Genomic DNA, 142,985 nt, shown 5'->3' with positions numbered 1-142,985 from the left:
AGGTTTTACAGAAAGTTACAGGTTTTTTTAATTTAGTAAAATATGCCCCATTTTAAAGATAGGGCATTTAAATTTGTTGCACCTGTGCAGCACATAGCAGCCTGCAGGGCAAGTACAGTGGCTTCATTTGGGTGCACATACATTGCCGGCTCCTGGTCGCAAACTGAAATTATTGTGTGTAAGTGGAATTAGCGGTGTTTATGTCATACAGGGGGGTGGGGGAGGTTTGTGGTTGGCGGGGGGCACGCTGTGCGATTATTATCCTGCATCTATACATACATGCGCTAACACCTGGACATACACTGATGTACCCACACCTAATATCCATACATACACGCCCTGACACCTGGACATACACCAACATTCCCACACCTGCATCTATACATACACATGCTGACACCTGGACATACACCAACATACAAGCACCTGCATCTATATATACACGCGCTGACAAATGGACATACACCGACGTACCCACACTTGCATCTATACATACATGCACTGACATCTGGACATACAAGCACCTGCATCTATACATACACGCGCTGACACCTGAACCTACACTGACGTTCCCACACCTGCATCTATACATACACATTCTGACACCTGGACATACACAGACGTACCCACACCTGCATCTATACATACACGCGTTGACACCTGGACGTACACACACCTACATCTATATATGCATGGATGCAAATGGGGGTACGTCTGTATACGTCCAGTTGTTAGCATGTGTATGTATAGATGTTAGGTGTGGGTACATCAGTGTATGTCCAGGTGTCAGCACATGTATGTATAGATTCACATGTGGGTACGTTGGTGTACGTTTAGGGGTCAGCGTGTTTATGTATAGATGTTGGTGTGTGTATGTCAGTGTACGTACAGATATAGGTGTGTGTATGTATGTATGTATGTATGTATGTATGTATATAGAGGAAGGTGTGATACATACATATAACACATACATGATAGATACATACATATATCACACACACGATAGATAGATAGATAGATAGAACACATACATACAAGATAGATACATACATACATGATAGATACATATATACACACACATACGATAGATAGATAGATACATATATATATATATATATATATATATATATATATTCCATAGACAAAAAACCTTACGGTATCACATGTCCCATTAAGGCTTCTTAGACTTGATCGAAATTTCAGAAACCTGTTGTAACTCTTCCACTCAAACTCCAAAAAGCAATGAAATTCCGATCATTAAGGCTGACGCCTTAATGGACGTGTTCCTTGCGCAATACAGATATGGTATGCCATCACAGCCTGTGGGTAAGTGCAGATTCAGCACTCTCACAGAGTGAGATTGCTGTCACTCACACAATGGTGGAGCTGCTAATTCACAGATTTGTGTGCTCATTGGAATACACACATGCAGTCTATGCAACTGAAGGTCTGAGCAGTTTTGTGGTGCTCCCATCCCACACAGTGCCCACAACCATCCCATTCAGTCACCACAACAATGCCACCTTGTTACAACATCCTTCTAACTCCATACATCCATCTCACTTAGTATACACATTTAGCTCCCTCAAACATCTTGGTTAATTGCTAAACTATAATACCCCATCTACGGTCTATGCATCTACACTTACTTCCCCTATACACCCCCATGCTGCCCGGTCTTCCCCAATCCCTACTGCTGTGTTCTCCCATCTGTGCTAGTCTGTACTAACTTATCTGTACCATCTGTCTCTCCCCACCTGTGCATTGTCTGTACCACCGTTTCCTTCTCTCTGTGCTGCTCAGTGTTTCCTTCTTCAACGTCACTCTGCCTCCTCCAGTACATGGCACACTGTCTTCTCTCCCATCTACACCAGTTTTCTACCCATCCATGCCAGTGTTTTCAACCCATCTGCACCATTTCCCCCATCTGCACCGCTCTGTCTCCCTTCCCATACTTGCTGCTTAATCTACCCTCTATCCACACCACTCTTAGCTACATGAATGGGGTGACATCCTGAAGGTAAATTTAGTGGATCCTGCGCTCTTGGCAGGGGGATAACCGCCACAGCCCACCCCCCAGTGGTCCGGAAACGCCTCCGTTGTGCAGACCATGCCCTGCCAATGGCATTCTAACGCTGTTTGCACGCCCCCCTCCTTCCCCGCAACCACCTCTGCCTATCAATCAGGCAGGGTGATAGCATCTCACTGGGCTCCTGGGGTATGCACGCGCAGTGCGGCCATTGCACGTGCGCACCTCACAAACTAATTCAGACTGCAATCGCTGCTGCTGCTGCGGTCTGAATTACCCCCTGTGTTTCTCTGTCCCCCCCATTAGTGCTGCTTAGTGTTCCCTCTATCCACACACTTCTGTTCCCCCATCCACACCGCTTTCCTCCCTCCAATCAATAACACTCTTACCTCATCTGAGCAGCTTTGTCTTCCGCTCAGACCTTCAGTTGCATAGACTGCATGTGTGTATTCCAATGAGCACACAAATCTGTGAATTAGCAGCTCCACCATTGTGTGAGTGACAGCAATCTCACTCTGTGAGAGTGCTGAATCTGCACTTACCCACAGGCTGTGATGGCATACCATATCTGTATTGCGCAAGGAACACGTCCATTAAGGCGTCAGCCTTAATGATCGGAATTTCATTGCTTTTTGGAGTTTGAGTGGAAGAGTTACAACAGGTTTCTGAAATTTCGATCATGTCTAAGAAGCCTTAATGGGACATGTGAAACCGTAAGGTTTTTTGTCTATAGAATTTCATCGCTTTTTTTAAATTTATTTTTTTTATTCAGAAATTTAAAATTTCACTGTAAGAATAAACATTTTATTTTTTAAATGTTTAATGAAAATGTTTGTATAACATCACTGTTCTGTGCAAAATTATTTTATTAACCAAACCGAATTGTTTAAGGTCCGTACACACTTAACGATTTAATGAGCGACGTCGCTCATTTTATCGTTAAGTGTGTTTGCAGCCAGCGACAAACGATGCGCGGCCCCGCGGGTCGGCAACAATCGTCGCTGTCGGTAGGGCATGCAGGAAGGATGTGGACTGTCGTCCACGACCTTCATGCAGGGCTGGCGGGGGCGTGACGTCACTGAGCGATATGAGCGGTCATATCGCTCAGTGTGTACAGTCGGCCGCCGGCCGGCCCGGGAGGGGAAACATTAGACGATGTCGCTCACAGAGCGACATCGTTTAATGTGTATGGGCCTTTAGACTTTGGTCAAAATATTTTGCTGCCTTTGCAGCTGATGCAGGGAGGGGGGTAGGCGGCAGCAGCCTGTAACTGAGGCTGGAGGTAGGCGTGAAATGCATTGCTTGTACGTGTGAGTGCGTGGTGTCAGGTGCTGCGCGTGTATATGTGTGTGTGTGTCAGGTGCTGCCTGTGTATGTGTGTGTCAGCTCCTGTGTGTATGTGTGTGTCAGGTGCTGCGTGTATATATGAATGTGTCTGATGGTGCGTGTGTATGCGTCAGCTGCCGCACGTGTGTGTGTGTGTCAGGTGTTGCGGGTGTATATGTGTGTGAGTATCAGGTGCTCCGCGTGTGTACAAGTGTATGTCTGGTGCTGTGCATGAATACGTATGTCTGTGTCAGGTGATGCGCGTGTACATGAGTGTGCGTCAGGTGCTGCGCGTGTACATGAGTGTGCATTAGGTGCTGCGCGTGTACATGAGTGTGCATTAGGTGCTGCGTGTGTACATGAGTGTGCGTCAGGTGCTGCGCGTGTACATGTGTGTGCCTCAGGTGCTGCACGTGTCTATGTGTGTGCCTCAGGTGCTGCACGTGTCTATGTGTGTGCCTCAGGTGCTGCACGTGTCTATGTGTGTGTGAGTAAGGCAGTGCGTGTGTATGTGTGTGTCTGATGGTGTGCGTGTATATGTATGTGTCAGGTGCTGCGTGTATATGCATGTGTCAGGTGCTGCGTGTATATGCATGTGTCAGGTGCTGCGTGTATATGCATGTGTCAGGTGCTGCGTGTATATGCATGTGTCAGGTGCTGCGTGTATATGCATGTGTCAGGTGCTGCGTGTATATGCATGTGTCAGGTGCTACGTGTATATGCATGTGTCAGGTGCTGTGTGTATATGCATGTGACAGGTGCTGCATGTTTATTTTATTGTGTCTGATGCTACGTGTGTGTGTGTGTGTGTGTGTGTCAGGTGCCGCACGTGTATGTGTGTGTGTCAGGTGTTGCGCGTGTATGTGTGTGTGTCAGGTGTTGCGCGTGTATGTGTGTGTGTCAGGTGTTGCGCGTGTATGTGTGTGTCAGGTGCCGTTCCCCTTCTTCCCATCCCAGTTCTCTCTGTAGAATACAGCTCTGCACCCAGAGAGAGGGAAAGACTAGGGGGCTGATCACTGCACTGCTCACTTTTTGGTCATGAGTTCGGCCTCCTGTTTCTTCCAGTGCTGTGTTCCTGCAGCCTAGCCCTCCCTGTTGTGCCAGAGAATCAGCCCTTCCTTCCCCTGACAGAGAGAGAGAGCCCGAGGCAGAGACACTCTTCCCATAGCTGGCCTACCCCCAGTACTTCAGCACTGGCCATGCGGCAGTCAACAAAGGAGACCAGCAGGGGGTTCTGGCAGCATCAGCTGTGGCCGCAGCTGGATCGGGGAGGCCTGCAGTGTCTGAGGTGGGCAGCACTTCCTCCGCCGCTGTCACCTTCCCCTGCCGGAGAGAAAGCCAGAGACATACCCTTCCCGCAGCTGGGCTACCCCTAGTACCTCAGCACTGGACAGGCAGAAGTCTATGGAGGGGACCGGCAGGGGTTTCGGGCCGCAGCAGCAGCAGCGGCCGCAGTCAGATCAGGGAGGCCTGCAGGGTCAGAACTGGGCAGCACTTCCACCAACACTGTCACCTCTGTGCTGGGCATGTACACCAGTCCGTACGGACGGAGGTGTCCACAACAGGCAGCAGTATAATGAGTCAGACAAACTCATTACACGCTGCCCACTGCTGCGCCGCATGCCCTCGATGGAGGAAGCCTAGATGCGGTCCCCAGCGGCAGCGAGGGAGAAGGGTGATCACATCACCCTTCAACCCGGCACCTCACAATCAGCTGGGGATCTGCAGTAGCTTCAACTCTCTCTTCCTCTCCCTCTCTGACAGCACAGCAGCCCCTCTGGGTCCCATGTAGCTCTGCCCCCCTGCTCACAGTTCACTCGGCCTCTCCTGATTAAAAAGAAAATAAGAGCCTGACCTGCTGCTTAGATGCGAGGAGGGGACGGGCGGTAGGTCCTCTGTGAGTACACTACACAGTCAAAATTAACTCTGACTCCTCACAACAGTGTGGACTGCGGGCGACGTCAGATGCCAATTTGGGTGTGCTTGCCGCACTACCTGCCCATCAAGCCCAACGTGGCATTTTGTATTAGGAACCCTATAACAGCATTCTGACATCCCTCCCTATGACGCTGCCATCCATACACTGCCGCTCTCATACATCCGTACACCGCCACTCTCATACATCCGCACACTGCCGCTCTCACACAACTGTACACTGTTGCTCTCATACATCCATACACTGCCGCTCTCATACATACGTACAACCCCGCACTCTTACAGCCGCACTCTTACAGCCGCACTCTTACAGCCGCACACCATCGCACTCATACAGCCGCACACCGACGCAGTTATACAGCCGTACATTGCCGCTCTCATACATCCGCACACTGCCGCTCTCATACATCCGCACACTGCCGCTCACATCTATACATACATAGCCTCCATGCATCTACACATCCAATCCCCGCGCAAGGGAACACTGAAATCACTATCACTTTTCCCCGGGGTGTGACCACAGCCAGCCACTACTCCGGCCACCTTCTTGTGACACCAAAATGCATCTTACCTATCATCAGGGTCGTGCTGCTGCTGGGGGCAGGTTGCTGCCTCAGTCTCCTAGTTGGTGCTGCGATTGGAGGGGGTACTGCTTCCCTGTGCTGCCACTGTCTCCCGGATCATCGTGCCGCTGGCTGAATTGCAGCTTGATGCTACTGCTGCCGGGAGTAACAGCTTCCTGACTGTTGTTGCTGGTGGCTGCCTACTGCTCATTGCCGCCGGAACACTGACCGGCTCGGCAGTGATGCTGGCGGAGGAGTAGTGGCGGTGGGTGGTGCCTTCTCCCTTCCCTCGAGCATGCCGCAGTGTACAAAAATAAATAATAAATAGAGAGCATACCAGGGTGAGAGTCTGTATGGATCACAGTGATTACACGGGGCACAGCATAAGGACACCTTGCTGTGAGGGGCTCTGCCCACACAGATTGCTGCACCCTCTCTGATGTCAGCCGCTGCCCTCTCGTTCTCTGGGCGGCCAGTTCCAGTGTGAGGTAGGAGAGGAAGAGAACACACAGGTGTTAGGCGCCGTGGTCCGCGATGTCCTCGCGGCCCGGCGCCTAGCAACTAGGGACGCCGAGCGTGCTAGCCGCCGGCTCCCTAGCAACGCTAGGACGCCGGGCGCGCTGAGCCGCCTGGACCCTAGCAACGGGGACGCCACGGACGGACTGCGCTCCCCTTGCAGGGTCAATCAAGTGAACTACACACACACACTTGTCTTCTGGTCGTGCAGCAAGGCAGCTGCACGGCATTGTGCTAATCAGGCTCTGAACTTCTGATTGGAGGACTCCCTGCTAAATTCCTTCTCAGTGCTTCACACAGACGCCGGTAATAGCTTCCTGCATGCTGCTTTGGTATGCTGACGTCTGTTCCAGTTCTGCTGTGTCCGGTCATTCCTGTCCTCAGAGTTCCTGAATCTTAGTGTTGTCATCTCTTCCCAAGGAGTCTTCCAGTCCTCATTTACCCGCAACAGTCGCTAGAGGATCTCGTGTGGTTTTCGTGAGTGGCGGCTCTGCCGCGTGCTGCGGCCTAGGCCGCTTTATTTTGTATTCTGTGTTGGTGCATTTGCGGAGGTTTCCGCTCCCACAGTCCTCTCCGGAACTCGCCGGTGCCGGGTAGAAGAGTGGACAAGTGGGTATTTTGGTTGTCCTTTTCCCTGGCGGTTTTCCGCACATACTCTAGTTTAAAGTTAGTTTTGAGCCCCTGGCTTTGTTGTTTAGTAGAGGGCCCCTTGTTATCACCCTGTCTCGGATTTCTCTTTGTCTCCCATTAAGACCTGAGGGGGCATCGGAGTTGGGCAGACGTAATCCGCCCTTCAAACGCGGCTGCCATGGGCCCAAGCAACCATAGTCTCGCAAGAGATTTCTGACAGCACGGGCGAGACAACGGAGATAGGGCGCCAGGAGCTATTCCCGTTCCCACTCCCTTTCCAAGCATTACGTTCCAGTACTCAGGTCCTTGCTATAAGATATCCCCAGACCAGAGTATTGGAATCATAACAACAGGAGAGCAGCCCTGATATATAACAGAGGTGGAAGTTCTATAGGCAGCAGAGACAGAGACCAGCCAGCCAGTCTCCCAGTGCCCTGATCACTACACGCCGCCAGCACAGCATTACAGGAGGGTCCTATAGTGCTGCCCTGAGCTTACAGGTGTGTGTACCAGTGTGCTGCACCCTGGTGTCTCTGAGAGGGGTGAGGTCACCGTGCCGCTTTAGTATATGGCTTTTCCTTAGTACTGTAAGTTACAGCCCTGCACTAGTAGTGGCAACTCTGCCCTATGTGAACCTGTGAGGTTATTTTCCTATTTACAGAATAACCGGGGAGAAGGCGGCCATATTGCGGCTCTCAAGAGAAGGCACTCTAGTACACCCCCTGCTGGCGGCCACTGCGCAGGCGCAACAAATTGAAATGCCCAATCTCTACAATGGGGCATATTTCTCTTAATTAAAAAAAACCTGTAACTTTCTGAAAAACCACAACCCCAAAAGGCACTTCACAGGGACATGCTCTATCTAATAAAACAAACCCCAAGTCATATATATATAAAATAAGATTTTACTCACCGGTAAATCTATTTCTCGTAGTCCGTAGTGGATGCTGGGACTCCGTAAGGACCATGGGGAATAGCAGCTCCGCAGGAGACTTGGCACAACTAAAGAGAGCTTTATGACTACCTGATGTGCACTGGCTCCTCCCCCTATGACCCTCCTCCAGACCTCAGTTAGGATACTGTGCCCGGAAGAGCTGACACTAAGGAAGGATTTTGAATCCCGGGTAAGACTCATACCAGCCACACCAATCACACCGTACAACTCGTGATATTATACCCAGTTAACTGTATGACAACAACGGAGCCTCTGCACAGATGGCTCTCAACAATAACCCTTTTGTTAACAATAACTATGTACAAGTACTTGGGATGGGCGCCCAGCATCCACTACGGACTACGAGAAATAGATTTACCGGTGAGTAAAATCTTATTTTCTCTGACGTCCTAAGTGGATGCTGGGACTCCGTAAGGACCATGGGGATTATATCAAAGCTCCCAAACGGGAGGGAGAGTGCGGATGACTCTGCAGCACCGAATGAGCGAACTCCAGGTCCTCCTCAGCCAGGGTGTCAAACTTGTAAAATCTTGCAAATGTGTTTGACCCCGACCAAGTAGCAGCTCGGCAAAGTTGTAAAGCAGAGACCCCTCGGGCAGCCGCCCAAGAAGAGCCCACCTTCCTCGTGGAATGGGCTTTTACTGATCTAGAATGCGGCAGTCCCGCCGCAGAATGTGCAAGCTGAATTGTGCTACATATCCAGCGAGCAATAGTCTGCTTTGAAGCAGGAGCACCCATCTTGTTTGGTGCGTAGAGGATAAACAGCGAGTAAGTTTTCCTGACTCCAGCCATTCTGGAAACATAAATTTTCAGGGCCCTGACTACATCCAGCAACTTGGAATCCTCCAAGTTCCGAGTAGCCGCAGGCACCACAATAGGTTGGTTCAAATGAAACGCTGAAACCACCTTAGGCAGAAATTGGGGATGAGTCCTCAATTCCGCCCTATCCATATGGAAAATCACATAAGGGCTTTTACATGACAAAGCTGCCAACTCTGACACACGCCTGGCCGAAGCCAGGGCCAATAGCATGACCACTTTCGACGTGAGATATTTTAACTCCACATATTTTAACTTAAAACAGTGGCTCAAACCAATGTGATTTAAGGAAATCCAACACCACGTTGAGATCCCAAGGTGCCACTGGAGGCACAAAAGGAGGCTGAATATGCAGCACTCCTTTAACAAAAGTCTGAACTTCCGGCAGGGAAGCCAGTTCTTTTTGGAAGAAAATCGACAGAGCCGAAATCTGGACCTTAATGGACCCCAATTTGAGGCCCATATTCACCCCTGACTGTAGGAAGTGCAGGAATCGACCCAGTTGAAATTCCTCCGTTGGGGCCTTCCTGTCCTCACACCAAGCAACATATTTTCACCATATGTGTTGATAATGTTTTGCGGTCACGTCCTTCCTGGCTTTGATCAGCGTAGGAATGACTTCCTCCGGAATGCCCTTTTCCTTCCGGATCCGGTGTTCAACAGCCATGCCGTCAAACGCAGCCGCGGTAAGTCTTGGAACAGACAAGGCCCCTGCTGCAGCAGGTCTTGTCTGAGCGGTAGAGGCCATGGGTCCTCCGAGATCATTTCTTGAAGTTCTGGGTACCAAGCTCTTCTTGGCCAATCCGGAATAATGAGTATAGTTCTTACTCTTCTCCTTCTTATTATCCTCAGCACCCTTGGTATGAGAGGAAGAGGAGGAAACACATAAACCGACCGGTACACCCACGGTGTCACTAGAGCGTCCACCGCTATCGCCTGAGGGTCCCTTGACCTGGCGCAATAGTTTTCTAGCTTTTTGTTGAGGCGGGACGCCATCATGTCCACCTGTGGCCATTCCCATCGGTTTGTAATCAGCCGGAAGACTTCTGGATGAAGTCCCCACTCTCCCGGGTGGAGGTCGTATCTGCTGAGGAAGTCTGCTTCCCAGTTGTCCACTCCCGGAATAAACACTGCCGACAGTGCTAACACGTGATTTTCCGCCCATCGGAGAATCTTCGTGGCTTCTGCCATCGCCATCCTGCTTCTCGTGCCGCCCTGTCGGTTTACATGGGCGACCGCCGTGATGTTGTCTGACTGAATCAGTACTGGCTGACTTTGAAGCAGGGGTCTTGCCTGACTTAGGGCATTGTAAATAGCTCTTAGTTCCAGAATATTTATGTGTAGGGACATTTCCTGGCTTGACCATAGTCCCTGGAAATTTCTTCCCTGTGTGACTGCTCCCCAGCCTCGAAGGCTGGCGTCCGTGGTTACCAGGACCCAGTCCTGTATGCCGAATCTGCGGCCCTCCAGAAGATGAGCACTCTGCAGCCACCACAGTAGAGACACCCTGGTCCTTGCAGACAGGGTTATCCTCTGATGCATCTGAAGATGCGATCCGGACCACTTGTCCAACAGATCCCACTGAAAGATCCGTGCATGGAACCTTCCGAACGGAATTGCTTTGTAAGAAGCTACCATCTTTCCCAGGACTCGCGTGCAGTGGTGCACCGACACCTGTTTTGGTCTTAGGAGGTCTCTGACTAGCGATGACAACTCCTTGTCCTTCTCCTCCGGGAGAAACACCCTTTTCTGTTCTGTGTCCAGAACCATCCCCAGGAACAATAGACGTGTTGCAGGAACCAGCTGCGACTTTGGAATATTCTGGATCCAGCCGTGCTGTTGTAGCACCTGCCGAGCAAGTGCTACTCCGATCAACAACTGTTCCTTGGACCTCGCCTTTATCAGGAGATCGTCCAAGTACGGGATAATTATAACTCCCTTTTTTCGCAGGAGTATCATCATCTCGGCCATTACCTTGGTAAACACCCTCGGTGCCGTGGACAGACCAAACGGCAGCGTCTGGAATTGGTAATGACAGTCCTGTACCACAAATCTGAGGTACTCCTGGTGAGGAGAGTAAATGGGGACATGCAGGTAAGCATCCTTGATGTCCAGTGATACCATGTAATCCCCTTCCTCCAGGCTTGAGATAACCGCCCTGAGCGATTCCATCTTGAACTTGAACCGTTTTATATACGTGTTCAAAGATTTAAAATGGGTCTCACCGAACCGTCCGGTTTCGGTACCACAAACATTGTGGAATAGTAACCCCTTCCTTGTTGAAGGAGGGGTACCTTGACTATCACCTGCTGCGAATACAGCTTGTGAATTTGCCTCTATCACAGCCTCCCTGTCCAAGGGAGATGTTGGCAAGGCAGATTTTAGGAAACGGCGAGGGGGAGACGTCTCGAATTCCAGCTTGTATCCCTGAGACACTACTTGTAGAATCCAGGGATCCACCTGTGAGCAAGCCCACTGATCGCTGAAGCACTTGAGACGGGCCCCCACCGCACCTGGCTCCACCAGTGGAGCCCCAGCGTCATGCTGTGGACTTAGCGGAAGCGGGGGAGGACTTTTGTTCCTGGGAACTGGCTGTATATATATATATATATGCACACACACACATGTATATACATGTATACACAAATACACGTATGTACATGTTTATGTATGTATAATACACTGATAGAGTACATTATATTTATGAATTAATTGCTTCCCGATTCTGCAGCAGCATCATCAGCACCATCAGTGTTACTCACAGTCACTTCACACTGACTGCTGCACAACATATCACTTAATTTCCGGGCCGCCCGCCACCTGGTGAAGAGACATGGGAGATGAAGGACCAGCAGTGCCACGTTGAGCGGAAGTATTGTGAATTAGTTACCCACACACTCCTTGTGACACCTGCTCCCCGTCTGCCCTCCCACCCGCCGCCTGCCATCCGGAACCCGCACTGACAAGTAAGTCTCAGCAGAATGTGTCTGCCGGCGGCTCCCAGTCCCCCCTAGAGGAACACTGCCAGTGGTGTGGCAGCCGCGGCACACTAGGACTGAGAGACCGCAGCGGGAGGAAAGCACGGGTGGGCGGGAGGAGAGCATAGGCGGACATCACCACGTCACATTGCAAGGTGACACCAGTCCCCCCAGTGAGGCCGCCGACGAATGCACTCAGCATAGTATTAGCAGCAGGCAGAGGGGGGGCGGGCGCAGCGGTGGTGGGAGGTACGGAAATGAGCTACAGGCTAGGCTCCACCGATCACACACTCAGCGATCACTGTGCTACAGCAAGCGTGGCGTGCAGCGGTGCTGGACATTAGGGAGTGCCTGTGCGCACCGGCCACCCCCTGTACGCACGCCTATGCGCTACCACCCCCCATATGCCACACTACATCACTATGCTATAGCCCTCCCATATGCTGCACTTCATAGTTACACTATACCCCCCATACAACATACTACATCACCACACTACACTACTCACAATAAAATTAAAACATCCCAGTTCCTCATTCTTAATGAGCTCACGTGAGTTCTCTCCCCAACGGAGCTCCAGACCAAGTAAGAATGAAGACACCAGCAGCGTGTAGGGGGCAGGCCTGGTCCACTTGTCAGGAGAGAGCAGTCACTGGAGGGTAAGAAGGGGGCGGGGCCTAGTCCTACAGACGGGAGAGAGCACAGACAGGAGAGAGCAAGGTACAGGGGTAGAAGGGGACGGCTGATGTGAAGGGGGCGGGGCCTATTCTTGCATCCTTTCAAAATTCGACTTTTTAAAATTCGACATTTGACAAATTCGACTTTTCTGCAATGGTACAAATGCGGCAATTCAACAAAAGTATATTCAATTGAAGTTTGTCAATTCGACAACAGTGCTTTTAAACAGTAAATTCGTCATTTTCAATCCGCCACACTTTGCAGGCGGAATCTAATAAAAAAAATTTAAAACATGTTTTTTTTGGGGTAATAGCATATCTATTTATATTAGAAGGGATTAGGTACTTGGTTTGTCTTTTTTGGAGGCACAAGTATTATTTATATATTTTTTAAAAGATTATTATTATTATTATTATTTTTTTTAAATGGAATGTGAAAAACCCGGAAAAGAAAAATTGCGTGGGGTCCCCCCTCCAAAGCATAACCAGCCTCGGGCTCTTCGAGCCGGTCCTGGTTCTAAAAAACCGGGGGAAAAACGGACAGGGGATCCCCCGTATTTTTAAAAAACCAGCTCCGGGCTCTGCGCCTGGTGCTGGTGCAAAAAATACGGGGGACAAAGAGTAGGGTCCCCCATTATTTTTACACCAGCATCGGGCTCCACTAGCTGGACAGATAATGCCACAGCCGGGGGTCACTTTTATACAGTGCCCTGCGGCCGTGGCATTAAATATCCAACTAGTCACCCCTGGCCGGGGTACCCTGGGGGAGTGGGGACCCCTTCAATCAAGGGGTCCCCCCCCCAGCCACCCAAGGGCCAGGGGTGAAGCCCGAGGCTGTCCCCCCCATCCAAGGGCTGCGGATGGGAGGCTGATAGCCTTGAGAAAATTGAAAGAATATTGTTTTTTCCAGTAGTACTACAAGTCCCAGCAAGCCTCCCCCGCAAGCTGGTACTTTGAGAACCACAAGTACCAGCATGCGGGAGAAAAACGGGCCCGCTGGTACCTGTAGTTCTACTGGGGAAAAAATACCCAAATAAAAACAGGACACAGACACCGTGAAAGTATAACTTTATTTCACACTTGCCGACACACACATACTTACCTATGTTGACACGAAGCAGTCGGTCCTCTTCTCCAAGTAGAATCCACGGGTACCTGAAAATAAAAGATAATTATACTCACCTGATCCAGGTTCCAGATTAAATCCACGTACTTGGCAAAACAACAAACCGAACACCCGGACCAGACGGACTGAAAGGGGTCCCATGTTTACACATGGGACCCCTTTCCACGAATGCAGACATCCTAATCTCGCGGGAATCCGACAGCGGGATGATGACGTTCGGGCGCGCTCAGGTTAGCAGAGCAAGGCGGGAAGGTTCGAACCTGCCTCGGACCCATGTAAAATGGGTGAAGTTCGGGGGGTCCGGATTCCGACGAACCGAACCCACTCATCACTAGTATGTACGTGTGTGTCAGGTGCCGTGCGCGTACGTACGTACGTACGTACGTACGTATTTACGTGTGTGTCAGGTGTCGTGCGTGTGTCAGGTGGCGCGTACCTACATGTGTGTATGTCAGGTGCTGTGCATGTGTGTACGTACACGCGTGTATGTGTCAGGTGCCGCACGTGTACGTGTGTGTGTGTGTGTGTGTGTGTGTGTGCCAGGAGCCACGCGTGTACATGCGTGAGGGTGTCAGGAGCCGGGCGTATACGTACATGCGTGTAGGTGTCAGGTGCCGCGCGTATACATACGTGTGTGTGTCAGGAGCCGAGCGTGTACGTACATGTGTGTGTGTCAGGAGCAACGCGCGTGTGTGTCAGGAGCCACACGTGTGCATACGTGTGTGTGTCAGGTGCCACACGTGTACGTACGTACGTACGTGTGTGTTTGTGTGTGTGTGTGTGTCAGGTGCCGCACGTGTACGTGTGTGTGTCAAGTGCCGCGTGTGTACGTACGTATGTGTGTGCCTGGAGCCGCGCGTGTACATGCATGTGTGTGTGTGTGTGTCTCAGGTGCTGTACGTGTATGTGTGTGTCTCAGGTGCTGCACTTGTATATGTGTGTATTTCAGGTGCTGCATTTGTATGCGTCAGCTGCCACGTGGGTGTCAGGTGTTGAGCGTGTTTGTGTCAGCTGTCGCATCTGTATGTGTGTGACTGTCAGGTGCTGCGCGTGTATGTGTGTGTCAGGTGCTGTTCATGTATGTGGGAGTGGCAGGTGCTGCATGTGTATATATGTGTGAGTGGCAGGTGCTGCGTGTGTATACGAGTGTGTGTGAGGTGCTGCGAGTGTATGTGTGTGTTAGGTGCTCTGAGTGTATATGATTGTGTGTCAGGTGCTGTGCGTGTGTGCGTTAAATGCCACATGTATATATGTGTGTCAGGTGCTGCGTGTGTGTGTGTGTGTGTGTGTCAGGTGCTGCATGTTTGTATGTGTGTGTGTGTGTCAGGTGCTGCATGTCTGTATGTGTGTGTGTGTGTCAGGCGCTGCATGTCTGTATGTGTGTGTGTGTGTGTCAGGTGCTGCATGTCTGTGTGTGTGGGTGTGTCAGGTGATGCATGTGTGTGTGTGTGGGTGTGTGTGTGTGTGTGTGTGTGTCAGGCGCTGCATGTCTGTGTGTGTGTGTGGGTGTGGGTGTCTGTCAGGTGCTGCATGTGTGTGTCAGGTGCTGCATGTCTGCGTGTGTGTCAGGCGCTGTATGTCTGCGTGTGTGTGTCAGGCGCTGCATATCTGTGTCAGGTGCTGTGTGTGTGTGTGTCTGTCAAGTGCTGCGTGTCTGTCAGGTGCTGCGTGTCTGCGTGTCTGTCAGGCGCTGCGTGCCTGCGTGTGTGTCAGGCGCTGCGTGTCTGCGTGTGTGTCAGGTGCTGCGTGTCTGCGTGTGTGTCAGGCGCTGCGTGTCTGTCAGGCGCTGCGTGTCTGTCAGGCGCTGCGTGTCTGTCAGGCGCTGCGTGTCTGTCAGGCGCTGCGTGTCTGCGTGTCTGTCAGGCGCTGCGTGTCTGCGTGTCTGTCAGGCGCTGCGTGTCTGTCAGGTGCTGCGTGTCTGTCAGGCGCTGCGTGTCTGTCAGGCGCTGCGTGTCTGCGTGTCTGTCAGGCGCTGCGTGTCTGCGTGTGTCAGGCGCTGCGTGTCTGCGTGTGTCAGGCGCTGCGTGTCTGCGTGTGTGTCAGGCGCTGCGTGTGTGTGTCAGGTGCTGCGTGTGCGTCAGGCGCCGCGTGTGCGTCAGGCGCCGCGTGTGCGTCAGGCGCCGCGTGTGAGTGTGTGCGTGTGTGTCAGGTCCGTGTGAGTGTCAGGTGCTGCATCTGTGTGTGCGTGTGTCAGGTGCTGCGTGTGTGTCAGGTGCTGCGTGTGAGTGTGTGCGCGTGTGTCAGGTCCGTGTGAGTGTCAGGTGCTGTGTGTGTGTGTGTGTGTGTCAGGTGCTGTGTGTGTGCGTGTGTGTCAGGTGCTGTGTGTGTGTGCGTGTGTGTCAGGCGCTGCATATGCGTATGCGTGTGTCAGGCGTTGCATGTCTGCGTGTCTGTCAGGCGCTGCGTGTCTGCGTGTCTGTCAGGCGCTGCGTGTCTGTCAGGCGCTGCGTGTCTGTCAGGCGCTGCGTGTCTGCGTGTCTGTCAGGCGCTGCGTGTCTGCGTGTGTCAGGCGCTGCGTGTCTGCGTGTGTCAGGCGCTGCGTGTCTGCGTGTGTGTCAGGCGCTGCGTGTGTGTGTCAGGTGCTGCGTGTGTGTGTGTCAGTTGCTGCGTGTCTGCGTGTGTGTCAGGTGCTGCGTGTGAGTATGTCAGGTGCTGCGTGTGAGTGCGTGTGTCAGGTGCATGTGAGTGTCAGGTGCGTGTGTGTGTCAGGTGCGTGTGTGTGTCAGACGCTGCGTGTGCGTGTGTCAGGCGCTGCGTGTGCCAGGCGCTGCGTGTGCGTGTGCGTGTTTGTCAGGCGCTGCCTGTGCGTCAGGCGCTGCGTTTCTGTGTGTGTCAGGCGCTGCGTGTCTGTGTGTGTCAGGCGCTGCGTGTCTGTGTGTGTCAGGCGCTGCGTGTCTGTGTGTGTCAGGCGCTGCGTGTCTGTGTGTGTCAGGCGCTGCGTGTGCGTGTGTGTCAGGCGCTGCCTGTGCGTGTGTGTCAAGCGCTGCCTGTGCGTGTGTGTCAGGCGCCGCGTGTGCGTCAGGCGCCGCGTGTGCATCAGGCGCCGCGTGTGCGTCAGGCGCCGCGTGTGAGTGTGTGCGTGTGTGTCAGGTCCGTGTGAGTGTCAGGTGCTGCATCTGTGTGTGCGTGTGTCAGGTGCTGCGTGTGTGTCAGGTGCTGCGTGTGAGTGTGTGCGCGTGTGTCAGGTCCGTGTGAGTGTCAGGTGCTGTGTGTGTGTGTGTGTGTGTCAGGTGCTGTGTGTGTGCGTGTGTGTCAGGTGCTGTGTGTGTGTGTGTGTGCGTGTGTGTCAGGCGCTGCATATGCGTATGCGTGTGTCAGGCGTTGCATGTCTGTGTGTGTCAGGCGCTGCGTGTCTGGGGGGGGTGGCCGGACACACAGCAGAGAGGGGGGGGTGGCTGGACACACAGCAGAGAGGGGAGGGTGACCGGACACACGGCAGGGAGGGGAGGGGGTAGGGGGTGGCCGAACACAGCGGGAAGAGGGGGGAGTTGCCGAACACACAGCAGGGGAGGGGAGGGGATGGTGGCCAGACAAACAGCAGGGGGGGAGGGTAGGCCGGACACACAGCAGGTGAGGGGGGGGGTGGCTGGACACACAGCAGGGGAGGGGAGGGTGGCCGGACAAACAGCAGGGGGGGGGTAGGCCGGACACACAGCAGGTGAGGGGGGGGCTGGACACACAGCAGGTGAGGGGGGGGGCTGGACACACAGCAGGTGAGGGGGGGGGCTGGACACACAGCAGGTGAGGGGGGGGCTGGACACACAGCAGGTGAGGGGGGGGGGGCTGGACACACAGCAGGTGAGGGGGGGGGGCTGGACACACAGCAGGTGAGGGGGGGGGGGCTGGACACACAGCAGGTGAGGGGGGGGCTGGACACACAGCAGGTGAGGGGGGGGGGGCTGGACACACAGCAGGTGAGGGGGGGGGCTGGACACACAGCAGGGGGGGGGGGGTAGGCTGGACACGCAGCAGGGGAGGGGGGGGTAGGCTGGACACGCAGCAGGGGAGGGGGGGGGTAGGCTGGACACGCAGCAGGGGAGGGGGGGTAGGCTAAACACGCAGCAGGGGAGGGGGTAGGCTGGACACGCAGCAGGGGAGGGGGTAGGCCAGACACACAGCAGGGGAGGGGAGGGTGGCCGGACACACAGCAGGGGAGGGGAGGGTGGCCGGACACACAGCAGGGGAGGGGAGGGTGGCCGGACACACAGCAGGGGAGGGGAGGGTGGCCGGACAAACAGCAGGGAGGGGGGTGGGGGTAGGCCGGACACACAGCAGAGGAGGAGGGGGGGCTGGACACACAGCAGGTGAGGGGGGGGGGCTGGACACACAGCAGGTGACGGGGGGGGGTAGGCCGGACACACAGCAGGTGAGGGGGGGGGTAGGCCGGACACACAGCAGGTGAGGGGGGGGGGTAGGCCGGACACACAGCAGGTGAGGGGGGGGGGGGTTGGCCGGACACACAGCAGGTGAGGGGGGGGGTGGACGGACACACAGCAGGGAGGGGGGGGTAGGCCGGACACACAGCAGGTGAGGGGGGGGGTGGCTGGACACACAGCAGGTGAGGGGGGGGTAGGCCGGACACACAGCAGGTGAGGGGGGGGGGTAGGCCGGACACACAGCAGGTGAGGGGGGGGGGTGGCTGGACACACAGCAGGGAGGGAAGGGCGTAGGGGGGTGGCCTTATTATAATAACCGTGTGGGGGAGGAGTCTGCGGCGGTGGGTGAATGAGATGTGGGGGCAGGCTGCTAAAGTTGCAGGGGGGGAGGGAGCCGGAGGGATCTGAACATGAGCCGCACGTCCCGCTGCCGGTAACTACCGCAGAGTATGTATCTATGCTCCGATGCCACTGCTACTGTTGCCAGTCCCCCCCCCCCTCCCCAGGATGGAATACATGGTGGGGGCAGGCTGCTAAGGGTGCAGGGGAGGAGGGGAAGGGAGCCGGATGGATCTGAATGTGAGCCGCACGTAAGGGACCATACTGATCCTCCCCACCTCAGCCCGCTGGTGCTGCCGCTGCTGCCTGACTTCTTCCGTGCAGCACAGCTGTCTTCTCCGGCTGCCGCTCCCGCACTCGCTTCAGGTGTGGGGGTACCACACCGCTCAGTAGGCAAGCGCTGTCAGTCAGGAGTCAGCGCTGCACCGGATGTCTCTTCTGGATGTCCTCTGACTTTCTCCTGCGGCGCAGCTCCAGCTATTCCTCCCGCTGCGGCTCCCACTTTGGGTAAGGGGACCATATTGCTCAGTAGTGAGCACTTTCGGTAAGCCTGCGGCTGCTATGCCGCTACCCCTCTCCTCCACAGTCCTAATGGGTCGCTGCAGTCTGTAAGGGACCGCAGGTGCACACACCCAGGAACCGCTGGCTCTCTTCCCGCCGCCAGCAGCTACTTTTATAACCTCAGCCTGCACGAGACCCCTTCCCTCACTCACTCTCGCTCTCCTGGCGGCCACTGCGCAGCCGCAACAAATTGAAAAGCCCTATCTCTATAATGGGGCATATTTCTCTTAATTAAAAAAACCCTATAACTTTCTGAAAAACCACAACCCCAAAAGGCACTACACTGGGGCATACTCTATCTAGTAAAACAAACCCCAAGTCTTAATTCGTCCTCTATCCGGAGTTATGCCTTCCCAAAAAATATCTAATTCACTCTATAGGAAAACGGTGTCAAAAAGCCACAAAGGAAGTCACAGAAAAAAACTGACAGTTGGAACTTTAGGTTACTCCCAATTCCTCATTTTTTATTATTTTGCCCTGAAATTTGGCATGCAGCACCGGGTGACGATTCTACACGCCCATGCCAAATTTCAGCTCAGTACGTCCAATCAGTTTTGAGGTGTAGCCCCTCAAACACCATGCCCCCATCTCAGAAGTTCCCTATGGGAGAATTCCGTTTGTTCGATTCAGCCTTAATATAAGGGCACGACCGTGCCCTTATAATATATCACAAACATATATGATTCATACATATATCACACACACATACATGATACATACATGAGAAAGACCTGGGATGGTGATGAGGCCCGGGCCCCCTGCTGATGTTGCGTTGAGGAAGGCAGTGTTCCAGGGCGGATGCCAGTCAGGGAGAGCGCCGCGCAGCCCGGGAAAAATACTGCTGAGGAGCTACATCTGGAAGAGCCCCAGGGAGGGAGAGTGTCACATGCCCCATCCTGCGCGGCACACTCTGCAGGCCTGCACATGGGAAGGGAGGTCTCTGGCCACACATACTCACCCTGCTGCTGAAGCCCCGCTGCTGTCCTCATCAGCGCTCTCCAGCGGGGAGCGGGGCCAGGATGAACCTCAACCTGTGAGAACTATCTTCATGATCAAGAGATCTCATATGCAAGATAAGTATGTGTTGGGAAAGGGCTGGGGAGGGCGGCTGCTCGGGCACACCCTCGTCAAGTTAAGGAGATTTAACTGAGGAAGCACAAGGGAACTCTCGTCTGGGGACAACAACTGCAGGGAGACCACATCTTTTCAGATGAACATGGGAGGGCGGAAGGCTGCCTAATACTGAAGCACCCTCAGACATTAAACCATATGCAACAACTATTGCAAGCATTCCTGGGGGAAGGTCTGCAGCAGACGGATTTGCATTCGGTGATGTCATCCAAGCAGTGGGCCAAAGTTGGCTGGAACCCTCATCTGTATATGAAAAGAGAAAAGTGGCATGCGGGGCATGGCGGTCTTTTGCGGCGCTTGGATAACCCCAAGTTTGCATTAAACACCCCCACCCTCCTTCGGTGTGGGGCTCATGTTGGCCATGCCCAAGCCCCTGAAGCATTCAAGCTGATTTCTTGCAGCAGCTGGGCACTGTAACAGCTTCAGAGCTGCTCTACAAGACAAGTAAAAGGGTGTGGGCCCTGCAGCACCACCGGTAGTTTGCATACACACATATATAGGACAGCATCTCTTATATGCCCCAGGGTCAATAAAATAGTATCCTTGTCTAGGCTATCCATCCCCTCAGATAAGGCATTTGTCCATGCCGCTACAGCACTACACACCCAGGTCGACGCAATTGCCGGTCTGAGTAAGGTACCTGAATGTGTATAAATGGACTTCAGGGTAATCTCCTGTTTGCGGTCAGCACACTCTTTGAGGGTAGCCGTATCCTGGGACGGGAGGGCTACCTTCTTGGATAAGCGTGTTAATGCTTTGTCCACCCTAGGGGAGGATTCCCATCGTAACCTATCCGTTGATGGGAAAGGATACGCCATAAGAATCCTTTTGGAAATCTGCAGTCTTTTATCTGGAGATTTCCAAGCTTTTTCACATAACTCGTTCAGCTCGCGTGAGGGGGGAAAGGTTACCTCAGGCTTCTTTCCCTTGTACATATGTACCCTCTTGTCAGCGACAGGGGGTTACTCTGTGATGTGCAAAACATCTTTTATTGCCATAATCATAAATCGAATGGATTTTGCCAATTTTGGCTGTAACTTTGCATCATCGTAATCGACACTGGAGTCAGAATCCGTGTCGGTATCTGTGTCAACAAACTGGGATAGTGGGCGCTTATGAGACCCTGACAGTCCCTGCAACATAGGATCAGGCATGGGTTGAGACCCTGACTGTCCCAAAGCTTCTGCCTTGTCTAATCTTTTGTGCAATGAGTTTACACTAGCATTTAAAACATTCCACATATCCATCCAATCAGCTGTCGGCGGAGACACCACATTCATTTGCTCCCGCTCCTCTCTAATATAGCCTTCTTCCTCAGACATGTCGACACACGTGTACCGACACACCACACACACAGGGAATGCTTTTTCTGAAGACAGTTTCCCCACAAGGCCCTTTGGAGAGACAGAGAGGGAGTATGCCAGCACACACCCCAGCGCTATATAACCCAGGAATAAAACAGTAACTTAATGTTTGCCCAGTAGTGCTGCTGTATGTAATTTGCGAATTATGTGCCCCCCCCCCTCTTTTCAACCCTCTTGTCTAACGTGGTATAAGCAGGGTAGAGTCCGGGGAGCTTCCTCTCAGCGGTGCTGTGGAGAAAAAATGGCGCTGGTGAGTGCTGAGGGAGAAGCCCCGCCCCCTCGGAGGCGGGCTTCTGTCCCGCTTAAACTGTAAAATTGGTGGGGGCTCATACATATATACAGTGCCCAGCTGTATATATGTTATATTTTTGCGAAAAAGGTTTATATTGCTGCCCAGGGCGCCCCCCCTGCGCCCTGCACCCTTACAGTGACCGGAGTATGTGAGGTGTATGGGAGCAAAGGCACACAGCTGCAGTGCTGTGCGTTACCTCAGTGAAGATCATGAAGTCTTCTGCCGCCTCTTAAGTCTTCTTTTCTTCTCATACTCACCCGGCTTCTATCTTCCGGCTCTGCGAGGGGGACGGAGGCGCGGCTCTGGGACGGACGGCGAGGGTGAGATCCTGCGTACCAATCCCTCTGGAGCTAATGGTGTCCAGTAGCCTAAGAAGCAGGACCTTGCAACTCAGAGAGTAGGGCTGCTTCTCTCCCCTCTGTCCCTCGATGAGGGAGTCTGTTGCCAGCAGTGCTCCCTGAAAATTAAAAACCTAACAAAATACTTTCTGTCAGAAAGCTCAGGAGAGCTCCTGAAAAGCACCCAGTCTCCACTGGGCACAGTATCAAACTGAGGTCTGGAGGAGGGGCATAGAGGGAGGAGCCAGTGCACACCCAGAACTAAAGTCTTTCTTAAAGTGCCCATGTCTCCTGCGGAGCCCGTCTATCCCCATGGTCCTTACGGAGTCCCCAGCATCCTCTAGGACTTTAGAGAAAATAGGATTTTAATACCTACTGGTAAATCCTTTTCTCTTAGTCCGTAGAGGATGCTGGGCACCCATCCCAGTGCGTACTGTGTCTGCAGTTATGAAATGGCCCTTAACTCCAGAACATTTATGTGGAGACAACTTTCCTGACTTGACCATCTTCCTTGGATGTTTTCCCCCTGTGTGACTGCTCCCCAGCCTCGGAGGGTTGCATCCGTGGTCCCTAGGATCCCGTCCTGGATCCCAAACCATCGCCCCTCTAGGTGGTGAGAACTGTGCAGCCACCAATGGAGTGAGATTCTGGTCTTGGAAGACAGGATTATCCTCCGGTGCATGTGTAGGTGGGATCCGGACCACTTGTCCAACAGGTCCCACTGGAACACTCTGGCATGGAGCCTGCCAAACTGAATGGCCTCGTAGGCCGCAACCATCTTCCCCAGCAACCGAATGCATTGATGGATTAACACTCTTGCTGGTTTCAGAATTTGTTTGACCAGACTCTGGATCTCCAGAGCCATTCCACTAGAAGAAAACCTCTTCTGTATCCAGTATCACTCCCAAAATCAACAACCGCGTCATTAGGACCAACTGCGATTTTGGCAAGTTTAGGAGCCAACCATGTTGTTAAAGAACTGTCAGGGAGAGTAGATGTTTTGCACCAACTGGTACCTGGATCTCGCCTTTATCAGGAGATCATCCAAGTACGGGATAATTGTGACTCCTTGCTTGCGAAGGAGAACCATCATTTCCGCCATCACCCTGGTGAAAATCCTCGGAGCCGTGGACAGACCAAACGGCAACGTCTGAAATTGGTAATGACAATCCTGAATTGCAAACCTCAGGTAGCTTGATGCAGTGGCTAAATGGGAACATGTAAGTAGGCATCCTTTATGTCTACCAAAACCATGAAATCTCCTTTATCCCCCGGACTGGAGATCACTACCCTGAGAGATTCCATCTTGAAATTGAATTTCTTTAGGTAGAAATTAAGGGATTTCAGATTTAAGATTGGTCTGACTGAGCCGTCCGGCTTCGGGACCACGAAGAGGCTTGAATAAAAACCTTCTCCCTGCTGACTAAGGCTGATTTGAACAATCGGTGAGGGGGAACTTCTTGAAACCCCAGTTTGTACCCTTGGGACACTATTTGTAAAACCAACAAGTCCAGGTCCGAATGAATCCAGAACTGACTGAAGAGTTTTAGACGTGCCCCCCAGTGGCGGAACTAGCGAGCAATGGGCCCATGTGCGACAAAATGGCTTGGGCCCCCCCCCCATCCCATCCCATCCAAGTCCACCCCCTCACCCCTGGAGAGGATCTGGTGAGGGGGGCCTGCTCAGGGAAGTGGATACCTAGCAACAGTGCCGTAACTAGACATTTTAGCAGTGTGTGCAAGAAACGGCATTGGAGCCCCACCCCTGCATGCAAAACAGGGGCAGTGCGCGCCGTAGGCGCGCGCAAAAAAACATAGTGGCGTGGCTTCGTGGTTAAGGGGTGTGGCCACAAAATAATACCAATTCATAAAACGGTGCACAGTAGTCTCCATTATTCAAATTATGCCGCACAGTAGCACCACTACACCAGGTAGAGACCCTTTTACACCTTACGGCGGACAGATTCCTCTTTTTACACATTACAGCAGACAGCGTCCTCTTTTTACACATTACAGCAGACAGCGTCCCCTTTTTACACATTACGGCAGACAGCATCCCCCTTTTTTACACAACGGCAGACAACGTGCCCTTGTTACACATAGCGGCAGACAGCGTACATTTTTTTCACATAACGGCAGATAGCCTGCCCTTGTTACACATTACGGCAGACATTGTACACTTTTTACACATTACAGCAGACAGCTTGCCCTTGTTACACATTACAGCAGACAGCTTGCCCTTGTTACACATTATGGCAGACAGCGTGCCCTTGTTACACATAGCGGCAGACAGCGTACACTTTTTACACATAACGGCAGACAGCCTGCCCTTGTTAAACATAGCGGCAGACAGCGTACACTTTTTTCACATAACAGCAGTCAGCCTGCCCTTGTTACACATAATGGCAGACATCGTACACTTTTTACACATTACAGCAGACAGCTTGCCCTTGTTACACATTACAGCAGACAGCTTGCCCTTGTTACACATTATGGAAGACAGCGTGCCCTTGTTACACATTACGGCAGACAGCATCCCCCTTGTTACACATTACGGCAGGCAGATTCCCCCTTGTTACACATTGCGGCAAGCAGATTCCCCCTTTTTACACATTGCGGCAAGCAGCTTCCCCCTTTTTACACATTGCGGCAGGCAGATTCCCCCTTTTTACACATTGCGGCAGGCAGTCCCCCTTTTTACACATAGCTGCAGGCAGATTCCCCCTTTTTACACATAGCGGCAGGCAGATTCCCCCTTTTTACACATTGCGGCAGGCAGTCCCCCTTTTTACACATAGCTGCAGGCAGATTCCCCCTTTTAACACATAGCTGCAGGCAGATTCCCCCCTTTTACACATAGCTGCAGGCAGATTCCCCCTTTTTACACATAGCGGCAGGCAGATTCCCCCTTTTTACACATAGCGGCAGGCAGATTCCCCCTTTTTACACATAGCGGCAGGCAGATTCCCCCTTTTTACACATAGCGGCAGGCAGTCCCAACAAAGAAGGAAAGAAAGAAAGAAAGAAAGAAAGAAAGAAAGAAAGAAAGAAAGAAAGAAAGAAAGAAAGAAAGAAGAATTATACTTACCCTCTCCGCTGGCTCAGGCTCCTCGTGCAGCTTGACGATTCCCGGGCAGTAGAGAAGGAGGAGGAGGGAGGTGGAGGAGGGAGCCGCAGCAGCGCTGTGTTATTGGTGGAGGCGCTGCTGCTGCTGCCCCTCTGCTTCACTATAGGCTGTTCTCGGAAGACAGCCTATAGTGAAGCAGAGGGGCAGCAGCAGCGCCTCCACCAGTAACAAAGCGCTGCTGCGGCTCCTTCCTTCACCTCCCTCCTCCTCCTCCTCCCCCCCGTGCCGCTGCTCCTCTCATCTCCAAGCGACCCTCCTCCCTCTTCGTGTGTTACAGAGGCGGCAGCGTGTCTGGTGCTGCGGCTGCTGCCCGTAGTGCCCTGGCCTGATCTGTTCGTTACGACGGGCGGGCGGGCGGCGGGAGTCGCAGGACGCAGACCCGACGGGAGCGCTGGTGTGCGGCTGCGGCATGATACAATGAGTCATTGTGACTCATTGTAATGCCGGCGGCTGTGGGCCCTTGAGTGCGGCGGGGCCCCAGTGCAATGCACTGCCTGCCCTGCCAGTAGTTCCGCCCCTGGTGCCCCCCACTGGTGTGGGCTCCTGCAAGAGAGCCCCAGCGTCATGCAGTGGATTTGGCAGAAGCAGAGGACTCTGCTCCTGCGATCTTGAAGAGGCTTCTTGGAGTCAGCATCAGCATTCCCTTGGTGAATCCACAATGCCCTCCTATCCGAGACTGCCATGAAATTGGCCCGTGAGCACTTGTGCCCGGTGTAGGATTTTTAAATATGTGTAGTTTACTGTATGCAAGGGTTTAAAACCTTTTAGGAACTGAGATCTAAGGTGTATTACATGTAGTTTAAAAAAAAACAAAAAAGGTTTATTTTATGGCAGTAGTTTCCAAACTGGGGTTCTTGCACTGGTAGCATAGTTTGGTGGTCCAGGACCAATTAAAATTATTTATACTTTATTAAATTGGCAAAACCATTCCCTCACAACATAACTGAACCTGAGGATGACATGCTATAAACACAATTTACTTAATTTTATATTTTTTTCTGAATTTCTCAATAAAAAAAACTTTGGCCTAGGGGTGCCGTGAAACAAATTTTGATACTATTTATTTATATAGTGCTCTTTCTCCAACAGGACTCAAGGCGCTTGAGATATGGCTTCTGGAACTGAACACAGGATTCTAAATGTGGCTGTACCAAGGACCTATACAGTGGCATTACAGGTTGAGTATCCCTTATCCAAAATGCTTGGGACCAGAGGAATTTTGGATATCGGATTTTTCTGTATTTTGGAATAATTGCATACCATAACGAGATATTATGGTGATGGGACCTAAATCTAAGCACAGAATGCATTTATGTTTCATATATACCATATACACACAGCCTGAAGGTCATTTTAGCCAATATTTTTTATAACTTTGTGCATTAAACAAAGTGTGTGTACATTCACAGAATTCATTTATGTGTCATATACACCTTATACACACAGTCTGAAGTTCATTTAATACAATATTTTTAATAACTTTTTGAGTATTAAACAAAGTTTGTGTACACTGAGCCATCAAAAAACAAAGGTTTCACTATCTCAGTCTCACTCAAAAAAGTCCGTATTTCGGAATATTCCGTATTTCGGAATATTTGGATATGGGATACTCAACCTGTATTACTTTTTTCTGCTACTGGTTCTTTACCTATGCAAACAAGCATCTGACTTGCCTTTCCTATTGCTTTGTTACATTGCTCACCTGAAATAGTAATACTTAGATAGCTTTCCTCTTGCCATTATAATGCCCTTAATATTATAGTTAGCCTTTGTATTTTTGAGACGTGTATGATTTTGCATTTTTTGGCATTAAATGTTGCCATGTTCTTGACCATTCCTCTAGTCCAGGGGCGGAACTGCCAGAGACAACGGAGTCAGTTGCCGCCGGGCTCCAGCCCTAAAGGGGCTTCCTCCATTGCCCTCCGGCTGTTACGTGCCCTTCCTACTAAATAGACAAAGGCGCTACCAGCAGGGTCTCGCAGTTTGTACATTCCATGCCGTAACACCCTTCTTTCCACCTTTTTCAAGACCCAGCCCAGCAGCCTCGCCGCTGCCACCACCGCTAGCTGCAGCACTGCCAGCGGTGGGGTGCCCCTGCTTCTTCTCACACCACAGATAGCTGGGCAGCACTGCAACTGCCTGCCTGATTGCTCCGCCCCCTTCCGGCTCCCAAGCACCTCTGCTGCCCAGTGATCCAGGAGCCTGCTGCTAGGAAGAAGTGGCCGAGCTTCAGCAAGCGAGTCTGGACACTGGCGGAGGAAGCCATGATAACCAGATAATGGGGAGTGGAGAGCCAGTTCCAAGGTAATACTTTATACAGCTGGTTGAGATCCTGGTCGGTGGATATGGATTCCAAGAAAACCCTGGAGGTGCTTCCTTTCAAGGGAGACACTCTCTTTGGAGAAGACCTCAATAAGATTGTAGCTGATCTGGCTACTGCTAAAACAGCTTGCCTACCTAGTATGACTCCTACCACGCAGAAGGCTAAAAGTACTTTCCCTTGGCCCTTTCATCCTCAAGGTAAAGCGTACCCAAGGTCAGGCATACCCAAAGCAAGCTCATGCTTCCAGACCTGCCAAGCCCAGACTGAAGCAAGCCTGGGCTGCCCATCAGCCTGCTTCCAAAACAGACAAGCCTGCCGCATGACGGTGCAGGCCTCCCTCTGGGGGATCCCAGGGTGGGGGGCCCGACTTCTAGGTTTGGCATAATTCTAAGCTAGAGAATTCTGTTTGGAGCTCACCTTGTACTTTGTGAAGAAATAATCAGCATTGTGGCTGAGCAGATACATGTAGTGTGTGGCTGCAAACTGCATGGATCTGCTGCGTTGTAATGCTGATACTTTTTTTTTCAAAGTGCCAATAGCTTTATATAATGTTCACAATTTTTACGCAGGATCAAATAGCTCAATAGGTAGGGGGTTTGATTAGAATTCAACAGGTTATAGGTTTGAATCCTGGGTATGGTAGTTTGAGATGTGTTATTTAATAAAGTATGTTGTTCTGACTGCTGGCATCCTATCACCTGGGATATCATACTAAATAAATGGAGTTGATCAATTTTTTTTTTTTTTTTTTTAAACTAGGGACAATTTCCAGATACTTTTCTTTATAACTGAGATTGCCCCCTGGAACTTCACATCAGTTGACAACTATGCATGAGTGGGCAGTGCTTGCTCTGGATCTGCCCACCCATTTATGTGCCGTCATAAAAGAAAGCACAACTGACAGTTATCCTGGGCGTACACTACACAATTATCTGTCAGGCTATCTATCCAGTCTGGATGGATGGAATGAAAATCTGGTAATGTATAGGAGCAAATGTCAATTAACCATTTGCTCCCAAACACTAGAAAAGTGGTCAAAAATGGTCATTACACAAATTGGTTAAACCCAAAATTTAACCAATTTGTTTAGGGGACCATTTTTGTCCATTTTCTAGTGTTTGAGAGTAAATCGTTGATGGTCATTTGCTCACATAGATAACCGGATTTCTATTCCAACCAGCCAGTGTTGGAGATATGGTCTGCCAGATTACATAATGCATACCAGAGCCATAACTAGACTTTTTGGTGCCCTGTGACAGATAATTATATGCCCCCCCCCCCCCTCCCCATTTCTGCAATATGGACAAAAGGCGCATGCCTTGTGGGGAAGGGGCATAACAAGATTGGTCTCAGAGAAAGCACATGAGATATGAAGATATATCTAGTATACTTGACACTCAATGGTTTGTGGTATTGCCGGGGTGCCCTCCTTAAATGCATATACAGTCACACATGGCGTGTTTGTGCAAATGGCATATCAGCAGTCAGCACTAACTGGTGACATGCCATTTGTACAAGTAAGCCATGTGTGACTAATATATAAACACACTTTATTAAATAACACCTCAAACTATCATACCCAGGATTCAAACCTATAACCTGTTGAATTCTAATCAAATACCCTACCCATTGAGCTACTTGATCCTGCATCTATTCTAACCTCCAAAAACAGATTCAGTTGCATTTTCCAGCGTGTTTTGTTTGCGCCTTTGCAAATGTCTTACATCGACAAACTTATTTAGTACTATTTTGCAAATAGGGTTACATTGTCGCAACATTGTGTTCCCTAATTGCTTGATTTTTTTAAATGCAACAATTGATAAAGACACCTGATAATTGCTCTGTGGAGTCTTATTTTGTGTCTACTTCTTATCTACATTTAATTCCCTACCTCTAATCAAGGCATTTTTAAATGCTGGGGGCTGCCAGGACGTGAGGCCTACCTAGACTTTAGATCTGAATTTGAATGTACTTGTGAACTAACTTAATTTCCTACTTCTAAATTCATTCCTAAATTCACTACTTACATTAATCCTGTAGTTGGGCATTTTGAGCCTTCAATTGTGGGCATTGTTTTGTGTCCAGACCAGCAGCTGGTGGTGTGCATTTGCTGGAAAGGCATCGAAGACCTCCGATATGCTGCATCTCCTGATGTGTGTCTCCCTCAAGTGGCTGTCAGCAAATGCATGCTAGACACCCCATTCCAAGCTGATTGTGACATCACGGAACATGCATCATAGAACAGGCATGCTAGAATATGGGTCTTCAACCTGCGACCATCCAGCTGCTGTGGAACTACATATACCAGCACGCCCTGCCTCAGTTTTAGCATACCTTAATAGCAAAACTGTGGCAGGGCATGCTGGGATGTGTAGTTTCACAGCAGCTGGAGGGCCACAGGATGAAGACCCATGTGCTAGAGCCAAGCCGCAGCTACATTGAATGCTAGCAAGCTGAATGTTTAAATCATTTTTGTTCCGCAGCATTCCAATGCGGAAGATTCCATGGAACCAGAGATTATTCCATTGAGAAGGACATGCTGCCTGGATGACTGCACTGTGCAAATTAAATCACGGAGCCAGTTGGCTTGTGGGTGGCTCTGATGACTGGGTGGTTGGGTGGGCGGTGTGTCGGAGGTGAAGCACATGCAAATGTATGTGTATCATCCAGCTAGTGAGAGTGAAAACTCATGCAGGAGTGTGCCTGCTTGTCAGTGGGTTATGCACCTTGCCAGGCGTCAAATCTACATGGAGCAGCTGGAGGGGACAAGAGCAGGTTTGCAAAATATAGATAGAAGAGCATATATGCTGGCGCATTCTCCATGATTGTGTCAGCTTATGTTTTGGTGCACTGCACTTTCCTTCACTAAGTTTTAGCCATTTTGGTTAAACGCAAGTGTAGTGGCTTCTCGCCCTTTTGGCTGTGATCTTGTATCGTGGTTGAAGAGTCTGCTGGAGGGATTGTTTTCTTCATTGGCGAGAGACTGAAGATATTCCAGGATGGAAGGCTTGGGAACACTATCCGTTTTTCAGTTGTGGAAGAGTTGAAAGACCGGATTGGACTACATTCTATAGTAAAGGATATCTTTGTATTTATTAATCCTCCCTTTATATGTGTCTGTCTTTCAATAAAGCTTTGGGCTTGTGATTCCCTCACCCTCTTACACTCCACACCCATAGCCTTATTAACTGTTGTATTATTGTATTGTTTAAATGTATAGTGCAGTTCATGATTTATAGTGTAGGCTGGCCTGTGCTGTAGTTCTTGAACTGTACTATACCGACAGCATTTGTATTGTGTTTTGGCTGTGCTGCAACACGGTACTTATGTGTGTAATGTTTATGTATGTTTTTTTGCTTCTTTATGTCAATAAAGACTGCTTTTTCAATCCAATATCTGAAAACAATTAATGTTTATCTTTGATGGCAATAGAAGTGGTATGATATTTGCTGCTTTTGAAAGGCAATATCTGATATGTCCCCTATCTGGGAACCATATATTAAATGGCTTTTCAGAAAAGGGAGATGGGAGAAGAGCTTTCAGTACTTGTAGGACCGATGCTCATTTCCTATTCTAGCCTCCAAAAACAGATTCAGTTGCATTTTCCAGCGTGTTTTGGATGCGCCTTTGCAAATGTCTTACATCGACAAACTTATTTAGTACTATTTTGCAAATAGGGTTACATTGTTGCAACATTGTGTTCCCTAATTGCTTGATTTTTTAAATGCAACAATTGATAAAGACACCTGATAACTGCTCTGTGGAGTCTTATTTTGTGTCTACTTCTTATCTACATTTAATTCTCTACCTCTAATCAAGGCATTTTTAAATGCTGGGGGCTGCCAGGACGTGAGGCCTACCTAGACTTTAGATCTGAATTTGAATGTACTTGTGAACTAACTTAATTTCCTACTTCTAAATTCATTCCTAAATTCACTACTTACATGAATCCTGTAGTTGGGCATTTTGGGACTTCGATTGTGGGCATTGTTTTGTGTCCAGACCAGCAGCAGGTGGTGTGCATTTGCTGGAAAGGCATCGAAGACCTCCGATATGCTGCATCTCCTGATGTGTGTCTCCCTCAAGTGTCTGTCAGCAAATGCCTGCTAGACACCCCATTCCAAGCTGATTGTGACATCACGGTACATGCATCATAGAACAGGCATGCTAGAACATGGGTCTTCAACCTGCGACCCTCCAGCTGCTGTGGAACTACACATCCCAGCATGCCCTGCCTCAGTTTTAGCATACCTTAATAGCAAAACTGTGGCAGGGCATGCTGGGATGTGTAGTTTCACAGCAGCTGGAGGGCCACAGGATGAAGACCCATGTGCTAGAGCCAAGCCGCAGGTACATTGAATGCTAGCAAGCTGAATATTTAAATCCTTTTTGTTCCGCAGCATTCCAATGTGGAAGATTCCATGGAACCAGAGATCCTTCCATTGAGAAGGACATGCTGCCTGGATGACTACACTGTGCAAATTAAATCACGGAGCCAGTTGGTTTGTGGGTGGCTCTGGTGACTGGGTGGTTGGGTGGGTGGTGTGTCGGAGGTGGAGCACATGCAAATGATTGTGTATCATCCAGCTAGTGAGAGAGAAAACTCATGCAGGAGTGTGCCTGCTTGTCAGTGGGTTATGCACCTTGCCAGACGTCAAATCTACATAGAGCAGCTGGAGGGGACAAGAGCAGGTTTGCAAAATATAGATAGAAGAGCATATATGCTGGCACATTCTCCATGATTGTGACAGCTTATGTTTTGGTGCACTGCACTTTCCTCCACTAAGTTTTAGCCATTTTTGTTAAGCTCAAGTGTAGTTGCTTCTCTGCCTTTTGGCTGTGATCTTGTATCGTGGTTGAAGGGTCTGCTGGAGGGAGGGATTGTTTTCTTCATTGGCGAAAGACCAAAGATATTCCAGGATGGAAGGCTTGGGAACACTATCCGTTTTTCAGTTGTGGAAGAGCACAGAGGTCGGATTGGACTACATTCTATAGTAAAGGATACCTTTCTATTTATTGCCCCTCCCCTTATATGTGTCTGTGTTACAATAAAGCTTCGGTCTTGTGATTCCCTCACCCTCTTACACTCCACACACATAGCCTTATTAACTGTTGTATTATTGTATAGTTTAAATGTATAGTGCAGTTCATGATTTATAGTGTAGGCCATAGTTGCCAATTCAGTTTATAACAAGCGGAATTGGGCTTGTTTTTTCTTCTGGTTGCTTATTTTTTGGGGTGGTTGCTTGTTGCTTGTTTTTGGGCTTATAATTTTTTTTGCTGCTTATTTTTGGGCTTCTTTTGTTTTTAGGTATCACTGATACCGACTTCCAGAGATAATTAGTCATTCATCCATATAACACAGATCCTCACACAGACATACTGTAGGTGAGACGTTGTGGATGAATAGAGTCTTAAAGAAATGATGAGTCATTCATTATGTCTATTGTTGCCGACTGCCGGTTGTGTGTATTCAGTAGGGCTAATTTGTTTTTAACAATGACAACAACAAAGACACTGACCAGACACACAACAGTGAAGCAATTTAGGACCACTTTATGTGGTATTCTTTATGTCAGATATGGTTTAAGACGCTTGGGTATTTGTTGCAAGGATTTTTAAACCAACTACCAATATGCTTCAGCGCTTCAACTCAGGAATATATAACATGGAAGCTTCTATAGACGATGGAGACAGCTCAGATGAATTTGCTTATATCCATTTTACATAAAACCTTTGTAATTCAGTGTGCTATGTACTTTACCTCGCAGTATGCCATCTGCAATGCACTTTACTTCACACAGTGTGCCATGCACTTTACCTCACACAGTGGGGGTCATTCCGAGTTCGCTCGCTAGCTGCTTTTAGCAGCATTGCACACGCTAGACCGCCGCCCTCTGGGAGTGTATCTTCGCTTAGCAGAATTGCGAACGAAAGATTAGCAGAATTGCGAATAAATAATTATTTTCAGTTTCTGAGTAGCTCGAGACTTACTCCTACACTGCGATCAGCTCAGCCCGTTTCGTTCCTGGTTTGAAGTCACAAACACGCCCTGCGTTCGGACAGCCACTCCCCCGTTTCTCCAGACACTCCTGCGTTTTATCCTGCACACTCCCAGAAAACGGTAAATTTCCGCCCAGAAACACCCACTTCCTGTCAATCACACTCCGATCACTTCAATGATGAAAATTCTTCGTTCGGACGTGAGTAAATCTACTAAGTTTTGTTCTAAATTACTTAGTGCATGCGCACTGCGTACCATACGCATGCGCATTTTTGCCTTAATCGTTCCGTTGCAAAAATCGGCAACGAGCGAACAACTCGGAATGACCCCCAGTGTGCTATCTGCAATACACTATACTTCACACAGTGTGCCATGCACTTTACCTCACATAGTATGCCATCTGCAATGCACTTTACTTCACACAGTGTACCATGCACTTTACCTCACAGTGTGCCATCTGCAATGCACTTTACCTCTCAGTAATTCCTTTGTTATTTATTGAATTGAGTTACTATTTAATATTTATATATGCATTTATTATTTTGAATTGTCTTAATAATCTTTTGTTTTGTTACCTTGATTTGGCCTCTTAATTTATTTAATAGAAGTACAAAGTTGGATGTTGTAAGATTATTTGTTTTATCTTTCCATAGAATAAATATTTCACAGTGAATACAAATGACCACAGATACAGTATATACAGTTGGCAATTTTCACTTGAGATTTTTCTTTAGAGGAAACATGAAAGCATAGTATCTTAAATTCACAACTCTGACTATAATATTTATAAAAATTCCAGTATTCTTTAAAAGCCAGTTTTGTGCTGATAAATATCATTGTAAAGACCTTAAAGGCAGATTATATAAATAATTATATGTATTTTAATAAGACAAACAATAATGTCTGTTTATATATATATATATATATATATATATATATATATATATATATATAAAAAAACAACAACCTTGAGTTGGGCTTTTTTTGGGGCTTTTTAGGATTGGTTTGGGCTTGTTTTGGGCTTATTTTTCAGTCATCGGTTGCTTGTTTTCCATTTCAGAGTTGGCAACACTGGTGTAGGCTGGCCTGTGCTGTAGTTCTTGAACTGTACTATACCGACAGCATTTGTATTGTGTTTTGGCTGTGCTGCAACACAGTACTTATGTGTGTAATGTTTATGTATGTTTTTTTGCTTCTTTATGTCAATAAAGACTGCTTTTTCAATCCAATATCTGAAAACAATCAATGTTTATCTTTGATGGCAATAGAAGTGGTATGATATTTGCTGCTTTTGAAAGGCAATATCTGATATGTCCCCTATCTGGGAACCATATATTAAATGGCTTTTCAGAAAAGGAAGATGGTAGAAGAGCTTTCAGTACTCGTTGGACCGATGCACATTTCCTATTCTAGCCTCCAAAAACAGATTCAGTTGCATTTTCCAGTGTGTTTTAAATGCGCCTTTGCAAATGTCTTACATCGACAAACTTATTTAGTACTATTTTGCAAATAGGGTTACATTGTTGCAACATTGTGTTCCCTAATTGCTTGATTTTTTAAATGCAACAATTGATAAAGACACCTGATAACTGCTCTGTGGAGTCTTATTTTGCGTCTACTTCTTATCTACATTTAATTCCCTACCTCTAATCAAGGCATTTTTAAATGCTGGGGGCTGCCAGGACGTGAGGCCTACCTAGACTTTAGATCTGAATTTGAATGTACTTGTGAACTAACTTAATTTCCTACTTCTAAATTCATTCCTAAATTCACTACTTACATGAATCCTGTAGTTGGGCATTTTGGGACTTCGATTGTGGGCATTGTTTTGTGTCCAGACCAGCAGCAGGTGGTGTGCATTTGCTGGAAAGGCATCGAAGACCTCCGATATGCTGCATCTCCTGATGTGTGTCTACCTCAAGTGGCTGTCAGCAAATGCCTGCTAGATACCCCATTCCAAGCTGATTGTGACTTCACGGAACATGCATCATAGAACAGGCATGCTAGAACATGGGTCTTCAACCTGCGACCCTCCAGCTGCTGTGGAACTACACATCCCAGCATGCCCTGCCTCAGTTTTAGCATACCTTAATAGCAAAACTGTGGCAGGGCATGCTGGGATGTGTAGTTTCACAGCAGCTGGAGGGCCACAGGATGAAGACCCATGTGCTAGAGCCAAGCCGCAGGTACATTGAATGCTAGCAAGCTGAATGTTTAAATCCTTTTTGTTCCGCAGCATTCCAATGCGGAAGATTCCATGGAACCAGAGATTATTCCATTGAGAAGGACATGCTGCCTGGATGACTGCACTGTGCAAATTAAGTTACGGAGCCAGTTGGCTTGTGGGTGGCTCTGGTGACTGGGTGGTTGGGTGGGCGGTGTGTCGGAGGTGGAGCACATGCAAATGAATGTGTATCATCCAGCTAGTGAGAGTGAAAACTCATGCAGGAGTGTGCCTGCTTGTCAGTGGGTTATGCACCTTGCCAGACGTCAAATCTACATGGAGCAGCTGGAGGGGACAAGAGCAGGTTTGCAAAATATAGATAGAAGAGCATATATGCTGGCGCATTCTCCATGATTGTGTCAGCTTATGTTTTGGTGCACTGCACTTTCCTCCACTAAGTTTTAGCTGTTTTGGTTAAACGCAAGTGTAGTTGCTTCTCGCCCTTTTGGCTGTGATCTTGTATCGTGGTTGAAGAGTCTGCTGGAGGGATTGTTTTCTTCATTGGCGAGAGACTGAAGATATTCCAGGATGGAAGGCTTGGGAACACTATCCGTTTTTAAGTTGTGGAAGAGTTGAAAGACCGGATTGGACTACATTCTATAGTAAAGGATATCTTTGTATTTATTAATCCTCCCTTTATATGTGTCTGTCTTTCAATAAAGCTTCGGGCTTGTGATTCCCTCACCCTCTTACACTCCACACCCATAGCCTTATTAACTGTTGTATTATTGTATTGTTTAAATGTATAGTGCAGTTCATGATTTATAGTGTAGGCTGGCCTGTGCTGTAGTTCTTGAACTGTACTATACCGACAGCATTTGTATTGTGTTTTATCTGTGCTGCAACACAGTACTTATGTGTGTAATGTTTATGTATGTTTTTTTGCTTCTTTATGTCAATAAAGACTGCTTTTTCAATCCAATATCTGAAAACAATCAATGTTTATCTTTGATGGCAATAGAAGTGGTATGATATTTGCTGCTTTTGAAAGGCAATATCTGATATGTCCCCTATCTGGGAACCATATATTAAATGGCTTTTCAGAAAAGGGAGATGGTAGAAGAGCTTTCAGTACTTGTAGGACCGATGCACATTTCCTATTCTAGCCTCCAAAAACAGATTCAGTTGCATTTTCCAGCGTGTTTTGGATGCGCCTTTGCAAATGTCTTACATCGACAAACTTATTTAGTACTATTTTGCAAATAGGGTTACATTGTTGCAACATTGTGTTCCCTAATTGCTTGATTTTTTAAATGCAACAATTGATAAAGACACCTGATAACTGCTCTGTGGAGTCTTATTTTGTGTCTACTTTTTATCTACATTTAATTCTCTACCTCTAATCAAGGCATTTATAAGTGCTGGGGGCTGCCAGGACGTGAGGCCTACCTAGACTTTAGATCTGAATTTGAATGTACTTGTGAACTAACTTCATTTCCTACTTCTAAATTCATTCCTAAATTCACTACTTACATGAATCCTGTAGTTGGGCATTTTGGGACTTCGATTGTGGGCATTGTTTTGTGTCCAGACCAGCAGCAGGTGGTGTGCATTTGCTGGAAAGGCATCGAAGACCTCCGATATGCTGCATCTCCTGATGTGTGTCTCCCTCAAGTGGCTGTCAGCAAATGCCTGCTAGACACCCCATTCCAAGCTGATTGTGACACCACGGTACATGCATCATAGAACAGGCATGCTAGAACATGGGTCTTCAACCTGCGACCCTCCAGCTGCTGTGGAACTACACATCCCAGCATGCCCTGCCTCAGTTTTAGCATACCTTAATAGCAAAACTGTGGCAGGGCATGCTGGGATGTGTAGTTTCACAGCAGCTGGAGGGCCACAGGATGAAGACCCATGTGCTAAAGCCAAGCCGCAGGTACATTGAATGCTAGCAAGCTGAATATTTAAATCCTTTTTATTCCGCAGCATTCCAATGTGGAAGATTCCATGGAACCAGAGATCCTTCCATTGAGAAGGACATGCTGCCTGGATGACTACACTGTGCAAATTAAATCAAGGAGCCAGTTGGCTTGTGGGTGGCTCTGGTCACTGGGTGGTTGGGTGGGTGGTGTGTCGGAGGTGGAGCACATGCAAATGATTGTGTATCATCCAGCTAGTGAGAGAGAAAACTCATGCAGGAGTGTGCCTGCTTGTCAGTGGGTTATGCACCTTTCCAGACGTCAAATCTACATGGAGCAGCTGGAGAGGACAAGAGCAGGATTGCAAAATATAGACAGAAGAGCTCTCCAGCCTAGTTTGCTGTCTGTTTCCACTTCTCTTTTCTTGAGCCGCTCCCTTCTATGCCCTTGCGCACTATCCTGACTTCTCCCATCTGCTTACTTTGTGCCTTCCAACGCACAATGCGAACTACAGGTAGTGCTGCAGGGCCCACACCCTTTTACTTGCCATACAGAGCAGCTCTGGAGCTGTTACAGTGCCCAGCTTCTGCAAGAAATCAGCTTGAATGCTTCAGGGGCTGGGGCATAGCCAACATGAGCCCCACACCGAAGGAGGGTGGAGGTGTTTAATGCGAACTAGGGGTCATCCAAGCGCCGCAAAAGGCCGCCATGCCCTGCACGCCCCTTTTCTCTTTTCATATGCAGACGAGGGTTGAAGCCAAATTTGACCAACTGCTTGGATGACATCACCATATGCAAATCCATCTGCTGCAGGCCTTCCCCCAGGAATGCTTGCACTAGTTGTTGCATTTGGTTTGTTGTTTGGGGGTGCTTCAGTATTAGGCAGCCGTCTGCCCTCCCATGATCATCTGAAAATATGTGTTCTCCCTGCAGTTGTTGTCCCCAGATGAGAGTTCCCTTGTGCTGCCTCAGTTGAATCTTCTTTACTTGACAGAGATGTGCCTGAGCAGCGGCCCTCCCCAGCCCTATCCCAAATCATACTTATTTTGCATAGGAGATACCATGGTCATGAAGATCGTTCTCCCAGGGTGAGGTTCATTCATTGCATTCTGGGTATGCTGACCCCTGTGATTTCCCCAAATGTGGGAAACTTGACTGCATTATTTGTGGTAGTGGGGGACTGTGTTTGTGCTTTCCTCTGGTCAGCTCTGGTAAAAGTCAGATTTCTTTATCTCAGATCTTCCTCTAGCCTTGTTCTTCTTTCGAGAGTTCCCTTGTGCTGCCTCAGTTGGATCTCCTTTACTTGACAGGGGGGTGCCCAAGCAGCGACCCTCCCCAGCTCTAGCCCAACTCCTACTTACCTGCCAGGTGAGATACTATGATCATGAAGGTGCTTCTCCCAGGGCAAGGCTCACCCATTGCACTCTGGGTGTGCTGCCCCTGTGATTTCCCCAAATATGGGAAACTTGACTGCATAATTTGTGTTTCCACTGGTCGGCTTTTATATAATTCAGATCTCTTTGTCTCAGGTCTCTCTCCAGCCTAGTTTGCAGTCTGTTTCCACTTCTTCTTTTTTTGAGCCCCTCCCTTCTATACCCTTGTGCACTATCCTGACTTCTCCTGTCTGCTTACTTTGTGCCTTCCAATGCACAATGCAAACTACAGGTAGTGCTGCAGGGCCCACAAACTTTTACTTGCATTACAGAGCAGCTCTGGAGCTGTTACAGTGCCAAGCTGCTGCAAGAAATCAGCTTGAATGCTTCAGGGGCTGGGGCATTGCCAACATGAGCCCCACACCGAAGGAGGGTGGGGGTGTTTAATGCGAACTAAGGGTCATCCAAGCGCCGCAAAAGGCCGCCATTCCCTGCATACCCCTTTTCTCTTTTCATATGCAGATGAGGGTTCCAGCCAACTTTGGCCCACTGCTTGGATGACATCACTGTATGCAAATCCGTCTTCTGCTGACCTTCCCCCAGGAATGCTTGTACTAGTTGTTGCATTTGGTTTGTTGTTTGGGGGTGCTTCAGTATTAGGCAGCCTTCTGCCCTCCCATGTTCATCTGAAAATATGTGTTCTCCCTGCAGTTGTTGTCCCCAGATGAGAGTTCCCTTGTGCTGCCTCAGTTGAATCTCCTTTACTTGACAGAGATGTGCCTGAGCAGCGGCCCTCCCCAGCCCTATCCCAAATCATACTTATTTTGCATAGGAAATATCATGGTAATGAAGACTGTTATCCCAGGGTGAGGTTCATTCATTGCATTTTGGGTATGCTGACCCCTGTGATTTACCCAAATGTGGGAAACTCGACTTCATTATTTGTGGTAGTGGGGGACTGTGTTTGTGCTTTCCTCTGGTCAGCTCTGGTAAAAGTCAGATTTCTTTGTCTCAGATCTTCCTCTAGCCTTGTTCTTCTTTCGAGAGTTCCCTTGTGCTGACTCACTTGGATCTCCTTCACTTGACAGGGAAGTGCCCGAGCAGTGACCCTCCCCAGCTCTAGCCCAACTCCTACTTACCTGCCAGGTGAGATACTATGATCATGAAGGTGCTTCTCCCAGGGCAAGGCTCACCCATTGCACTCTGGGTGTGCTACTCTTGCGATTTCCCCAAATGTGGGAAACTTGACTGCATAATTTGTGTTTCCCCTGGTCGGCTCTCGTATAATTCAGATCTCTTTGTCTCAGGTCTCTCTCCAGCCTAGTTTGCTGTCTGTTTCCACTTCTCTTTTCTTGAGCCGCTCCCTTCTATGCCCTTGCGCACTATTATGACCTCTCCTGTCTGCTTACTTTGTGCCTTCCAACGTCAATGCAAACTACAGGTAGTGCTGCAGGGCCCTCACCCTTTTACATGCTTTACAGAGCAGCTCTGGAGCTGTTACAGTGCCCAGCTGCTGCAAGAAATCAGCTTGAATGCTTCAGGGGCTGGGGCATAGCCAACATGAGCCCCACACCGAAGGAGGGTGGAGGTGTTTAATGTGAATTAGGGGTCCTCCAAGCGCCGCAAAAGGCCGCCATGCCCTGCACATCCCTTTTTTCTTTTCATATGCAGACGAGGGTTGAAGCCAACTTTGACCCACTGCTTGGATGACATCACCATATGCAAATCCATCTGCTGCAGGCCTTCCCCCAGGAATGCTTGCACTAGTTGTTGCATTTGGTTTATTGTTTGGGGGTGCTTCAGTATTAGGCAGCCTTCTGCCCTCCCATGTTCATCTGAAAATATGTGTTCTCCCTGCAGTTGTTGTCCCCAGATGAGAGTTCCCTTGTGCTGCCTCAGTTGAATCTCCTTTACTTGACAGAGATGTGCCTGAGCAGCGGCCCTCCCCAGCTCTATCCCAAATCATACTTATTTTGCATAGGAGATACCATGCTCATGAAGATTGTTCTCCCAGGTTGAGGTTCATTCATTGCATTCTGGGTATGCTGACCCCTGTGATTTCCCCAAATGTGGGAAACTTGACTGCATTATTTGTGGTAGTGGGGGACTGTGTTTGTGCTTTCCTCTGGTCAGCTCTGGTAAAAGTCAGATTTCTTTGTCTCAGATCTTCCTCTAGCCTTGTTCTTCTTTCGAGAGTTCCCTTGTGCTGCCTCAGTTGGATCTCCTTCACTTGACAGGGGGGTGCCCAAGCAGCGACCCTCCCCAGCTCTAGCCCAACTCCTACTTACCTGCCAGGTGAGATACTATGATCATGTAGGTGCTTCTCCCAGGGCAAGGCTCACCCATTGCACTCTGTGTGTGCTGCCCCTGTGATTTCCCCAAATGTGGGAAACTTGACTGCATAATTTGTGTTTCCCCTGGTCGGCTCTCGTATAATTCAGATCTCTTTGTCTCAGGTCTCTCTCCAGCCTAGTTTGCTGTCTGTTTCCACTTCTCTTTTCTTGAGCCGCTCCCTTCTATGCCCTTGCGCACTATTCTGACCTCTCCTGTCTGTATACTTTGTGCCTTCCAACGCACAATGCAAACTACAGGTAGTGCTGCAGGGCCCACACCCTTTTACATGCTTTACAGAGCAGCTCTGGAGCTGTTACAGTGCCCAGCTGCTGCAAGAAATCAGCTTGAATGCTTCAGGGGCTGGGGCATAGCCATCATGAGCCCCACACCGAAGGAGGGTGGAGATGTTTAATGCGAATTAGGGGTCATCCAAGCGCCGCAAAAGGCCGCCATTCCCTGCACATCCCTTTTTTCTTTTCATATGCAGACGAGGGTTGAAGCCAACTTTGACCCACTGCTTGGATGACATCACCATATGCAAATCCATCTGCTGCAGGCCTTCCCCAGGAATGCTTGCACTAGTTGTTGCATTTGGTTTGTTGTTTGGGGGTGCTTCAGTATTAGGCAGCCTTCTGCCCTCCCATGTTCATCTGAAAATATGTGTTCTCCCTGCAGTTGTTGTCCCAAGATGAGAGTTCCCTTGTGCTGCCTCAGTTGAATCGCCTTTACTTGACAGAGATGTGCCTGAGCAGCGGCCCTCCCCAGCCCTATCCCAAATCATACTTATTTTGCATAGGAGATACCATGGTCATGAAGATTGTTCTCCCATGGTGAGGTTCATTCATTGCATTCTGTTTATGCTGACCCCTGTGATTTCCCCAAATGTTGGAAACTCGACTGCATTATTTGTGGTAGTGGGGGGCTGTGTTTGTGCTTTCCTCTGGTCAGCTCTGGTAAAAGTCAGATTTCTTTGTCTCAGATCTTCCTCTAGCCTTGTTCTTCTTTCGAGAGTACCCTTGTGATGCCTCAGTTGGATCTCCTTCACTTGACAGGGGGGTGCCCGAGCAGCGACCCTCCCCAGCTCTAGCCCAACTCCTACTTACCTGCCAGGTGAGATCCTATGATCATGTAGGTGCTTCTCCCAGGGCAAGGCTCACCCATCGCACTCTGGGTGTGCTGCCCCTGTGATTTCCCCAAATGTGGGAAACTTGACTGCATAATTTGTGTTTCCCCTGGTCGGCTCTCGTATAATTCAGATGTATTTGTCTCAGGTCTCTCTCCAGCCTAGTTTGCTGTCTGTTTCCACTTCTCTTTTCTTGAGCCGCTCCCTTCTATGCCCTTGCGCACTATCCTGACTTCTCCCGTCTGCTTACTTTGTGCCTTCCAACGCACAATGCGAACTACAGGTAGTGCTGCAGGGCCCACACCCTTTTACTTGCCTTACAGAGCAGCTCTGGAGCTGTTACAGTGCCCAGCTGCTGCAAGAAATCAGCTTGAATGCTTCAGGGGCTGGGGCATAGCCAACATGAGCCCCACACCGAAGGAGGGTGGAGGTGTTTAATGCGAACTAGGGGTCATCCAAGCGCCGCAAAAGGCCGCCATGCCCTGCACGCCCCTCTTCTCTATTCATATGCAGATGAGTGTTGAAGCCAACTTTGACCCACTGCTTGGATGACATCACCATATGCAAATCCATCTGCTGCAGGCCTTCCCCCAGGAATGCTTGCACTAGTTGTTGCATTTGGTTTGTTGTTTGGGGGTGCTTCAGTATTAGGCAGCCTTCTGCCCTCCCATGTTCATCTGAAAATATGTGTTCTCCCTGCAGTTGTTGTCCCCCGATGAGAGTTCCCTTGTGCTGCCTCAGTTGAATCTCCTTTACTTGACAGAGATGTGCCTGAGCAGCGGCCCTCCCCAGCTCTATCCCAAATCATACTTATTTTGCATAGGAGATACCATGGTCATGAAGATTGTTTTCCCAGGGTGAGGTTCATTCATTGCATTCTGGGTATGCTGACCCCTGTGATTTCCCCAAATGTGGGAAACTGGACTGCATTATTTGTGGTAGTGAGGGACTGTGTTTGTGCTTTCCTCTGGTCAGCTCTGGTAAAAGTCAGATTTCTTTGTCTCAGATCTTCCTCTAGCCTTGTATTTCTTTCGAGAGTTCCCTTGTGCTGCCTCAGTTGGATCTCCTTCACTTGACAGGGGGGTGCCCGAGCAGCGACCCTCCCCAGCTCTAGCCCAGCTCCTACTTACCTGCCAGGTGAGATACTATGATCATGAAGGTGCTTCTCCCAGGGCAAGGCTCACCCATTGCACTCTGGGTGTGCTACTCCTGCGGTTTCCCCAAATGTTGGACACTAGACTGCATAATTTGTGTTTCACCTGGTCGGCTCTCGTATAATTCAGATCTCTTTGTCTCAGGTCTCTCTCCAGCCTAATTTGCAGTCTGTTTCCACTTCTCTTTTCTTGAGTTGCTCCCTTCTATGCCCTTGCGCACTATCCTGACTTCTCCCGTCTGCTTACTTTGTGCCTTCCAACACACAATGCAAACTACAGGTAGTGCTGCAGGGCCCACACCCTTTTACTTGCCTTACAGAGCAGCTCTGGAGCTGTTACAGTGCCCAGCTGCTGCAAGAAATCAGCTTGAATGCTTCAGGGGCTGGGGCATAGCCATCATGAGCCCCACACCGAAGGAGGGTGGAGGTGTTTAATGCGAACTATGGGTCATCCAAGCACCTCAAAAGGCCGCCATGCCCTGCATGCCAATTTTATCTTTTCATATGCAGACGAGGGTTGAAGCCAACTTTGACCCACTGTTTGGATGACATCACCATATGCAAATCCATATGCTGCAGGCCTTCCCCCAGGAATGCTTGCACTAGTTGTTGCATTTGGTTTGTTGTTTGGGGGTGCTTCAGTATTAGGCAGCCTTCTGCCCTCCCATGTTCATCTGAAAATATGTGTACCTCCTGCAGTTGTTGTCCCCAGATGAGAGTTCCCTTGTGCTGCCTCAGTTGAATCTCCTTTACTTGACAGAGATGTGCCTGAGCAGCGGCCCTCTCCAGCCCTATCCCAAATCATACTTATTTTGCATAGGAGATACCATGGTCATGAAGATTGTTCTCCCAGGGTGAGGTTCATTCATTGCATTCTGGGTATGCTGACCCCTGTTATTTTCCCAAATGTGGTAAACTTGACAGCATTATTTGTGGTAGTGGGGGACTGTGTTTGTGCTTTCCTCTGGTCAGCTCTGGTAAAAGTCAGATTTCTTTGTCTCAGATCTTCCTCTAGCCTTGTTCTTCTTTCGAGAGTTCCCTTGTGCTGCCTCAGTTAGATCTCCTTCACTTGACAGGGGGGTGCCCGAGCAGCGACCCTCCCCAGCTCTAGCCCAACTCCTACTTACCTGCTAGGTGAGATACTATGATCATGAAGGTGCTTCTCCCAGGGCAAGGCTCACCAATTGCACTCTGGGTGTGCTGCTCCTGCGATATCCCCAAATGTGGGAAACTTGACTGCATAATTTGTGTTTCCCCTGGTCGGCTCTCGTATAATTCAGATCTCTTTGTCTCATGTCTTTCTCCAGCCTAGTTTGCTGTCTGTTTACACTTCTCTTTTCTTGAGCCACTCCCTTCTATGCCCTTGCGCACTATCTTGATTTCTCCCGTCTGCTTACTTTGTGCCTTCCAACGCACAATGCGAACTACAGGTAGTGCTGCAGGGCCCACACCCTTTTAGTTGCCTTACAGAGCAGCTCTGGAGCTATTACAGTGCCCAGCTGCTGCAAGTAATCAGCTTGAATGCTTCAGGGGCTGGGGCATAGCCAACATGAGCCCCACACCGAAGTAGGGTGGAGGTGTTTAATACGAACTAGGGGTCATCCAAGCGCCGCAAAAGGCCGCCATGCCCTGCACGCCCCTTTTCTCTTTTCATATGCAGACGAGGGTTGAAGCCAACTTTGACCCACTGCTTGGATGACATCACCATATGCAAATCCATCTGCTGCAGGCCTTCCCCCAGGAATGCTTGTACTAGTTGTTGCATTTGGTTTGTTGTTTGGGGGTGCTTCAGTATTAGGCAGCCTTCTGCCCTCCCATGTTCATCTGAAAATATGTGTTCTCCCTGCAGTTGTTGTCCCCAGATGAGAGTTCCCTTGTGCTGCCTCAGTTGAATCTCCTTTACTTGACAAGGGAGGCATTTTGGATTTTTTCTTTGGGTACCCTTACACCTGATGGTCTGAATGAGAGCATCGAACTGAACAACATTTGCAGTCTCTGAAGATTTTATCTATTGATTTACCTAATATATTATTTATTGAATATCCATTTATTGTATGTTTAATAAATAAACAAAATTATTAGAAGTAGCTATTTTGGAAACAGCTTTCCTCTTAGGATGAAACTGTATAATCCTGTTGTGTGTGTTCCTTTAAAGTTCTTTAGTAAAATCCACTAGTAATGATGAACATCAGATTTCTTCCTCCATCCTCTTTTTACACTTTCTCTTGGTTCTATATATATTTTTTTTTCTATTTTTATTTTTCCCCCCTCCTTCTCCCAAAAGGCCCCCCTCCCTCCCCCCCCCTCCCTGTTTTAAATTTTAAAATCTTTAAATATTTAAATCTTCGAATCCTTAAATTGTCTGTTTAATATTTATTTTTTCTTCAATTCTTTTTGTTGTTTAAACAGCAATGTAGTTATTCCAGGGGTTAAAATAATGAAATATAGAAATAATATTAACAAAAATTAAAGGTAAAAATGAATTGATAGAATGATCCCATTAAAAGTAAATAAATAATATGGATGTTAAGCTGAGCGGGTTGGATTCGAACATGGGACTAGCTGCATAGAGTGCATTTGATGTTTCCCCTGCGCCACAAGAACTGCTTTAGTAGTGGCATGGATTTATGTTACCCTAAAAGGTTTTATATAAGTAAATGGGGATCCTTAGTGCTGAGTCTCTGAATTATGTATATGTGATTATAGATATGAGGTATTGATTGAAAGATTATAGGTTAATCTGTATATAGATTATATATTTTCTGTTATTTTTTAAACCACCTTGTTGCTTATTTTATTATTATTTTTAATCACCATGTTGCTTATTTTTATATTATGAAATGCCTTTATATGTGCAATTGCAATTAGAAAGTTGTTCCATATGTGAGTCATTACATGTATGCATCCAATTAGTACATGTATGTATCCAATCAACTAATTAGTAATGCTATTGGTCCGGTGCATTTTAAAAAGAGCCTGCTAGGCTGCTGATGTATCCTCTGACGAAACCGCTCTTGGATAACAGCGGAGAAACGCGTAAGAAAGGTGATTACCGGACACTCTGATTGCTGAGATATAAGCCCGTTCATGAACGAGCTACATCACGGCGGACGTCTGATGTAAAGACAGCGGTGAAGGGGAAAAAGCAATTTGAGACCGAGCAAAAGGAGGTCTCTACCCCACGGCAGGGAGAAATATCCCGACCGCGAGTGCCAATAAGATCCAGCCACGGTTAACGGGGGTCGTAGCATACCGCTGTGTTTCACCAACCATCACAGCGCTCTCCCCCTGTTTTCTTTCATTACTCACGTGAGTTACATATGAACTTTAACTGCAGTAAATAATAAGAATTTACTTACCGATAATTCTATTTCTCATAGTCCGTAGTGGATGCTGGGGACTCCGTAAGGACCATGGGGAATAGCGGCTCCGCAGGAGACTGGGCACATCTAAAGAAAGCTTTAGGACTATGTGGTGTGCACTGGCTCCTCCCCCTATGACCCTCCTCCAAGCCTCAGTTAGGATACTTTGCCCGGACGAGCGTACACAATAAGGAAGGATTTTGAATCCCGGGTAAGACTCATACCAGCCACACCAATCACACCGTACAACCTGTGATCTGAACCCAGTTAACAGCATGATAACAGAGGAGCCTCTGAAAAGATGGCTCCCAACAATAATAACCCGATTTTTGTAACAATAACTATGTACAAGTATTGCAGACAATCCGCACTTGGGATGGGCGCCCAGCATCCACTACGGACTATGAGAAATAGAATTATCGGTAAGTAAATTCTTATTTTCTCTGACGTCCTAAGTGGATGCTGGGGACTCCGTAAGGACCATGGGGATTATACCAAAGCTCCCAAACGGGCGGGAGAGTGCGGATGACTCTGCAGCACCGAATGAGAGAACTCCAGGTCCTCCTCAGCCAGGGTATCAAATTTGTAGAATTTAGCAAACGTGTTTGCCCCTGACCAAGTAGCTGCTCGGCAAAGTTGTAAAGCCGAGACCCCTCGGGCAGCCGCCCAAGATGAGCCCACTTTCCTTGTGGAACGGGCTTTTACAGATTTTAGCTGTGGCAGGCCTGCCACAGAATGTGCAAGCTGAATTGTACTACAAATCCAACGAGCAATAGTCTGCTTAGAAGCAGGAGCACCCAGCTTGTTGGGTGCATACAGGATAAACAGCGAGTCAGATTTCCTGACTCCAGCCGTCCTGGAAACATATTTTCAGGGCCCTGACAACATCCAGCAACTTGGATTCCTCCAAGTCCCTAGTAGCCGCAGGCACCACAATAGGTTGGTTCAGGTGAAAACGCTGGAACCACCTTAGGGAGAAACTGAGGACGAGTCCTCAATTCCGCCCTGTCCGAATGGAAAATCAGATAAGGGCTTTTACAGGATAAAGCCGCCAATTCTGACACGCGCCTGGCCCAGGCCAGGGCCAACAGCATGACCACTTTCCATGTGAGATATTTTAACTCCACAGATTTAAGTGGTTCAAACCAATGTGACTTTTGGAACCCAAACTACATTGAGATCCCAAATTGCCACTGGAGGCACAAAAGGAGGCTGTATATGCAGTACCCCTTTTACAAACGTCTAAACTTCAGGGACTGAAGCTAGTTCTTTTTTGGAAGAAAATTGACAGGGCCGAAATCTGAACCTTAATGGACCCCAATTTCAGGCCCATAGACACTCCTGTTTGCAGGAAATGTAGGAATCGACCCAGTTGAATTTCCTCCATCGGGCCTTACTGGCCTCGCACTACGCAACATATTTTCGCCAATTGCGGTGATAATGTTTTTGCGGTTACATCCTTCCTGGCTTTAGATCAGGATATGGATGACTTCATCCGGAATGCCTTTTTTCCTTCAGGATCCGGTGTTCAACCGGCATGCCGTCAAACGCAGCCGCGGTAAGTCTTGGAACAGACAGGGTCCTTGCTGGAGCAGGTCCCTTCTTAGAGGTAGAGGCCACGGATCCTCCGTGAGCATCTCTTGAAGTTCCGGTTACCAAGTCCTTCTTGGCCAATCCGGAGCCACGAATATAGTGCTTTCTCCTCTCCATCTTATCAATCTCAGTACCTTGGGTATGAGAGGCAGAGGAGGGAACACATACACTGACTGGTACACCCACGGTGTTACCAGAGCGTCTACAACTATTGCCTGAGGGTCTCTTGACCTGGCGCAATACCTGTCGAGTTTTTTAATCATGTGGACGACTTCTGGGTGAAGTCCCCACTCTCCCGGGTGGAGGTCGTGCTGAGGAAGTCTGCTTCCCAGTTGTCCACTCCCGGAATGAATACTGTTGACAGTGCTATCACATGATTTTCCGCCCAGCGAAGAATCCCTGCAGCTTCTGCCATTGCCCTCCTGCTTCTTGTGCCACCCTGTCTGTTTACGTGGGTGACTGCCATGATGTTGTCCGACTGGATCAACACCGGCTGACCTTGAAGCAGAGGTCTTGCTAAGCTTAGAGCATTGTAAATGGCCCTTAGCTTCAGGATATTTATGTGAAGTGATGTATCCAGGCTTGACCCTAAGCCCTGGATATTCCTTCCCTGTGTGACTGCTCACCAGCCTCGCAGGCTGGCATTCGTGGTCACCAGGACCCAGTCCTGAATGCCGAATCTGCGGCCCTCTAGAAGATGAGCACTCTGCAACCACCACAGGATGGATACCCTTGTCCTTGGTGACAGGGTTATCCGCTGATGCATCTGAAAATGCGACCCGGACCATTTGTCCAGTAGGTTCCACTGGAAAGTTCTTGCGTGGAATCTAACGAATGGGATTGCTTCGTAGGAAGCCACCATTTTTACCCAGAACCCTTGTGCATTGATGCACTGAGACTTGGTTCGGTTTTAGGAGGTTCCTGACTAGCTCGGATAACTCCCTGGCTTTCTCTTCCGGGAGAAACACCTTTTTTCTGGACTGTGTCCAGGAACATCCCTAGGAAACAGAAGACAAGTCGTCGGAACCAGCTGCGATTTTGGAATATTGAGAATCCAATCGTGCTGCCGCAACACTACCTGAGATAGTGCTACACCGACTTCCAACTGTTCCCTGGATCTTACCCTTATCAGGGAATCGTCCAAGTAAGGGATAACTAAAATTCCCTTCCTTCGAAGGGATATCATTTCGGCCATTACCTTGGTAAAGACCCGGGGTGCCGTGGACCATCCCTACGGCAGCGTCTGAACTGATAGTGACAGTTCTGTACCATAACCTGAGGTACCCTTGGTGAGAAGGGTAAATTTTGACATGAAGGTAAGCATCCTTGATGTCCCGAGACATCATGTAGTCCCCTTCTTCCAGGTTCGCAATCACTGCTCTGAGTGACTCAATCTTGAATTTGAACCTCTGTATGTAAGTGTTCAAAGATTTTAGATTTTAGATTTAGAATCGGTCTCACCGAGCCGTCTGGCTTCGGTACCACAATAGTGTGGAATAATACCCCGTTCCCTGTTGCAGGAGGGGTACCTTGATTATCACCTGCTGGGAATACAGCTTGTGAATGGCTTCCAAAACTGCCTCCCTGTCAGAGGGAGACGTCGGTAAAGCCGACTTTTGGAAACGGCGAGGGGGAGACGTCTCGAATTCCAATATGTACCCTTGAGATATTACCTGAAGGATCCAGGGGTCTACTTGCGAGTGAGCCCACTGCGCACTGAAATTCATTGAGAACGGGCCCCCACCGTGCCTGAGCTTGTAAGGCCCTAGCGTCATACTGAGGGCTTGGCAGAGGCGGGAAAGGGTTTCTGTTCCTGGGAACTGGCTAATCTCTTCAGCCTTTTTCCTCTCCCTCTGTCACGAGCAGAAAAGAGGAACCTTTTGTCCGCTTGCCAACAAAGGACTGCGCCTGATAATACGGCGTCTTATTTTGAGAGGCGACCTGGGGTACAAACGTGGATTTCCCAGTTGTTGCCGTGGCCACCAGGTCTAAAATACCGACCCCAAATGTCCCCTTTCAAAGGCAATACTTCCAAATGCCGTTTGGAATCCGCATCACCTGACCATTTTACTGGTAGAATTGGACAACGCACTTATACTTGATGCCAGTCGGCAAATATTCCGCTGTGCATCATGCATATATAGAAATGCATCTTTTAAATGCTCTATAGGCAATAATATACTATCCTTATCTAGGATATCAATATTTCCAGTCAGGGAATCCGACCATGCCAACCCAGCACTGCACCTCCAGGCTGAGGCGATTGCTGGTCGCAGTATAACACCAGTATGTGTGTGAATACATTTTTGGATACCCTCCTGCTTTCTATCAGCAGGATCCTTAAGGGCGGCCATCTCATGAGAGGGTAGAGCCCTTGTTCTTACAAGCGTGTGAGCGCCTTATCCCCCCTAGGGGGTGTTTCCCAACGCACCCTAACCTCTGGCCGGAAAGGGTATACAGCCAATACTTTTTAAGAAATGATCAATTGTTATCGGGGGGAAACCCACGCATCATCACACACCTCATTTTATTTCTCAGATTCAGGAAAACTACAGGTAGTTTTTCCCTCACCGAACATAATACCCCTTTTTGGTGGTACTCGTATTATCAGAAATGTATAAAACATTTTCCATTGTCTCAATCATGTAACGTGTGGCCCTACTGGAAAGCACGGTTGTCTCTTCACCGTCGACACAGGAGTCAGTATCCGTGTCGGCGTCTGTATCTGCCATCTGAGGTAACGGGCGCTTTAGAGCCCCTGACGGCCTATGAGACGTCTGGACAGGCACAAGCTGAGTAGCCGGCTGTCTCATGTCAACCACTGTTTTTTTTTTTTGTTTTTTTATACAGAGCTGACACTGTCATGTAATTTTCAACAGTACATCCACTCAGGTGTCGACCCCCTAGGTGGTGACATCACTGTTACAGACACTCTGCTCCATCTCCACATCATTTTTCTCCTCATACATGTCGACACAAACGTACCGACACACAGCACACACACAGGGAATGCTCTGATAGAGGACAGGACCCCACTAGCCCTTTGGGGAGACAGAGGGAGAGTATGCCAGCACACACCAGAGCGCTATATATATATATACAGGGATAACCTTATATAAGTGTTTTTCCCCTTATAGCTGCTGTATGTTTTAATACTGCGCCTAATTAGTGCCCCCCTCTCTTTTTTTAACCCTTTCTGTAGTGTAGTGACTGCAGGGAAGAGCCAGGGAGCTTCCGTCCAACTGAGCTGTGAGGGAAAATGGCGCCAGTGTGCTGAGGAGATAGTCTTCGCCCCCTTTTCGGCGGCCTTATCTCCCGTTTTTCTGTATATTCTGGCAGGGGTTAAATGCATCCATATAGCCCAGGAGCTATATGTGATGTATTTTTTGCCATGTAAGGTATTTTTATCATGTTTTATTGCGTCTCAGGGCGCCCCCCCCAGCGCCCTGCACCCTCAGTGACCGGAGTATGAAGTGTGCTGAGAGCAATGGCGCACAGCTGTGCGCTACCTTATTGAAGACAGGAACGTCTTCTGCCGCCGATTTATCCGGACCTCTTCGCTCTTCTGGCTCTGTAAGGGGGCCGGCGGCGAGGCTCCGGGACCCATCCAGGCTGGGCCTGTGATCGTCCCTCTGGAGCTAATGTCCAGTAGCCAAGAAGCCCAATCCACTCTGCACGCAGGTGAGTTCGCTTCTTCTCCCCTTAGTCCCTCGATGCAGTGAGCCTGTTGCCAGCAGGTCTCACTGAAAATAACAAACCTAAACTAAAACTTTCACTAAGAAGCTCAGGAGAGCCCCTAGTGTGCACCCTTCTCGTCGGGCACAGAAATCTAACTGAGGCTTGGAGGAGGGTCATAGGGGGAGGAGCCAGTGCACACCACATAGTCCTAAAGCTTTCTTTAGATGTGCCCAGTCTCCTGCGGAGCCGCTATTCCCCATGGTCCTTACGGAGTCCCCAGCATCCACTTAGGACGTTAGAGAAAAGAGGCGTTGGTTACAACTGTTGCTGTTCATCCACAAGAAGGAATTTAATGTATCAATTACAATTGGAAAGTAACGTGTAACCCTGATTTAGGGTTTAAACAACACTTATACTGAGGTAGTTATAATATGGTGACTAAAATGGAGTATAAGCATATATATTATTCATATAAAAGTTAATGGATGTTGTAATACTGTATGCATGTTGTGAGGTAAATAATACAGTTCACATATATGTAATTGTATGTACATTGATGTAAATGTAGTGGTGAATACAATGAAGGCTTATTTTATGGTTTCACAGTGTATCTAAAGGGTTAATGTCCTTGTGCTCCTAACTGTCAATCACCTAGTGAGGTGATTGCCAGTGGGCGGGGCATCACCTCAGAGTGGGTCATGTGACTACTAGAGAGGAGTGGAGAGGTGCTGTGAGTGTAGCTGAGAGAGAGACTGCATATCCCTTGGTGAGAGGACATAGTTTTTTGCTGCTCCGGCCGTCGCCCGCATTAGAGCAGAGCGGTATACATTGCGGCGGCCGGAGGGGGCTTAGTGTGTGAAGCCAGAACAGGGCTTCCTTACTGTAAAGGTGGTGACAGCAGTATTGAGACTCAGAACTGTTCATAGAACCCAAGATCAGCGCTAGTCAACTCACCCAGCAGTATTGGAAGGGCACATCTGTGACAGGGACACAGAGAGGGTTCCTTCCTACCTATTACCGGCACAGACTCTGACAGCCACAACAAAGAAGCCAGGACCAGCAGCAGAGGCTCCATTCTGTGTGGCTGTAAGTGTAAGGGAGGAGTCGGGGGAGCATCCTGCAGCAGCATCACTAGATGGTAGAAGTGTGAGTGCATAATCCAGCCATTTATATTACCCCTACACTAAGCACAGCAAGCCATAGGTGACTATTGTACATAGTCAATTTCATATTGGGACTAAGTACTCCAGGGCTAGGCCGCAATAATGGCTATTAAGCAGGAGGATAGTAATGGGTCACAGTAGTCAGAGTGACCTATAATTACAGTTCCATGTATGGCTTAATCATAGTGCTAAGGAGAAGGTAGAAAGCACTGGGTATATATATGTAACAGGAGGAGTGGAGTGAAACTTGAACTGTTTAACGCTTCATAAATAGTTTTAAAACTCCCCCATATATCAGCATCACATCAGTCAAAGGAGAGCCAGAGACATTGTCCCGCAGCGCTAAATAGAAAGTAACACCCTAAAGCTGCCACCTAATGTGTGTATTTATGCCCCTGAATTAGCAGAATTAGAGTCAAGGACATTAAAGGTAGCCATACTACAGTGACATTGGATGGATGTTAAAGCCTCTTAGCCACAAAGGATTAGAATATCATCCCGATTCAAGGACTAGCTTGAGGCACTTTAATACAACTGTGTTATATGTATATTCGTGAACCCGTAAGAAGGACTGACACGTAAGAGACTATTAGTTATAAAGTTAAAGGATTTGAGCTCGCTGTGACTATGATAAGAGAAACCATCTCTTGCAGATATATTTAATATAGACTCATCCTAAGAGACAACAATAATTTGAGGCATACAGGAATCGAAAAGCTATATATGCTCTGAAATATAGAAAGCATCAGCTACTTCAAATGGACACAAGGACGCAGCATAACAAAGGTTTATCATACCAGCTTCTTAGGAGTTTAGTTTAATACTGGACAACTACAGTAACATTTTTACTGAGGAAAGGATACAGATTCCTTGGTAATCAACTGTTGATGTTACTATCTATGAGCTAAATAGATACTTTCTGTTATCTGCCAAGGAGGAACTATAAGTAACCTTATAGGAGAAAGTAATCGCTACCATAAGTAGACTGAGCCAAACATCTTTCTCTTTAACTGAAGGGAGAACTGATAGTTGATACTAAAACATAGTGTCAGACATTCTGTATTAACTGCTGTTATTTTTAGGAAGTTTATGGGCCCTTATAGTGCACTATCATATTAAGAGTACCCGGGTCACTCTAACACCTAAGGGTGTCTTGAAAAGAAAAAGGATTTGTTGTATTGCATGCAGGTACTGTGTATAGGCCTAATTGACAGGCTGTTAGCATGGATTAATGACTTAAAGGGGAATGTGTAATTGATGAAATGTTAATGTATACTTAATCCATTTGGTACTGGTCATTAAAGTGTTATACTTTCCATGTGTGTCTGGTCCGTCTGGAAGTTGATCTGAAGATCCTGGAAGAAAGAGACAGGTATATTAGATAATATATCTATGATATAAGGGAATCATCCCCTAAGGATAGAGATCAGGCTTACTCAAGCAAGCCTTAACGGTAGTTAAATACTACACATAGCTTGAGTGGAGGCACAGCTATTAGGTAACCATCCCTTAATAGAATACATAGACAGCTCTCGTTCAAGGTAATGAGGGTAGGGTTACATTTGGAGGCACCGCGTGAGATAGAAGTTACACTCAGGCCCTGTTACACCACAGGTGTCAGCTGCCATTAATTATTATTGATAAAGTCCTCACATCCCTAAAAATAAAATACAAATATGGGAAAGAAGCAAAGGAACAGGGAGAAGGTTGGACATAAAGCCATTGCTGTATCAGTTGGGAGAGTTGAAGCCATTAGAGAATGTAAAAGTATGGACAAACAAGAGTACCGTAAGGGACCAGGCTTAAAGGAAGAGGTGACATGCAAGTTTGTGGGAACTTTTGTAAATAACCTAGGTGTGAAAAATGAAAAAATATTAGATGTCCCTGTAGAGTTGGAGAAGAGAAAGAAAAAAATCAAAGGACAAGAAAGTCAAACTTGATCCCCACCTAAAGGATAGTGAGGGAGGTGTTAGTGACAACCTTGCTCATACTTTGGTCGCTAACATGGATTATGGAATGAAAGGAGATAAGAATGTTCTACCACTGAAAGAGAGAGTTCCAGGGGAAGTGAAGATAGATGTAGGTATACAGAGATTAGAAACTGTGCTAAAGCAAATAGCTGAGGATTATAAGAAACATGGACAATTAGTATTAGCTCTTCCAAAAGATCAACAGAAGGACCTGCTTTCCCGGTTTCCAACTTCCATTGAGGAACCAACAAGAAGAGATAGCCCAGTGGATCTACAGACCCCGATAGAGGTGATAAGACATATAGCACTGGACAGGTCTAAACATCAGTTGTTGGAGGTTCTAGATGAAACCCAATGGAAGCTAAAAGAAGAACAGATGTTTAACACCAAAATTGATGAGAGGAACAAAGAGCTTGAGAGAGAACTTTGGTTTATACAGAGAGAGATGGAAACCATGGCATCTGATGAAAGACAAACCAGAGTGGATCAGGAGCAACAAAAGTTGATAATGTACCAGCAGCAGGAAGACAATATTCATTCTCTGGAATCAAAAATAACTGAGTTGTCTGAATTATTGGAAGTGGGTAAAGAAACTGAAAAGGAGGATCATATTTGTCTGAATGAAATGAAAGAAAGACTGTCTCAGCTAGAATCTGAGAATAAAATACTCAAGGATGCCAACTTCCTAAACAACTGTCCTGAAGACCGTATCCATGAATTTTCTATGCGACCGGATACTAAGGACATAGCATTACAGACTGAGGTAGTGGATGGTATATTGCTGAGACAATCTTCTATGAATAAAGTTGATAGTAAAGGGACACAGTATATGTCTCTTAAAATGACTGGCACAGTAATATGGTTCCATGTGAAGAAAGGCTATGGCTTCATTAAAAGGCATGACACCGGAGAAGACATATTTGTACATTGGACATCCATAACGAAGAATAACCCCCTAAAACTGTTGTACAGTGTAGGAGATGGAGAGAAAGTAGAATTTGAAGTGTTGGAAGGGGAAAAGGGTGTACATGCAGCAAATGTGACTGGCATAGGTGGAGTACCAGTGAAAGGGAGTCGATTTGCTCCAAACCGACGAGGATCATACAGTTATTGTTATCAACCACGAGAAAAAGTGGTTGATGAAGGAAGTGCATATTCAGAACAAAGGCAAGGGAGAGATCCAGCTCCATGTCATCCTTCTACAACCTTACATTACCGACCTCTCTCGAGATTCAATGGTAGAGTAAATCAGTCCCAGGATCAAGAAACGGAAAATTCAGATGCTAAAGACTTGATAACTTTAGAAGCTTCGTCAGAGAAAGAAACTAGTCTCAGTGAAAATCGTAGTGAGGTACATGATAACTTTACCCTAGCACAATCTCTTAAATCTTCCATCCGAAGTCCAGTACTAAAAGAAGTCAATAAATCAGGTGTAGAAGAGCAAGGTCTCACGATCAGCACGATCAGAGAACACTATCCCTGGGAGGCATGAAGGCTATGTAGTTCCATCCCTCCCTATTTGGCCAACAGTTAAAATGGTTGAGATGAGGTGGCTTGCTAATGGATGTGAATGAATATATACTATTTTAGCATAGTGAGTAAGGTAGATGGTGCATTGGCACCTAAAGATGTTAAACAGTGACAATGCACCAGGGGGAGAAATGTAACCCTGATTTAGGGTTTAAACAACACTTATACTGAGGTAGTTATAATATGGTGACTAAAATGGAGTATAAGCATATATATTATTCATATAAAAGTTAATGGATGTTGTAATACTGTATGCATGTTGTGAGGTAAATAATACAGTTCACATATATGTAATTGTATGTACATTGATGTAAATGTAGTGGTGAATACAATGAAGGCTTATTTTATGGTTTCACAGTGTATCTAAAGGGTTAATGTCCTTGTGCTCCTAACTGTCAATCACCTAGTGAGGTGATTGCCAGTGGGCGGGGCATCACCTCAGAGTGGGTCATGTGACTACTAGAGAGGAGTGGAGAGGTGCTGTGAGTGTAGCTGAGATAGAGACTGCATATCCCTTGGTGAGAGGACATAGTTTTTTGCTGCTCCGGCCGTCGCCCGCATTAGAGCTGAGCGGTATACATTGCGGCGGCCGGAGGGGGCTTAGTGTGTGAAGCCAGAACAGGGCTTCCTTACTGTAAAGGTGGTGACAGCAGCATTGAGACTCAGAACTGTTCATAGAACCCAAGATCAGCGCTAGTCAACTCACCCAGCAGTATTGGAAGGGCACATCTGTGACAGGGACACAGAGAGGGTTCCTTCCTACCTATTACCGGCACAGACTCTGACAGCCACAACAAAGAAGCCAGGACCAGCAGCAGAGGCTCCATTCTGTGTGGCTGTAAGTGTAAGGGAGGAGTCGGGGGAGCATCCGGCAGCAGCATCACTAGATGGTAGAAGTGTGAGTGCATAATCCAGCCATTTATATTACCCCTACACTAAGCACAGCAAGCCATAGGTGACTATTGTACATAGTCAATTTCATATTGGGACTAAGTACTCCAGGGCTAGGCCGCAATAATGGCTATTAAGCAGGAGGATAGTAATGGGTCACAGTAGTCAGAGTGACCTATAATTACAGTTCCATGTATGGCTTAATCATAGTGCTAAGGAGAAGGTAGAAAGCACTGGGTATATATATGTAACAGGAGGAGTGGAGTGAAACTTGAACTGTTTAACGCTTCATAAATAGTTTTAAAACTCCCCCATATATCAGCATCACATCAGTCAAAGGAGAGCCAGAGACATTGTTCCGCAGCGCTAAATAGAAAGTAACACCCTAAAGCTGCCACCTAATGTGTGTATTTATGCCCCTGAATTAGCAGAATTAGAGTCAAGGACATTAAAGGTAGCCATACTACAGTGACATTGGATGGATGTTAAAGCCTCTTAGCCACAAAGGATTAGAATATCATCCCGATTCGAAGACTAGCTTGTGGCACTTTAATACAACTGTGTTATATGTATATTCGTGAACCCGTAAGAAGGACTGACACGTAAGAGACTATTAGTTATAAAGTTAAAGGATTTGAGCTCGCTGTGACTATGATAAGAGAAACCATCTCTTGCAGATATATTTAATATAGACTCATCCTAAGAGACAACAATAATTTGAGGCATACAGGAATCGAAAAGCTATATATGCTCTGAAATATAGAAAGCATCAGCTACTTCAAATGGACACAAGGACGCAGCATAACAAAGGTTTATCATACCAGCTTCTTAGGAGTTTAGTTTAATACTGGACAACTACAGTAACATTTTTACTGAGGAAAGGATACAGATTCCTTGGTAATCAACTGTTGATGTTACTATCTATGAGCTAAATAGATACTTTCTGTTATCTGCCAAGGAGGAACTATAAGTAACCTTATAGGAGAAAGTAATCGCTACCATAAGTAGACTGAGCCAAACATCTTTCTCTTTAACTGAAGGGAGAACTGATAGTTGATACTAAAACATAGTGTCAGACATTCTGTATTAACTGCTGTTATTTTTAGGAAGTTTATGGGCCCTTATAGTGCACTATCATATTAAGAGTACCCGGGTCACTCTAACACCTAAGGGTGTCTTGAAAAGAAAAAGGATTTGTTGTATTGCATGCAGGTACTGTGTATAGGCCTAATTGACAGGGGGTTAGCATGGATTAATGACTTAAAGGGGAATGTGTAATTGATGAAATGTTAATGTATACTTAATCCATTTGGTACTGGTCATTAAAGTGTTATACTTTCCATGTGTGTCTGGTCCGTCTGGAAGTTGATCTGAAGATCCTGGAAGAAAGAGACAGGTATATTAGATAATATATCTATGATATAAGGGAATCATCCCCTAAGGATAGAGATCAGGCTTACTCAAGCAAGCCTTAACGGTAGTTAAATACTACACATAGCTTGAGCGGAGGCACAGCTATTAGGTAACCATCCCTTAATAGAATACATAGACAGCTCTCGTTCAAGGTAGGGTTACAAACGATTAAATTACAACAGCTGTATCCAGTAGGATTTTTTGGACCCTTTAATAAACATTCCGTTGTCATCAAGGGCAATATGAAATAGATCCTGATTACATTTAGATATGGATAGTGGTGCCTATATATGTTGACTCCATTGTATTTTATTGAATGTGGGTTTCTTCTGTCTATATATATTTTTTAAAAATAAGGAGCTTGTATATTTTATTTTTTGCGCTCCCTTGATAACAAGTGTGATTATCTTTAAAATTTGGTTTATTATTGGTAGAACAGTACTACCTATGGGAGCAGCATTTTATAATATATGGTGAAAATTAATAGATGTATAAAGATTAAATAAGCAACAAATTGGTGAAATAGATAAGTTTTGATAGGAGCGCTGGGTTCTATATATATATATTGACATTTGGTTATATATATGTATAGACTTTATAAATTCTTGACAGAGATGTGCCTGAGCAGTGGCCCTCCCCAGCCCTATCCCAAATCATACTTATTTTGCATAGGAGATACCATGGTCATGAAGATTGTTCTCCCAGGGTGAGGTTCATTCATTGCATTCTGGGTATGCTGACCCCTGTGATTTCCCCAAATGTGGGAAACTCGACTGCATTATTTGTGGTAGTGGGGGACTGTGTTTGTGCTTTCCTCTGGTCAGCTCTGGTAAAAGTCAGATTTATTTGTCTCAGATCTTCCTCTAGCCTTGTTCTTCTTTCGAGAGTTTCCATGTGCTGCCTCAGTTGGATCTCCTTCACTTGACAGGGGGGTGCCCGAGCAGCGACCCTCCCCAGCTCTAGCCCAACTCCTACTTACCTGCCAGGTGAGATACTATGATCATGAAGGTGCTTCTCCCAGGGCAAGGCTCACCCATTGCACTCTGGGTGTGCTGCTCCTGCGGTTTCCCCAAATGTTGGACACTTGACTGCATAATTTGTGTTTCCCCTGGTCGGCTCTCGTATAATTCAGATCTCTTTGTCTCAGGTCTCTCTCCAGCCTAGTTTGCTGTCTGTTTCCACTTCTCTTTTCTTGAGTTGCTCCCTTCTATGCCCTTGCGCACTATCCTGACTTCTCCCGTCTGCTTACTTTGTGCCTTCCAACGCACAATGCAAACTACAGGTAGTGCTGCAGGGCCCACACCCTTTTACTTGCCTTACAGAGCAGCTCTGGAGCTGTTACAGTGCCCAGCTGCTGCAAGAAATCAGCTTGAATGCTTCAGGGGCTGGGGCATAGCCCCACACCGAAGTAGGGTGGAGGTGTTTAATGCGAACTAGGGGTCATCCAAGCGCCGCAAAAGGCCGCCATGCCCTGCACGCCCCTTTTCTCTTTTCATATGCAGACGAGGGTTGAAGCCAACTTTGACCCACTGCTTGGATGACATCACCATATGCAAATCCATCTGCTGCAGGCCTTCCCCCAGGAATGCTTGCACTAGTTGTTGCATTTGGTTTGTTGTTTGGGGGTGCTTCAGTATTAGGCAGCCTTCTGCCCTCCCATGTTCATCTGAAAATATGTGTTCTCCCTGCAGTTGTTGTCCCCAGATGAGAGTTCCCTTGTGCTGCCTCAGTTGAATCTCCTTTACTTGACAGAGATGTGCCTTAGCAGCGGCCCTCCCCAGCCCTATCCTAAGTCATACTTATTTTGCATAGGAGATACCATGGTCATGAAGATTGTTCTCCCAGGGTGAGGTTCATTCATTGCATTCTGGGTATGCTGACCCCTATGATTTCCCCAAATGTGGGAAACTCGACTGCATTATTTGTGGTAGTGGGGGACTGTGTTTGTTCTTTCCTCTGGTCAGCTCTGGTAAAAGTCAGATTTATTTGTCTCAGATCTTCCTCTAGCCTTGTTCTTCTATCGAGAGTTTCCTTGTGCTGCCTCAGTTGGATCTACTTCACTTGACAGCCCGAGCAGCGACCCTCCCCAGAACTATCCCAAATCCTACTTACCTGCCAGGTGAGATACTATGATCATGAAGGTGCTTCTCCCAGGGCAAGTCTCACCCATTGCACTCTGGGTGTGCTGCTCCTGCGATTTCCCCAAATGTGGGAAACTTGACTGCATAATTTGTGTTTCCCCTGGTCGGCTCTCGTATAATTCAGATCTCTTTGTCTCAGGTCTCTCTCCAGCCTAGTTTGCTGTCTATTTCCACTTCTTTTTTCTTGAGCCGCTCCCTTCTATGCCCTTGTGCACTATCCTGACTTCTCCCGTCTGCTTAATTTGTGCCTTCCAACGCACAATGCGAACTACAGGTAGTGCTGCAGGGCCCACGCCCTTTTACTTGCCTTACAGAGCAGCTCTGGAGCTGTTACAGTGCCTAGCTGCTGCAAGAAATCAGCTTGAATGCTTCAGGGGCTGGGGCATAGCCAACATGAGCCCCACACCGAAGGAGGGTGGATGTGTTTAATGCGAACTAGGGGTCATCCAATCGCCGCAAAAGGCCGCCATGCCCTGCACGCCCCTTTTCTCTTTTCATATGCAGACGAGGGTTGAAGCCAACTTTGACCCACTGCTTGGATGACATCACCATATGCAAATCCATCTGCTGCAGCCTTCCCCCAGGAATGCTTGCACTAGTTGTTGCATTTGGTTTGTTGTTTGGGGGTGCTTCAGTATTAGGCAGCCTTCTGCCCTCCCATGTTCATCTGAAAATAAGTGTTCTCCCTGCAGTTGTTGTCCCCAGATGAGAGTTCCCTTGTGCTGCCTCAGTTGAATCTTCTTTACTTGACAGAGATGTGCCTGAGCAGCGGCCCTCCCCAGCCCTGTTAGGCCATCATCTACACGGCATAGCCCTGAATTTTCCAATGCGCAGCTCTTTGCAAAAGAGAGATATTGGCAAGGAAAAGCTGTCTTGTACCTTTGCATTTTTCTCCCAAACGAAGGACACTAGAACATTTTTTTAAAGCCTCCTGTTAGGCCATCATCTACACGGCATAGCCCTGAATTTTCCAATGCGCAGCTCTTTGCAAAAGAGAGATATTGGCAAGGAAAAGCTGTCTTGTACCTTTGCATTTTTCTCCCAAACGAAGGACACTAGAATGAAAATTTTAAAGCCTCCTGTTAGTGCTTCATCTACACGGTATAGCCCTGAATTTTCCAATGCGTAGCTCTTTGCAAAAGAGAGATATTGGCAAGGAAAAGCTGTCTTATACCTTTGCATTTTTCTCCCAAACGAAGGACACTAGAAATTTTTTTAAAGCCTCCTGTTAGGCCATCATCTACACGGCATAGCCCTGAATTTTCCAATGCGCAGCTCTTTGCAAAAGAGAGATATTGGCAAGGAAAAGCTGTCTTGTACCTTTGCATTTTTCTCCCAAACGAAGGACACTAGAAAGAAAATTTTAAAGCCTCCTGTTAGGCCATCATCTACACGGCATAGCCCTGAATTTTCCAATGCGCAGCTCTTTGCAAAAGAGAGATATTGGCAAGGAAAAGCTGTCTTGTACCTTTGCATTTTTCTCCCAAACGAAGGACACTAGAAAGAAAATTTTAAAGCCTCCTGTTAGGCCATCATCTACACGGCATAGCCCTGAATTTTCCAATGCGCAGCTCTTTGCAAAAGAGAGATATTGGCAAGGAAAAACTGTCTTGTACCTTTGCATTTTTCTCCCAAACGAAGGACACTAGAAAGAAAATTTTAAAGCCTCCTGTTAGGCCATCATCTACACGGCATAGCCCTGAATTTTCCAATGCGCAGCTCTTTGCAAAAGAGAGATATTGGCAAGGAAAAGCTGTCATGTACCTTTGCATTTTTCTCCCAAACGAAGGACACTAGAAAGAAAATTTTAAAGCCTCCTGTTAGGACATCATCTACACGGCATTGCCCTGAATTTTCCAATGCGCAGCTCTTTGCAAAAGAGAGATATTGGCAAGGAAAAGCTGTCTTGTACCTTTGCATTTTTCTCCCAAACGAAGGACACTAGAAATTTTTTTTTAAAGCCTCCTGTTAGGCCATCATCTACACGGCATAGCCCTGAATTTTCCAATGCGCAGCTCTTTGCAAAAGAGAGATATTGGCAAGGAAAAGCTGTCTTGTACCTTTGCATTTTTCTCCCAAACGAAGGACACTAGAAAGAAAATTTTAAAGCCTCCTGTTAGGCCATCATCTACACGGCATAGCCCTGAATTTTCCAATGCGCAGCTCTTTGCAAAAGAGAGATATTGGCAAGGAAAAGCTGTCTTGTACCTTTGCATTTTTCTCCCAAACTAAGGACACTAGAAAGAAAATTTTAAAGCCTCCTGTTAGGCCATCATCTACACGGCATAGCCCTGAATTTTCCAATGCGCAGCTTTGTGCAAAAGAGAGATATTGGCAAGGAAAAGCTGTCTTGTACCATTGGATTTTTCTCCCAAACGAAGGACACTAGAAAGAAAATTTTAAAGCCTCCTGTTAGGCCATCATCTACACGGCATAGCCCTGAATTTTCCAATGCGCAGCTCTTTGCAAAAGAGAGATATTGGCAAGGAAAAGCTGTCTTGTACCTTTGCATTTTTCTCCCAAACGAAGGACACTAGAAAGAAAATTTTAAAGCCTCCTGTTAGGCCATCATCTACACGGCATAGCCCTGAATTTTCCAATGCGCAGCTCTTTGCAAAAGAGAGATATTGGCAAGGAAAAGCTGTCTTGTACCTTTGCATTTTTCTCCCAAACGAAGGACACTAGAATGAAAATTTTAAAGCCTCCTGTTAGTGCTTCATCTACACGGTATAGCCCTGAATTTTCCAACGCGCAGCTCTTTGCAAAAGAGAGATATTGGCAAGGAAAAGCTGTCTTGTACCTTTGCATTTTTCTCCCAAACGAAGGACACTAGAATGAAAATTTTAAAGCCTCCTGTTAGTGCTTCATCTACACGGTATAGCCCTGAATTTTCCAATGCGTAGCTCTTTGCAAAAGAGAGATATTGGCAAGGAAAAGCTGTCTTATACCTTTGCATTTTTCTCCCAAACGAAGGACACTAGAAAGAAAATTTTAAAGCCTCCAGTTAGGCCATCATCTACACGGCATAGCCCTGAATTTTCCAATGCGCAGCTCTTTGCAAAAGAGAGATATTGGCAAGGAAAAGCTGTCTTGTACCTTTGCATTTTTCTCCCAAACGAAGGACACTAGAAATTTTTTTTAAAGCCTCCTGTTAGGCCATCATCTACACGGCATAGCCCTGAATTTTCCAATGCGCAGCTCTTTGCAAAAGAGAGATATTGGCAAGGAAAAGCTGTCTTGTACCTTTGCATTTTTCTCCCAAACGAAGGACACTAGAAAGAAAATTTTAAAGCCTCCTGTTAGGCCATCATCTACACGGCATAGCCCTGAATTTTCCAATGCGCAGCTCTTTGCAAAAGAGAGATATTGGCAAGGAAAAGCTGTCTTGTACCTTTGCATTTTTCTCCCAAACGAAGGACACTAGAAAGAAAATTTTAAAGCCTCCTGTTAGGCCATCATCTACACGGCATAGCCCTGAATTTTCCAATGCGCAGCTCTTTGCAAAAGAGAGATATTGGCAAGGAAAAACTGTCTTGTACCTTTGCATTTTTCTCCCAAACGAAGGACACTAGAAAGAAAATTTTAAAGCCTCCTGTTAGGCCATCATCTACACGGCATAGCCCTGAATTTTCCAATGCGCAGCTCTTTGCAAAAGAGAGATATTGGCAAGGAAAAGCTGTCATGTACCTTTGCATTTTTCTCCCAAACGAAGGACACTAGAAAGAAAATTTTAAAGCCTCCTGTTAGGACATCATCTACACGGCATTGCCCTGAATTTTCCAATGCGCAGCTCTTTGCAAAAGAGAGATATTGGCAAGGAAAAGCTGTCTTGTACCTTTGCATTTTTCTCCCAAACGAAGGACACTAGAAATTTTTTTTTAAAGCCTCCTGTTAGGCCATCATCTACACGGCATAGCCCTGAATTTTCCAATGCGCAGCTCTTTGCAAAAGAGAGATATTGGCAAGGAAAAGCTGTCTTGTACCTTTGCATTTTTCTCCCAAACGAAGGACACTAGAAAGAAAATTTTAAAGCCTCCTGTTAGGCCATCATCTACACGGCATAGCCCTGAATTTTCCAATGCGCAGCTCTTTGCAAAAGAGAGATATTGGCAAGGAAAAGCTGTCTTGTACCTTTGCATTTTTCTCCCAAACTAAGGACACTAGAAAGAAAATTTTAAAGCCTCCTGTTAGGCCATCATCTACACGGCATAGCCCTGAATTTTCCAATGCGCAGCTTTGTGCAAAAGAGAGATATTGGCAAGGAAAAGCTGTCTTGTACCATTGGATTTTTCTCCCAAACGAAGGACACTAGAAAGAAAATTTTAAAGCCTCCTGTTAGGCCATCATCTACACGGCATAGCCCTGACTTTTCCAATGCGCAGCTCTTTGCAAAAGAGAGATATTGGCAAGGAAAAGCTGTCTTGTACCTTTGCATTTTTCTCCCAAACGAAGGACACTAGAAAGAAAATTTTAAAGCCTCCTGTTAGGCCATCATCTACACGGCATAGCCCTGAATTTTCCAATGCGCAGCTCTTTGCAAAAGAGAGATATTGGCAAGGAAAAGCTGTCTTGTACCTTTGCATTTTTCTCCCAAACGAAGGACACTAGAATGAAAATTTTAAAGCCTCCTGTTAGTGCTTCATCTACACGGTATAGCCCTGAATTTTCCAATGCGTAGCTCTTTGCAAAAGAGAGATATTGGCAAGGAAAAGCTGTCTTGTACCTTTGCATTTTTTTCCCAAACGAAGGACACTAGAAAGAAAATTTTAAAGCCTCCTGTTAGGCCATCATCTACACGGCATAGCCCTGAATTTTCCAATGCGCAGCTCTTTGCAAAAGAGAGATATTGGCAAGGAAAAGCTGTCTTGTACCTTTGCATTTTTCTCCCAAACGAAGGACACTCGAAAGAAAATTTTAAAGCCTCCTGTTAGGCCATCATCTACACGGCATAGCCCTGAATTTTCCAATGCGCAGTTCTTTGCAAAAGAGAGATATTGGCAAGGAAAAGCTGTCTTGTACCTTTGCATTTTTCTCCCAAACGAAGGACACTAGAAAGAAAATTTTAAAGCCTCCAGTTAGGCCATCATCTACACGGCATAGCCCTGAATTTTCCAATGCGCAACTCTTTGCAAAAGAGAGATATTGGCAAGGAAAAGCTGTCTTGTACCTTTGCATTTTTCTCCCAAGCGAAGGACACCACAAAGAAAATTTTAAAGCCTCCTGTTAGGCCATCATCTACACGGCATAGCCCTGAATTTTCCAATGCGCAGCTTTGTGCAAAAGAGAGATATTGGCAAGGAATAGCTGTCTTGTACCAATGGATTTTTCTCCCAAATGAAGGACACTAGAATGAAAATTTTAAAGCCTCCTGTTAGTGCTTCATCTACACGGTATAGCCCTGAATTTTCCAATGCGTAGCTCTTTGCAAAAGAGAGATATTGGCAAGGAAAAGCTGTCTTGTACCTTTGCATTTTTCTCCCAAACGAAGGACACTAGTAATAAAATTTTAAAGCCTCCTGTTAGGCCATCATCTACACGGCATAGCCCTGAATTTTCCAATGCGCAGCTCTTTGCAAAAGAGAGATATTGGCAAGGAAAAGCTGTCTTGTACCTTTGCATTTTTCTCCCAAACGAAGGAAACTAGAAAGAAAATTTTAAAGCCTCCTGTTAGGCCATCATCTACACGGCATAGCCCTGAATTTTCCAATGCGCAGCTCTTTGTAAAAGAGAGATATTGGCAAGGAAAAGCTGTCTTGTACCATTGGATTTTTCTCCCAAACGAAGGACACTAGAATGAAAATTTTAAAGCCTCCTGTTAGTGCTTCATCTACACGGTATAGCCATGAATTTTCCAATGCGTAGCTCTTTGCAAAAGAGAGATATTGGCAAGGAAAAGCTGTCTTGTACCTTTGCATTTTTCTCCCAAACGAAGGACACTAGAAAGAAAATTTTAAAGCCTCCAGTTAGGCCATCATCTACACGGCATAGCCCTGAATTTTCCAATGCGCAGCTCTTTGCAAAAGAGAGATATTGGCAAGGAAAAGCTGTCTTGTACCTTTGCATTTTTCTCCCAAACGAAGGACACTACAAAGAAAATTTTAAAGCCTCCTGTTAGGCCATCATCTACACGGCATAGCCCTGAATTTTCCAATGCGCAGCTTTGTGCAAAAGAGAGATATTGGCAAGGAAAAGCTGTCTTGTACCAATGGATTTTTCTCCCAAATGAAGGACACTAGAATGAAAATTTTAAAGCCTCCTGTTAGTGCTTCATCTACACGGTATAGCCCTGAATTTTCCAATGCGTAGCTCTTTGCAAAAGAGAGATATTGGCAAGGAAAAGCTGTCTTGTACCTTTGCATTTTTCTCCCAAACGAAGGAAACTAGAAAGAAAATTTTAAAGCCTCCTGTTAGGCCATCATCTACACGGCATAGCTCTGAATTTTCCAATGCGCAGCTCTTTGTAAAAGAGAGATATTGGCAAGGAAAAACTGTCTTGTACCATTGGATTTTTCTCCCAAACGAAGGACACTAGAATGAAAATTTTAAAGCCTCCTGTTAGGCCATAATCTACACGGCATAGCCCTGAATTTTCCAATGCGCAGCTCTTTGCAAAAGAGAGATATTGGCAAGGAAAAGCTGTCTTGTACCTTTGCTTTTTTCTCCCAAACGAAGGACACTAGAAAGAAAATTTTAAAGCCTCCAGTTAGGCCATCATCTACACGGCATAGCCCTGAATTTTCCAATGCGCAGCTCTTTGCAAAAGAGAGATATTGGCAAGGAAAAGCTGTCTTGTACCTTTGCATTTTTCTCCCAAACGAAGGACACTACAAAGAAAATTTTAAAGCCTCCTGTTAGGCCATCATCTACACGGCATAGCCCTGAATTTTCCAATGCGCAGCTTTGTGCAAAAGAGAGATATTGGCAAGGAAAAGCTGTCTTGTACCAATGGATTTTTCTCCCAAATGAAGGAAACTAGAATGAAAATTTTAAAGCCTCCTGTTAGTGCTTCATCTACACGGTATAGCCCTGAATTTTCCAATGCGTAGCTCTTTGCAAAAGAGAGATATTGGCAAGGAAAAGCTGTCTTGTACCTTTGCATTTTTCTCCCAAACGAAGGACACTAGAAATAAAATTTTAAAGCCTCCTGTTAGGCCATCATCTACACGGCATAGCCCTGAATTTTCCAATGCGCAGCTCTTTGCAAAAGAGAGATATTGGCAAGGAAAAGCTGTCTTGTACCTTTGCATTTTTCTCCCAAACGAAGGAAACTAGAAAGAAAATTTTAAAGCCTCCTGTTAGGCCATCATCTACACGGCATAGCCCTGAATTTTCCAATGCGCAGCTCTTTGTAAAAGAGAGATATTGGCAAGGAAAAACTGTCTTGTACCATTGGATTTTTCTCCCAAACGAAGGACACTAGAATGAAAATTTTAAAGCCTCCTGTTAGGCCATCATCTACACGGCATAGCCCTGAATTTTCCAATGCGCAGCTCTTTGCAAAAGAGAGATATTGGCAAGGAAAAGCTGTCTTGTACCTTTGCATTTTTCTCCCAAACGAAGGACACTAGAAAGAAAATTTTAAAGCCTCCAGTTGGGCCATCATCTACACGGCATAGCCCTGAATTTTCCAATGCGCAGCTCTTTGCAAAAGAGAGATATTGGCAAGGAAAAGCTGTCTTGTACCTTTGCATTTTTCTCCCAAACGAAGGACACTACAAAGAAAATTTTAAAGCCTCCGGTTAGGCCATCATCTACACGGCATAGCCCTGAATTTTCCAATGCGCAGCTTTGTGCAAAAGAGAGATATTGGCAAGGAAAAGCTGTCTTGTACCAATGGATTTTTCTCCCAAATGAAGGACACTAGAATGAAAATTTTAAAGCCTCCTGTTAGTGCTTCATCTACACGGTATAGCCCTGAATTTTCCAATGCGTAGCTCTTTGCAAAAGAGAGATATTGGCAAGGAAAAGCTGTCTTGTACCTTTGCATTTTTCTCCCAAACGAAGGACACTAGAAATTAAATTTTAAAGCCTCCTGTTAGGCCATCATCTACACGGCATAGCCCTGAATTTTCCAATGCGCAGCTCTTTGCAAAAGAGAGATATTGGCAAGGAAAAGCTGTCTTGTACCTTTGCATTTTTCTCCCAAACGAAGGAAACTAGAAAGAAAATTTTAAAGCCTCCTGTTAGGCCATCATCTACACGGCATAGCCCTGAATTTTCCAATGCGCAGCTCTTTGTAAAAGAGAGATATTGGCAAGGAAAAGCTGTCTTGTACCTTTGCATTTTTCTCCCAAACGAAGGACACTAGAAAGAAAATTTTAAAGCCTCCAGTTAGGCCATCATCTACACGGCATAGCCCTGAATTTTCCAATGCGCAGCTCTTTGCAAAAGAGAGATATTGGCAAGGAAAAGCTGTCTTGTACCTTTGCATTTTTCTCCCAAACGAAGGACACTAGAAAGAAAATTTTAAAGCCTCCAGTTAGGCCATCATCTACACGGCATATCCCTGAATTTTCCAATGCGCAGCTCTTTGCAAAAGAGAGATATTGGCAAGGAAAAGCTGTCTTGTACCTTTGCATTTTTCTCCCAAACGAAGGACACTACAAAGAAAATTTTAAAGCCTCCTGTTAGGCCATCATCTACACGGCATAGCCCTGAATTTTCCAATGCGCAGCTTTGTGCAAAAGAGAGATATTGGCAAGGAAAAGCTGTCTTGTACCAATGGATTTTTCTCCCAAATGAAGGACACTAGAATGAAAATTTTAAAGCCTCCTGTTAGTGCTTCATCTACACGGTATAGCCCTGAATTTTCCAATGCGTAGCTCTTTGCAAAAGAGAGATATTGGCAAGGAAAAGCTGTCTTGTACCTTTGCATTTTTCTCCCAAACGAAGGACACTAGAAAGAAAATTTTAAAGCCTCCAGTTAGGCCATCATCTACACGGCATAGCCCTGAATTTTCCAATGCGCAGCTCTTTGCAAAAGAGAGATATTGGCAAGGAAAAGCTGTCTTGTACCTTTGCATTTTTCTCCCAAACGAAGGAAACTAGAAAGAAAATTTTAAAGCCTCCTGTTAGGCCATCATCTACACGGCATAGCCCTGAATTTTCCAATGCGCAGCTCTTTGTAAAAGAGAGATATTGGCAAGGAAAAACTGTCTTGTACCATTGGATTTTTCTCCCAAACGAAGGACACTAGAATGAAAATTTTAAAGCCTCCTGTTAGTGCTTCATCTACATGGTATAGCCCTGAATTTTCCAATGCGTAGCTCTTTGCAAAAGAGAGATATTGGCAAGGAAAAGCTGTCTTGTACCTTTGCATTTTTCTCCCAAACGAAGGACACTAGAAATAACATTTTAAAGCCTCCTGTTAGGCCATCATCTACACGGCATAGCCCTGAATTTTCCAATGCGCAGCTCTTTGCAAAAGAGAGATATTGGCAAGGAAAAGCTGTCTTGTACCTTTGCATTTTTCTCCCAAACGAAGGACACTAGAAATAAAATTGTAAAGCCTCCTGTTAGGCCATCATCTACACGGCATAGCCCTAAATTTTCCAATGCGCAGCTCTTTGCAAAAGAGAGATATTGGCAAGGAAAAGCTGTCTTGTACCTTTGCATTTTTCTCCCAAACGAAGGACACTAGAAAGAAAATTTTAAAGCCTCCTGTTAGGCCATCATCTACACGGCATAGCCCTGAATTTTCCAATGCGCAGCTCTTTGCAAAAGAGAGATATTGGCAAGGAAAAGCTGTCTTGTACCTTTGCATTTTTCTCCCAAACGAAGGACACTAGAATGAAAATTTTAAAGCCTCCTGTTAGTGCTTCATCTACACGGTATAGCCCTGAATTTTCCAATGCGTAGCTCTTTGCAAAAGAGAGATATTGGCAAGGAAAAGCTGTCTTGTACCTTTGCATTTTTCTCCCAAACGAAGGACACTAGAAAGAAAATTTTAAAGCCTCCAGTTAGGCCATCATCTACACGGCATAGCCCTGAATTTTCCAATGCGCAGCTCTTTGCAAAAGAGAGATAATGGCAAGGAAAAGCTGTCTTTCTCCCAAACGAAGGAAACTAGAAATAAAATTTTAAAGCCTCCTGTTAGGCCATCATCTACACGGCATAGCCCTGAATTTTCCAATGCGCAGCTCTTTGCAAAAGAGAGATATTGGCAAGGAAAAGCTGTCTTGTACCTTTGCATTTTTCTCCCAAACGAAGGAAACTAGAAAGAAAATTTTAAAGCCTCCTGTTAGGCCATCATCTACACGGCATAGCCCTGAATTTTCCAATGCGCAGCTCTTTGTAAAAGAGAGATATTGGCAAGGAAAAACTGTCTTGTACCATTGGATTTTTCTCCCAAACGAAGGACACTAGAATGAAAATTTTAAAGCCTCCTGTTAGTGCTTCATCTACATGGTATAGCCCTGAATTTTCCAATGCGTAGCTCTTTGCAAAAGAGAGATATTGGCAAGGAAAAGCTGTCTTGTACCTTTGCATTTTTCTCCCAAACGAAGGACACTAGAAATAACATTTTAAAGCCTCCTGTTAGGCCATCATCTACACGGCATAGCCCTGAATTTTCCAATGCGCAGCTCTTTGCAAAAGAGAGATATTGGCAAGGAAAAGCTGTCTTGTACCTTTGCATTTTTCTCCCAAACGAAGGACACTAGAATGAAAATTTTAAAGCCTCCTGTTAGTGCCATCATCTACACGGTATAGCCCTGAATTTTCCAATGCGTAGCTCTTTGCAAAAGAGAGATATTGGCAAGGAAAAGCTGTCTTGTACCTTTGCATTTTTCTCCCAAACGAAGGACACTAGAAAGAAAATTTTAAAGCCTCCAGTTAGGCCATCATCTACACGGCATAGCCCTGAATTTTCCAATGCGCAGCTCTTTGCAAAAGAGAGATATTGGCAAGGAAAAGCTGTCTTGTACCTTTGCATTTTTCTCCCAAACGAAGGACACTAGAAAGAAAATTTTAAAGCCTCCAGTTAGGCCATCATCTACACGGCATATCCCTGAATTTTCCAATGCGCAGCTCTTTGCAAAAGAGAGATATTGGCAAGGAAAAGCTGTCTTGTACCTTTGCATTTTTCTCCCAAACGAAGGACACTAGAAATAAAATTGTAAAGCCTCCTGTTAGGCCATCATCTACACGGCATAGCCCTAAATTTTCCAATGCGCAGCTCTTTGCAAAAGAGAGATATTGGCAAGGAAAAGCTGTCTTGTACCTTTGCATTTTTCTCCCAAACGAAGGACACTAGAAAGAAAATTTTAAAGCCTCCTGTTAGGCCATCATCTACACGGCATAGCCCTGAATTAGCTCTTTGCAAAAGAGAGATGTTGGCAAGGAAAAGCTGTCTTGTACCTTTGCATTTTTCTCCCAAACGAAGGACACTAGAAATAAAATTGTAAAGCCTCCTGTTAGGCCATCATCTACACGGCATAGCCCTAAATTTTCCAATGCGCAGCTCTTTGCAAAAGAGAGATATTGGCAAGGAAAAGCTGTCTTGTACCTTTGCATTTTTCTCCCAAACGAAGGACACTAGAAAGAAAATTTTAAAGCCTCCTGTTAGGCCATCATCTACACGGCATAGCCATGAATTTTCCAATGCGCAGCTCTTTGCAAAAGAGAGATATTGGCAAGGAAAAGCTGTCTTGTACCTTTGCATTTTTCTCCCAAACGAAGGACACTAGAATGAAAATTTTAAAGCCTCCTGTTAGTGCTTCATCTACACGGTATAGCCCTGAATTTTCCAATGCGTAGCTCTTTGCAAAAGAGAGATATTGGCAAGGAAAAGCTGTCTTGTACCTTTGCATTTTTCTCCCAAACGAAGGACACTAGAAAGAAAATTTTAAAGCCTCCAGTTAGGCCATCATCTACACGGCATAGCCCTGAATTTTCCAATGCGCAGCTCTTTGCAAAAGAGAGATATTGGCAAGGAAAAGCTGTCTTGTACCTTTGCATTTTTCTCCCAAACGAAGGACACTAGAAAGAAAATTTTAAAGCCTCCTGTTAGGCCATCATCTACACGGCATAGCCCTGAATTTTCCAATGCGCAGCTCTTTGCAAAAGAGAGATATTGGCAAGGAAAAGCTGTCTTGTACCTTTGCATTTTTCTCCCAAACGAAGGACACTACAAAGAAAAATTTAAAGCCTCCTGTTAGGCAATCATCTACACGGCATAGCCCTGAATTTTCCAATGCGCAGCTTTGTGCAAAAGAGAGATATTGGCAAGGAAAAGCTGTCTTGTACCAATGGATTTTTCTCCCAAATGAAGTACACTAGAAAGAAAATTTTAAAGCCTCCTGTTAGTGCTTCATCTACACGGTATAGCCCTGAATTTTCCAATGCGTAGCTCTTTGCAAAAGAGAGATATTGGCAAGGAAAAGCTGTCTTGTACCTTTGCATTTTTCTCCCAAACGAAGGACACTAGAAATAAAATTGTAAAGCCTCCTGTTAGGCCATCATCTACACGGCATAGCCCTGAATTTTCCAATGCGCAGCTCTTTGCAAAAGAGAGATATTGGCAAGGAAAAGCTGTCTTGTACCTTTGCGTTTTTCTCCCAAACGAAGGACACTAGAAAGAAAAATTTAAAGCCTCCTGTTAGGCCATCATCTACACGGCATAGCCCTGAATTTTCCAATGCGCAGCTCTTTGCAAAAGAGAGATATTGGCAAGGAAGAGCTGTCTTGTACCTTTGCATTTTTCTCCCAAACGAAGGACACTAGAAAGAAAATTTTAAAGCCTCCTGTTAGGCCATCATCTACACGGCATAGCCCTGAATTTTCCAATGCGCAGCTCTTTGCGAAAGAGAGATATTGGCAAGGTAAAGCTGTCTTGTACCATTGGATTTTTCTCCCAAACGAAGGACACTAGAATGAAAATTTTAAAGCCTCCTGTTAGTGCTTCATCTACACGGTATAGCCCTGAATTTTCCAATGCGTAGCTCTTTGCAAAAGAGAGATATTGGCAAGGAAAAGCTGTCTTGTACCTTTGCATTTTTCTCCCAAACGAAGGACACTAGAAAGAAAATTTTAAAGCCTCCAGTTAGGCCATCATCTACACGGCATAGCCCTGAATTTTCCAATGCGCAGCTCTTTGCAAAAGAGAGATATTGGCAAGGAAAAGCTGTCCTGTACCTTTGCATTTTTCTCCCAAACGAAGGACACTAGAAATAAAATTTTAAAGCCTCCTGTTAGGCCATCATCTACACGGCATAGCCCTGAATTTTCCAATGCGCAGCTCTTTGCAAAAGAGAGATATTGGCAAGGAAAAGCTGTCTTGTACCTTTGCATTTTTCTCCCAAACGAAGGACACTAGAAAGAAAATTTTAAAGCCTCCTGTTAGGCCATCATCTACACGGCATAGCCCTGAATTTTCCAATGCGCAGCTCTTTGTAAAAGAGAGATATTGGCAAGGAAAAGCTGTCTTGTACCATTGGATTTTTCTCCCAAACGAAGGACACTAGAATGAAAATTTTAAAGCCTCCTGTTAGTGCTTCATCTACATGGTATAGCCCTGAATTTTCCAATGCGTAGCTCTTTGCAAAAGAGAGATATTGGCAAGGAAAAGCTGTCTTGTACCTTTGCGTTTTTCTCCCAAACGAAGGACACTAGAAAGAAAATTGTTAAGCCTCCTGTTAGGCCATCATCTACACGGCATAGCCCTGAATTTTCCAATGCGCAGCTCTTTGCAAAAGAGAGATATTGGCAAGGAAAAGCTGTCTTGTACCTTTGCATTTTTCTCCCAAAAGAAGGACACTAGAAAGAAATTTTAAAACCTCCTGTTAGGCCATCATCTACACGGCATAGCCCTGAATTTTCCAATGCGCAGCTCTTTGCAAAAGAGAGATATTGGCAAGGAAAAGCTGTCTTGTACCTTTGCATTTTTCTCCCAAACGAAGGACACTAGAAAGAAAATTTTAAAGCCTCCTGTTAGGCCATCATCTACACGGCATAGCCCTGAATTTTCCAATGCGCAGCTCTTTGCAAAAGAGAGATATTGGCAAGGAAAAGCTGTCTTGTACCATTGGATTTTTCTCCCAAACGAAGGACACTAGAATGAAAATTTTAAAGCCTCCTGTTAGGCCATCATCTACACGGCATAGCCCTGAATTTTCCAATGCGCAGCTCTTTGCAAAAGAGAGATATTGGCAAGGAAAAGCTGTCTTGTACCTTTGCATTTTTCTCCCAAACGAAGGACACTAGAAAGAAAATTTTAAAGCCTCCTGTTAGGCCATCATCTACACGGCATAGCCCTGAAATTTCCAATGCGCAGCTCTTTGCAAAAGAGAGATATTGGCAAGGAAAAGCTGTCTTGTACCTTTGCATTTTTCTCCCAAACGAAGGACACTAGAAAGAACATTTTAAAGCCTCCAGTTAGGCCATCATCTACACGGCATAGCCCTGAATTTTCCAATGCGCAGCTCTTTGCAAAAGAGAGATATTGGCAAGGAAAAGCTGTCTTGTACCTTTGCATTTTTCTCCCAAACGAAGGACACTAGAAAGAAAATTTTAAAGCCTTCTGTTAGGCCATCATCTACACGGCATAGCCCTGAATTTTCCAATGCGCAGCTCTTTGCAAAAGAGAGATATTGGCAAGGAAAAGCTGTCTTGTACCTTTGCATTTTTCTCCCAAACGAAGGACACTAGAAAGAAAATTTTAAAGCCTCCTGTTAGGCCATCATCTACAGGGCATAGCCCTGAATTTTCCAATGCGCAGCTCTTTGCAAAAGAGAGATATTGGCAAGGAAAAGCTGTCTTGTACCTTTACATTTTTCTCCCAAACGAAGGACACTAGAATGAAAATTTTAAAGCCTCCTGTTAGTGCTTTATCTACACGGTATAGCCCTGAATTTTCCAATGCGTAGCTCTTTGCAAAAGAGAGATATTGGCAAGGAAAAGCTGTCTTGTACCTTTGCATTTTTCTCCCAAACGAAGGACACTAGAAAGAAAATTTTAAAGCCTCCTCTTAGGCCATCATCTACACGGCATAGCCCTGAATTTTCCAATGCGCAGCTCTTTGCAAAAGAGAGATATTGGCAAGGAAAAGCTGTCTTGTACCTTTGCATTTTTCTCCCAAACGAAGGACACTAGAAAGAAAAATTTAAAGCCTCCTGGGGCAGATGTATTAACCTGGAGGAGGCATAAGGAAGTGATAAACCAGTGATATGTGCAAGGTGATAAAGGCACCAGCCAATCAGCTCCAATATGTAAATTAACAGTTAGGATCTGATTGGCTGGTGCCTTTATCACCTTGCACATATCACTGGTTTATCACTTCCTTATGCCTTCTCCAGGTTAATACATCTGCCCCCCTGTTAGGCCATCATCTACACGGCATAGCCCTGAATTTTCCAATGCGCAGCTCTTTGCAAAAGAGAGATATTGGCAAGGAAAAGCTGTCTTGTACCTTTGCATTTTTCTCCCAAACGAAGGACACTAGAAAGAAAATTTTAAAGCCTCCTGTTAGGCCATCATCTACACGGCATAGCCCTGAATTTTCCAATGCGCAGCTCTTTGCAAAAGAGAGATATTGGCAAGGAAAAGCTGTCTTGTATCTTTGCATTTTTCTCCCAAACGAAGGACACTAGAAAGAAAATTTTTAAGCCTCCAGTTAGGCCATCATCTACACGGCATAGCCCTGAATTTTCCAATGCGCAGCTCTTTGCAAAAGAGAGATATTGGCAAGGAAAAGCTGTCTTGTACCTTTGCATTTTTCTCCCAAACGAAGGACACTAGAAATAAAATTTTAAAGCCTCCTGTTAGGCCATCATCTACACGGCATAGCCCTGAATTTTCCAATGCGCAGCTCTTTGCAAAAGAGAGATATTGGCAAGGAAAAGCTGTCTTGTACCTTTGCATTTTTCTCCCAAACGAAGGAAACTAAAATGAAAATTTTAAAGCCTCCTGTTAGGCCATCATCTACACGGCATAGCCCTGAATTTTCCAATGCGCAGCTCTTTGTAAAAGAGAGATATTGGCAAGGAAAAACTGTCTTGTACCATTGGATTTTTCTCCCAAACGAAGGACACTAGAATGAAAATTTTAAAGCCTCCTGTTAGTGCTTCATCTACATGGTATAGCCCTGAATTTTCCAATGCGTAGCTCTTTGCAAAAGAGAGATATTGGCAAGGAAAAGCTGTCTTGTACCTTTGCATTTTCTCCCAAACGAAGGACACTAGAAATAAAATTGTAAAGCCTCCTGTTAGGCCATCATCTACACGGCATAGCCCTGAATTTTCCAATGCGCAGCTCTTTGCAAAAGAGAGATATTGGCAAGGAAAAGCTGTCTTGTACCTTTGCGTTTTTCTCCCAAACGAAGGACACTAGAATGAAAATTTTAAAGCCTCCTGTTAGTGCTTCATCTACATGGTATAGCCCTGAATTTTCCAATGCGTAGCTCTTTGCAAAAGAGAGATATTGGCAAGGAAAAGCTGTCTTGTACCTTTGCATTTTCTCCCAAACGAAGGACACTAGAAATAAAATTGTAAAGCCTCCTGTTAGGCCATCATCTACACGGCATAGCCCTGAATTTTCCAATGCGCAGCTCTTTGCAAAAGAGAGATATTGGCAAGGAAAAGCTGTCTTGTACCTTTGCGTTTTTCTCCCAAACGAAGGACACTAGAAAGAAAATTTTAAAGCCTCCTGTTAGGCCATCATCTACACGGCATAGCCCTGAATTTTCCAATGCGCAGCTCTTTGAAAAAGAGAGATATTGGCAAGGAAAAGCTGTCTTGTACCTTTGCATTTTTCTCCCAAACGAAGGACACTAGAAAGAAAATTTTAAAACCTCCTGTTAGGCCATCATCTACACGGCATAGCCCTGAATTTTCCAATGCGCAGCTCTTTGCAAAAGAGAGATATTGGCAAGGAAAAGCTGTCTTGTACCTTTGCATTTTTCTCCCAAACGAAGGACACTAGAAAGAAAATTTTAAAGCCTCCTGTTAGGCCATCATCTACACGGCATAGCCCTGAAATTTCCAATGCGCAGCTCTTTGCAAAAGAGAGATATTGGCAAGGAAAAGCTGTCTTGTACCTTTGCATTTTTCTCCCAAACGAAGGACACTAGAAAGTACATTTTAAAGCCTCCAGTTAGGCCATCATCTACACGGCATAGCCCTGAATTTTCCAATGCGCAGCTCTTTGCAAAAGAGAGATATTGGCAAGGAAAAGCTGTCTTGTACCTTTGCATTTTTCTCCCAAACGAAGGACACTAGAAAGAAAATTTTAAAGCCTTCTGTTAGGCCATCATCTACACGGCATAGCCCTGAATTTTCCAATGCGCAGCTCTTTGCAAAAGAGAGATATTGGCAAGGAAAAGCTGTCTTGTACCTTTGCATTTTTCTCCCAAACGAAGGACACTAGAAAGAAAATTTTAAAGCCTCCTGTTAGGCCATCATCTACAGGGCATAGCCCTGAATTTTCCAATGCGCAGCTCTTTGCAAAAGAGAGATATTGGCAAGGAAAAGCTGTCTTGTACCTTTACATTTTTCTCCCAAACGAAGGACACTAGAATGAAAATTTTAAAGCCTCCTGTTAGTGCTTTATCTACACGGTATAGCCCTGAATTTTCCAATGCGTAGCTCTTTGCAAAAGAGAGATATTGGCAAGGAAAAGCTGTCTTGTACCTTTGCATTTTTCTCCCAAACGAAGGACACTAGAAAGAAAATTTTAAAGCCTCCTCTTAGGCCATCATCTACACGGCATAGCCCTGAATTTTCCAATGCGCAGCTCTTTGCAAAAGAGAGATATTGGCAAGGAAAAGCTGTCTTGTACCTTTGCATTTTTCTCCCAAACGAAGGACACTAGAAAGAAAAATTTAAAGCCTCCTGGGGCAGATGTATTAACCTGGAGGAGGCATAAGGAAGTGATAAACCAGTGATATGTGCAAGGTGATAAAGGCACCAGCCAATCAGCTCCAATATGTAAATTAACAGTTAGGATCTGATTGGCTGGTGCCTTTATCACCTTGCACATATCACTGGTTTATCACTTCCTTATGCCTTCTCCAGGTTAATACATCTGCCCCCCTGTTAGGCCATCATCTACACGGCATAGCCCTGAATTTTCCAATGCGCAGCTCTTTGCAAAAGAGAGATATTGGCAAGGAAAAGCTGTCTTGTACCTTTGCATTTTTCTCCCAAACGAAGGACACTAGAAAGAAAATTTTAAAGCCTCCTGTTAGGCCATCATCTACACGGCATAGCCCTGAATTTTCCAATGCGCAGCTCTTTGCAAAAGAGAGATATTGGCAAGGAAAAGCTGTCTTGTATCTTTGCATTTTTCTCCCAAACGAAGGACACTAGAAAGAAAATTTTTAAGCCTCCAGTTAGGCCATCATCTACACGGCATAGCCCTGAATTTTCCAATGCGCAGCTCTTTGCAAAAGAGAGATATTGGCAAGGAAAAGCTGTCTTGTACCTTTGCATTTTTCTCCCAAACGAAGGACACTAGAAATAAAATTTTAAAGCCTCCTGTTAGGCCATCATCTACACGGCATAGCCCTGAATTTTCCAATGCGCAGCTCTTTGCAAAAGAGAGATATTGGCAAGGAAAAGCTGTCTTGTACCTTTGCATTTTTCTCCCAAACGAAGGAAACTAAAATGAAAATTTTAAAGCCTCCTGTTAGGCCATCATCTACACGGCATAGCCCTGAATTTTCCAATGCGCAGCTCTTTGTAAAAGAGAGATATTGGCAAGGAAAAACTGTCTTGTACCATTGGATTTTTCTCCCAAACGAAGGACACTAGAATGAAAATTTTAAAACCTCCTGTTAGTGCTTCATCTACATGGTATAGCCCTGAATTTTCCAATGCGTAGCTCTTTGCAAAAGAGAGATATTGGCAAGGAAAAGCTGTCTTGTACCTTTGCATTTTCTCCCAAACGAAGGACACTAGAAATAAAATTGTAAAGCCTCCTGTTAGGCCATCATCTACACGGCATAGCCCTGAATTTTCCAATGCGCAGCTCTTTGCAAAAGAGAGATATTGGCAAGGAAAAGCTGTCTTGTACCTTTGCGTTTTTCTCCCAAACGAAGGACACTAGAATGAAAATTTTAAAGCCTCCTGTTAGTGCTTCATCTACATGGTATAGCCCTGAATTTTCCAATGCGTAGCTCTTTGCAAAAGAGAGATATTGGCAAGGAAAAGCTGTCTTGTACCTTTGCATTTTCTCCCAAACGAAGGACACTAGAAATAAAATTGTAAAGCCTCCTGTTAGGCCATCATCTACACGGCATAGCCCTGAATTTTCCAATGCGCAGCTCTTTGCAAAAGAGAGATATTGGCAAGGAAAAGCTGTCTTGTACCTTTGCGTTTTTCTCCCAAACGAAGGACACTAGAAAGAAAATTTTAAAGCCTCCTGTTAGGCCATCATCTACACGGCATAGCCCTGAATTTTCCAATGCGCAGCTCTTTGAAAAAGAGAGATATTGGCAAGGAAAAGCTGTCTTGTACCTTTGCATTTTTCACCCAAACGAAGGACACTAGAAAGAAAATTTTAAAGCCTCCAGTTAGGCCATCATCTACACGGCATAGCCCTGAATTTTCCAATGCGCAGCTCTTTGCAAAAGAGAGATATTGGCAAGGAAAAGCTGTCTTGTACCATTGGATTTTTCTCCCAAACGAAGGACACTAGAATGAAAATTTTAAAGCCTCCTGTTAGTGCTTCATCTACACGGTATAGCCCTGAATTTTCCAATGCGTAGCTCTTTGCAAAAGAGAGATATTGGCAAGGAAAAGCTGTCTTGTACCTTTGCATTTTTCTCCCAAACGAAGGACACTAGAAATAAAATTTTAAAGCCTCCTGTTAGGCCATCATCTACACGGCATAGCCCTGAATTTTCCAATGCGCAGCTCTTTGCAAAAGAGAGATATTGGCAAGGAAAAGTTGTCTTGTACCTTTGCATTTTTCTCCCAAACGAAGGACACTAGAAAGAAAATTTTAAAGCCTCCTGTTAGGCCATCATCTACACGGCATAGCCCTGAATTTTCCAATGCGCAGCTCTTTGCAAAAGAGAGATATTGGCAAGGAAATGCTGTCTTGTACCTTTGCATTTTTCTCCCAAACGAAGGACACTAGAAAGAAAATTTTAAAACCTCCTGTTAGGCCATCATCTACACGGCATAGCCCTGAATTTTCCAATGCGCAGCTCTTTGCAAAAGAGAGATATTGGCAAGGAAAAGCTGTCTTGTACCTTTGCATTTTTCACCCAAACGAAGGACACTAGAAAGAAAATTTTAAAGCCTCCAGTTAGGCCATCATCTACACGGCATAGCCCTGAATTTTCCAATGCGCAGCTCTTTGCAAAAGAGAGATATTGGCAAGGAAAAGCTGTCTTGTACCATTGGATTTTTCTCCCAAACGAAGGACACTAGAATGAAAATTTTAAAGCCTCCTGTTAGTGCTTCATCTACACGGTATAGCCCTGAATTTTCCAATGCGTAGCTCTTTGCAAAAGAGAGATATTGGCAAGGAAAAGCTGTCTTGTACCTTTGCATTTTTCTCCCAAACGAAGGACACTAGAAATAAAATTTTAAAGCCTCCTGTTAGGCCATCATCTACACGGCATAGCCCTGAATTTTCCAATGCGCAGCTCTTTGCAAAAGAGAGATATTGGCAAGGAAAAGTTGTCTTGTACCTTTGCATTTTTCTCCCAAACGAAGGACACTAGAAAGAAAATTTTAAAGCCTCCTGTTAGGCCATCATCTACACGGCATAGCCCTGAATTTTCCAATGCGCAGCTCTTTGCAAAAGAGAGATATTGGCAAGGAAATGCTGTCTTGTACCTTTGCATTTTTCTCCCAAACGAAGGACACTAGAAAGAAAATTTTAAAGCCTCCTGTTAGGCCATCATCTACACGGCATAGCCCTGAATTTTCCAATGCGCAGCTCTTTGCAAAAGAGAGATATTGGCAAGGAAAAGCTGTCTTGTACCTTTGCATTTTTCTCCCAAACGAAGGACACTAGAAATAAAATTTTAAAGCCTCCTCTTAGGCCATCATCTACACGGCATAGCCCTGAATTTTCCAATGCGCAGCTCTTTGCAAAAGAGAGATATTGGCAAGGAAAAGCTGTCTTGTACCTTTGCATTTTTCTCCCAAACGAAGGAAACTAGAAAGAAAATTTTAAAGCCTCCTGTTAGGCCATCATCTACACGGCATAGCCCTGAATTTTCCAATGCGCAGCTCTTTGTAAAAGAGAGATATTGGCAAGGAAAAACTGTCTTGTACCATTGGATTTTTCTCCCAAACGAAGGACACTAGAATGAAAATTTTAAAGCCTCCTGTTAGGCCATCATCTACACGGCATAGCCCTGAATTTTCCAATGCGCAGCTCTTTGCAAAAGAGAGATATTGGCAAGGAAAAGCTGTCTTGTACCTTTGCATTTTTCTCCCAAACGAAGGACACTAGAAAGAAAATTTTAAAGCCTCCTGTTAGGCCATCATCTACACGGCATAGCCCTGAATTTTCCAATGCGCAGCTCTTTGCAAAAGAGAGATATTGGCAAGGAAAAGCTGTATTGTACCTTTGCATTTTTCTCCCAAACGAAGGACACTAGAAAGAAAATTTTAAAGCCTCCAGTTAGGCCATCATCTACACGTCATAGCCCTGAATTTTCCAATGCGCAGCTCTTTGCAAAAGAGAGATATTGGCAAGGAAAAGCTGTCTTGTACCTTTGCATTTTTCTCCCAAACGAAGGACACTACAAAGAAAATTTTAAAGCCTCCTGTTAGGCCATCATCTACACGGCATAGCCCTGAATTTTCCAATGCGCAGCTTTGTGCAAAAGAGAGATATTGGCAAGGAAAAGCTGTCTTGTACCAATGGATTTTTCTCCCAAATGAAGGACACTAGAATGAAAATTTTAAAGCCTCCTGTTAGTGCTTCATCTACACGGTATAGCCCTGAATTTTCCAATGCGTAGCTCTTTGCAAAAGAGAGATATTGGCAAGGAAAAGCTGTCTTGTACCTTTGCATTTTTCTCCCAAACGAAGGAAACTAGAAAGAACATTTTAAAGCCTCCTGTTAGGCCATCATCTACACGGCATAGCCCTGAATTTTCCAATGCGCAGCTCTTTGTAAAAGAGAGATATTGGCAAGGAAAAACTGTCTTGTACCATTGGATTTTTCTCCAAAACGAAGGACACTAGAATGAAAATTTTAAAGCCTCCTGTTAGTGCTTCATCTACATGGTATAGCCCTCAATTTTCCAATGCGTAGCTCTTTGCAAAAGAGAGATATTGGCAAGGAAAAGCTGTCTTGTACCTTTGCATTTTTCTCCCAAACGAAGGACACTAGAAAGAAAATTTTAAAGCCTCCTGTTAGGCCATCATCTACACGGCATAGCCCAGAATTTTCCAATGCGCAGCTCTTTGCAAAAGAGAGATATTGGCAAGGAAAAGCTGTCTTGTACCTTTGCGTTTTTCTCCCAAACGAAGGACACTAGAAAGAAAATTTTAAAGCCTCCTGTTAGGCCATCATCTACACGGCATAGCCCTGAATTTTCCAATGCGCAGCTCTTTGCAAAAGGGAGATATTGGCAAAGAAAAGCTGTCTTGTACCTTTGCATTTTTCTCCCAAACGAAGGACACTAGAAATAAAATTTTAAAGCCTCCAGTTAGGCCATCATCTACACGACATAGCCCTTAATTTTCCAATGCGCAGCTCTTTGCAAAAGAGAGATATTGGCAAGGAAAAGCTGTCTTGTACCTTTGCATTTTTCTCCCAAATGAAGGACACTACAAAGAAAATTTTAAAGCCTCCTGTTAGGCCATCATCTACACGGCATAGCCCTGAATTTTCCAATGCGCAGCTTTGTGCAAAAGAGAGATATTGGCAAGGAAAAGCTGTCTTGTACCAATGGATTTTTCTCCCAAATGAAGGACACTAGAATGAAAATTTTATAGCCTCCTGTTAGTGCTTCATCTACACGGTATAGCCCTGAATTTTCCAATGCGTAGCTCTTTGCAAAAGAGAGATATTGGCAAGGAAAAGCTGTCTTGTACCTTTGCATTTTTCTCCCAAACGAAGGATACTAGAAAGAAAATTTTAAAGCCTCCTGTTAGGCCATCATCTACACGGCATAGCCCTGAATTTTCCAATGCGCAGCTCTTTGCAAAAGAGAGATATTGGCAAGGAAAAGCTGTCTTGTACCTTTGCATTTTTCTCCCAAACGAAGGACACTAGAAAGAAAATTTTAAAGCCTCCAGTTAGGCCATCATCTACACGGCATAGCCCTGAATTTTCCAATGCGCAGCTCTTTGCAAAAGAGAGATATTGGCAAGGAAAAGCTGTCTTGTACCTATGCATTTTTCTCCCAAACGAAGGACACTACAAAGAAAATTTTAAAGCCTCCTGTTAGGCCATCATCTACACGGCATAGCCCTGAATTTTCCAATGCGCAGCTTTGTGCAAAAGAGAGATATTGGCAAGGAAAAGCTGTCTTGTACCAATGGATTTTTCTCCCAAATGAAGGACACTAGAAATAACATTTTAAAGCCTCCTGTTAGGCCATCATCTACACGGCATAGCCCTGAATTTTCCAATGCGCAGCTCTTTGCAAAAGAGAGATATTGGCAAGGAAAAGCTGTCTTGTACCTTTGCATTTTTCTCCCAAACGAAGGACACTAGAAAGAAAATTTTAAAGCCTCCTGTTAGGCCATCATCTACACGGCATAGCCCTGAATTTTCCAATGCGCAGCTCTTTGTAAAAGAGAGATATTGGCAAGGAAAAACTGTCTTGTACCATTGGATTTTTCTCCCAAACGAAGGACACTAGAATGAAAATTTTAAAGCCTCCTGTTAGTGCTTCATCTACATGGTATAGCCCTGAATTTTCCAATGCGTAGCTCTTTGCAAAAGAGAGATATTGGCAAGGAAAAGCTGTCTTGTACCTTTGCATTATTCTCCCAAACGAAGGACACTAGAAATAAAATTGTAAAGCCTCCTGTTAGGCCATCATCTACACGGCATAGCCCTGAATTTTCCAATGCGCAGCTCTTTGCAAAAGAGAGATATTGGCAAGGAAAAGCTGTCTTGTACCTTTGCGTTTTTCTCCCAAACGAAGGACACTAGAAAGAAAATTTTAAAGCCTCCTGTTAGGCCATCATCTACACGGCATAGCCCTGAATTTTCCAATGCGTAGCTCTTTGCAAAAGAGAGATATTGGCAAGGAAAAGCTGTCTTGTACCATTGGATTTTTCTCCCAAACGAAGGACACTAGAATGAAAATTTTAAAGCCTCCTGTTAGTGCTTCATTTACACGGCATAGCCCTGAATTTTCCAATGCGCAGCTCTTTGCAAAAGAGAGATATTGGCAAGGAAAAGCTGTCTTGTACCTTTGCATTTTTCTCCCAAACGAAGGACACTAGAAAGAAAATTTTAAAACCTCCTGTTAGGCCATCATCTACACGGCATAGCCCTGAATTTTCCAATGCGCAGCTCTTTCAAAAGAGAGATATTGGCAAGGAAAAGCTGTCTTGTACCTTTGCATTTTTCTCCCAAACGAAGGACACTAGAAAGAAAATTTTAAAGCCTCCTGTTAGGCCATCATCTACACGGCATAGCCCTGAATTTTCCAATGCGCAGCTCTTTGCAAAAGAGAGATATTGGCAAGGAAAAGCTGTCTTGTACCAATGGATTTTTCTCCCAAATGAAGGACACTAGAAATAACATTTTAAAGCCTCCTGTTAGGCCATCATCTACACGGCATAGCCCTGAATTTTCCAATGCGCAGCTCTTTGCAAAAGAGAGATATTGGCAAGGAAAAGCTGTCTTGTACCTTTGCATTTTTCTCCCAAACGAAGGACACTAGAAAGAAAATTTTAAAGCCTCCAGTTAGGCCATCATCTACACGGCATAGCCCTGAATTTTCCAATGCGCAGCTCTTTGCAAAAGAGAGATATTGGCAAGGAAAAGCTGTCTTGTACCTTTGCATTTTTCTCCCAAACGAAGGACACTACAAAGAAAATTTTAAAGCCTCCTGTTAGGCCATCATCTACACGGCATAGCCCTGAATTTTCCAATGCGCAGCTTTGTGCAAAAGAGAGATATTGGCAAGGAAAAGCTGTCTTGTACCAATGGATTTTTCTCCCAAATGAAGGACACTAGAATGAAAATTTTAAAGCCTCCTGTTAGTGCTTCATCTACACGGTATAGCCCTGAATTTTCCAATGCGTAGCTCTTTGCAAAAGAGAGATATTGGCAAGGAAAAGCTGTCTTGTACCTTTGCATTTTTCTCCCAAACGAAGGACACTACAAAGAAAATTTTAAAGCCTCCTGTTAGGCCATCATCTACACGGCATAGCCCTGAATTTTCCAATGCGCAGCTCTTTGCAAAAGAGAGATATTGGCAAGGAAAAGCTGTCTTGTACCTTTGCATTTTTCTCCCAAACGAAGGAAACTAGAAAGAAAATTTTAAAGCCTCCTGTTAGGCCATCATCTACACGGCATAGCCCTGAATTTTCCAATGCGCAGCTCTTTGTAAAAGAGAGATATTGGCAAGGAAAAACTGTCTTGTACCATTGGATTTTTCTCCCAAACGAAGGACACTAGAATGAAAATTTTAAAGCCTCCTGTTAGTGCTTCATCTACATGGTATAGCCCTGAATTTTCCAATGCGTAGCTATTTGCAAAAGAGAGATATTGGCAATGAAAAGCTGTCTTGTACCTTTGCATTTTTCTCCCAAACGAAGGACACTAGAAATAAAATTGTAAAGCCTCCTGTTAGGCCATCATCTACACGGCATAGCCCTGAATTTTCCAATGCGCAGCTCTTTGCAAAAGAGAGATATTGGCAAGGAAAAGCTGTCTTGTACCTTTGCGTTTTTCTCCCAAACGAAGGACACTAGAAAGAAAATTTTAAAGCCTCCTGTTAGGCCATCATCTACACGGCATAGCCCTGAATTTTCCAATGCGCAGCTCTTTGCAAAAGAGAGATATTGGCAAGGAAAAGCTGTCTTGTACCTTTGCATTTTTCTCCCAAACGAAGGACACTAGAAAGAAAATTTTAAAGCCTCCTGTTAGGCCATCATCTACACGGCATAGCCCTGAATTTTCCAATGCGCAGCTCTTTGCAAAAGAGAGATATTGGCAAGGAAAAGCTGTCTTGTACCTTTGCATTTTTCTCCCAAACGAAGGACACTAGAATTTTTTTTTTAAAGCCTCCTGTTAGGCCATCATCTACACGGCATAGCCCTGAATTTTCCAATGCGCAGCTCATTGCAAAAGAGAGATATTGGCAAGGATAAGCTGTCTTGTACCTTTGCATTTTTCTCCCAAACGAAGGACACTAGAAAGAAAATTTTAAAGCCTCCTGTTAGGCCATCATCTACACGGCATAGCCCTGAATTTTCCAATGCGCAGCTCTTTGCAAAAGAGAGATATTGGCAAGGAAAAGCTGTCTTGTACCTTTGCATTTTTCTCCCAAACGAAGGACACTAGAAAGAAAATTTTAAAGCCTCCTGTTAGGCCATCATCTACACGGCATAGCCCTGAATTTTCCAATGCGCAGCTCTTTGCAAAAGAGAGATATTGGCAAGGAAAAACTGTCTTGTACCTTTGCATTTTTCTCCCAAACGAAGGACACTAGAAAGAAAATTTTAAAGCCTCCTGTTAGGCCATCATCTACACGGCATAGCCCTGAATTTTCCAATGCGCAGCTCTTTGCAAAAGAGAGATATTGGCAAGGAAAAGCTGTCATGTACCTTTGCATTTTTCTCCCAAACGAAGGACACTAGAAAGAAAATTTTAAAGCCTCCTGTTAGGCCATCATCTACACGGCATAGCCCATAATTTTCCAATGCGCAGCTCTTTGCAAAAGAGAGATATTGGCAAGGAAAAGCTGTCTTGTACCTTTGCATTTTTCTCCCAAACGAAGGACACTAGAAAGAAAATTTTAAAGCCTCCTGTTAGGCCATCATCTACACGGCATAGCCCTGAATTTTCCAATGCGCAGCTCTTTGCAAAAGAGAGATATTGGCAAGGAAAAGCTGTCTTGTACCTTTGCATTTTTCTCCCAAACGAAGGACACTAGAAATTTTTTTTTAAAGCCTCCTGTTAGGCCATCATCTACACGGCATAGCCCTGAATTTTCCAATGCGCAGCTCTTTGCAAAAGAGAGATATTGGCAAGGATAAGCTGTCTTGTACCTTTGCATTTTTCTCCCAAACGAAGGACACTAGAAAGAAAATTTTAAAGCCTCCTGTTAGGCCATCATCTACACGGCATAGCCCTGAATTTTCCAATGCGCAGCTCTTTGCAAAAGAGAGATATTGGCAAGGAAAAGCTGTCTTGTACCTTTGCATTTTTCTCCCAAACGAAGGACACTAGAAAGAAAATTTTAAAGCCTCCTGTTAGGCCATCATCTACACGGCATAGCCCTGAATTTTCCAATGCGCAGCTCTTTGCAAAAGAGAGATATTGGCAAGGATAAGCTGTCTTGTACCTTTGCATTTTTCTCCCAAACGAAGGACACTAGAAAGAAAATTTTAAAGCCTCCTGTTAGGCCATCATCTACACGGCATAGCCCTGAATTTTCCAATGCGCAGCTCTTTGCAAAAGAGAGATATTGGCAAGGAAAAGCTGTCTTGTACCTATGCATTTTTCTCCCAAACGAAGGACACTACAAAGAAAATTTTAAAGCCTCCTGTTAGGCCATCATCTACACGGCATAGCCCTGAATTTTCCAATGCGCAGCTTTGTGCAAAAGAGAGATATTGGCAAGGAAAAGCTGTCTTGTACCAATGGATTTTTCTCCCAAATGAAGGACACTAGAATGAAAATTTTAAAGCCTCCTGTTAGTGCTTCATCTACACGGTATAGCCCTGAATTTTCCAATGCGTAGCTCTTTGCAAAAGAGAGATATTGGCAAGGAAAAGCTGTCTTGTACCTTTGCATTTTTCTCCCAAACGAAGGACACTAGAAATAACATTTTAAAGCCTCCTGTTAGGCCATCATCTACACGGCATAGCCCTGAATTTTCCAATGCGCAGCTCTTTGCAAAAGAGAGATATTGGCAAGGAAAAGCTGTCTTGTACCTTTGCATTTTTCTCCCAAACGAAGGACACTAGAAAGAAAATTTTAAAGCCTCCTGTTAGGCCATCATCTACACGGCATAGCCCTGAATTTTCCAATGCGCAGCTCTTTGCAAAAGAGAGATATTGGCAAGGAAAAGCTGTCTTGTACCTTTGCATTTTTCTCCCAAACGAAGGACACTAGAAATAAAATTTTAAAGCCTCCTGTTAGGCCATCATCTACACGGCATAGCCCTGAATTTTCCAATGCGCAGCTCTTTGCAAAAGAGAGATATTGGCAAGGAAAAGCTGTCTTGTACCTTTGCATTTTTCTCCCAAACGAAGGAAACTAAAATGAAAATTTTAAAGCCTCCTGTTAGGCCATCATCTACACGGCATAGCCCTGAATTTTCCAATGCGCAGCTCTTTGTAAAAGAGAGATATTGGCAAGGAAAAACTGTCTTGTACCATTGGATTTTTCTCCCAAACGAAGGACACTAGAATGAAAATTTTAAAGCCTCCTGTTAGTGCTTCATCTACATGGTATAGCCCTGAATTTTCCAATGCGTAGCTCTTTGCAAAAGAGAGATATTGGCAAGGAAAAGCTGTCTTGTACCTTTGCATTTTTCTCCCAAACGAAGGACACTACAAAGAAAATTTTAAAGCCTCCTGTTAGGCCATCATCTACACGGCATAGCCCTGAATTTTCCAATGCGCAGCTTTGTGCAAAAGAGAGATATTGGCAAGGAAAAGCTGTCTTGTACCAATGGATTTTTCTCCCAAATGAAGGACACTAGAATGAAAATTTTAAAGCCTCCTGTTAGTGCTTCATCTACACGGTATAGCCCTGAATTTTCCAATGCGTAGCTCTTTGCAAAAGAGAGATATTGGCAAGGAAAAGCTGTCTTGTACCTTTGCATTTTTCTCCCAAACGAAGGACACTACAAAGAAAATTTTAAAGCCTCCTGTTAGGCCATCATCTACACGGCATAGCCCTGAATTTTCCAATGCGCAGCTCTTTGCAAAAGAGAGATATTGGCAAGGAAAAGCTGTCTTGTACCTTTGCATTTTTCTCCCAAACGAAGGAAACTAGAAAGAAAATTTTAAAGCCTCCTGTTAGGCCATCATCTACACGGCATAGCCCTGAATTTTCCAATGCGCAGCTCTTTGTAAAAGAGAGATATTGGCAAGGAAAAACTGTCTTGTACCATTGGATTTTTCTCCCAAACGAAGGACACTAGAATGAAAATTTTAAAGCCTCCTGTTAGTGCTTCATCTACATGGTATAGCCCTGAATTTTCCAATGCGTAGCTATTTGCAAAAGAGAGATATTGGCAATGAAAAGCTGTCTTGTACCTTTGCATTTTTCTCCCAAACGAAGGACACTAGAAATAAAATTGTAAAGCCTCCTGTTAGGCCATCATCTACACGGCATAGCCCTGAATTTTCCAATGCGCAGCTCTTTGCAAAAGAGAGATATTGGCAAGGAAAAGCTGTCTTGTACCTTTGCGTTTTTCTCCCAAACGAAGGACACTAGAAAGAAAATTTTAAAGCCTCCTGTTAGGCCATCATCTACACGGCATAGCCCTGAATTTTCCAATGCGCAGCTCTTTGCAAAAGAGAGATATTGGCAAGGAAAAGCTGTCTTGTACCTTTGCATTTTTCTCCCATACGAAGGACACTAGAAAGAAAATTTTAAAGCCTCCTGTTAGGCCATCATCTACACGGCATAGCCCTGAATTTTCCAATGCGCAGCTCTTTGCAAAAGAGAGATATTGGCAAGGAAAAGCTGTCTTGTACCTTTGCATTTTTCTCCCAAACGAAGGACACTAGAATTTTTTTTTTAAAGCCTCCTGTTAGGCCATCATCTACACGGCATAGCCCTGAATTTTCCAATGCGCAGCTCATTGCAAAAGAGAGATATTGGCAAGGATAAGCTGTCTTGTACCTTTGCATTTTTCTCCCAAACGAAGGACACTAGAAAGAAAATTTTAAAGCCTCCTGTTAGGCCATCATCTACACGGCATAGCCCTGAATTTTCCAATGCGCAGCTCTTTGCAAAAGAGAGATATTGGCAAGGAAAAGCTGTCTTGTACCTTTGCATTTTTCTCCCAAACGAAGGACACTAGAAAGAAAATTTTAAAGCCTCCTGTTAGGCCATCATCTACACGGCATAGCCCTGAATTTTCCAATGCGCAGCTCTTTGCAAAAGAGAGATATTGGCAAGGAAAAACTGTCTTGTACCTTTGCATTTTTCTCCCAAACGAAGGACACAAGAAAGAAAATTTTAAAGCCTCCTGTTAGGCCATCATCTACACGGCATAGCCCTGAATTTTCCAATGCGCAGCTCTTTGCAAAAGAGAGATATTGGCAAGGAAAAGCTGTCATGTACCTTTGCATTTTTCTCCCAAACGAAGGACACTAGAAAGAAAATTTTAAAGCCTCCTGTTAGGCCATCATCTACACGGCATAGCCCATAATTTTCCAATGCGCAGCTCTTTGCAAAAGAGAGATATTGGCAAGGAAAAGCTGTCTTGTACCTTTGCATTTTTCTCCCAAACGAAGGACACTAGAAAGAAAATTTTAAAGCCTCCTGTTAGGCCATCATCTACACGGCATAGCCCTGAATTTTCCAATGCGCAGCTCTTTGCAAAAGAGAGATATTGGCAAGGAAAAGCTGTCTTGTACCTTTGCATTTTTCTCCCAAACGAAGGACACTAGAAATTTTTTTTTAAAGCCTCCTGTTAGGCCATCATCTACACGGCATAGCCCTGAATTTTCCAATGCGCAGCTCTTTGCAAAAGAGAGATATTGGCAAGGATAAGCTGTCTTGTACCTTTGCATTTTTCTCCCAAACGAAGGACACTAGAAAGAAAATTTTAAAGCCTCCTGTTAGGCCATCATCTACACGGCATAGCCCTGAATTTTCCAATGCGCAGCTCTTTGCAAAAGAGAGATATTGGCAAAGGAAAAGCTGTCTTGTACCTTTGCATTTTTCTCCCAAACGAAGGACACTAGAAAGAAAATTTTAAAGCCTCCTGTTAGGCCATCATCTACACGGCATAGCCCTGAATTTTCCAATGCGCAGCTCTTTGCAAAAGAGAGATATTGGCAAGGATAAGCTGTCTTGTACCTTTGCATTTTTCTCCCAAACGAAGGACACTAGAAAGAAAATTTTAAAGCCTCCTGTTAGGCCATCATCTACACGGCATAGCCCTGAATTTTCCAATGCGCAGCTCTTTGCAAAAGAGAGATATTGGCAAGGAAAAGCTGTCTTGTACCTATGCATTTTTCTCCCAAACGAAGGACACTACAAAGAAAATTTTAAAGCCTCCTGTTAGGCCATCATCTACACGGCATAGCCCTGAATTTTCCAATGCGCAGCTTTGTGCAAAAGAGAGATATTGGCAAGGAAAAGCTGTCTTGTACCAATGGATTTTTCTCCCAAATGAAGGACACTAGAATGAAAATTTTAAAGCCTCCTGTTAGTGCTTCATCTACACGGTATAGCCCTGAATTTTCCAATGCGTAGCTCTTTGCAAAAGAGAGATATTGGCAAGGAAAAGCTGTCTTGTACCTTTGCATTTTTCTCCCAAACGAAGGACACTAGAAATAACATTTTAAAGCCTCCTGTTAGGCCATCATCTACACGGCATAGCCCTGAATTTTCCAATGCGCAGCTCTTTGCAAAAGAGAGATATTGGCAAGGAAAAGCTGTCTTGTACCTTTGCATTTTTCTCCCAAACGAAGGACACTAGAAAGAAAATTTTAAAGCCTCCTGTTAGGCCATCATCTACACGGCATAGCCCTGAATTTTCCAATGCGCAGCTCTTTGCAAAAGAGAGATATTGGCAAGGAAAAGCTGTCTTGTACCTTTGCATTTTTCTCCCAAACGAAGGACACTAGAAATAAAATTTTAAAGCCTCCTGTTAGGCCATCATCTACACGGCATAGCCCTGAATTTTCCAATGCGCAGCTCTTTGCAAAAGAGAGATATTGGCAAGGAAAAGCTGTCTTGTACCTTTGCATTTTTCTCCCAAACGAAGGAAACTAAAATGAAAATTTTAAAGCCTCCTGTTAGGCCATCATCTACACGGCATAGCCCTGAATTTTCCAATGCGCAGCTCTTTGTAAAAGAGAGATATTGGCAAGGAAAAACTGTCTTGTACCATTGGATTTTTCTCCCAAACGAAGGACACTAGAATGAAAATTTTAAAGCCTCCTGTTAGTGCTTCATCTACATGGTATAGCCCTGAATTTTCCAATGCGTAGCTCTTTGCAAAAGAGAGATATTGGCAAGGAAAAGCTGTCTTGTACCTTTGCATTTTCTCCCAAACGAAGGACACTAGAAATAAAATTGTAAAGCCTCCTGTTAGGCCATCATCTACACGGCATAGCCCTGAATTTTCCAATGCGCAGCTCTTTGCAAAAGAGAGATATTGGCAAGGAAAAGCTGTCTTGTACCTTTGCGTTTTTCTCCCAAACGAAGGACACTAGAAAGAAAATTTTAAAGCCTCCTGTTAGGCCATCATCTACACGGCATAGCCCTGAATTTTCCAATGCGCAGCTCTTTGAAAAAGAGAGATATTGGCAAGGAAAAGCTGTCTTGTACCTTTGCATTTTTCTCCCAAACGAAGGACACTAGAAAGAAAATTTTAAAACCTCCTGTTAGGCCATCATCTACACGGCATAGCCCTGAATTTTCCAATGCGCAGCTCTTTGCAAAAGAGAGATATTGGCAAGGAAAAGCTGTCTTGTACCTTTGCATTTTTCACCCAAACGAAGGACACTAGAAAGAAAATTTTAAAGCCTCCTGTTAGGCCATCATCTACACGGCATAGCCCTGAATTTTCCAATGCGCAGCTCTTTGCAAAAGAGAGATATTGGCAAGGAAAAGCTGTCTTGTACCATTGGATTTTTCTCCCAAACGAAGGACACTAGAATGAAAATTTTAAAGCCTCCTGTTAGTGCTTCATCTACACGGTATAGCCCTGAATTTTCCAATGCGTAGCTCTTTGCAAAAGAGAGATATTGGCAAGGAAAAGCTGTCTTGTACCTTTGCATTTTTCTCCCAAACGAAGGACACTAGAAATAAAATTTTAAAGCCTCCTGTTAGGCCATCATCTACACGGCATAGCCCTGAATTTTCCAATGCGCAGCTCTTTGCAAAAGAGAGATATTGGCAAGGAAAAGTTGTCTTGTACCTTTGCATTTTTCTCCCAAACGAAGGACACTAGAAAGAAAATTTTAAAGCCTCCTGTTAGGCCATCATCTACACGGCATAGCCCTGAATTTTCCAATGCGCAGCTCTTTGCAAAAGAGAGATATTGGCAAGGAAATGCTGTCTTGTACCTTTGCATTTTTCTCCCAAACGAAGGACACTAGAAAGAAAATTTTAAAGCCTCCTGTTAGGCCATCATCTACACGGCATAGCCCTGAATTTTCCAATGCGCAGCTCTTTGCAAAAGAGAGATATTGGCAAGGAAAAGCTGTCTTGTACCTTTGCATTTTTCTCCCAAACGAAGGACACTAGAAATAAAATTTTAAAGCCTCCTGTTAGGCCATCATCTACACGGCATAGCCCTGAATTTTCCAATGCGCAGCTCTTTGCAAAAGAGAGATATTGGCAAGGAAAAGCTGTCTTGTACCTTTGCATTTTTCTCCCAAACGAAGGAAACTAGAAAGAAAATTTTAAAGCCTCCTGTTAGGCCATCATCTACACGGCATAGCCCTGAATTTTCCAATGCGCAGCTCTTTGTAAAAGAGAGATATTGGCAAGGAAAAACTGTCTTGTACCATTGGATTTTTCTCCCAAACGAAGGACACTAGAATGAAAATTTTAAAGCCTCCTGTTAGGCCATCATCTACACGGCATAGCCCTGAATTTTCCAATGCGCAGCTCTTTGCAAAAGAGAGATATTGGCAAGGAAAAGCTGTCTTGTACCTTTGCATTTTTCTCCCAAACGAAGGACACTAGAAAGAAAATTTTAAAGCCTCCTGTTAGGCCATCATCTACACGGCATAGCCCTGAATTTTCCAATGCGCAGCTCTTTGCAAAAGAGAGATATTGGCAAGGAAAAGCTGTATTGTACCTTTGCATTTTTCTCCCAAACGAAGGACACTAGAAAGAAAATTTTAAAGCCTCCAGTTAGGCCATCATCTACACGTCATAGCCCTGAATTTTCCAATGCGCAGCTCTTTGCAAAAGAGAGATATTGGCAAGGAAAAGCTGTCTTGTACCTTTGCATTTTTCTCCCAAACGAAGGACACTACAAAGAAAATTTTAAAGCCTCCTGTTAGGCCATCATCTACACGGCATAGCCCTGAATTTTCCAATGCGCAGCTTTGTGCAAAAGAGAGATATTGGCAAGGAAAAGCTGTCTTGTACCAATGGATTTTTCTCCCAAATGAAGGACACTAGAATGAAAATTTTAAAGCCTCCTGTTAGTGCTTCATCTACACGGTATAGCCCTGAATTTTCCAATGCGTAGCTCTTTGCAAAAGAGAGATATTGGCAAGGAAAAGCTGTCTTGTACCTTTGCATTTTTCTCCCAAACGAAGGAAACTAGAAAGAACATTTTAAAGCCTCCTGTTAGGCCATCATCTACACGGCATAGCCCTGAATTTTCCAATGCGCAGCTCTTTGTAAAAGAGAGATATTGGCAAGGAAAAACTGTCTTGTACCATTGGATTTTTCTCCAAAACGAAGGACACTAGAATGAAAATTTTAAAGCCTCCTGTTAGTGCTTCATCTACATGGTATAGCCCTCAATTTTCCAATGCGTAGCTCTTTGCAAAAGAGAGATATTGGCAAGGAAAAGCTGTCTTGTACCTTTGCATTTTTCTCCCAAACGAAGGACACTAGAAAGAAAATTTTAAAGCCTCCTGTTAGGCCATCATCTACACGGCATAGCCCAGAATTTTCCAATGCGCAGCTCTTTGCAAAAGAGAGATATTGGCAAGGAAAAGCTGTCTTGTACCTTTGCGTTTTTCTCCCAAACGAAGGACACTAGAAAGAAAATTTTAAAGCCTCCTGTTAGGCCATCATCTACACGGCATAGCCCTGAATTTTCCAATGCGCAGCTCTTTGCAAAAGGGAGATATTGGCAAAGAAAAGCTGTCTTGTACCTTTGCATTTTTCTCCCAAACGAAGGACACTAGAAATAAAATTTTAAAGCCTCCAGTTAGGCCATCATCTACACGACATAGCCCTGAATTTTCCAATGCGCAGCTCTTTGCAAAAGAGAGATATTGGCAAGGAAAAGCTGTCTTGTACCTTTGCATTTTTCTCCCAAACGAAGGACACTACAAAGAAAATTTTAAAGCCTCCTGTTAGGCCATCATCTACACGGCATAGCCCTGAATTTTCCAATGCGCAGCTTTGTGCAAAAGAGAGATATTGGCAAGGAAAAGCTGTCTTGTACCAATGGATTTTTCTCCCAAATGAAGGACACTAGAATGAAAATTTTAAAGCCTCCTGTTAGTGCTTCATCTACACGGTATAGCCCTGAATTTTCCAATGCGTAGCTCTTTGCAAAAGAGAGATATTGGCAAGGAAAAGCTGTCTTGTACCTTTGCATTTTTCTCCCAAACGAAGGATACTAGAAAGAAAATTTTAAAGCCTCCTGTTAGGCCATCATCTACACGGCATAGCCCTGAATTTTCCAATGCGCAGCTCTTTGCAAAAGAGAGATATTGGCAAGGAAAAGCTGTCTTGTACCTTTGCATTTTTCTCCCAAACGAAGGACACTAGAAAGAAAATTTTAAAGCCTCCAGTTAGGCCATCATCTACACGGCATAGCCCTGAATTTTCCAATGCGCAGCTCTTTGCAAAAGAGAGATATTGGCAAGGAAAAGCTGTCTTGTACCTATGCATTTTTCTCCCAAACGAAGGACACTAGAAAGAAAATTTTAAAGCCTCCTGTTAGGCCATCATCTACACGGCATAGCCCTGAATTTTCCAATGCGCAGCTCTTTGCAAAAGAGAGATATTGGCAAGGAAAAGCTGTCTTGTACCTATGCATTTTTCTCCCAAACGAAGGACACTACAAAGAAAATTTTAAAGCCTCCTGTTAGGCCATCATCTACACGGCATAGCCCTGAATTTTCCAATGCGCAGCTTTGTGCAAAAGAGAGATATTGGCAAGGAAAAGCTGTCTTGTACCAATGGATTTTTCTCCCAAATGAAGGACACTAGAATGAAAATTTTAAAGCCTCCTGTTAGTGCTTCATCTACACGGTATAGCCCTGAATTTTCCAATGCGTAGCTCTTTGCAAAAGAGAGATATTGGCAAGGAAAAGCTGTCTTGTACCTTTGCATTTTTCTCCCAAACGAAGGACACTAGAAATAACATTTTAAAGCCTCCTGTTAGGCCATCATCTACACGGCATAGCCCTGAATTTTCCAATGCGCAGCTCTTTGCAAAAGAGAGATATTGGCAAGGAAAAGCTGTCTTGTACCTTTGCATTTTTCTCCCAAACGAAGGACACTAGAAAGAAAATTTTAAAGCCTCCTGTTAGGCCATCATCTACACGGCATAGCCCTGAATTTTCCAATGCGCAGCTCTTTGCAAAAGAGAGATATTGGCAAGGAAAAGCTGTCTTGTACCTTTGCATTTTTCTCCCAAACGAAGGACACTAGAAATAAAATTTTAAAGCCTCCTGTTAGGCCATCATCTACACGGCATAGCCCTGAATTTTCCAATGCGCAGCTCTTTGCAAAAGAGAGATATTGGCAAGGAAAAGCTGTCTTGTACCTTTGCATTTTTCTCCCAAACGAAGGAAACTAAAATGAAAATTTTAAAGCCTCCTGTTAGGCCATCATCTACACGGCATAGCCCTGAATTTTCCAATGCGCAGCTCTTTGTAAAAGAGAGATATTGGCAAGGAAAAACTGTCTTGTACCATTGGATTTTTCTCCCAAACGAAGGACACTAGAATGAAAATTTTAAAGCCTCCTGTTAGTGCTTCATCTACATGGTATAGCCCTGAATTTTCCAATGCGTAGCTCTTTGCAAAAGAGAGATATTGGCAAGGAAAAGCTGTCTTGTACCTTTGCATTTTCTCCCAAACGAAGGACACTAGAAATAAAATTGTAAAGCCTCCTGTTAGGCCATCATCTACACGGCATAGCCCTGAATTTTCCAATGCGCAGCTCTTTGCAAAAGAGAGATATTGGCAAGGAAAAGCTGTCTTGTACCTTTGCGTTTTTCTCCCAAACGAAGGACACTAGAAAGAAAATTTTAAAGCCTCCTGTTAGGCCATCATCTACACGGCATAGCCCTGAATTTTCCAATGCGCAGCTCTTTGAAAAAGAGAGATATTGGCAAGGAAAAGCTGTCTTGTACCTTTGCATTTTTCTCCCAAACGAAGGACACTAGAAAGAAAATTTTAAAACCTCCTGTTAGGCCATCATCTACACGGCATAGCCCTGAATTTTCCAATGCGCAGCTCTTTGCAAAAGAGAGATATTGGCAAGGAAAAGCTGTCTTGTACCTTTGCATTTTTCACCCAAACGAAGGACACTAGAAAGAAAATTTTAAAGCCTCCTGTTAGGCCATCATCTACACGGCATAGCCCTGAATTTTCCAATGCGCAGCTCTTTGCAAAAGAGAGATATTGGCAAGGAAAAGCTGTCTTGTACCATTGGATTTTTCTCCCAAACGAAGGACACTAGAATGAAAATTTTAAAGCCTCCTGTTAGTGCTTCATCTACACGGTATAGCCCTGAATTTTCCAATGCGTAGCTCTTTGCAAAAGAGAGATATTGGCAAGGAAAAGCTGTCTTGTACCTTTGCATTTTTCTCCCAAACGAAGGACACTAGAAATAAAATTTTAAAGCCTCCTGTTAGGCCATCATCTACACGGCATAGCCCTGAATTTTCCAATGCGCAGCTCTTTGCAAAAGAGAGATATTGGCAAGGAAAAGTTGTCTTGTACCTTTGCATTTTTCTCCCAAACGAAGGACACTAGAAAGAAAATTTTAAAGCCTCCTGTTAGGCCATCATCTACACGGCATAGCCCTGAATTTTCCAATGCGCAGCTCTTTGCAAAAGAGAGATATTGGCAAGGAAATGCTGTCTTGTACCTTTGCATTTTTCTCCCAAACGAAGGACACTAGAAAGAAAATTTTAAAGCCTCCTGTTAGGCCATCATCTACACGGCATAGCCCTGAATTTTCCAATGCGCAGCTCTTTGCAAAAGAGAGATATTGGCAAGGAAAAGCTGTCTTGTACCTTTGCATTTTTCTCCCAAACGAAGGACACTAGAAATAAAATTTTAAAGCCTCCTGTTAGGCCATCATCTACACGGCATAGCCCTGAATTTTCCAATGCGCAGCTCTTTGCAAAAGAGAGATATTGGCAAGGAAAAGCTGTCTTGTACCTTTGCATTTTTCTCCCAAACGAAGGAAACTAGAAAGAAAATTTTAAAGCCTCCTGTTAGGCCATCATCTACACGGCATAGCCCTGAATTTTCCAATGCGCAGCTCTTTGTAAAAGAGAGATATTGGCAAGGAAAAACTGTCTTGTACCATTGGATTTTTCTCCCAAACGAAGGACACTAGAATGAAAATTTTAAAGCCTCCTGTTAGGCCATCATCTACACGGCATAGCCCTGAATTTTCCAATGCGCAGCTCTTTGCAAAAGAGAGATATTGGCAAGGAAAAGCTGTCTTGTACCTTTGCATTTTTCTCCCAAACGAAGGACACTAGAAAGAAAATTTTAAAGCCTCCTGTTAGGCCATCATCTACACGGCATAGCCCTGAATTTTCCAATGCGCAGCTCTTTGCAAAAGAGAGATATTGGCAAGGAAAAGCTGTATTGTACCTTTGCATTTTTCTCCCAAACGAAGGACACTAGAAAGAAAATTTTAAAGCCTCCAGTTAGGCCATCATCTACACGTCATAGCCCTGAATTTTCCAATGCGCAGCTCTTTGCAAAAGAGAGATATTGGCAAGGAAAAGCTGTCTTGTACCTTTGCATTTTTCTCCCAAACGAAGGACACTACAAAGAAAATTTTAAAGCCTCCTGTTAGGCCATCATCTACACGGCATAGCCCTGAATTTTCCAATGCGCAGCTTTGTGCAAAAGAGAGATATTGGCAAGGAAAAGCTGTCTTGTACCAATGGATTTTTCTCCCAAATGAAGGACACTAGAATGAAAATTTTAAAGCCTCCTGTTAGTGCTTCATCTACACGGTATAGCCCTGAATTTTCCAATGCGTAGCTCTTTGCAAAAGAGAGATATTGGCAAGGAAAAGCTGTCTTGTACCTTTGCATTTTTCTCCCAAACGAAGGAAACTAGAAAGAACATTTTAAAGCCTCCTGTTAGGCCATCATCTACACGGCATAGCCCTGAATTTTCCAATGCGCAGCTCTTTGTAAAAGAGAGATATTGGCAAGGAAAAACTGTCTTGTACCATTGGATTTTTCTCCAAAACGAAGGACACTAGAATGAAAATTTTAAAGCCTCCTGTTAGTGCTTCATCTACATGGTATAGCCCTCAATTTTCCAATGCGTAGCTCTTTGCAAAAGAGAGATATTGGCAAGGAAAAGCTGTCTTGTACCTTTGCATTTTTCTCCCAAACGAAGGACACTAGAAAGAAAATTTTAAAGCCTCCTGTTAGGCCATCATCTACACGGCATAGCCCAGAATTTTCCAATGCGCAGCTCTTTGCAAAAGAGAGATATTGGCAAGGAAAAGCTGTCTTGTACCTTTGCGTTTTTCTCCCAAACGAAGGACACTAGAAAGAAAATTTTAAAGCCTCCTGTTAGGCCATCATCTACACGGCATAGCCCTGAATTTTCCAATGCGCAGCTCTTTGCAAAAGGGAGATATTGGCAAAGAAAAGCTGTCTTGTACCTTTGCATTTTTCTCCCAAACGAAGGACACTAGAAATAAAATTTTAAAGCCTCCAGTTAGGCCATCATCTACACGACATAGCCCTGAATTTTCCAATGCGCAGCTCTTTGCAAAAGAGAGATATTGGCAAGGAAAAGCTGTCTTGTACCTTTGCATTTTTCTCCCAAACGAAGGACACTACAAAGAAAATTTTAAAGCCTCCTGTTAGGCCATCATCTACACGGCATAGCCCTGAATTTTCCAATGCGCAGCTTTGTGCAAAAGAGAGATATTGGCAAGGAAAAGCTGTCTTGTACCAATGGATTTTTCTCCCAAATGAAGGACACTAGAATGAAAATTTTAAAGCCTCCTGTTAGTGCTTCATCTACACGGTATAGCCCTGAATTTTCCAATGCGTAGCTCTTTGCAAAAGAGAGATATTGGCAAGGAAAAGCTGTCTTGTACCTTTGCATTTTTCTCCCAAACGAAGGATACTAGAAAGAAAATTTTAAAGCCTCCTGTTAGGCCATCATCTACACGGCATAGCCCTGAATTTTCCAATGCGCAGCTCTTTGCAAAAGAGAGATATTGGCAAGGAAAAGCTGTCTTGTACCTTTGCATTTTTCTCCCAAACGAAGGACACTAGAAAGAAAATTTTAAAGCCTCCAGTTAGGCCATCATCTACACGGCATAGCCCTGAATTTTCCAATGCGCAGCTCTTTGCAAAAGAGAGATATTGGCAAGGAAAAGCTGTCTTGTACCTATGCATTTTTCTCCCAAACGAAGGACACTACAAAGAAAATTTTAAAGCCTCCTGTTAGGCCATCATCTACACGGCATAGCCCTGAATTTTCCAATGCGCAGCTTTGTGCAAAAGAGAGATATTGGCAAGGAAAAGCTGTCTTGTACCAATGGATTTTTCTCCCAAATGAAGGACACTAGAATGAAAATTTTAAAGCCTCCTGTTAGTGCTTCATCTACACGGTATAGCCCTGAATTTTCCAATGCGTAGCTCTTTGCAAAAGAGAGATATTGGCAAGGAAAAGCTGTCTTGTACCTTTGCATTTTTCTCCCAAACGAAGGACACTAGAAATAACATTTTAAAGCCTCCTGTTAGGCCATCATCTACACGGCATAGCCCTGAATTTTCCAATGCGCAGCTCTTTGCAAAAGAGAGATATTGGCAAGGAAAAGCTGTCTTGTACCTTTGCATTTTTCTCCCAAACGAAGGACACTAGAAAGAAAATTTTAAAGCCTCCTGTTAGGCCATCATCTACACGGCATAGCCCTGAATTTTCCAATGAGCAGCTCTTTGTAAAAGAGAGATATTGGCAAGGAAAAACTGTCTTGTACCATTGGATTTTTCTCCCAAACGAAGGACACTAGAATGAAAATTTTAAAGCCTCCTGTTAGTGCTTCATCTACATGGTATAGCCCTGAATTTTCCAATGCGTAGCTCTTTGCAAAAGAGAGATATTGGCAAGGAAAAGCTGTCTTGTACCTTTGCATTTTTCTCCCAAACGAAGGACACTAGAAATAAAATTGTAAAGCCTCCTGTTAGGCCATCATCTACACGGCATAGCCCTGAATTTTCCAATGCGCAGCTCTTTGCAAAAGAGAGATATTGGCAAGGAAAAGCTGTCTTGTACCTTTGCGTTTTTCTCCCAAACGAAGGACACTAGAAAGAAAATTTTAAAGCCTCCTGTTAGGCCATCATCTACACGGCATAGCCCTGAATTTTCCAATGCGCAGCTCTTTGCAAAAGAGAGATATTGGCAAGGAAAAGCTGTCTTGTACCTTTGCATTTTTCTCCCAAACGAAGGACACTAGAAAGAAAATTTTAAAGCCTCCTGTTAGGCCATCATCTACACGGCATAGCCCTGAATTTTCCAATGCGCAGCTGTTTGCAAAAGAGAGATATTGGCAAGGAAAAGCTGTCTTGTACCTTTGCATTTTTCTCCCAAACGAAGGACACTACAAAGAAAATTTTAAAGCCTCCTGTTAGGCCATCATCTACACGGCATAGCCCTGAATTTTCCAATGCGCAGCTTTGTGCAAAAGAGAGATATTGGCAAGGAAAAGCTGTCTTGTACCAATGGATTTTTCTCCCAAATGAAGGACACTAGAATGAAAATTTTAAAGCCTCCTGTTAGTGCTTCATCTACACGGTATAGCCCTGAATTTTCCAATGCGTAGCTCTTTGCAAAAGAGAGATATTGGCAAGGAAAAGCTGTCTTGTACCTTTGCATTTTTCTCCCAAACGAAGGAAACTAGAAAGAACATTTTAAAGCCTCCTGTTAGGCCATCATCTACACGGCATAGCCCTGAATTTTCCAATGCGCAGCTCTTTGTAAAAGAGAGATATTGGCAAGGAAAAACTGTCTTGTACCATTGGATTTTTCTCCAAAACGAAGGACACTAGAATGAAAATTTTAAAGCCTCCTGTTAGTGCTTCATCTACATGGTATAGCCCTCAATTTTCCAATGCGTAGCTCTTTGCAAAAGAGAGATATTGGCAAGGAAAAGCTGTCTTGTACCTTTGCATTTTTCTCCCAAACGAAGGACACTAGAAAGAAAATTTTAAAGCCTCCTGTTAGGCCATCATCTACACGGCATAGCCCAGAATTTTCCAATGCGCAGCTCTTTGCAAAAGAGAGATATTGGCAAGGAAAAGCTGTCTTGTACCTTTGCGTTTTTCTCCCAAACGAAGGACACTAGAAAGAAAATTTTAAAGCCTCCTGTTAGGCCATCATCTACACGGCATAGCCCTGAATTTTCCAATGCGCAGCTCTTTGCAAAAGGGAGATATTGGCAAAGAAAAGCTGTCTTGTACCTTTGCATTTTTCTCCCAAACGAAGGACACTAGAAATAAAATTTTAAAGCCTCCAGTTAGGCCATCATCTACACGACATAGCCCTGAATTTTCCAATGCGCAGCTCTTTGCAAAAGAGAGATATTGGCAAGGAAAAGCTGTCTTGTACCTTTGCATTTTTCTCCCAAACGAAGGACACTACAAAGAAAATTTTAAAGCCTCCTGTTAGGCCATCATCTACACGGCATAGCCCTGAATTTTCCAATGCGCAGCTTTGTGCAAAAGAGAGATATTGGCAAGGAAAAGCTGTCTTGTACCAATGGATTTTTCTCCCAAATGAAGGACACTAGAATGAAAATTTTAAAGCCTCCTGTTAGTGCTTCATCTACACGGTATAGCCCTGAATTTTCCAATGCGTAGCTCTTTGCAAAAGAGAGATATTGGCAAGGAAAAGCTGTCTTGTACCTTTGCATTTTTCTCCCAAACGAAGGATACTAGAAAGAAAATTTTAAAGCCTCCTGTTAGGCCATCATCTACACGGCATAGCCCTGAATTTTCCAATGCGCAGCTCTTTGCAAAAGAGAGATATTGGCAAGGAAAAGCTGTCTTGTACCTTTGCATTTTTCTCCCAAACGAAGGACACTAGAAAGAAAATTTTAAAGCCTCCAGTTAGGCCATCATCTACACGGCATAGCCCTGAATTTTCCAATGCGCAGCTCTTTGCAAAAGAGAGATATTGGCAAGGAAAAGCTGTCTTGTACCTATGCATTTTTCTCCCAAACGAAGGACACTACAAAGAAAATTTTAAAGCCTCCTGTTAGGCCATCATCTACACGGCATAGCCCTGAATTTTCCAATGCGCAGCTTTGTGCAAAAGAGAGATATTGGCAAGGAAAAGCTGTCTTGTACCAATGGATTTTTCTCCCAAATGAAGGACACTAGAATGAAAATTTTAAAGCCTCCTGTTAGTGCTTCATCTACACGGTATAGCCCTGAATTTTCCAATGCGTAGCTCTTTGCAAAAGAGAGATATTGGCAAGGAAAAGCTGTCTTGTACCTTTGCATTTTTCTCCCAAACGAAGGACACTAGAAATAACATTTTAAAGCCTCCTGTTAGGCCATCATCTACACGGCATAGCCCTGAATTTTCCAATGCGCAGCTCTTTGCAAAAGAGAGATATTGGCAAGGAAAAGCTGTCTTGTACCTTTGCATTTTTCTCCCAAACGAAGGACACTAGAAAGAAAATTTTAAAGCCTCCTGTTAGGCCATCATCTACACGGCATAGCCCTGAATTTTCCAATGAGCAGCTCTTTGTAAAAGAGAGATATTGGCAAGGAAAAACTGTCTTGTACCATTGGATTTTTCTCCCAAACGAAGGACACTAGAATGAAAATTTTAAAGCCTCCTGTTAGTGCTTCATCTACATGGTATAGCCCTGAATTTTCCAATGCGTAGCTCTTTGCAAAAGAGAGATATTGGCAAGGAAAAGCTGTCTTGTACCTTTGCATTTTTCTCCCAAACGAAGGACACTAGAAAGAAAATTTTAAAGCCTCCTGTTAGGCCATCATCTACACGGCATAGCCCTGAATTTTCCAATGCGCAGCTCTTTGCAAAAGAGAGATATTGGCAAGGAAAAGCTGTCTTGTACCTTTGCATTTTTCTCCCAAACGAAGGACACTACAAAGAAAATTTTAAAGCCTCCTGTTAGGCCATCATCTACACGGCATAGCCCTGAATTTTCCAATGCGCAGCTTTGTGCAAAAGAGAGATATTGGCAAGGAAAAGCTGTCTTGTACCAATGGATTTTTCTCCCAAATGAAGGACACTAGAATGAAAATTTTAAAGCCTCCTGTTAGTGCTTCATCTACACGGTATAGCCCTGAATTTTCCAATGCGTAGCTCTTTGCAAAAGAGAGATATTGGCAAGGAAAAGCTGTCTTGTACCTTTGCATTTTTCTCCCAAACGAAGGAAACTAGAAAGAACATTTTAAAGCCTCCTGTTAGGCCATCATCTACACGGCATAGCCCTGAATTTTCCAATGCGCAGCTCTTTGTAAAAGAGAGATATTGGCAAGGAAAAACTGTCTTGTACCATTGGATTTTTCTCCAAAACGAAGGACACTAGAATGAAAATTTTAAAGCCTCCTGTTAGTGCTTCATCTACATGGTATAGCCCTCAATTTTCCAATGCGTAGCTCTTTGCAAAAGAGAGATATTGGCAAGGAAAAGCTGTCTTGTACCTTTGCATTTTTCTCCCAAACGAAGGACACTAGAAAGAAAATTTTAAAGCCTCCTGTTAGGCCATCATCTACACGGCATAGCCCAGAATTTTCCAATGCGCAGCTCTTTGCAAAAGAGAGATATTGGCAAGGAAAAGCTGTCTTGTACCTTTGCGTTTTTCTCCCAAACGAAGGACACTAGAAAGAAAATTTTAAAGCCTCCTGTTAGGCCATCATCTACACGGCATAGCCCTGAATTTTCCAATGCGCAGCTCTTTGCAAAAGGGAGATATTGGCAAAGAAAAGCTGTCTTGTACCTTTGCATTTTTCTCCCAAACGAAGGACACTAGAAATAAAATTTTAAAGCCTCCAGTTAGGCCATCATCTACACGACATAGCCCTGAATTTTCCAATGCGCAGCTCTTTGCAAAAGAGAGATATTGGCAAGGAAAAGCTGTCTTGTACCTTTGCATTTTTCTCCCAAACGAAGGACACTACAAAGAAAATTTTAAAGCCTCCTGTTAGGCCATCATCTACACGGCATAGCCCTGAATTTTCCAATGCGCAGCTTTGTGCAAAAGAGAGATATTGGCAAGGAAAAGCTGTCTTGTACCAATGGATTTTTCTCCCAAATGAAGGACACTAGAATGAAAATTTTAAAGCCTCCTGTTAGTGCTTCATCTACACGGTATAGCCCTGAATTTTCCAATGCGTAGCTCTTTGCAAAAGAGAGATATTGGCAAGGAAAAGCTGTCTTGTACCTTTGCATTTTTCTCCCAAACGAAGGATACTAGAAAGAAAATTTTAAAGCCTCCTGTTAGGCCATCATCTACACGGCATAGCCCTGAATTTTCCAATGCGCAGCTCTTTGCAAAAGAGAGATATTGGCAAGGAAAAGCTGTCTTGTACCTTTGCATTTTTCTCCCAAACGAAGGACACTAGAAAGAAAATTTTAAAGCCTCCAGTTAGGCCATCATCTACACGGCATAGCCCTGAATTTTCCAATGCGCAGCTCTTTGCAAAAGAGAGATATTGGCAAGGAAAAGCTGTCTTGTACCTATGCATTTTTCTCCCAAACGAAGGACACTACAAAGAAAATTTTAAAGCCTCCTGTTAGGCCATCATCTACACGGCATAGCCCTGAATTTTCCAATGCGCAGCTTTGTGCAAAAGAGAGATATTGGCAAGGAAAAGCTGTCTTGTACCAATGGATTTTTCTCCCAAATGAAGGACACTAGAATGAAAATTTTAAAGCCTCCTGTTAGTGCTTCATCTACACGGCATAGCCCTGAATTTTCCAATGCGCAGCTCTTTGCAAAAGAGAGATATTGGCAAGGAAAAGCTGTCTTGTACCTTTGCATTTTTCTCCCAAACGAAGGACACTAGAAAGAAAATTTTAAAGCCTCCTGTTAGGCCATCATCTACACGGCATAGCCCTGAATTTTCCAATGCGCAGCTCTTTGTAAAAGAGAGATATTGGCAAGGAAAAACTGTCTTGTACCATTGGATTTTTCTCCCAAACGAAGGACACTAGAATGAAAATTTTAAAGCCTCCTGTTAGTGCTTCATCTACATGGTATAGCCCTGAATTTTCCAATGCGTAGCTCTTTGCAAAAGAGAGATATTGGCAAGGAAAAGCTGTCTTGTACCTTTGCATTTTTCTCCCAAACGAAGGACACTAGAAATAAAATTGTAAAGCCTCCTGTTAGGCCATCATCTACACGGCATAGCCCTGAATTTTCCAATGCGCAGCTCTTTGCAAAAGAGAGATATTGGCAAGGAAAAGCTGTCTTGTACCTTTGCGTTTTTCTCCCAAACGAAGGACACTAGAAAGAAAATTTTAAAGCCTCCTGTTAGGCCATCATCTACACGGCATAGCCCTGAATTTTCCAATGCGCAGCTCTTTGCAAAAGAGAGATATTGGCAAGGAAAAGCTGTCTTGTACCTTTGCATTTTTCTCCCAAACGAAGGACATTAGAAAGAAAATTTTAAAACCTCCTGTTAGGCCATCATCTACACGGCATAGCCCTGAATTTTCCAATGCGCAGCTCTTTCAAAAGAGAGATATTGGCAAGGAAAAGCTGTCTTGTACCTTTGCATTTTTCTCCCAAACGAAGGACACTAGAAAGAAAATTTTAAAGCCTCCTGTTAGGCCATCATCTACACGGCATAGCCCTGAATTTTCCAATGCGCAGCTCTTTGCAAAAGAGAGATATTGGCAAGGAAAAGCTGTCTTGTACCATTGGATTTTTCTCCCAAACGAAGGACACTAGAATGAAAATTTTAAAGCCTCCTGTTAGTTCTTCATCTACACGGCATAGCCCTGAATTTTCCAATGCGCAGCTCTTTGCAAAAGAGAGATATTGGCAAGGAAAAGCTGTCTTGTACCTTTGCATTTTTCTCCCAAACGAAGGACACTAGAAAGAAAATTTTAAAACCTCCTGTTAGGCCATCATCTACACGGCATAGCCCTGAATTTTCCAATGCGCAGCTCTTTCAAAAGAGAGATATTGGCAAGGAAAAGCTGTCTTGTACCTTTGCATTTTTCTCCCAAACGAAGGACACTAGAAAGAAAATTTTAAAGCCTCCTGTTAGGCCATCATCTACACGGCATAGCCCTGAATTTTCCAATGCGCAGCTCTTTGCAAAAGAGAGATATTGGCAAGGAAAAGCTGTCTTGTACCATTGGATTTTTCTCCCAAACGAAGGACACTAGAATGAAAATTTTAAAGCCTCCTGTTAGTGCTTCATCTACACGGTATAGCCCTGAATTTTCCAATGCGTAGCTCTTTGCAAAAGAGAGATATTGGCAAGGAAAAGCTGTCTTGTACCTTTGCATTTTTCTCCCAAACGAAGGACACTAGAAAGAAAATTTTAAAGCCTCCAGTTAGGCCATCATCTACACGGCATAGCCCTGAATTTTCCAATGCGCAGCTCTTTGCAAAAGAGAGATATTGGCAAGGAAAAGCTGTCTTGTACCTTTGCATTTTTCTCCCAAACGAAGGACACTACAAAGAAAATTTTAAAGCCTCCTGTTAGGCCATCATCTACACGGCATAGCCCTGAATTTTCCAATGCGCAGCTTTGTGCAAAAGAGAGATATTGGCAAGGAAAAGCTGTCTTGTACCAATGGATTTTTCTCCCAAATGAAGGACACTAGAATGAAAATTTTAAAGCCTCCTGTTAGTGCTTCATCTACACGGTATAGCCCTGAATTTTCCAATGCGTAGCTCTTTGCAAAAGAGAGATATTGGCAAGGAAAAGCTGTCTTGTACCTTTGCATTTTTCTCCCAAACGAAGGACACTACAAAGAAAATTTTAAAGCCTCCTGTTAGGCCATCATCTACACGGCATAGCCCTGAATTTTCCAATGCGCAGCTCTTTGCAAAAGAGAGATATTGGCAAGGAAAAGCTGTCTTGTACCTTTGCATTTTTCTCCCAAACGAAGGAAACTAGAAAGAAAATTTTAAAGCCTCCTGTTAGGCCATCATCTACACGGCATAGCCCTGAATTTTCCAATGCGCAGCTCTTTGTAAAAGAGAGATATTGGCAAGGAAAAACTGTCTTGTACCATTGGATTTTTCTCCCAAACGAAGGACACTAGAATGAAAATTTTAAAGCCTCCTGTTAGTGCTTCATCTACATGGTATAGCCCTGAATTTTCCAATGCGTAGCTATTTGCAAAAGAGAGATATTGGCAATGAAAAGCTGTCTTGTACCTTTGCATTTTTCTCCCAAACGAAGGACACTAGAAATAAAATTGTAAAGCCTCCTGTTAGGCCATCATCTACACGGCATAGCCCTGAATTTTCCAATGCGCAGCTCTTTGCAAAAGAGAGATATTGGCAAGGAAAAGCTGTCTTGTACCTTTGCGTTTTTCTCCCAAACGAAGGACACTAGAAAGAAAATTTTAAAGCCTCCTGTTAGGCCATCATCTACACGGCATAGCCCTGAATTTTCCAATGCGCAGCTCTTTGCAAAAGAGAGATATTGGCAAGGAAAAGCTGTCTTGTACCTTTGCATTTTTCTCCCAAACGAAGGACACTAGAAAGAAAATTTTAAAGCCTCCTGTTAGGCCATCATCTACACGGCATAGCCCTGAATTTTCCAATGCGCAGCTCTTTGCAAAAGAGAGATATTGGCAAGGAAAAGCTGTCTTGTACCTTTGCATTTTTCTCCCAAACGAAGGACACTAGAATTTTTTTTTTAAAGCCTCCTGTTAGGCCATCATCTACACGGCATAGCCCTGAATTTTCCAATGCGCAGCTCATTGCAAAAGAGAGATATTGGCAAGGATAAGCTGTCTTGTACCTTTGCATTTTTCTCCCAAACGAAGGACACTAGAAAGAAAATTTTAAAGCCTCCTGTTAGGCCATCATCTACACGGCATAGCCCTGAATTTTCCAATGCGCAGCTCTTTGCAAAAGAGAGATATTGGCAAGGAAAAGCTGTCTTGTACCATTGGATTTTTCTCCCAAACGAAGGACACTAGAATGAAAATTTTAAAGCCTCCTGTTAGTGCTTCATCTACACGGCATAGCCCTGAATTTTCCAATGCGCAGCTCTTTGCAAAAGAGAGATATTGGCAAGGAAAAGCTGTCATGTACCTTTGCATTTTTCTCCCAAACGAAGGACACTAGAAAGAAAATTTTAAAGCCTCCTGTTAGGCCATCATCTACACGGCATAGCCCATAATTTTCCAATGCGCAGCTCTTTGCAAAAGAGAGATATTGGCAAGGAAAAGCTGTCTTGTACCTTTGCATTTTTCTCCCAAACGAAGGACACTAGAAAGAAAATTTTAAAGCCTCCTGTTAGGCCATCATCTACACGGCATAGCCCTGAATTTTCCAATGCGCAGCTCTTTGCAAAAGAGAGATATTGGCAAGGAAAAGCTGTCTTGTACCTTTGCATTTTTCTCCCAAACGAAGGACACTAGAACATTTTTTTTAAAGCCTCCTGTTAGGCCATCATCTACACGGCATAGCCCTGAATTTTCCAATGCGCAGCTCTTTGCAAAAGAGAGATATTGGCAAGGATAAGCTGTCTTGTACCTTTGCATTTTTCTCCCAAACGAAGGACACTAGAAAGAAAATTTTAAAGCCTCCTGTTAGGCCATCATCTACACGGCATAGCCCTGAATTTTCCAATGCGCAGCTCTTTGCAAAAGAGAGATATTGGCAAGGAAAAGCTGTCTTGTACCTTTGCATTTTTCTCCCAAACGAAGGACACTAGAAAGAAAATTTTAAAGCCTCCTGTTAGGCCATCATCTACACGGCATAGCCCTGAATTTTCCAATGCGCAGCTCTTTGCAAAAGAGAGATATTGGCAAGGATAAGCTGTCTTGTACCTTTGCATTTTTCTCCCAAACGAAGGACACTAGAAAGAAAATTTTAAAGCCTCCTGTTAGGCCATCATCTACACGGCATAGCCCTGAATTTTCCAATGCGCAGCTCTTTGCAAAAGAGAGATATTGGCAAGGAAAAGCTGTCTTGTACCTTTGCATTTTTCTCCCAAACGAAGGACACTAGAAAGAAAATTTTAAAGCCTCCTGTTAGGCCATCATCTACACGGCATAGCCCTGAATTTTCCAATGCGCAGCTCTTTGCAAAAGAGAGATATTGGCAAGGAAAAGCTGTCTTGTACCATTGGATTTTTCTCCCAAACGAAGGACACTAGAATGAAAATTTTAAAGCCTCCTGTTAGTGCTTCATCTACACGGTATAGCCCTGAATTTTCCAATGCGTAGCTCTTTGCAAAAGAGAGATATTGGCAAGGAAAAGCTGTCTTGTACCTTTGCATTTTTCTCCCAAACGAAGGACACTAGAAAGAAAATTTTAAAGCCTCCAGTTAGGCCATCATCTACACGGCATAGCCCTGAATTTTCCAATGCGCAGCTCTTTGCAAAAGAGAGATATTGGCAAGGAAAAGCTGTCTTGTACCTTTGCATTTTTCTCCCAAACGAAGGACACTACAAAGAAAATTTTAAAGCCTCCTGTTAGGCCATCATCTACACGGCATAGCCCTGAATTTTCCAATGCGCAGCTTTGTGCAAATGAGAGATATTGGCAAGGAAAAGCTGTCTTGTACCAATGGATTTTTCTCCCAAATGAAGGACACTAGAATGAAAATTTTAAAGCCTCCTGTTAGTGCTTCATCTACACGGTATAGCCCTGAATTTTCCAATGCGTAGCTCTTTGCAAAAGAGAGATATTGGCAAGGAAAAGCTGTCTTGTACCTTTGCATTTTTCTCCCAAACGAAGGACACTACAAAGAAAATTTTAAAGCCTCCTGTTAGGCCATCATCTACACGGCATAGCCCTGAATTTTCCAATGCGCAGCTCTTTGCAAAAGAGAGATATTGGCAAGGAAAAGCTGTCTTGTACCTTTGCATTTTTCTCCCAAACGAAGGAAACTAGAAAGAAAATTTTAAAGCCTCCTGTTAGGCCATCATCTACACGGCATAGCCCTGAATTTTCCAATGCGCAGCTCTTTGTAAAAGAGAGATATTGGCAAGGAAAAACTGTCTTGTACCATTGGATTTTTCTCCCAAACGAAGGACACTAGAATGAAAATTTTAAAGCCTCCTGTTAGTGCTTCATCTACATGGTATAGCCCTGAATTTTCCAATGCGTAGCTATTTGCAAAAGAGAGATATTGGCAATGAAAAGCTGTCTTGTACCTTTGCATTTTTCTCCCAAACGAAGGACACTAGAAATAAAATTGTAAAGCCTCCTGTTAGGCCATCATCTACACGGCATAGCCCTGAATTTTCCAATGCGCAGCTCTTTGCAAAAGAGAGATATTGGCAAGGAAAAGCTGTCTTGTACCTTTGCGTTTTTCTCCCAAACGAAGGACACTAGAAAGAAAATTTTAAAGCCTCCTGTTAGGCCATCATCTACACGGCATAGCCCTGAATTTTCCAATGCGCAGCTCTTTGCAAAAGAGAGATATTGGCAAGGAAAAGCTGTCTTGTACCTTTGCATTTTTCTCCCAAACGAAGGACACTAGAAAGAAAATTTTAAAGCCTCCTGTTAGGCCATCATCTACACGGCATAGCCCTGAATTTTCCAATGCGCAGCTCTTTGCAAAAGAGAGATATTGGCAAGGAAAAGCTGTCTTGTACCTTTGCATTTTTCTCCCAAACGAAGGACACTAGAATTTTTTTTTTAAAGCCTCCTGTTAGGCCATCATCTACACGGCATAGCCCTGAATTTTCCAATGCGCAGCTCATTGCAAAAGAGAGATATTGGCAAGGATAAGCTGTCTTGTACCTTTGCATTTTTCTCCCAAACGAAGGACACTAGAAAGAAAATTTTAAAGCCTCCTGTTAGGCCATCATCTACACGGCATAGCCCTGAATTTTCCAATGCGCAGCTCTTTGCAAAAGAGAGATATTGGCAAGGAAAAGCTGTCTTGTACCTTTGCATTTTTCTCCCAAACGAAGGACACTACAAAGAAAATTTTAAAGCCTCCTGTTAGGCCATCATCTACACGGCATAGCCCTGAATTTTCCAATGCGCAGCTTTGTGCAAAAGAGAGATATTGGCAAGGAAAAGCTGTCTTGTACCAATGGATTTTTCTCCCAAATGAAGGACACTAGAATGAAAATTTTAAAGCCTCCTGTTAGTGCTTCATCTACACGGTATAGCCCTGAATTTTCCAATGCGTAGCTCTTTGCAAAAGAGAGATATTGGCAAGGAAAAGCTGTCTTGTACCTTTGCATTTTTCTCCCAAACGAAGGATACTAGAAAGAAAATTTTAAAGCCTCCTGTTAGGCCATCATCTACACGGCATAGCCCTGAATTTTCCAATGCGCAGCTCTTTGCAAAAGAGAGATATTGGCAAGGAAAAGCTGTCTTGTACCTTTGCATTTTTCTCCCAAACGAAGGACACTAGAAAGAAAATTTTAAAGCCTCCAGTTAGGCCATCATCTACACGGCATAGCCCTGAATTTTCCAATGCGCAGCTCTTTGCAAAAGAGAGATATTGGCAAGGAAAAGCTGTCTTGTACCTATGCATTTTTCTCCCAAACGAAGGACACTACAAAGAAAATTTTAAAGCCTCCTGTTAGGCCATCATCTACACGGCATAGCCCTGAATTTTCCAATGCGCAGCTTTGTGCAAAAGAGAGATATTGGCAAGGAAAAGCTGTCTTGTACCAATGGATTTTTCTCCCAAATGAAGGACACTAGAATGAAAATTTTAAAGCCTCCTGTTAGTGCTTCATCTACACGGTATAGCCCTGAATTTTCCAATGCGTAGCTCTTTGCAAAAGAGAGATATTGGCAAGGAAAAGCTGTCTTGTACCTTTGCATTTTTCTCCCAAACGAAGGACACTACAAAGAAAATTTTAAAGCCTCCTGTTAGGCCATCATCTACACGGCATAGCCCTGAATTTTCCAATGCGCAGCTTTGTGCAAAAGAGAGATATTGGCAAGGAAAAGCTGTCTTGTACCAATGGATTTTTCTCCCAAATGAAGGACACTAGAATGAAAATTTTAAAGCCTCCTGTTAGTGCTTCATCTACACGGTATAGCCCTGAATTTTCCAATGCGTAGCTCTTTGCAAAAGAGAGATATTGGCAAGGAAAAGCTGTCTTGTACCTTTGCATTTTTCTCCCAAACGAAGGAAACTAGAAAGAACATTTTAAAGCCTCCTGTTAGGCCATCATCTACACGGCATAGCCCTGAATTTTCCAATGCGCAGCTCTTTGTAAAAGAGAGATATTGGCAAGGAAAAACTGTCTTGTACCATTGGATTTTTCTCCAAAACGAAGGACACTAGAATGAAAATTTTAAAGCCTCCTGTTAGTGCTTCATCTACATGGTATAGCCCTCAATTTTCCAATGCGTAGCTCTTTGCAAAAGAGAGATATTGGCAAGGAAAAGCTGTCTTGTACCTTTGCATTTTTCTCCCAAACGAAGGACACTAGAAAGAAAATTTTAAAGCCTCCTGTTAGGCCATCATCTACACGGCATAGCCCAGAATTTTCCAATGCGCAGCTCTTTGCAAAAGAGAGATATTGGCAAGGAAAAGCTGTCTTGTACCTTTGCGTTTTTCTCCCAAACGAAGGACACTAGAAAGAAAATTTTAAAGCCTCCTGTTAGGCCATCATCTACACGGCATAGCCCTGAATTTTCCAATGCGCAGCTCTTTGCAAAAGGGAGATATTGGCAAAGAAAAGCTGTCTTGTACCTTTGCATTTTTCTCCCAAACGAAGGACACTAGAAATAAAATTTTAAAGCCTCCAGTTAGGCCATCATCTACACGACATAGCCCTGAATTTTCCAATGCGCAGCTCTTTGCAAAAGAGAGATATTGGCAAGGAAAAGCTGTCTTGTACCTTTGCATTTTTCTCCCAAACGAAGGACACTACAAAGAAAATTTTAAAGCCTCCTGTTAGGCCATCATCTACACGGCATAGCCCTGAATTTTCCAATGCGCAGCTTTGTGCAAAAGAGAGATATTGGCAAGGAAAAGCTGTCTTGTACCAATGGATTTTTCTCCCAAATGAAGGACACTAGAATGAAAATTTTAAAGCCTCCTGTTAGTGCTTCATCTACACGGTATAGCCCTGAATTTTCCAATGCGTAGCTCTTTGCAAAAGAGAGATATTGGCAAGGAAAAGCTGTCTTGTACCTTTGCATTTTTCTCCCAAACGAAGGATACTAGAAAGAAAATTTTAAAGCCTCCTGTTAGGCCATCATCTACACGGCATAGCCCTGAATTTTCCAATGCGCAGCTCTTTGCAAAAGAGAGATATTGGCAAGGAAAAGCTGTCTTGTACCTTTGCATTTTTCTCCCAAACGAAGGACACTAGAAAGAAAATTTTAAAGCCTCCAGTTAGGCCATCATCTACACGGCATAGCCCTGAATTTTCCAATGCGCAGCTCTTTGCAAAAGAGAGATATTGGCAAGGAAAAGCTGTCTTGTACCTATGCATTTTTCTCCCAAACGAAGGACACTACAAAGAAAATTTTAAAGCCTCCTGTTAGGCCATCATCTACACGGCATAGCCCTGAATTTTCCAATGCGCAGCTTTGTGCAAAAGAGAGATATTGGCAAGGAAAAGCTGTCTTGTACCAATGGATTTTTCTCCCAAATGAAGGACACTAGAATGAAAATTTTAAAGCCTCCTGTTAGTGCTTCATCTACACGGTATAGCCCTGAATTTTCCAATGCGTAGCTCTTTGCAAAAGAGAGATATTGGCAAGGAAAAGCTGTCTTGTACCTTTGCATTTTTCTCCCAAACGAAGGACACTAGAAATAACATTTTAAAGCCTCCTGTTAGGCCATCATCTACACGGCATAGCCCTGAATTTTCCAATGCGCAGCTCTTTGCAAAAGAGAGATATTGGCAAGGAAAAGCTGTCTTGTACCTTTGCATTTTTCTCCCAAACGAAGGACACTAGAAAGAAAATTTTAAAGCCTCCTGTTAGGCCATCATCTACACGGCATAGCCCTGAATTTTCCAATGAGCAGCTCTTTGTAAAAGAGAGATATTGGCAAGGAAAAACTGTCTTGTACCATTGGATTTTTCTCCCAAACGAAGGACACTAGAATGAAAATTTTAAAGCCTCCTGTTAGTGCTTCATCTACATGGTATAGCCCTGAATTTTCCAATGCGTAGCTCTTTGCAAAAGAGAGATATTGGCAAGGAAAAGCTGTCTTGTACCTTTGCATTTTTCTCCCAAACGAAGGACACTAGAAAGAAAATTTTAAAGCCTCCTGTTAGGCCATCATCTACACGGCATAGCCCTGAATTTTCCAATGCGCAGCTCTTTGCAAAAGAGAGATATTGGCAAGGAAAAGCTGTCTTGTACCTTTGCATTTTTCTCCCAAACGAAGGACACTACAAAGAAAATTTTAAAGCCTCCTGTTAGGCCATCATCTACACGGCATAGCCCTGAATTTTCCAATGCGCAGCTTTGTGCAAAAGAGAGATATTGGCAAGGAAAAGCTGTCTTGTACCAATGGATTTTTCTCCCAAATGAAGGACACTAGAATGAAAATTTTAAAGCCTCCTGTTAGTGCTTCATCTACACGGTATAGCCCTGAATTTTCCAATGCGTAGCTCTTTGCAAAAGAGAGATATTGGCAAGGAAAAGCTGTCTTGTACCTTTGCATTTTTCTCCCAAACGAAGGAAACTAGAAAGAACATTTTAAAGCCTCCTGTTAGGCCATCATCTACACGGCATAGCCCTGAATTTTCCAATGCGCAGCTCTTTGTAAAAGAGAGATATTGGCAAGGAAAAACTGTCTTGTACCATTGGATTTTTCTCCAAAACGAAGGACACTAGAATGAAAATTTTAAAGCCTCCTGTTAGTGCTTCATCTACATGGTATAGCCCTCAATTTTCCAATGCGTAGCTCTTTGCAAAAGAGAGATATTGGCAAGGAAAAGCTGTCTTGTACCTTTGCATTTTTCTCCCAAACGAAGGACACTAGAAAGAAAATTTTAAAGCCTCCTGTTAGGCCATCATCTACACGGCATAGCCCAGAATTTTCCAATGCGCAGCTCTTTGCAAAAGAGAGATATTGGCAAGGAAAAGCTGTCTTGTACCTTTGCGTTTTTCTCCCAAACGAAGGACACTAGAAAGAAAATTTTAAAGCCTCCTGTTAGGCCATCATCTACACGGCATAGCCCTGAATTTTCCAATGCGCAGCTCTTTGCAAAAGGGAGATATTGGCAAAGAAAAGCTGTCTTGTACCTTTGCATTTTTCTCCCAAACGAAGGACACTAGAAATAAAATTTTAAAGCCTCCAGTTAGGCCATCATCTACACGACATAGCCCTGAATTTTCCAATGCGCAGCTCTTTGCAAAAGAGAGATATTGGCAAGGAAAAGCTGTCTTGTACCTTTGCATTTTTCTCCCAAACGAAGGACACTACAAAGAAAATTTTAAAGCCTCCTGTTAGGCCATCATCTACACGGCATAGCCCTGAATTTTCCAATGCGCAGCTTTGTGCAAAAGAGAGATATTGGCAAGGAAAAGCTGTCTTGTACCAATGGATTTTTCTCCCAAATGAAGGACACTAGAATGAAAATTTTAAAGCCTCCTGTTAGTGCTTCATCTACACGGTATAGCCCTGAATTTTCCAATGCGTAGCTCTTTGCAAAAGAGAGATATTGGCAAGGAAAAGCTGTCTTGTACCTTTGCATTTTTCTCCCAAACGAAGGATACTAGAAAGAAAATTTTAAAGCCTCCTGTTAGGCCATCATCTACACGGCATAGCCCTGAATTTTCCAATGCGCAGCTCTTTGCAAAAGAGAGATATTGGCAAGGAAAAGCTGTCTTGTACCTTTGCATTTTTCTCCCAAACGAAGGACACTAGAAAGAAAATTTTAAAGCCTCCAGTTAGGCCATCATCTACACGGCATAGCCCTGAATTTTCCAATGCGCAGCTCTTTGCAAAAGAGAGATATTGGCAAGGAAAAGCTGTCTTGTACCTATGCATTTTTCTCCCAAACGAAGGACACTACAAAGAAAATTTTAAAGCCTCCTGTTAGGCCATCATCTACACGGCATAGCCCTGAATTTTCCAATGCGCAGCTTTGTGCAAAAGAGAGATATTGGCAAGGAAAAGCTGTCTTGTACCAATGGATTTTTCTCCCAAATGAAGGACACTAGAATGAAAATTTTAAAGCCTCCTGTTAGTGCTTCATCTACACGGCATAGCCCTGAATTTTCCAATGCGCAGCTCTTTGCAAAAGAGAGATATTGGCAAGGAAAAGCTGTCTTGTACCTTTGCATTTTTCTCCCAAACGAAGGACACTAGAAAGAAAATTTTAAAGCCTCCTGTTAGGCCATCATCTACACGGCATAGCCCTGAATTTTCCAATGCGCAGCTCTTTGTAAAAGAGAGATATTGGCAAGGAAAAACTGTCTTGTACCATTGGATTTTTCTCCCAAACGAAGGACACTAGAATGAAAATTTTAAAGCCTCCTGTTAGTGCTTCATCTACATGGTATAGCCCTGAATTTTCCAATGCGTAGCTCTTTGCAAAAGAGAGATATTGGCAAGGAAAAGCTGTCTTGTACCTTTGCATTTTTCTCCCAAACGAAGGACACTAGAAATAAAATTGTAAAGCCTCCTGTTAGGCCATCATCTACACGGCATAGCCCTGAATTTTCCAATGCGCAGCTCTTTGCAAAAGAGAGATATTGGCAAGGAAAAGCTGTCTTGTACCTTTGCGTTTTTCTCCCAAACGAAGGACACTAGAAAGAAAATTTTAAAGCCTCCTGTTAGGCCATCATCTACACGGCATAGCCCTGAATTTTCCAATGCGCAGCTCTTTGCAAAAGAGAGATATTGGCAAGGAAAAGCTGTCTTGTACCTTTGCATTTTTCTCCCAAACGAAGGACATTAGAAAGAAAATTTTAAAACCTCCTGTTAGGCCATCATCTACACGGCATAGCCCTGAATTTTCCAATGCGCAGCTCTTTCAAAAGAGAGATATTGGCAAGGAAAAGCTGTCTTGTACCTTTGCATTTTTCTCCCAAACGAAGGACACTAGAAAGAAAATTTTAAAGCCTCCTGTTAGGCCATCATCTACACGGCATAGCCCTGAATTTTCCAATGCGCAGCTCTTTGCAAAAGAGAGATATTGGCAAGGAAAAGCTGTCTTGTACCATTGGATTTTTCTCCCAAACGAAGGACACTAGAATGAAAATTTTAAAGCCTCCTGTTAGTTCTTCATCTACACGGCATAGCCCTGAATTTTCCAATGCGCAGCTCTTTGCAAAAGAGAGATATTGGCAAGGAAAAGCTGTCTTGTACCTTTGCATTTTTCTCCCAAACGAAGGACACTAGAAAGAAAATTTTAAAACCTCCTGTTAGGCCATCATCTACACGGCATAGCCCTGAATTTTCCAATGCGCAGCTCTTTCAAAAGAGAGATATTGGCAAGGAAAAGCTGTCTTGTACCTTTGCATTTTTCTCCCAAACGAAGGACACTAGAAAGAAAATTTTAAAGCCTCCTGTTAGGCCATCATCTACACGGCATAGCCCTGAATTTTCCAATGCGCAGCTCTTTGCAAAAGAGAGATATTGGCAAGGAAAAGCTGTCTTGTACCATTGGATTTTTCTCCCAAACGAAGGACACTAGAATGAAAATTTTAAAGCCTCCTGTTAGTGCTTCATCTACACGGTATAGCCCTGAATTTTCCAATGCGTAGCTCTTTGCAAAAGAGAGATATTGGCAAGGAAAAGCTGTCTTGTACCTTTGCATTTTTCTCCCAAACGAAGGACACTAGAAAGAAAATTTTAAAGCCTCCAGTTAGGCCATCATCTACACGGCATAGCCCTGAATTTTCCAATGCGCAGCTCTTTGCAAAAGAGAGATATTGGCAAGGAAAAGCTGTCTTGTACCTTTGCATTTTTCTCCCAAACGAAGGACACTACAAAGAAAATGTTAAAGCCTCCTGTTAGGCCATCATCTACACGGCATAGCCCTGAATTTTCCAATGCGCAGCTTTGTGCAAAAGAGAGATATTGGCAAGGAAAAGCTGTCTTGTACCAATGGATTTTTCTCCCAAATGAAGGACACTAGAATGAAAATTTTAAAGCCTCCTGTTAGTGCTTCATCTACACGGTATAGCCCTGAATTTTCCAATGCGTAGCTCTTTGCAAAAGAGAGATATTGGCAAGGAAAAGCTGTCTTGTACCTTTGCATTTTTCTCCCAAACGAAGGACACTACAAAGAAAATTTTAAAGCCTCCTGTTAGGCCATCATCTACACGGCATAGCCCTGAATTTTCCAATGCGCAGCTCTTTGCAAAAGAGAGATATTGGCAAGGAAAAGCTGTCTTGTACCTTTGCATTTTTCTCCCAAACGAAGGAAACTAGAAAGAAAATTTTAAAGCCTCCTGTTAGGCCATCATCTACACGGCATAGCCCTGAATTTTCCAATGCGCAGCTCTTTGTAAAAGAGAGATATTGGCAAGGAAAAACTGTCTTGTACCATTGGATTTTTCTCCCAAACGAAGGACACTAGAATGAAAATTTTAAAGCCTCCTGTTAGTGCTTCATCTACATGGTATAGCCCTGAATTTTCCAATGCGTAGCTATTTGCAAAAGAGAGATATTGGCAATGAAAAGCTGTCTTGTACCTTTGCATTTTTCTCCCAAACGAAGGACACTAGAAATAAAATTGTAAAGCCTCCTGTTAGGCCATCATCTACACGGCATAGCCCTGAATTTTCCAATGCGCAGCTCTTTGCAAAAGAGAGATATTGGCAAGGAAAAGCTGTCTTGTACCTTTGCGTTTTTCTCCCAAACGAAGGACACTAGAAAGAAAATTTTAAAGCCTCCTGTTAGGCCATCATCTACACGGCATAGCCCTGAATTTTCCAATGCGCAGCTCTTTGCAAAAGAGAGATATTGGCAAGGAAAAGCTGTCTTGTACCTTTGCATTTTTCTCCCAAACGAAGGACACTAGAAAGAAAATTTTAAAGCCTCCTGTTAGGCCATCATCTACACGGCATAGCCCTGAATTTTCCAATGCGCAGCTCTTTGCAAAAGAGAGATATTGGCAAGGAAAAGCTGTCTTGTACCTTTGCATTTTTCTCCCAAACGAAGGACACTAGAATTTTTTTTTTAAAGCCTCCTGTTAGGCCATCATCTACACGGCATAGCCCTGAATTTTCCAATGCGCAGCTCATTGCAAAAGAGAGATATTGGCAAGGATAAGCTGTCTTGTACCTTTGCATTTTTCTCCCAAACGAAGGACACTAGAAAGAAAATTTTAAAGCCTCCTGTTAGGCCATCATCTACACGGCATAGCCCTGAATTTTCCAATGCGCAGCTCTTTGCAAAAGAGAGATATTGGCAAGGAAAAGCTGTCTTGTACCATTGGATTTTTCTCCCAAACGAAGGACACTAGAATGAAAATTTTAAAGCCTCCTGTTAGTGCTTCATCTACACGGCATAGCCCTGAATTTTCCAATGCGCAGCTCTTTGCAAAAGAGAGATATTGGCAAGGAAAAGCTGTCATGTACCTTTGCATTTTTCTCCCAAACGAAGGACACTAGAAAGAAAATTTTAAAGCCTCCTGTTAGGCCATCATCTACACGGCATAGCCCATAATTTTCCAATGCGCAGCTCTTTGCAAAAGAGAGATATTGGCAAGGAAAAGCTGTCTTGTACCTTTGCATTTTTCTCCCAAACGAAGGACACTAGAAAGAAAATTTTAAAGCCTCCTGTTAGGCCATCATCTACACGGCATAGCCCTGAATTTTCCAATGCGCAGCTCTTTGCAAAAGAGAGATATTGGCAAGGAAAAGCTGTCTTGTACCTTTGCATTTTTCTCCCAAACGAAGGACACTAGAACATTTTTTTTAAAGCCTCCTGTTAGGCCATCATCTACACGGCATAGCCCTGAATTTTCCAATGCGCAGCTCTTTGCAAAAGAGAGATATTGGCAAGGATAAGCTGTCTTGTACCTTTGCATTTTTCTCCCAAACGAAGGACACTAGAAAGAAAATTTTAAAGCCTCCTGTTAGGCCATCATCTACACGGCATAGCCCTGAATTTTCCAATGCGCAGCTCTTTGCAAAAGAGAGATATTGGCAAGGAAAAGCTGTCTTGTACCTTTGCATTTTTCTCCCAAACGAAGGACACTAGAAAGAAAATTTTAAAGCCTCCTGTTAGGCCATCATCTACACGGCATAGCCCTGAATTTTCCAATGCGCAGCTCTTTGCAAAAGAGAGATATTGGCAAGGATAAGCTGTCTTGTACCTTTGCATTTTTCTCCCAAACGAAGGACACTAGAAAGAAAATTTTAAAGCCTCCTGTTAGGCCATCATCTACACGGCATAGCCCTGAATTTTCCAATGCGCAGCTCTTTGCAAAAGAGAGATATTGGCAAGGAAAAGCTGTCTTGTACCTTTGCATTTTTCTCCCAAACGAAGGACACTAGAAAGAAAATTTTAAAGCCTCCTGTTAGGCCATCATCTACACGGCATAGCCCTGAATTTTCCAATGCGCAGCTCTTTGCAAAAGAGAGATATTGGCAAGGAAAAGCTGTCTTGTACCATTGGATTTTTCTCCCAAACGAAGGACACTAGAATGAAAATTTTAAAGCCTCCTGTTAGTGCTTCATCTACACGGTATAGCCCTGAATTTTCCAATGCGTAGCTCTTTGCAAAAGAGAGATATTGGCAAGGAAAAGCTGTCTTGTACCTTTGCATTTTTCTCCCAAACGAAGGACACTAGAAAGAAAATTTTAAAGCCTCCAGTTAGGCCATCATCTACACGGCATAGCCCTGAATTTTCCAATGCGCAGCTCTTTGCAAAAGAGAGATATTGGCAAGGAAAAGCTGTCTTGTACCTTTGCATTTTTCTCCCAAACGAAGGACACTACAAAGAAAATTTTAAAGCCTCCTGTTAGGCCATCATCTACACGGCATAGCCCTGAATTTTCCAATGCGCAGCTTTGTGCAAATGAGAGATATTGGCAAGGAAAAGCTGTCTTGTACCAATGGATTTTTCTCCCAAATGAAGGACACTAGAATGAAAATTTTAAAGCCTCCTGTTAGTGCTTCATCTACACGGTATAGCCCTGAATTTTCCAATGCGTAGCTCTTTGCAAAAGAGAGATATTGGCAAGGAAAAGCTGTCTTGTACCTTTGCATTTTTCTCCCAAACGAAGGACACTACAAAGAAAATTTTAAAGCCTCCTGTTAGGCCATCATCTACACGGCATAGCCCTGAATTTTCCAATGCGCAGCTCTTTGCAAAAGAGAGATATTGGCAAGGAAAAGCTGTCTTGTACCTTTGCATTTTTCTCCCAAACGAAGGAAACTAGAAAGAAAATTTTAAAGCCTCCTGTTAGGCCATCATCTACACGGCATAGCCCTGAATTTTCCAATGCGCAGCTCTTTGTAAAAGAGAGATATTGGCAAGGAAAAACTGTCTTGTACCATTGGATTTTTCTCCCAAACGAAGGACACTAGAATGAAAATTTTAAAGCCTCCTGTTAGTGCTTCATCTACATGGTATAGCCCTGAATTTTCCAATGCGTAGCTATTTGCAAAAGAGAGATATTGGCAATGAAAAGCTGTCTTGTACCTTTGCATTTTTCTCCCAAACGAAGGACACTAGAAATAAAATTGTAAAGCCTCCTGTTAGGCCATCATCTACACGGCATAGCCCTGAATTTTCCAATGCGCAGCTCTTTGCAAAAGAGAGATATTGGCAAGGAAAAGCTGTCTTGTACCTTTGCGTTTTTCTCCCAAACGAAGGACACTAGAAAGAAAATTTTAAAGCCTCCTGTTAGGCCATCATCTACACGGCATAGCCCTGAATTTTCCAATGCGCAGCTCTTTGCAAAAGAGAGATATTGGCAAGGAAAAGCTGTCTTGTACCTTTGCATTTTTCTCCCAAACGAAGGACACTAGAAAGAAAATTTTAAAGCCTCCTGTTAGGCCATCATCTACACGGCATAGCCCTGAATTTTCCAATGCGCAGCTCTTTGCAAAAGAGAGATATTGGCAAGGAAAAGCTGTCTTGTACCTTTGCATTTTTCTCCCAAACGAAGGACACTAGAATTTTTTTTTTAAAGCCTCCTGTTAGGCCATCATCTACACGGCATAGCCCTGAATTTTCCAATGCGCAGCTCATTGCAAAAGAGAGATATTGGCAAGGATAAGCTGTCTTGTACCTTTGCATTTTTCTCCCAAACGAAGGACACTAGAAAGAAAATTTTAAAGCCTCCTGTTAGGCCATCATCTACACGGCATAGCCCTGAATTTTCCAATGCGCAGCTCTTTGCAAAAGAGAGATATTGGCAAGGAAAAGCTGTCTTGTACCTTTGCATTTTTCTCCCAAACGAAGGACACTACAAAGAAAATTTTAAAGCCTCCTGTTAGGCCATCATCTACACGGCATAGCCCTGAATTTTCCAATGCGCAGCTTTGTGCAAAAGAGAGATATTGGCAAGGAAAAGCTGTCTTGTACCAATGGATTTTTCTCCCAAATGAAGGACACTAGAATGAAAATTTTAAAGCCTCCTGTTAGTGCTTCATCTACACGGTATAGCCCTGAATTTTCCAATGCGTAGCTCTTTGCAAAAGAGAGATATTGGCAAGGAAAAGCTGTCTTGTACCTTTGCATTTTTCTCCCAAACGAAGGATACTAGAAAGAAAATTTTAAAGCCTCCTGTTAGGCCATCATCTACACGGCATAGCCCTGAATTTTCCAATGCGCAGCTCTTTGCAAAAGAGAGATATTGGCAAGGAAAAGCTGTCTTGTACCTTTGCATTTTTCTCCCAAACGAAGGACACTAGAAAGAAAATTTTAAAGCCTCCAGTTAGGCCATCATCTACACGGCATAGCCCTGAATTTTCCAATGCGCAGCTCTTTGCAAAAGAGAGATATTGGCAAGGAAAAGCTGTCTTGTACCTATGCATTTTTCTCCCAAACGAAGGACACTACAAAGAAAATTTTAAAGCCTCCTGTTAGGCCATCATCTACACGGCATAGCCCTGAATTTTCCAATGCGCAGCTTTGTGCAAAAGAGAGATATTGGCAAGGAAAAGCTGTCTTGTACCAATGGATTTTTCTCCCAAATGAAGGACACTAGAATGAAAATTTTAAAGCCTCCTGTTAGTGCTTCATCTACACGGTATAGCCCTGAATTTTCCAATGCGTAGCTCTTTGCAAAAGAGAGATATTGGCAAGGAAAAGCTGTCTTGTACCTTTGCATTTTTCTCCCAAACGAAGGACACTAGAAATAAAATTGTAAAGCCTCCTGTTAGGCCATCATCTACACGGCATAGCCCTGAATTTTCCAATGCGCAGCTCTTTGCAAAAGAGAGATATTGGCAAGGAAAAGCTGTCTTGTACCTTTGCGTTTTTCTCCCAAACGAAGGACACTAGAAAGAAAATTTTAAAGCCTCCTGTTAGGCCATCATCTACACGGCATAGCCCTGAATTTTCCAATGCGCAGCTCTTTGCAAAAGAGAGATATTGGCAAGGAAAAGCTGTCTTGTACCTTTGCATTTTTCTCCCAAACGAAGGACATTAGAAAGAAAATTTTAAAACCTCCTGTTAGGCCATCATCTACACGGCATAGCCCTGAATTTTCCAATGCGCAGCTCTTTCAAAAGAGAGATATTGGCAAGGAAAAGCTGTCTTGTACCTTTGCATTTTTCTCCCAAACGAAGGACACTAGAAAGAAAATTTTAAAGCCTCCTGTTAGGCCATCATCTACACGGCATAGCCCTGAATTTTCCAATGCGCAGCTCTTTGCAAAAGAGAGATATTGGCAAGGAAAAGCTGTCTTGTACCATTGGATTTTTCTCCCAAACGAAGGACACTAGAATGAAAATTTTAAAGCCTCCTGTTAGTTCTTCATCTACACGGCATAGCCCTGAATTTTCCAATGCGCAGCTCTTTGCAAAAGAGAGATATTGGCAAGGAAAAGCTGTCTTGTACCTTTGCATTTTTCTCCCAAACGAAGGACACTACAAAGAAAATTTTAAAGCCTCCTGTTAGGCCATCATCTACACGGCATAGCCCTGAATTTTCCAATGCGCAGCTCTTTGCAAAAGAGAGATATTGGCAAGGAAAAGCTGTCTTGTACCTTTGCATTTTTCTCCCAAACGAAGGAAACTAGAAAGAAAATTTTAAAGCCTCCTGTTAGGCCATCATCTACACGGCATAGCCCTGAATTTTCCAATGCGCAGCTCTTTGTAAAAGAGAGATATTGGCAAGGAAAAACTGTCTTGTACCATTGGATTTTTCTCCCAAACGAAGGACACTAGAATGAAAATTTTAAAGCCTCCTGTTAGTGCTTCATCTACATGGTATAGCCCTGAATTTTCCAATGCGTAGCTATTTGCAAAAGAGAGATATTGGCAATGAAAAGCTGTCTTGTACCTTTGCATTTTTCTCCCAAACGAAGGACACTAGAAATAAAATTGTAAAGCCTCCTGTTAGGCCATCATCTACACGGCATAGCCCTGAATTTTCCAATGCGCAGCTCTTTGCAAAAGAGAGATATTGGCAAGGAAAAGCTGTCTTGTACCTTTGCGTTTTTCTCCCAAACGAAGGACACTAGAAAGAAAATTTTAAAGCCTCCTGTTAGGCCATCATCTACACGGCATAGCCCTGAATTTTCCAATGCGCAGCTCTTTGCAAAAGAGAGATATTGGCAAGGAAAAGCTGTCTTGTACCTTTGCATTTTTCTCCCAAACGAAGGACACTAGAAAGAAAATTTTAAAGCCTCCTGTTAGGCCATCATCTACACGGCATAGCCCTGAATTTTCCAATGCGCAGCTCTTTGCAAAAGAGAGATATTGGCAAGGAAAAGCTGTCTTGTACCTTTGCATTTTTCTCCCAAACGAAGGACACTAGAATTTTTTTTTTAAAGCCTCCTGTTAGGCCATCATCTACACGGCATAGCCCTGAATTTTCCAATGCGCAGCTCATTGCAAAAGAGAGATATTGGCAAGGATAAGCTGTCTTGTACCTTTGCATTTTTCTCCCAAACGAAGGACACTAGAAAGAAAATTTTAAAGCCTCCTGTTAGGCCATCATCTACACGGCATAGCCCTGAATTTTCCAATGCGCAGCTCTTTGCAAAAGAGAGATATTGGCAAGGAAAAGCTGTCTTGTACCATTGGATTTTTCTCCCAAACGAAGGACACTAGAATGAAAATTTTAAAGCCTCCTGTTAGTGCTTCATCTACACGGCATAGCCCTGAATTTTCCAATGCGCAGCTCTTTGCAAAAGAGAGATATTGGCAAGGAAAAGCTGTCATGTACCTTTGCATTTTTCTCCCAAACGAAGGACACTAGAAAGAAAATTTTAAAGCCTCCTGTTAGGCCATCATCTACACGGCATAGCCCATAATTTTCCAATGCGCAGCTCTTTGCAAAAGAGAGATATTGGCAAGGAAAAGCTGTCTTGTACCTTTGCATTTTTCTCCCAAACGAAGGACACTAGAAAGAAAATTTTAAAGCCTCCTGTTAGGCCATCATCTACACGGCATAGCCCTGAATTTTCCAATGCGCAGCTCTTTGCAAAAGAGAGATATTGGCAAGGAAAAGCTGTCTTGTACCTTTGCATTTTTCTCCCAAACGAAGGACACTAGAACATTTTTTTTAAAGCCTCCTGTTAGGCCATCATCTACACGGCATAGCCCTGAATTTTCCAATGCGCAGCTCTTTGCAAAAGAGAGATATTGGCAAGGATAAGCTGTCTTGTACCTTTGCATTTTTCTCCCAAACGAAGGACACTAGAAAGAAAATTTTAAAGCCTCCTGTTAGGCCATCATCTACACGGCATAGCCCTGAATTTTCCAATGCGCAGCTCTTTGCAAAAGAGAGATATTGGCAAGGAAAAGCTGTCTTGTACCTTTGCATTTTTCTCCCAAACGAAGGACACTAGAAAGAAAATTTTAAAGCCTCCTGTTAGGCCATCATCTACACGGCATAGCCCTGAATTTTCCAATGCGCAGCTCTTTGCAAAAGAGAGATATTGGCAAGGATAAGCTGTCTTGTACCTTTGCATTTTTCTCCCAAACGAAGGACACTAGAAAGAAAATTTTAAAGCCTCCTGTTAGGCCATCATCTACACGGCATAGCCCTGAATTTTCCAATGCGCAGCTCTTTGCAAAAGAGAGATATTGGCAAGGAAAAGCTGTCTTGTACCTTTGCATTTTTCTCCCAAACGAAGGACACTAGAAAGAAAATTTTAAAGCCTCCTGTTAGGCCATCATCTACACGGCATAGCCCTGAATTTTCCAATGCGCAGCTCTTTGCAAAAGAGAGATATTGGCAAGGAAAAGCTGTCTTGTACCATTGGATTTTTCTCCCAAACGAAGGACACTAGAATGAAAATTTTAAAGCCTCCTGTTAGTGCTTCATCTACACGGTATAGCCCTGAATTTTCCAATGCGTAGCTCTTTGCAAAAGAGAGATATTGGCAAGGAAAAGCTGTCTTGTACCTTTGCATTTTTCTCCCAAACGAAGGACACTAGAAAGAAAATTTTAAAGCCTCCAGTTAGGCCATCATCTACACGGCATAGCCCTGAATTTTCCAATGCGCAGCTCTTTGCAAAAGAGAGATATTGGCAAGGAAAAGCTGTCTTGTACCTTTGCATTTTTCTCCCAAACGAAGGACACTACAAAGAAAATTTTAAAGCCTCCTGTTAGGCCATCATCTACACGGCATAGCCCTGAATTTTCCAATGCGCAGCTTTGTGCAAAAGAGAGATATTGGCAAGGAAAAGCTGTCTTGTACCAATGGATTTTTCTCCCAAATGAAGGACACTAGAATGAAAATTTTAAAGCCTCCTGTTAGTGCTTCATCTACACGGTATAGCCCTGAATTTTCCAATGCGTAGCTCTTTGCAAAAGAGAGATATTGGCAAGGAAAAGCTGTCTTGTACCTTTGCATTTTTCTCCCAAACGAAGGACACTACAAAGAAAATTTTAAAGCCTCCTGTTAGGCCATCATCTACACGGCATAGCCCTGAATTTTCCAATGCGCAGCTCTTTGCAAAAGAGAGATATTGGCAAGGAAAAGCTGTCTTGTACCTTTGCATTTTTCTCCCAAACGAAGGAAACTAGAAAGAAAATTTTAAAGCCTCCTGTTAGGCCATCATCTACACGGCATAGCCCTGAATTTTCCAATGCGCAGCTCTTTGTAAAAGAGAGATATTGGCAAGGAAAAACTGTCTTGTACCATTGGATTTTTCTCCCAAACGAAGGACACTAGAATGAAAATTTTAAAGCCTCCTGTTAGTGCTTCATCTACATGGTATAGCCCTGAATTTTCCAATGCGTAGCTATTTGCAAAAGAGAGATATTGGCAATGAAAAGCTGTCTTGTACCTTTGCATTTTTCTCCCAAACGAAGGACACTAGAAATAAAATTGTAAAGCCTCCTGTTAGGCCATCATCTACACGGCATAGCCCTGAATTTTCCAATGCGCAGCTCTTTGCAAAAGAGAGATATTGGCAAGGAAAAGCTGTCTTGTACCTTTGCGTTTTTCTCCCAAACGAAGGACACTAGAAAGAAAATTTTAAAGCCTCCTGTTAGGCCATCATCTACACGGCATAGCCCTGAATTTTCCAATGCGCAGCTCTTTGCAAAAGAGAGATATTGGCAAGGAAAAGCTGTCTTGTACCTTTGCATTTTTCTCCCAAACGAAGGACACTAGAAAGAAAATTTTAAAGCCTCCTGTTAGGCCATCATCTACACGGCATAGCCCTGAATTTTCCAATGCGCAGCTCTTTGCAAAAGAGAGATATTGGCAAGGAAAAGCTGTCTTGTACCTTTGCATTTTTCTCCCAAACGAAGGACACTAGAATTTTTTTTTTAAAGCCTCCTGTTAGGCCATCATCTACACGGCATAGCCCTGAATTTTCCAATGCGCAGCTCATTGCAAAAGAGAGATATTGGCAAGGATAAGCTGTCTTGTACCTTTGCATTTTTCTCCCAAACGAAGGACACTAGAAAGAAAATTTTAAAGCCTCCTGTTAGGCCATCATCTACACGGCATAGCCCTGAATTTTCCAATGCGCAGCTCTTTGCAAAAGAGAGATATTGGCAAGGATAAGCTGTCTTGTACCTTTGCATTTTTCTCCCAAACGAAGGACACTAGAAAGAAAATTTTAAAGCCTCCTGTTAGGCCATCATCTACACGGCATAGCCCTGAATTTTCCAATGCGCAGCTCTTTGCAAAAGAGAGATATTGGCAAGGAAAAGCTGTCTTGTACCTTTGCATTTTTCTCCCAAATGAAGGACACTAGAAAGAAAATTTTAAAGCCTCCTGTTAGGCCATCATCTACACGGCATAGCCCTGAATTTTCCAATGCGCAGCTCTTTGCAAAAGAGAGATATTGGCAAGGATAAGCTGTCTTGTACCTTTGCATTTTTCTCCCAAACGAAGGACACTAGAAAGAAAATTTTAAAGCCTCCTGTTAGGCCATCATCTACACGGCATAGCCCTGAATTTTCCAATGCGCAGCTCTTTGCAAAAGAGAGATATTGGCAAGGAAAAGCTGTCTTGTACCTTTGCATTTTTCTCCCAAACGAAGGACACTAGAAATAAAATTGTAAAGCCTCCTGTTAGGCCATCATCTACACGGCATAGCCCTGAATTTTCCAATGCGCAGCTCTTTGCAAAAGAGAGATATTGGCAAGGAAAAGCTGTCTTGTACCTTTGCGTTTTTCTCCCAAACGAAGGACACTAGAAAGAAAATTTTAAAGCCTCCTGTTAGGCCATCATCTACACGGCATAGCCCTGAATTTTCCAATGCGCAGCTCTTTGCAAAAGAGAGATATTGGCAAGGAAAAGCTGTCTTGTACCTTTGCATTTTTCTCCCAAACGAAGGACACTAGAAAGAAAATTTTAAAGCCTCCTATTAGGCCATCATCTACACGGCATAGCCCTGAATTTTCCAATGCGCAGCTCTTTGCAAAAGAGAGATATTGGCAAGGAAAAGCTGTCTTGTACCTTTGCATTTTTCTCCCAAACGAAGGACACTAGAATTTTTTTTTTAAAGCCTCCTGTTAGGCCATCATCTACACGGCATAGCCCTGAATTTTCCAATGCGCAGCTCTTTGCAAAAGAGAGATATTGGCAAGGATAAGCTGTCTTGTACCTTTGCATTTTTCTCCCAAACGAAGGACACTAGAAAGAAAATTTTAAAGCCTCCTGTTAGGCCACCATCTACACGGCATAGCCCTGAATTTTCCAATGCGCAGCTCTTTGCAAAAGAGAGATATTGGCAAGGAAAAGCTGTCTTGTACCTTTGCATTTTTCTCCCAAACGAAGGACACTAGAAAGAAAATTTTAAAGCCTCCTGTTAGGCCATCATCTACACGGCATAGCCCTGAATTTTCCAATGCGCAGCTCTTTGCAAAAGAGAGATATTGGCAAGGAAAAGCTGTCTTGTACCTTTGCATTTTTCTCCCAAACGAAGGACACTAGAATTTTTTTTTTAAAGCCTCCTGTTAGGCCATCATCTACACGGCATAGCCCTGAATTTTCCAATGCGCAGCTCATTGCAAAAGAGAGATATTGGCAAGGAAAAGCTGTCTTGTACCTTTGCATTTTTCTCCCAAACGAAGGACACTAGAAAGAAAATTTTAAAGCCTCCTGTTAGGCCATCATCTACACGGCATAGCCCTGAATTTTCCAATGCGCAGCTCTTTGCAAAAGAGAGATATTGGCAAGGAAAAACTGTCTTGTACCTTTGCATTTTTCTCCCAAACGAAGGACACTAGAAAGAAAATTTTAAAGCCTCCTGTTAGGCCATCATCTACACGGCATAGCCCTGAATTTTCCAATGCGCAGCTCTTTGCAAAAGAGAGATATTGGCAAGGAAAAGCTGTCATGTACCTTTGCATTTTTCTCCCAAACGAAGGACACTAGAAAGAAAATTTTAAAGCCTCCTGTTAGGCCATCATCTACACGGCATAGCCCATAATTTTCCAATGCGCAGCTCTTTGCAAAAGAGAGATATTGGCAAGGAAAAGCTGTCTTGTACCTTTGCATTTTTCTCCCAAACGAAGGACACTAGAAAGAAAATTTTAAAGCCTCCTGTTAGGCCATCATCTACACGGCATAGCCCTGAATTTTCCAATGCGCAGCTCTTTGCAAAAGAGAGATATTGGCAAGGAAAAGCTGTCTTGTACCTTTGCATTTTTCTCCCAAACGAAGGACACTAGAAAATTTTTTTTAAAGCCTCCTGTTAGGCCATCATCTACACGGCATAGCCCTGAATTTTCCAATGCGCAGCTCTTTGCAAAAGAGAGATATTGGCAAGGATAAGCTGTCTTGTACCTTTGCATTTTTCTCCCAAACGAAGGACACTAGAAAGAAAATTTTAAAGCCTCCTGTTAGGCCATCATCTACACGGCATAGCCCTGAATTTTCCAATGCGCAGCTCTTTGCAAAAGAGAGATATTGGCAAGGAAAAGCTGTCTTGTACCTTTGCATTTTTCTCCCAAACGAAGGACACTAGAATTTTTTTTTTAAAGCCTCCTGTTAGGCCATCATCTACACGGCATAGCCCTGAATTTTCCAATGCGCAGCTCTTTGCAAAAGAGAGATATTGGCAAGGATAAGCTGTCTTGTACCTTTGCATTTTTCTCCCAAACGAAGGACACTAGAAAGAAAATTTTAAAGCCTCCTGTTAGGCCATCATCTACACGGCATAGCCCTGAATTTTCCAATGCGCAGCTCTTTGCAAAAGAGAGATATTGGCAAGGAAAAGCTGTCTTGTACCTTTGCATTTTTCTCCCAAACGAAGGACACTAGAAAGAAAATTTTAAAGCCTCCTGTTAGGCCATCATCTACACGGCATAGCCCTGAATTTTCCAATGCGCAGCTCTTTGCAAAAGAGAGATATTGGCAAGGAAAAGCTGTCTTGTACCTTTGCATTTTTCTCCCAAACGAAGGACACTAGAATTTTTTTTTTAAAGCCTCCTGTTAGGCCATCATCTACACGGCATAGCCCTGAATTTTCCAATGCGCAGCTCATTGCAAAAGAGAGATATTGGCAAGGATAAGCTGTCTTGTACCTTTGCATTTTTCTCCCAAACGAAGGACACTAGAAAGAAAATTTTAAAGCCTCCTGTTAGGCCATCATCTACACGGCATAGCCCTGAATTTTCCAATGCGCAGCTCTTTGCAAAAGAGAGATATTGGCAAGGAAAAGCTGTCTTGTACCTTTGCATTTTTCTCCCAAACGAAGGACACTAGAAAGAAAATTTTAAAGCCTCCTGTTAGGCCATCATCTACACGGCATAGCCCTGAATTTTCCAATGCGCAGCTCTTTGCAAAAGAGAGATATTGGCAAGGAAAAACTGTCTTGTACCTTTGCATTTTTCTCCCAAACGAAGGACACTAGAAAGAAAATTTTAAAGCCTCCTGTTAGGCCATCATCTACACGGCATAGCCCTGAATTTTCCAATGCGCAGCTCTTTGCAAAAGAGAGATATTGGCAAGGAAAAGCTGTCATGTACCTTTGCATTTTTCTCCCAAACGAAGGACACTAGAAAGAAAATTTTAAAGCCTCCTGTTAGGCCATCATCTACACGGCATAGCCCATAATTTTCCAATGCGCAGCTCTTTGCAAAAGAGAGATATTGGCAAGGAAAAGCTGTCTTGTACCTTTGCATTTTTCTCCCAAACGAAGGACACTAGAAAGAAAATTTTAAAGCCTCCTGTTAGGCCATCATCTACACGGCATAGCCCTGAATTTTCCAATGCGCAGCTCTTTGCAAAAGAGAGATATTGGCAAGGAAAAGCTGTCTTGTACCTTTGCATTTTTCTCCCAAACGAAGGACACTAGAAAATTTTTTTTAAAGCCACCTGTTAGGCCATCATCTACACGGCATAGCCCTGAATTTTCCAATGCGCAGCTCTTTGCAAAAGAGAGATATTGGCAAGGATAAGCTGTCTTGTACCTTTGCATTTTTCTCCCAAACGAAGGACACTAGAAAGAAAATTTTAAAGCCTCCTGTTAGGCCATCATCTACACGGCATAGCCCTGAATTTTCCAATGCGCAGCTCTTTGCAAAAGAGAGATATTGGCAAGGAAAAGCTGTCTTGTACCTTTGCATTTTTCTCCCAAACGAAGGACACTAGAAAGAAAATTTTAAAGCCTCCTGTTAGGCCATCATCTACACGGCATAGCCCTGAATTTTCCAATGCGCAGCTCTTTGCAAAAGAGAGATATTGGCAAGGATAAGCTGTCTTGTACCTTTGCATTTTTCTCCCAAACGAAGGACACTAGAAAGAAAATTTTAAAGCCTCCTGTTAGGCCATCATCTACACGGCATAGCCCTGAATTTTCCAATGCGCAGCTCTTTGCAAAAGAGAGATATTGGCAAGGAAAAGCTGTCTTGTACCTTTGCATTTTTCTCCCAAACGAAGGACACTAGAAATAAAATTGTAAAGCCTCCTGTTAGGCCATCATCTACACGGCATAGCCCTGAATTTTCCAATGCGCAGCTCTTTGCAAAAGAGAGATATTGGCAAGGAAAAGCTGTCTTGTACCTTTGCGTTTTTCTCCCAAACGAAGGACACTAGAAAGAAAATTTTAAAGCCTCCTGTTAGGCCATCATCTACACGGCATAGCCCTGAATTTTCCAATGCGCAGCTCTTTGCAAAAGAGAGATATTGGCAAGGAAAAACTGTCTTGTACCTTTGCATTTTTCTCCCAAACGAAGGACACTAGAAAGAAAATTTTAAAGCCTCCTGTTAGGCCATCATCTACACGGCATAGCCCTGAATTTTCCAATGCGCAGCTCTTTGCAAAAGAGAGATATTGGCAAGGAAAAGCTGTCTTGTACCTTTGCATTTTTCTCCCAAACGAAGGACACTAGAATTTTTTTTTTAAAGCCTCCTGTTAGGCCATCATCTACACGGCATAGCCCTGAATTTTCCAATGCGCAGCTCTTTGCAAAAGAGAGATATTGGCAAGGATAAGCTGTCTTGTACCTTTGCATTTTTCTCCCAAACGAAGGACACTAGAAAGAAAATTTTAAAGCCTCCTGTTAGGCCATCATCTACACGGCATAGCCCTGAATTTTCCAATGCGCAGCTCTTTGCAAAAGAGAGATATTGGCAAGGAAAAGCTGTCTTGTACCTTTGCATTTTTCTCCCAAACGAAGGACACTAGAAAGAAAATTTTAAAGCCTCCTGTTAGGCCATCATCTACACGGCATAGCCCTGAATTTTCCAATGCGCAGCTCTTTGCAAAAGAGTGATATTGGCAAGGAAAAACTGTCTTGTACCTTTGCATTTTTCTCCCAAACGAAGGACACTAGAAAGAAAATTTTAAAGCCTCCTGTTAGGCCATCATCTACACGGCATACCCTGAATTTTCCAATGCGCAGCTCTTTGCAAAAGAGAGATATTGGCAAGGATAAGCTGTCTTGTACCTTTGCATTTTTCTCCCAAACGAAGGACACTAGAAAGAAAATGTTAAAGCCTCCTGTTAGGCCATCATCTACACGGCATAGCCCTGAATTTTCCAATGCACAGCTCTTTGCAAAAGAGAGATATTGGCAAGGAAAAGCTGTCTTGTACCTTTGCATTTTTTTCCCAAACGAAGGACACTAGAACATTTTTTTTAAAGCCTCCTGTTAGGCCATCATCTACACGGCATAGCCCTGAATTTTCCAATGCGCAGCTCTTTGCAAAAGAGAGATATTGGCAAGGAAAAGCTGTCTTGTACCTTTGCATTTTTCTCCCAAACGAAGGACACTAGAAAGAAAATTTTAAAGCCTCCTGTTAGGCCATCATCTACACGGCATAGCCCATAATTTTCCAATGCGCAGCTCTTTGCAAAAGAGAGATATTGGCAAGGAAAAGCTGTCTTGTACCTTTGCATTTTTCTCCCAAACGAAGGACACTAGAAAGAAAATTTTAAAGCCTCCTGTTAGGCCATCATCTACACGGCATAGCCCTGAATTTTCCAATGCGCAGCTCTTTGCAAAAGAGAGATATTGGCAAGGAAAAGCTGTCTTGTACCTTTGCATTTTTCTCCCAAACGAAGGACACTAGAAATTTTTTTTTAAAGCCTCCTGTTAGGCCATCATCTACACGGCATAGCCCTGAATTTTCCAATGCGCAGCTCTTTGCAAAAGAGAGATATTGGCAAGGATAAGCTGTCTTGTACCTTTGCATTTTTCTCCCAAACGAAGGACACTAGAAAGAAAATTTTAAAGCCTCCTGTTAGGCCATCATCTACACGGCATAGCCCTGAATTTTCCAATGCGCAGCTCTTTGCAAAAGAGAGATATTGGCAAGGAAAAGCTGTCTTGTACCTTTGCATTTTTCTCCCAAACGAAGGACACTAGAAATAAAATTGTAAAGCCTCCTGTTAGGCCATCATCTACACGGCATAGCCCTGAATTTTCCAATGCGCAGCTCTTTGCAAAAGAGAGATATTGGCAAGGAAAAGCGGTCTTGTACCTTTGCGTTTTTCTCCCAAACGAAGGACACTAGAAAGAAAATTTTAAAGCCTCCTGTTAGGCCATCATCTACACGGCATAGCCCTGAATTTTCCAATGCGCAGCTCTTTGCAAAAGAGAGATATTGGCAAGGAAAAGCTGTCTTGTACCTTTGCATTTTTCTCCAAAACGAAGGACACTAGAAAGAAAATTTTAAAGCCTCCTGTTAGGCCATCATCTACACGGCATAGCCCTGAATTTTCCAATGCGCAGCTCTTTGCAAAAGAGAGATATTGGCAAGGAAAAGCTGTCTTGTACCTTTGCATTTTTCTCCCAAACGAAGGACACTAGAATTTTTTTTTTAAAGCCTCCTGTTAGGCCATCATCTACACGGCATAGCCCTGAATTTTCCAATGCGCAGCTCTTTGCAAAAGAGAGATATTGGCAAGGATAAGCTGTCTTGTACCTTTGCATTTTTCTCCCAAACGAAGGACACTAGAAAGAAAATTTTAAAGCCTCCTGTTAGGCCATCATCTACACGGCATAGCCCTGAATTTTCCAATGCGCAGCTCTTTGCAAAAGAGAGATATTGGCAAGGAAAAGCTGTCTTGTACCTTTGCATTTTTCTCCCAAACGAAGGACACTAGAAAGAAAATTTTAAAGCCTCCTGTTAGGCCATCATCTACACGGCATAGCCCTGAATTTTCCAATGCGCAGCTCTTTGCAAAAGAGAGATATTGGCAAGGAAAAACTGTCTTGTACCTTTGCATTTTTCTCCCAAACGAAGGACACTAGAAAGAAAATTTTAAAGCCTCCTGTTAGGCCATCATCTACACGGCATAGCCCTGAATTTTCCAATGCGCAGCTCTTTGCAAAAGAGAGATATTGGCAAGGAAAAGCTGTCATGTACCTTTGCATTTTTCTCCCAAACGAAGGACACTAGAAAGAAAATTTTAAAGCCTCCTGTTAGGCCATCATCTACACGGCATAGCCCATAATTTTCCAATGCGCAGCTCTTTGCAAAAGAGAGATATTGGCAAGGAAAAGCTGTCTTGTACCTTTGCATTTTTCTCCCAAACGAAGGACACTAGAAAGAAAATTTTAAAGCCTCCTGTTAGGCCATCATCTACACGGCATAGCCCTGAATTTTCCAATGCGCAGCTCTTTGCAAAAGAGAGATATTGGCAAGGATAAGCTGTCTTGTACCTTTGCATTTTTCTCCCAAACGAAGGACACTAGAAAGAAAATTTTAAAGCCTCCTGTTAGGCCATCATCTACACGGCATAGCCCTGAATTTTCCAATGCGCAGCTCTTTGCAAAAGAGAGATATTGGCAAGGAAAAGCTGTCTTGTACCTTTGCATTTTTCTCCCAAACGAAGGACACTAGAAAGAAAATTTTAAAGCCTCCTGTTAGGCCATCATCTACACGGCATAGCCCTGAATTTTCCAATGCGCAGCTCTTTGCAAAAGAGTGATATTGGCAAGGAAAAACTGTCTTGTACCTTTGCATTTTTCTCCCAAACGAAGGACACTAGAAAGAAAATTTTAAAGCCTCCTGTTAGGCCATCATCTACACGGCATAGCCCTGAATTTTCCAATGCGCAGCTCTTTGCAAAAGAGAGATATTGGCAAGGATAAGCTGTCTTGTACCTTTGCATTTTTCTCCCAAACGAAGGACACTAGAAAGAAAATGTTTAAGCCTCCTGTTAGGCCATCATCTACACGGCATAGCCCTGAATTTTCCAATGCACAGCTCTTTGCAAAAGAGAGATATTGGCAAGGAAAAGCTGTCTTGTACCTTTGCATTTTTCTCCCAAACGAAGGACACTAGAACATTTTTTTTAAAGCCTCCTGTTAGGCCATCATCTACACGGCATAGCCCTGAATTTTCCAATGCGCAGCTCTTTGCAAAAGAGAGATATTGGCAAGGAAAAGCTGTCTTGTACCTTTGCATTTTTCTCCCAAACGAAGGACACTAGAAAGAAAATTTTAAAGCCTCCTGTTAGGCCATCATCTACACGGCATAGCCCTGAATTTTCCAATGCGCAGCTCTTTGCAAATGAGAGATATTGGCAAGGAAAAGCTGTCTTGTACCTTTGCATTTTTCTCCCAAACGAAGGACACTAGAAAGAAAATTTTAAAGCCTCCTGTTAGGCCATCATCTACACGGCATAGCCCTGAATTTTCCAATGCGCAGCTCTTTGCAAAAGAGAGATATTGGCAAGGAAAAGCTGTCTTGTACCTTTGCATTTTTCTCCCAAACGAAGGAAACTAGAAAGAAAATTTTAAAGCCTCCTGTTAGGCCATCATCTACACGGCATAGCCCTGAATTTTCCAATGCGCAGCTCTTTGTAAAAGAGAGATATTGGCAAGGAAAAACTGTCTTGTACCATTGGATTTTTCTCCCAAACGAAGGACACTAGAATGAAAATTTTAAAGCCTCCTGTTAGTGCTTCATCTACATGGTATAGCCCTGAATTTTCCAATGCGTAGCTCTTTGCAAAAGAGAGATATTGGCAATGAAAAGCTGTCTTGTACCTTTGCATTTTTCTCCCAAACGAAGGACACTAGAAAGAAAATTTTAAAGCCTCCTGTTAGGCCATCATCTACACGGCATAGCCCTGAATTTTCCAATGCGCAGCTCTTTGCAAAAGAGAGATATTGGCAAGGAAAAGCTGTCTTGTACCTTTGCATTTTTCTCCCAAACGAAGGACACTAGAAAGAAAATTTTAAAGCCTCCTGTTAGGCCATCATCTACACGGCATAGCCCTGAATTTTCCAATGCGCAGCTCTTTGCAAAAGAGAGATATTGGCAAGGAAAAGCTGTCTTGTACCTTTGCATTTTTCTCCCAAACGAAGGACACTAGAATTTTTTTTTTAAAGCCTCCTGTTAGGCCATCATCTACACGGCATAGCCCTGAATTTTCCAATGCGCAGCTCATTGCAAAAGAGAGATATTGGCAAGGATAAGCTGTCTTGTACCTTTGCATTTTTCTCCCAAACGAAGGACACTAGAAAGAAAATTTTAAAGCCTCCTGTTAGGCCATCATCTACACGGCATAGCCCTGAATTTTCCAATGCGCAGCTCTTTGCAAAAGAGAGATATTGGCAAGGAAAAGCTGTCTTGTACCTTTGCATTTTTCTCCCAAACGAAGGACACTAGAAAGAAAATTTTAAAGCCTCCTGTTAGGCCATCATCTACACGGCATAGCCCATAATTTTCCAATGCGCAGCTCTTTGCAAAAGAGAGATATTGGCAAGGAAAAGCTGTCTTGTACCTTTGCATTTTTCTCCCAAACGAAGGACACTAGAAAGAAAATTTTAAAGCCTCCTGTTAGGCCATCATCTACACGGCATAGCCCTGAATTTTCCAATGCGCAGCTCTTTGCAAAAGAGAGATATTGGCAAGGAAAAGCTGTCTTGTACCTTTGCATTTTTCTCCCAAACGAAGGACACTAGAAAGAAAATTTTAAAGCCTCCTGTTAGGCCATCATCTACACGGCATAGCCCTGAATTTTCCAATGCGCAGCTCTTTGCAAAAGAGAGATATTGGCAAGGAAAAGCTGTCTTGTACCTTTGCATTTTTCTCCCAAACGAAGGACACTAGAAAGAAAATTTTAAAGCCTCCTGTTAGGCCATCATCTACACGGCATAGCCCTGAATTTTCCAATGCGCAGCTCTTTGCAAAAGAGAGATATTGGCAAGGATAAGCTGTCTTGTACCTTTGCATTTTTCTCCCAAACGAAGGACACTAGAAAGAAAATTTTAAAGCCTCCTGTTAGGCCATCATCTACACGGCATAGCCCTGAATTTTCCAATGCGCAGCTCTTTGCAAAAGAGAGATATTGGCAAGGAAAAGCTGTCTTGTACCTTTGCATTTTTCTCCCAAACGAAGGACACTAGAAAGAAAATTTTAAAGCCTCCTGTTAGGCCATCATCTACACGGCATAGCCCTGAATTTTCCAATGCGCAGCTCTTTGCAAAAGAGAGATATTGGCAAGGAAAAGCTGTCTTGTACCTTTGCATTTTTCTCCCAAACGAAGGACACTAGAATTTTTTTTTTAAAGCCTCCTGTTAGGCCATCATCTACACGGCATAGCCCTGAATTTTCCAATGCGCAGCTCATTGCAAAAGAGAGATATTGGCAAGGATAAGCTGTCTTGTACCTTTGCATTTTTCTCCCAAACGAAGGACACTAGAAAGAAAATTTTAAAGCCTCCTGTTAGGCCATCATCTACACGGCATAGCCCTGAATTTTCCAATGCGCAGCTCTTTGCAAAAGAGAGATATTGGCAAGGAAAAGCTGTCTTGTACCTTTGCATTTTTCTCCCAAACGAAGGACACTAGAAAGAAAATTTTAAAGCCTCCTGTTAGGCCATCATCTACACGGCATAGCCCTGAATTTTCCAATGCGCAGCTCTTTGCAAAAGAGAGATATTGGCAAGGAAAAACTGTCTTGTACCTTTGCATTTTTCTCCCAAACGAAGGACACTAGAAAGAAAATTTTAAAGCCTCCTGTTAGGCCATCATCTACACGGCATAGCCCATAATTTTCCAATGCGCAGCTCTTTGCAAAAGAGAGATATTGGCAAGGAAAAGCTGTCTTGTACCTTTGCATTTTTCTCCCAAACGAAGGACACTAGAAAGAAAATTTTAAAGCCTCCTGTTAGGCCATCATCTACACGGCATAGCCCTGAATTTTCCAATGCGCAGCTCTTTGCAAAAGAGAGATATTGGCAAGGAAAAGCTGTCTTGTACCTTTGCATTTTTCTCCCAAAACGAAGGACACTAGAAAATTTTTTTTAAAGCCTCCTGTTAGGCCATCATCTACACGGCATAGCCCTGAATTTTCCAATGCGCAGCTCTTTGCAAAAGAGAGATATTGGCAAGGATAAGCTGTCTTGTACCTTTGCATTTTTCTCCCAAACGAAGGACACTAGAAAGAAAATTTTAAAGCCTCCTGTTAGGCCATCATCTACACGGCATAGCCCTGAATCTTCCAATGCGCAGCTCTTTGCAAAAGAGAGATATTGGCAAGGAAAAGCTGTCTTGTACCTTTGCATTTTTCTCCCAAACGAAGGACACTAGAAAGAAAATTTTAAAGCCTCCTGTTAGGCCATCATCTACACGGCATAGCCCTGAATTTTCCAATGCGCAGCTCTTTGCAAAAGAGAGATATTGGCAAGGATAAGCTGTCTTGTACCTTTGCATTTTTCTCCCAAACGAAGGACACTAGAAAGAAAATTTTAAAGCCTCCTGTTAGGCCATCATCTACACGGCATAGCCCTGAATTTTCCAATGCGCAGCTCTTTGCAAAAGAGAGATATTGGCAAGGAAAAGCTGTCTTGTACCTTTGCATTTTTCTCCCAAACGAAGGACACTAGAAATAAAATTGTAAAGCCTCCTGTTAGGCCATCATCTACACGGCATAGCGCTGAATTTTCCAATGCGCAGCTCTTTGCAAAAGAGAGATATTGGCAAGGAAAAGCTGTCTTGTACCTTTGCGTTTTTCTCCCAAACGAAGGACACTAGAAAGAAAATTTTAAAGCCTCCTGTTAGGCCATCATCTACACGGCATAGCCCTGAATTTTCCAATGCGCAGCTCTTTGCAAAAGAGAGATATTGGCAAGGAAAAGCTGTCTTGTACCTTTGCATTTTTCTCCCAAACGAAGGACACTAGAAAGAAAATTTTAAAGCCTCCTGTTAGGCCATCATCTACACGGCATAGCCCTGAATTTTCCAATGCGCAGCTCTTTGCAAAAGAGAGATATTGGCAAGGAAAAGCTGTCTTGTACCTTTGCATTTTTCTCCCAAACGAAGGACACTAGAATTTTTTTTTTAAAGCCCCCTGTTAGGCCATCATCTACACGGCAAAGCCCTGAATTTTCCAATGCGCAGCTCTTTGCAAAAGAGAGATATTGGCAAGGATAAGCTGTCTTGTACCTTTGCATTTTTCTC

General features: G+C 44.2%; 16 non-coding genes across 16 annotated transcripts; all 16 read left to right on the top strand.

Moving 5' to 3' along the window:
* Positions 1 to 38,531: 38,531 nt before the first annotated feature.
* On the top strand, positions 38,532 to 38,695 carry LOC135028456 (U1 spliceosomal RNA). The gene has a single exon (XR_010224762.1). It is a non-coding gene; the product is annotated as a U1 spliceosomal RNA (small nuclear RNA).
* A 152-nt stretch (positions 38,696 to 38,847) lies between these two features.
* LOC135028478 (U1 spliceosomal RNA) lies at positions 38,848 to 39,010 on the top strand. The gene has a single exon (XR_010224782.1). It is a non-coding gene; the product is annotated as a U1 spliceosomal RNA (small nuclear RNA).
* Positions 39,011 to 39,682: 672 nt separating this feature from the next.
* LOC135028469 (U1 spliceosomal RNA) lies at positions 39,683 to 39,846 on the top strand. Its single transcript, XR_010224775.1, has one exon. It is a non-coding gene; the product is annotated as a U1 spliceosomal RNA (small nuclear RNA).
* A 152-nt stretch (positions 39,847 to 39,998) lies between these two features.
* LOC135028475 (U1 spliceosomal RNA) lies at positions 39,999 to 40,161 on the top strand. The gene has a single exon (XR_010224779.1). It is a non-coding gene; the product is annotated as a U1 spliceosomal RNA (small nuclear RNA).
* Positions 40,162 to 40,831: 670 nt separating this feature from the next.
* LOC135028462 (U1 spliceosomal RNA) lies at positions 40,832 to 40,995 on the top strand. Its single transcript, XR_010224768.1, has one exon. It is a non-coding gene; the product is annotated as a U1 spliceosomal RNA (small nuclear RNA).
* Positions 40,996 to 41,147: 152 nt separating this feature from the next.
* LOC135028479 (U1 spliceosomal RNA) lies at positions 41,148 to 41,310 on the top strand. Its single transcript, XR_010224783.1, has one exon. It is a non-coding gene; the product is annotated as a U1 spliceosomal RNA (small nuclear RNA).
* A 670-nt stretch (positions 41,311 to 41,980) lies between these two features.
* On the top strand, positions 41,981 to 42,144 carry LOC135028467 (U1 spliceosomal RNA). The gene has a single exon (XR_010224773.1). It is a non-coding gene; the product is annotated as a U1 spliceosomal RNA (small nuclear RNA).
* Positions 42,145 to 42,296: 152 nt separating this feature from the next.
* Positions 42,297 to 42,459, top strand: LOC135028483 (U1 spliceosomal RNA). The gene has a single exon (XR_010224786.1). It is a non-coding gene; the product is annotated as a U1 spliceosomal RNA (small nuclear RNA).
* A 671-nt stretch (positions 42,460 to 43,130) lies between these two features.
* Positions 43,131 to 43,294, top strand: LOC135028465 (U1 spliceosomal RNA). Its single transcript, XR_010224771.1, has one exon. It is a non-coding gene; the product is annotated as a U1 spliceosomal RNA (small nuclear RNA).
* A 152-nt stretch (positions 43,295 to 43,446) lies between these two features.
* LOC135028485 (U1 spliceosomal RNA) lies at positions 43,447 to 43,609 on the top strand. Its single transcript, XR_010224788.1, has one exon. It is a non-coding gene; the product is annotated as a U1 spliceosomal RNA (small nuclear RNA).
* A 671-nt stretch (positions 43,610 to 44,280) lies between these two features.
* Positions 44,281 to 44,444, top strand: LOC135028464 (U1 spliceosomal RNA). The gene has a single exon (XR_010224770.1). It is a non-coding gene; the product is annotated as a U1 spliceosomal RNA (small nuclear RNA).
* Positions 44,445 to 44,596: 152 nt separating this feature from the next.
* On the top strand, positions 44,597 to 44,759 carry LOC135028484 (U1 spliceosomal RNA). The gene has a single exon (XR_010224787.1). It is a non-coding gene; the product is annotated as a U1 spliceosomal RNA (small nuclear RNA).
* A 14,973-nt stretch (positions 44,760 to 59,732) lies between these two features.
* Positions 59,733 to 59,896, top strand: LOC135028451 (U1 spliceosomal RNA). Its single transcript, XR_010224757.1, has one exon. It is a non-coding gene; the product is annotated as a U1 spliceosomal RNA (small nuclear RNA).
* A 152-nt stretch (positions 59,897 to 60,048) lies between these two features.
* Positions 60,049 to 60,211, top strand: LOC135028480 (U1 spliceosomal RNA). Its single transcript, XR_010224784.1, has one exon. It is a non-coding gene; the product is annotated as a U1 spliceosomal RNA (small nuclear RNA).
* A 661-nt stretch (positions 60,212 to 60,872) lies between these two features.
* LOC135028457 (U1 spliceosomal RNA) lies at positions 60,873 to 61,036 on the top strand. Its single transcript, XR_010224763.1, has one exon. It is a non-coding gene; the product is annotated as a U1 spliceosomal RNA (small nuclear RNA).
* Positions 61,037 to 61,181: 145 nt separating this feature from the next.
* Positions 61,182 to 61,344, top strand: LOC135028476 (U1 spliceosomal RNA). The gene has a single exon (XR_010224780.1). It is a non-coding gene; the product is annotated as a U1 spliceosomal RNA (small nuclear RNA).
* The last annotated feature ends 81,641 nt before the right edge of the window (positions 61,345 to 142,985 follow it).

This window comes from Pseudophryne corroboree, unplaced genomic scaffold (genome assembly GCF_028390025.1).
Source record: "Pseudophryne corroboree isolate aPseCor3 unplaced genomic scaffold, aPseCor3.hap2 scaffold_476, whole genome shotgun sequence".
Lineage (NCBI taxonomy): Eukaryota > Metazoa > Chordata > Amphibia > Anura > Myobatrachidae > Pseudophryne > Pseudophryne corroboree.
This window is presented reverse-complemented; position numbering and strand designations above follow the sequence as displayed.